The 142,619-nt window shown below is 47.5% G+C and overlaps 9 protein-coding genes, 1 long non-coding RNA gene and 1 pseudogene across 11 annotated transcripts; 7 read left to right on the plus strand and 4 right to left on the minus strand.

The window, feature by feature from the left end:
* Positions 1 to 6,586: 6,586 nt before the first annotated feature.
* LOC101952024 (olfactory receptor 51G2-like) lies at positions 6,587 to 7,600 on the plus strand. Its single transcript, XM_008175896.3, has one exon. It carries the CDS (start codon positions 6,618 to 6,620, stop codon positions 7,551 to 7,553), a length of 936 nt encoding a protein of 311 aa, XP_008174118.2. The 5' UTR covers positions 6,587 to 6,617; the 3' UTR covers positions 7,554 to 7,600.
* A 15,841-nt stretch (positions 7,601 to 23,441) lies between these two features.
* Positions 23,442 to 24,573, plus strand: LOC101949118 (olfactory receptor 51G2-like). Its single transcript, XM_005311795.3, has one exon. It carries the CDS (start codon positions 23,550 to 23,552, stop codon positions 24,483 to 24,485), a length of 936 nt encoding a protein of 311 aa, XP_005311852.1. The 5' UTR covers positions 23,442 to 23,549; the 3' UTR covers positions 24,486 to 24,573.
* Positions 24,574 to 38,439: 13,866 nt separating this feature from the next.
* Positions 38,440 to 42,132, plus strand: LOC101952295 (olfactory receptor 51G2-like). Of its 2 annotated transcripts, none has more exons than XM_065581906.1 (2): positions 38,440 to 40,109; positions 41,091 to 42,132. In XM_065581906.1, exon 2 carries the CDS (start codon positions 41,131 to 41,133, stop codon positions 42,064 to 42,066), a length of 936 nt encoding a protein of 311 aa, XP_065437978.1. In that variant the 5' UTR covers positions 38,440 to 40,109; positions 41,091 to 41,130; the 3' UTR covers positions 42,067 to 42,132. The 2 variants fall into 2 exon arrangements, with proteins under 2 accessions (XP_065437978.1, XP_065437977.1); XM_065581905.1 differs by having other exon boundaries at positions 38,440 to 40,103.
* A 25,074-nt stretch (positions 42,133 to 67,206) lies between these two features.
* On the plus strand, positions 67,207 to 68,142 carry LOC135984334 (olfactory receptor 51G2-like). The gene has a single exon (XM_065599270.1). It carries the CDS (start codon positions 67,207 to 67,209, stop codon positions 68,140 to 68,142), a length of 936 nt encoding a protein of 311 aa, XP_065455342.1.
* A 9,023-nt stretch (positions 68,143 to 77,165) lies between these two features.
* LOC103306777 (olfactory receptor 51G2-like) lies at positions 77,166 to 78,168 on the minus strand. Its single transcript, XM_008175897.2, has one exon. The coding sequence runs from the start codon at positions 78,131 to 78,133 to the stop codon at positions 77,198 to 77,200; it is 936 nt and encodes a 311-aa protein (XP_008174119.2). The 5' UTR covers positions 78,134 to 78,168; the 3' UTR covers positions 77,166 to 77,197.
* Positions 78,169 to 82,043: 3,875 nt separating this feature from the next.
* LOC122172553 (uncharacterized) lies at positions 82,044 to 89,101 on the minus strand. Its single transcript, XR_010597944.1, has 2 exons — positions 86,569 to 89,101; positions 82,044 to 85,783 (listed from the first exon to the last, which is right to left on the minus strand). It is a non-coding gene; the product is annotated as an uncharacterized LOC122172553 (long non-coding RNA).
* A 5,455-nt stretch (positions 89,102 to 94,556) lies between these two features.
* On the minus strand, positions 94,557 to 95,507 carry LOC101952823 (olfactory receptor 51G2-like; annotated as a pseudogene).
* Positions 95,508 to 106,798: 11,291 nt separating this feature from the next.
* On the minus strand, positions 106,799 to 107,734 carry LOC101953105 (olfactory receptor 51G2-like). Its single transcript, XM_005311809.4, has one exon. The coding sequence runs from the start codon at positions 107,732 to 107,734 to the stop codon at positions 106,799 to 106,801; it is 936 nt and encodes a 311-aa protein (XP_005311866.2).
* A 9,793-nt stretch (positions 107,735 to 117,527) lies between these two features.
* On the plus strand, positions 117,528 to 118,463 carry LOC101949379 (olfactory receptor 51G2-like). The gene has a single exon (XM_005311796.2). The coding sequence runs from the start codon at positions 117,528 to 117,530 to the stop codon at positions 118,461 to 118,463; it is 936 nt and encodes a 311-aa protein (XP_005311853.2).
* Positions 118,464 to 127,021: 8,558 nt separating this feature from the next.
* Positions 127,022 to 128,323, plus strand: LOC101949633 (olfactory receptor 51G2-like). The gene has a single exon (XM_042844079.2). It carries the CDS (start codon positions 127,060 to 127,062, stop codon positions 127,993 to 127,995), a length of 936 nt encoding a protein of 311 aa, XP_042700013.2. The 5' UTR covers positions 127,022 to 127,059; the 3' UTR covers positions 127,996 to 128,323.
* Positions 128,324 to 138,872: 10,549 nt separating this feature from the next.
* On the plus strand, positions 138,873 to 142,116 carry LOC101950085 (olfactory receptor 51G2-like). The gene has a single exon (XM_065581907.1). It carries the CDS (start codon positions 139,052 to 139,054, stop codon positions 139,994 to 139,996), a length of 945 nt encoding a protein of 314 aa, XP_065437979.1. The 5' UTR covers positions 138,873 to 139,051; the 3' UTR covers positions 139,997 to 142,116.
* Positions 142,117 to 142,619: the final 503 nt, after the last annotated feature.

Raw genomic sequence — 142,619 nt, forward strand, 5'->3', positions numbered from 1 at the left:
CTTCTATGATTCTATGATTTCTGTCATTTCCTGTCCACCTAAAAGAGTTGGATCACTTCTGTTTCTCTATCTGCAGAGCAAAGCCTGTTTAACTTAGCTCGTAGTAATACATGAGATAGATGAGTGTAGAGCTTGTCAGCTGCCTCTTATTTCAAAATCATTTTATCTAATGCTTTGTGGTGTTTGCTAATATAGCTACGTGCTTTAGGGAGGCTGGACGTGACTGTATAGCTCTGGTCACAAGGAAAGGGAAGAAACTGAGGTGTCCAGTCAGACCTGGTTAGTGATAAGCGTTTAGCATACATTTAGTGTTGTTCCCAGCTCGAAGAGTGGGACAATTAAGAACATAAGAATATAAGAATGTCCACACTGGATCAGACCAATGTTCCATCTAGCCCAGGATCCTGTCCTCCAACAATGGCCAATATGCTGGGGTCACCTGCCTTAGCAGGGGACTGGGCTCATTGACCCAGGAAGTCCTTTCCAGGCCTATATCCCAATGGGTCACATTCACCCATTTTGCATCACACTGGGGGCTCAGGTGAAGTTGCTCATTCACTATGACCCCTGCTTTATGCTCTGTCTGATGGATTTGTCCTTCAACAAATTCAGGAGAAAGAAGAACTCAGTGTTATTGTCTGGAAAAGGAATTGTTCTTGGGTTCCTGTTTCTGGTAATCTCAACATGTTGAGCTCCCAGCTGACCACTCCCCAGCCACTAGCCCCAGAGAGGAAGGATGTTTAAGCAGTTCAAGAGCTGGCCTGGGACTCAGAGGAACTGGCTTCAGTTCCAGACTCTTCCACAGACTTCTTCTGTGACCTTGGGCAACCCACTTAGTCCCTCTGTTCCTCAGTCACATGCGTTTTCATACATGTCAACATAAAGGTGTACATCTAGGAGAAGGGTTGCTAGCTATCCTTACCGGATGGGGGACTGTGGTGGGGCGGCTGTCCCATGCCCGGAGAATGTGGGCTGCGGCAGGCCCGGGTGCCTGCACATCCTGGCAGCCAATAAGAGAAGGGCTTGTTGCGAGCCAATCAGAGGCCGGATTGGGGACAGCCAATCAGGGCCAAGCTCAGCCATATAAAAGACTGCTCAGGGAGAGAGCAGTCGGTCTGTCCCAGGCCTTCAGAGGGGAAGGTCTGTCTCCAGAGCTGGGAGGCCAGCACCATGGACAGTGTGAGAAGGTCCTACTCCGTAGCCTGCCAGGCAGCAGGCCTTGAAGGAAAGGGCCTAGCAGGAAGAGGGGCTGTTGGGGAAGCGGTCCAGAGGAACAGACAGAGGAGGAAAGAGAAGGAGGACAGTGAGGCTGTTGCTAGAGGGCCTCTGGACTGGGACTCAGAGTATTGGGCGGGCCTCGGTCCCCCACCCCCTTTGTTCCCCTTGGCAGTACACCCAGCCATACGGCGCAGGGAGCGGCCAGCCGAAACTACACCAGATCCTGGACTGTAGGGATTGGACTTGGAGGTGTAGGACTGTGGGTCACCCAGCCCCTGGAAGGGGGTGTGAATGGACAAAGGGACACTGTCAGAGGACAGTGTTCCAGAAGAGGACACTGTGCGTTGGGAGAAACGCGGGTCCATGTGCCAACCAAAGGTGAGATGACAGACAGGACGCCACCAGAAAGGGATGCTCTACTGGATCGAACCAATTCCCTGAGATGACCAGTAAGAGGCGCCGCGGTGGTGAGTCCCTACATTGTCACAGGGCCTCAATGTTGGGAAGCAATGACTGAAAAAGATTTGGGGACCCTTGCCAGAGGGTGTTGTGAAGGCCAAGACTATATCAGGGTTCAAAAATGAACTAGATTAATTCATGGAAGATAGGTCCATCAATGGCTATTAGCCAGGAAGGGAAGGTGTGGTGTCCCTAGCCTCTGTTTGCCAGAAGTTGGGAATGAACGACAGGGAGCTGCCGTCCCATACCCCGCGCCCAGAGCCGCGATACTGCGAGTGTCAGGAAGCTGCTTTCATGGGGGGTTGTACCTGCAGGCAAGCGCTTGGCCGCACGGAGCCACCTGCACCCCTGCACCAAATGGGATCTACCCCAGGGAAGTGCCCCACACCCCAAACCTCTACCCCAGCCCTGATCCCCCTTGCACACCCTTACTCCTGCCCAGGCACCGCACCCCAACCACCAGCCATCTCCTGAATCCTAAGTCCTGCCCAGACTCCACATTCCCACCCCAACCCCCTGCCCTGAGCCCCCTCCTGCACTCCAAGCATCTCATCCTCAGACCCACCCCAGAGCCCACACGCACAGTTGGAGCCCTCACCCTCTCCTGCACCCACCCTCCTGCCTCAACCCGCAGCCCCCTCCCGCACTCTGAATCCCTCTCTTTGTCGCCACCCTGGAGCCTGGGGGGGGGCACAAATTCTAATAGCCCTGGGCCCCCAGAAGAGTTAATCTGGCCCTGCTCACATATCACTACAAGCTAAGTTAGACCGGTTTTGCTCTGGAGATACAGAAACAGAAATGATCCAACCTACATTCTTTTGGGAAGCCAAGGGGCTCTTGGGACCAGTGGTGTAGCTAGAACATGAAAACTGGGTGGGCCCAGCTTTCAGGAGCCCCATCACCCCCTACAGGGGAAGATTAGGATTTTGTATGGCCCTGGCTCAACCAGGAAAACTGAGGTACTCTCTCCATCCCTTCTGCAGCCCCCCCGCTCAAGCTGGGGAAATGGGGACAGCGGCGAAGGGATTTGCACCCAGCACTCCTGCTGGGGAGTGGGGTCGGCACATGCGGTCATGGGGTGGGGGCTTATTCCGCTTCCCCCACCCAGGGATTCTGAGATGCTGGGCTTGCCCTACTACTACACTCAGCGCTATTCCAGTGCCACGACCCGTTCTCCAGCAGCTGGGAGGGGGGAGAGGGGCAAACCCTCGCACCCGACCTCGCTTCACTGCAGGAGTGGCAGGTGGGTGGAACGGAGTAGGGTGACACCGTTGGCCCAGGACCAGTAGCTAATCCACTACTGGCCCAAACCCACCTCCATGAGGCACATCCCCATCTGGGGCGAGAGACCAGGGAATCAGTGCTCCGGACCGGCAGGAGAGGGCTACAGCTGGGAACCAAACTGGAGTCGGGAGTCCCAGCTGGTGGATTGGGCTTGGATGCTCAGTGGGTGGGCTCTGGCCCCCCAGGCCCACCCATGGCTACACTCGTGCTTCGACCCAGCCTTGTTTCCCTGTGTCTCTGAGAGCAACTTCCCATCTGTTTGCTCCTTTCTTGTGGAAGCTGAACCCTGTGTGAGCCTAGGCCCTGTCACCATAGAGCTCTGTGCTCTGTGTGTTACAGGGTCAAGGTGTGAAGATGACCTTTGCCCACAGACTACTCTCTGCCAGCCAGACCGTCTAAGATGAAGCTTCTGTGTCTGTTGCTCCATTGTTTGCAATGGTTAGCAAACACTGGTCTGGTGACTGTTCAGAAACTCCCGGTATCCCCGTGACACTCCCACACTCCCCTCCAAAATCCTCCTCCTTCTCCCTTGTTCCTCAGGGAGAAGGGAAGGATCCTCCCCGGCTGGAAAGATCCAAGGGAAATTTCTATGTAGGGAGCATTGTGGAATCTCCCTTCCCTTCCCAGTGCTGCACCCTGGGTTTGTAATGCAGGAAAGGGGCGCCAAGGAGTAATCAGGCCCCATATTATTATTCTACTTTAGCAAGATCAGAGCTGTGACAGCATCATCGTTACTACTCAGCTGCCCTCGAGACACCCATGTCACTAATCAGAACCATTCGAACAGTGATGACAAGCCTGGATTCCAGGAATAGAGCCTGCAGCAGGGCTGGCACTGCCGACCAATCAGGTAGCATCACCATGTCACCTGTGATTTGGCCTCCTGCAGTTTGCCATTGGCCGTGACGGGATTAAAGCTGGTGCTCACGAAGCCAAGCAGCTGAGGTTCCCTGATGGCCAAGTGGCCCCCAAGGGAATGTGCAGACATGCTTCATAAAGACACTTGCCTCCCCTATCTGAACAGATACAGCCTGCTGCCCGTGCAACCTCTCCGATGACTCCTTGTCCTTTAGGGTGAAAACCTCTGGTGTCAGCGGCTCCCCTGATAGCAGGAATTGGGTACGTTGGCAGGTGTCACTATCTTTACAATGTGAAGTGAAGGGTAAAGGCTGCAAGCTGTTTAAATCTGAAGCTTTTCTGTGCCACTTCAGTGAACTTAGCTGTGCTGTCAGAATGACTTTGTAAGAGGCACAGGAGGACATGCAGCAATGTGCTCAGTGGGTTATTCAAGTTACACAGAAACCGGAGCTTGGAGTGTTAAAAGCCTGATGCCCCAAGTCAGGATTTTTCCAGGGGTCCCATTTCTACAGGTGCCGTGTGCTCTGGGCCCGATCCTGCCAGGGGCTGAGTGACAGGAGACCCCACGAAATGTCAGTGACTAGCTCTCAAATCTACTTAGGTTTATTTGCTCCTGGAAATTTAATCAGGAAATGCATTTTCAAAGCTTTTAATCTCTGGCTTGATTGTGAAGGCAGGAATTCAGAGCTGCTTTGCTTTGTGGGAACAGGTCCAAGAGGTAGGGTGACCAGATGTCCCGATTTTATAGGGACAGTCCCGATTTTTGGGTCTTTTTCTTATATAGGTTTCTATTACCCCCCCCCCCACACACACACCACCTGTCCCGATTTTTCACACTTGCTGTCTGGTCACCCTACCAAGAGGGCATATTTTTGCTCCATAGTTACTACAGTTACAGGGCTAGTGGCATCTCCTCCCCCTCTATGGTCTCTGAGTTCCAGATGTCAGGCCTTGAAGCCTTCCTGCTCATGGGATGGATCCCTCCATTCTCCCACCCTCAGACTGGGCACTGGGCTACAGCCCACTGTGGGTCAACTGTGCTTGCCGAGCAGGTCCGAGTGGGTTCAGCACCTGTGGTTGACATGTGTGTACTAAGGTACAGAAGTGTAAATGTTAGGCCAAAACTATTCATTGTAATACAGACATTACAAACCAAACTTTCATGCCATTCCTCTATATCGAAAGCCAGCAGCAGAGTTGTTAGAATCTCTGCCGTAAGGAGCAGGGATACTGTCTCCTGGTAACTGACTAGAAGCTATTTGTTAGTCTCTAAGGTGCCACAAGTACTCCTGTTCTTCTTTTGACTAGAAGCTGATTCTAACACTTACATTCAGAGTCATGCACTCAATCACTCTGCAAGAGTTGTGCAAGAATTTCAAAAAAGTCATGAGAGATCAGAACCTCCGGACTGTGTTTCAGCAAACAGCTTAGCTGAGGTGCAGGAAAGGGGAGTGGTATAGTAGCTGTATGTAATTGACCCCAGTCACCAATTACATGAGCACGGTTGAAGTAACTTGTACACTCAAGTTGATATTAGCGCAATACCTGTGTAGTATTGATCCATGTGTGAAGCCAACTCCCCTGCCCAGCTGAAATAACTGGCAGTGTTAGCTTGTAATTTTCCAAATATCTACAGACTGTTGCATGGGCAGAGGACGCAGGTCCCAGGGGTATAAAAAGAAACCTGTAGGATGATCGAAGTCTCTGGATTCCATCAAAATTGCCCAGGCAAAGCACTTCAGCCTCTCTTGGAGGGTTTCTTGTGGGTCAGAGTATATCAATGGAAGCATTTGGTATGGGTGAGTTAATAGAGCCTGTTTCTGATTGAATTTACACATGAAACTCTGGCGGGAGGCTGTTGATATCGCTGTTGATATCGCTGTTATATTGAATTAAGGACCTGACCCTAAAAAAGTATCTGATATGCTGGAAAGAGGGAATTGCATAATCTGAACTGTTAGGGGCGCACAAAAAAATAATTCATATAATGAAGCTATAAAACACATCAGTGCAGGACAAATAAATACCATGCACTTACCATGTATTTACACACATGGCATGATACAAGGGGCCACACTCAGAAGTGGAGGGCCAGAAAGGGTGTCTGTGTGAAGGGTATAACAGAGTTCAAAAGAGAACTACATAAATTCATGGATGATGGATCACTTGATGATGACCTGTTCTCTTCATTCCCTCTAAGGCACCAAGCATAAGTCACAGTTGAAAAAAGGATACTGGGCTAGATGGACCTTTCGTATCACCCAATATGGCCACTCTTATGTTTTTATGTTTTAAGGTCATAATGTTAAAATCACACCATGCTGAAGTAGACTGTGAAATTCACAGCCACAAGATATCAATGGGGCCAAGAGCTTAGCAGGATTCAAAGAGGGACTGAGTAATCAGAAAATCCAATTATGGTGAAGAGGATTGTTTTAAAAATCTTTTAGAGAGGCTCTAAACCTTCCTGATTTACACCACAAAATTTGTCTAACTAGTGGGTGTCAGGGGAAAACTCCCTGGCACCAGTGCCAAATTCAGGGCTTCTTTCACCTTCTTCTGAATCATCTGGACATGGCCATTGGTTCCTGGGGTAGATTAACTACAAATCTGATCCAGTCTGACTAATCAGAACCATGTGAATCCCAGAGTATGTTTTTGCTTATTTACCTTGAGCTCTGGGAGTCTTTAGGCCTGCACTCAGAGCAGAATGATTTCTTGATAAATATCATCTAATCTCCTCTTTCTTTTGTTTTAGAAAGAACATTTCAGAATTCCTCAGATCTACCCAGTAGAATATGTCAGCTGTCAATGACACAACATTTAAATCTGTAATTTTCCTTCTCACTAGACTACCGAGTCATGGAGAGGCATATCTCTGGATTTCTATCCCCTTCTGTTTCATGTATGTTATTTCGATAGTAGGAAATTCAGTCATTCTGTTCATTGTAAAAATGAATCCAAGCCTCCATGAGCCCATGTACATTTTCCTTTCCATGTTGGCCATCACAGACCTTGGCATATTGATAACAACCATACCGACGATACTGGGAACATACTTGTTTAACTCTAGGGAGATCAGCCTTGATGCCTGTTTAGCCCAGCTCTACTTCATCCACTTGCTTCAGTGCATTGAATCTTCTGTGCTGTTGTTGATGGCCCTTGACCGCTTCATCGCGATCCATAACGCGCTGAGATATGCTTCCATATTAACCCTGCCGAGAATAGCCAAGATGGGACTGGTGGCTGTGATAAGAGCGATGGTCATAATACTTCCACTTCCCTTTCTCCTGAAACGGTTCCGATACTGTCGATCCAATGTCCTCTCCCATTCCTACTGCCTGCACCGGGAGCTCATGAGCATGGCTTGTTCGGATATCACAGTCAACGTCATCTATGGATTGTTTACTAAACTCTTAACAATGGGGTTGGACTCGCTGCTCATCTTCCTCTCTTATGTGATGATCCTCAAAACAGTGCTGAGCATCGCGTCCCACGAGGAGTGCCTGAGGGCCCTGAACACCTGCGTCTCCCACCTCTGTGCCATCCTGCTTTTCTACACACCAGATATCAGCTTGACTGTGATACAGTACTTTGGGAAGGGCTCTTCTCCCATGCTGCAGATTCTCCTGGGCTACATCTCGCTGCTTCTCCCTCCTCTGATGAACCCAATTGTGTACAGCGTGAAAATCAAACACCTCCGTGTGAGGATAATCAGGGTGTTTGTCAAGTGAAGGGTCAGTTCACCACCTGGCTCCAGTGACATGGGAGACGAAAATCATGGGCCACCGCTTCCATCCTGGACCCTTAAATAACCCCTGTCATCTTGGATGTATCTCCACTATATAGAGAGGTTCAGACAGGGTCTAAGGCTGGTGAGGGAGGACAGGGATGGTGAGGGAGGACTGGACACTGAGGTAGGAAACTAAGGCAGGCAGCAGCATTTACTGAGTAACTTTTTTGGGGGGTGGAATGTTGGCCCATAAAGAGTCATATCCATGGTTACTCCCACCTCACAATTCCTGTCGATAGTAAATAAAGGGAAGGGATGTGGGTGCTGGTTCACATTACTGATGGCCTGTCACTGTCCCATGTCTGACTAAACATCCAAGGGCTATGAAAACGGTGGCAGACCTGTTCTGCAGTCTCAGTCCTGGCCATTTCTGAGCGCTCTGCATTCAGCATGACCCATGGGTGCTGCATCAGCTGGGGACAGGGGCTATTCAAGGGGCACAGTCACTCAGTTTTCCCCTGCCCACTCAGTCAAGGTGCTTGTGACTGAGTGGTGTCAGAGACATGATCAACATAGGATCAGAACGAGAAGCCATTCACTGAACCCCTCCAATTATTGCCTTTGCACACAGCACATCTGCTCAGTCCACTCTCCACTGAGGCAGGGCAGAGCTGCATGTGTGAGAAATGGTCTGACACACAGGAGTCCTAGTAAGAGACTCAGGCCTAGGTTCCCTCCCCGTCCGATCCATCTTTGCTGCCCCAGCAATGCAAAACAATGGAAACTGGCCTCAGCTCAGGCCCAACTCACTCCTATCCCAGCCCAGCCCATTCAGTGTAGGGTGACCACCTTTTCAAAAGGCAAAAGCGGGACACAGGCCGGGAGCCGGGTCCCCTTGGTGACCCTGCCCCTGCTCCTCTTCTTCCCCCTAGGGGCCCCACTCCCTGCTCCTTCTCTTCCACTGAGGCTCCACCCCCTGTCCAGGCCAGAAGCCAGAGCTAGGCCCTGGAAAGAGCTGATCAGGGAGCCAGAGCCACTGTGAGGAGCCTCAGATCCTCCAGCTGCCCTGGGCAGGTGACTGGGGGGACAAGAGAATGCTGCTGCCTATGTCCCTGACCCTCAGGACACATCCCCAGAGCAAGTGGAGAGTCTGGGAATCCCCACAGCAGCCTGGGCTCCCGGGGTAGCTGTAACCGTGCTTTTGTGGGTCACAACTGTGAATACCAAATTCAGGACAAACTGCTTAGAAAAAGGGCAGAGAGACCCACAAAGTCATGGTTATTCTCATGTGAGATATACCAAACCAGCAACACATAGTAAACTTCTGTTTCACCACAGTGGCTAACAAGAAGTCTTAAAAGCAGTTTCCTTACATATTCCAGGCCTTATGTCCCCATCAAAAACACTGGATTTAAAGATGTGTGGTTCGTTAGAACAAATTTAATGCAATGACAGGTTCATTTGATCTCAAAGGACCAGCCGCACACCCAGGTCAATATATAACTCTGATCTTACCCCAAAATCATGCTGATGCAATCTTTTGATTTCTATAATCTAAAGGTTTATTTATAAAAAGAAAAGGAAAGAAAGAAAGGTTAGAGTTAAAAATGGTTAAAGGAGTCAAATACGTGCAATAAATGAAAAGTTCTTATTTCAGGTTTGTAGCAGTGATGGACTAAGCTGCTGGCTTGACAAGTCTCTGGTTGCTTCCAAATCACTGGAAAGTCCTCAGTGCATTGGTTAGAACACTCCCATTCATATAAATTCATAGTATAGAGGCTTGAGCAGGAAAGAAGCAAAATTGTGGTGTTTCTTTTAATAGAATTTTATAGTGTCGACCATATGGAGGGAAACCTACTGTTTCTAACACAGCCCTCAGCACAGCTAGGGGGAAATTACAGGTGAAAAGATGGAGTTTGGAATCACATGACCAAGTCACATCTCCATGCATAATTTGGCTTAGTTACAGCAGGAAATCATTACCTATACCCGGACAGAACTTTTGCAGGACAGTCCATTCAGTGTAGATGGGCGTCTCCCATGGTCCATTGTCAGTTAAGTGTTTCTTGATGAGCCCTTAATTTGAATAGTCTCTCCAAGATTTGCAGGCTAACTACTTTGTGGGCATTACCCCAGGGGCAAACATTTGAAATCCAGGTATAGAGCCCATAGTCATACCTTCAAATACAAAAATGATACATGCATACAGATAGCACAACCATAAGCAGCAAATCATAACCTTTTCATAGACATCTTACATGCCACATTTTGTCCAAGTGTGTTGCAAATATATAACACTGGTTGCGAAAGTGATCTATATGGTCATATTTTGATCAGAGAACATCACAGTAGCTCTTACCATGGCCTGGCTCTGGCATGGCCAGGAGGCAGAGCCTCAGGGGAAGTGGAGCAGCAGGGGGCAGGGCCTAGTGGTAAGAGATGCAGGGGAAGGGCTCAAGGGAAATGGGTTTGCAGCAAGTCTGAAGCAATGCAGACACCAGCAACAAGGGTGATAGGGTGTTCATGAGTAAATCAAACTAGTCAAGTTGGAGCATAGGAGACCTTGTGTTTTGGAGAAGACTGAATAAATGTGACCCCTCAAAGGGAGCTCTTGTTTTAAATATTCCAGGCTGACAGTAAGTCATTGCAAGGACCTTAGAAGGAAGAGCAGGGTGCCTGCAGGGCTAACTCAAGCCCCCAGGGTGCACTCTGTGGTGGCCCCTGTCCACAGGAAGATGGCCAGAGTGCGCTGTGCTCTTGGAAGCTGTTAAAGTCAGGCAGAGGTTACAGAAGTGCCCAGGCTGCTCTAAACTCTGCTGAGGCAGGAGGAGAACAGGCCAGAGAATCAAACCTCTGTAACTGGCTCCTTGCCATCCCTTTTCTCTACAGCATGGCCGGGAGGGGGAGCTCTGCAGGTGCAGCAGAGATTCCATCCAGGCCTGTCACCGCTCAGATGGCTGGAAGCCTGTGGCTGTGGTCTAGGCACTACTCTGTGACTCAAGACAGGTGGGTTTAATTTCCTTGTCGACTGTGACCATGGGCAAGCCATTGGCTGTCTCTGAGCCTCTGCTGAGGTAGATAATATCCCGGCCCTGCCTCACAGCAGTGGCAGGAGGATAAATACATTCAAGGTGCTCAGATACTCTGAGACCCTAAGATCGGGGCTGAGTCAGGGATCCACAGAACAACAACTCCGTCACTATCACCACCCTGGTCAGCTGATCGGTAATATATCCCGACTGCTATATTCTTTTTATTAGCGCATGGAATTACTATTCATAGAGATCCTTTGGTACAGTTTGGTTCATTTAAGATTTTTACTCCATTTGTTTCTACACTTTATATAAGATATAGTGCCACTCTTCCACCAGCACAACCTGTTCTGTCCTTCTGATATATTTTCTACCCTTTGATTATCCTCATTCACCAAGCTTCTGTGATGACTATTGTATCAATATAGTCATTTAAGAGGGGGCACTCTAGTTCACCCATCTTATTATTTAGAATTCTAGCATTGGTAAAAAAAACACTTTCTAAACTGTCACTTTTTAGCTGTATGCCATTATATGATGTAATTGAATGGGAGTTTTTTCATTTGACTGTTTCTCATCAGATCCTGTCTGTATTTTATCATCTTCCATCCAGCTCCAAGATGGAGTTTTGGAGTCACCTGGGCAAGTCACATGCCCCTGCATGACTCAGTCTTTGCAGGCCGACGCCATTGTCCACATGGCATCTTGCATATCTCCAGGAAGACTTCTCATGTGGATTGGAGCATTCCAAGATGCATTGTTCCCCAAGTGTCTCCTGATCAGGTACTTAACTTGGCGAATTCCTTCCTAAAGAAGCTGACCAAATGCCTCTCTCTCTTTACTAGGACATAAAGAATCTCCATGAATAGATCACCCCCACGGGATGTCTCTGTCCCAAACCATGCTCCTCTGCACCTGTCGGCTTTCCCCCAGCCCTTAGTTTAAAAATTGCTCTATGAGACTTTTAATTTTAAGTGCCAGGATTCTGGTTCCATTTCGGTTTAGGTGGAGCCCAGCCTTCCTGCATAGGTTTCCTCCTTTCCCAAAAGCTTTCCAAGTTCCCAATAAATCTATATCCCTCCAGGCTTTGAGACCCTGCAATTCTGCCTGTCTCATTAGCCCTGCACATGGAACTGGAAATGTTTCAGAGAGGCTACCTCGGAGGTCCTCGATTTCAATCTCTTACCTAGCAGCCTAAATTTGGCCTCCAGGACCTCTCTCCTATCCTTCATTATTTCATTGATACCTACATGTACCACGACTTCCCCATCACTACGCATAAGTCTATCTACATGTCTCGAAAGATCCGCAGGAAGTCAAGTCACCATGCAGTTCTCCCAGTCATTGCAAACCCAGCTATCTATATTTCTAATGATCAAATGCCCGAAAGCTATGACCTGGCTGTGACGGGTTGGATCACAGAACCCCCCTTGGGAGGTGCCACCCGATGTGCCAAGACTACCTCTGCTTCTGCTTTCCCCGTCATCTGGGGACCCCAGCATCCTGTCTTGCTGAGCCAGACACAGCCATCTACTCCAACAAAGACCCATGGTCTGAATTACTTGGCCCAAAGCTGCAGGTTTACCTGAAAGCAGCTAACAGAAGTGTGCTTGTCTCTAACACTCAGATGCCCAACTCCCAGTGGAGTCTAAACGCAAATAAATCCGTTTTATCCTGTATAAAGCTTATGCAGGGTAAACTCATAAATTATTTGCCCTCTATAACACTGATAGAGAGATATGCACGGCTGTTTGCTCCCCCAGGTATTAATACATACTCTGGGTCAATTAATAAGTAAAAAAGTGATTTTATTAAATATAGAAAGTAGGACTGAAGTGATTCTAAGTAATATCAGACAGGACAAAGTAAGTCACCAAGCAAAATACAATAAAATGCGCAAATCTCTGTCTAATCAAACTGAATACAGATAATCTCACTCTCAGAGATGCTTCAGTAAGTTTTTTTCCTCAGACTGGACACGTTTCGGGCCTGGGCACAATTCTTTCCCCTGGCACAGCTCTTGTTCCAGCTCAGGTGGTAGCTAGCGGATTCTTCATGATGGCTCCTCTCTGTCCTTTGTTCTGTGTCCAACTCTTTATATATATTTTGCATAAGGCGGGAATTCTTTGTCCCTCTCTGGGTTCCCACCCCGTCCTTGTCAATGGAAAGACACCAGGTTAAAGATGGATTCCAGTTCAGGTGACATGATCACATGCCACTGCAAGACTTCATTGCCCATTTGCCAGCACACGCATATACAGGAAGACTTACAGGTAAAACACAGCCATTTGCAGACAATTGTCCTGGTTAATGGGAGTCATCAAGATTCCAAACCACCATTAATGTCCCACACTTTGCATAATTACAATAGGCTCTCAGAGTTATATTTCATATTTCTAGTTTTAGATACACGAGTGGTACATTCATACAAATAGTAAATTGTAAGCTTTGTAATGATACCTTGCAAGAGACCTTTTGCATGAATAATATTCCAGTTACATTATATTCACTCTTTGGCATATTTTTATAAAACCATATAGACTGCAAGGTCACACTGTTTCTTCCTAATAACCGGAGTTCCCTTCTCTGGAGAGGTATCCTCAATGTGAGAGGATACCACAACAGGATCTGGAAGGAGAGTCCCAACTAAGGGGTGATTTCCTTCTGCTCCAGCTGAATATTCTCCTTCTCTGAGACTTTCATCCTCCTCAAGGTTAGAAGGGAGTACAGCAAAATAGAGACAATGGTTTTCAGGAAGGTGGATTTTGGTAAACTCACAGAGTTGATAGGTAAGGTCCCATGGGAATCAAGACTCAGGGGAAAAATAACTGAGAAGAGTTTTTCAAAGGGACACTATTAAGGTCCCAAAATCAAGCTATTCCGCTGGGTAGGAAAGATAGAAAATGATGCAAAAGACCACATTGGCTTAACCACGAGATCTTGCATGATCTAAAAAATAAGAAGGAGTCATATAAAAAAATTGAAACTAGGACAGATTACAAAGGGTGAATATAGGCAAACAACACAGGAATGCAGGGGCAAGATTAGAAAGGCAAAGGCACAAAATGAGCTCAAACTAGCTACAGGAATAAAGGGAAACAAGAAGACTTTTTATCAATACATTAGAAGCAAGAGGAAGACCAAGGACAGGGTAGGCCCACTGCTCAGTGAGGAGGGAGAAACAGTAACAGAAAACTTGGAAATATCAGAGATGCTTAATGACTTCTTTGTTTCGGTCTTCTCCGAGAAGTCTGAAGGAATGCCTAACATAGTGAATACTAATGGGAAGGGGGTAGATTTAGAAGATAAAATAAAAAAAAGAACAAGTTAAAAATCACTTAGAAAAGTTAGATGCCTGCAAGTCACCAGGGCCTGATGAAATGCATCCTAGAATACTCAAGGAGCTAATAGAGGAGGTATCTGAGCCTCTAGCTATTATCTTTGGAAAATCATGGGAGACAGGAGAGATTCCAGAAGACTGGAAAAGGGCAAATAAAGTGCCCATCTATAAAAAGGGAAATAAAAACAACCCAGGAAACTACAGACCAGTTAGTTTAACTTCTGTGCCAGGGAAGATAATGGAGCAAGTAATTAAGGAAATCATCTGCAAACACTTGGAAGGTGGTAAGGTGATAGGGAATAGTCAGCATGGATTTGTAAAGAACAAATTATGTCAAACTACTCTGATAGCTTTCTTTGATAGGATAACAAGTCTTTTGGATAAGGGAGAAGTGGTGGATGTGGTATACCTAGACTTTAGTGAGGCATTTGATATGGTCTCGCATGATATTCTTATCAATAAACTAGGTAAATACAACTTAGATGGGGCTATTATAAAGTGCGTGCATAACTGGCTGGATAACCATACTCATAGAGTAGTTATTAATGGTTCCCAATCCTGCTGGAAAGGTATAACAAGTGGGGTTCTGCATGGGTCTGTTTTGGGACCGTCTCTGTTCAATATCTTCATCAACGACTTAGATATTGGCATAGAAAGTACGCTTATTAAGTTTGCAGATGATACCAACCTGGGAAGGATTGCTACTGCTTTGGAGGATAAGGTCATAATTCAAAATGATCTGGACAAGTTGGAGACATGGTCTGAGGTAAACAGGATGAAGTTTAACAAGGACAAATGCAAAGTGATCCACTTAGGAAGGAAAAATCAGTTTCACACATACAGAATGGGAAGAGACTGTCTAGAAAGGAGTAAGACAGAAAGGGATCTAGGGATTATAGTGGACCACAAGCTAAATATGAATCAAAAGTGTGATGCTGTTGCAAAAAAAGCAAATATGATTCTGGGATGCATTAACAGGAGTGTTGTGAGCAAGACACAAGAAGTCATTCTTCCGCTCTACTCTGCGCAGGTTAGGCCTCAACTGGAGTATTGTGTCCAGTTCTTGGCACCGCATTTCAAGAAAAATGTGGAAAAATTGGAGAGGGTCCATAGAAGAGGAACAAGAATGATTAAAGGTCTTGAGAACATGATCTATGACGGAAGGCTGAAAGAATTGGGTTTCTTTAGTTTAAAAAAGAGAAGACCGAGAGGGGACATGATAGCAGTTTTCAGATATCTAAAAGGGTGTCATAAGGAGGAGGGAGAAAACTTGTTCACCTTAGCCTCTAAGGATGGAACAAGAAGCAATGGGCTTAAACTGCAGCAAGGGAGATTTAAGTTGGACATTAGGAAAAAGTTCCTAACTGTCAAGGTGCTTAAACACTGGAATAAATTGCCTAGGGAGGTTGTGGAATCTCCATCTCTGGAGATATTTAAGAGTAGGTTAGATAAATGTCTATCAGGGATGATCTAGATAGTATTTGGTCCTGTCGTGAGGGCAAGTGACAGGACTCGATGACCTCTTGAGGTCCCTTCCAGTCTTAGAATCTATGAATCTATGAAACAGGAGAGACTGTCAGACCAGGGTGGGACTGTTGTACTCTGTCCCAGAAAGTCTCATCTATGTACCTCTCTGTCTCCCTTAGCTTCTCTAGTTCAGCCACCCTCGTCTCCAAAGTCCATACACTGTCTCTGAGGGCCAGGACCTCCTTGCACCAAATGCATATATATGACACATGCTGCTTTTGATACAATAAAGAGAACTTTATTGTCGCAATCCTGATTCTTCTTGGCCAGCATATGTCCTTCTTGAGTGCCTATCAGCATTCAGAGTAGCGACTTGTTCATGTTGCATCCAAGATAATCCACGCAAGAAAATTATTAATAAATTCAGAGAATTTATGGCCAGATGGAATTATAAGATCATCTAGTCTGACATCCTGCATAATTTCACTCAGTTACCTCCATATTGAGCACAGTGACTTGTGTTTGACTAAACCATCTCTTGTATTAATCTAAAACTTATCTTCCAGGAAGGCATCCAGTCTGCATATGGGGATGTCTGGAGAATCCACCACCTCCCTTGGGAGTTTGTTCCACTGGTTAAGCACCCTTGCAATGAAGAATTGGTGCCTCATTTCCAAATGTATTTTTTTCTGGCTTCAGTTACCAGCCATTGGTTCTTGTTATACTTTTCCCTTCTAGATTAAAGAACCTGTTAATAGCTGCTATTTCATCCCAGTGAAAGTGCTTGTACACTGTCATCAATTCAGCTTTCAATCTTCCCTACTTCTATTCATTACCCTGCTATTTATATATCATGGGTAAGTTCATAACAGGAAAGGAGGGGAAAGACCTGGGTGCATTAGTCAGTCCAATGACGACTTTGAGACGTCGATGTGATGCGGCTGTGAACAAGGCACATGAGATCCTAAAATGTGTCAGGTGAGAAAGGGAAGTATTAATATTCTTATAACAGATACTAGGGAGATCTCCTCTGGCAAACGGTGTAATATTCTGGTCACTCCTGTTCTAGAAAGAAGAATTCAGGCTGGAACAGATGCAGAGAGTAGCTTCTAGGATGGTCAGGACAATGGAGAGCCTGGTTTAGGAGAAGACTGAAAGAGCTTGGCAGGTTTAGCCTAAGACAAGGCAGGCTGAATGGGGATCCAATTGCTCTATAAATATATCAGCGGAGTAAACACCAGGGAGGGAGATGAGCTCCTGAAGCTAAAATACAGTGTTGGCACATGAACAAGTGGGGACAAACTGACAAGGAGCAAACTGAGGCTTGAAACGAGAAGGAGGTTTCTGAACATCCAAGGAGGGATGTTCTGGAACAGTCTCCCATCAGTGTTGAGCAAAAAGCCCAGTTGGTTTTACAATAGTGCTTGATAAATGTTAGCCTTCCGCCAGGTGGAGGCAGCAGCAACCAGGACCACCTTCAATCTCTAGTGGTTCCCTTTTAAAACAATACAACACAGAAGCAGCTCGAGCCCCAATCCAGTACACTGGGAAAGTTACACCCCACCCCTTGGTGCCCCTGCAAGGCAATACTTCTCCACTCGCAAGCAGAAATTCTGAAGGTGGGAAAGTAAGTTTTATTTAAACGAGAGAAGTCATCCGATATTAATTAGGGAAAATGCCACAAGCAGGATTCAAAAAGCTAAAATTGTGAGCAGGACAGAGCGTGTGGGGCAGTGTTTTCTACCATGAAGAATTCCTTTACTGTGCCCCTCTCTTCTCCCTCACCCAAACCCACTCACTGTGGTAATCCTTGATCAGTGAGAACACAGGGTTGAAAGGTGCATATGTGTGATTTCACCTCCCACCTGGGGAAAAAGGCACCTTGCTAGCTCTGCCATCTGAGCACTTGCTCTGGCTGGCCATCCAGCCAGATGCAGTTCCTCTCCACTGGCCGGCTGTTAGTTTGCTTCTCCTACCACCGGTATCTCTGCTTTGATTTTGGAAGGTCAGTCTCTTAGTGATTGTAAGGAGTTAGTGATTTTCAACTTTTAGCAGGCCAGGCAGAAATGCTGTCCCACCACAAGTGATTTCAGTTCTCATTTGATCACTGAAAATAACAAAAGGCTCCCAATGGACCCTATTTAGTTCTATCTTTGAACAGTGGGTAGGAAAATGTTAAACCAGACCTGGGACCCTTAGGGAGAGGCCATACATCCTGGCTAGGACACCTGTCCCCACCCCTATTACCCTCACAGGAATCTGACATTTGAGACCCTGGTTTAACTAGACACTTTCTGCTGAGGGTGACCCCTCATTTGGGGCAGGTTAAGCACAGTTCTGCTCCACTTTATACATAAAATAAAAACAGTAACATTGATAACATTTCACCCCCATTGCGTTCAGCACTACAGTGATCTGTAACCCAACACTAACCAAAGTTGATCACTTTGAGCATCAGTGCCATAACAGGGGACCAGGCACGCTGACCCAGGAGGTCCTTTTCAGGCCTATGTCCATATTGGTCACATTAGCCCATTTTGAGTCACACTGGGAGCTCATGTGGCATTGCTTGTCCAATATGACCCGGCTCTGTGGCCTGGTCGAAGGATTTGTCCCTCAGTAGATTCAGGAGAAAGCATGACTCATCATTATCGTCTGGAAAATGAATTGTTCTTGGGTTCCTGTTTAATGATGTCACAGGAGTTTAATTCCCTGAGTTCCTGGTAATTTCAATATGATGAGATGTTAGCTACCCCCTGCCCAGCCACTAGCCTGAGAGAGGAACAATGGTTCAGTTCCAGGCTCACACAGTTTTCAGCAATGGCTCCTTCCACAAGAAGGAGGCAAACAGATGGGAAGATGCTCTCAGAGGCACAGGGAAACTAGAATGGGTCCCAAGAGCTCCAAAGGAATGTAACTTGGAAATGTAACTTTTTCACTTGGAAAAGAGACAACTAAGGAAGGATATGATTGAGGTCTATAAAATCATGACTCGTGTGGGGAAAGTAAAGAAGGAAGTGTTGTTAACTACTTCTCATAACACAAGAACTAGGGGTCACCAAATGAAATTAATAGTCAGCAGGTTTAAAACAAATAAAAGGAAGTATTTCTTCACACAATGCACAGACAACCTGCAGAATTACTTGCCAGAGGATGTTGTGAAGGCCAACACTATAAAAGGGTGCAAAAAAGACTTACATACACTTATAGAGGAGAGGTCAATCAATGGCTATTAGCCACGATGGGAAGGTGTGGTGTCCCTAGCCTCTTTTTCCCAGAAGCTGCGAATTAGCAACAGGAAGCTGCTGTCCTCCCCTCCCCCACAACTAGAGCCTTATCACTGCGATCATCAGGAAGCTCCTTCTGAAGTTGCAGGGGGTGGTATCTGCAGCCAAGCACAGGGCCGCGCAGAGCCACCTGCACCCCCCACCAAACTGAACCTGCCCCAGGTCAGCGCCCCACACCCCAACCCCCTATCCCAACCTTGAGCCCCCTTGTGCACTCTTACTCCTGCCCGGGCCCCACACCCCAAGCCCCAGCCTGCTCCTGAACTCTAACTCCCTCCCAGACCCCACACTACAACCCTAAGCCCTCTCCCACACCGTAACTCCCGCCAAGACCCCCACCCCCACCCCAATCCCCTGTCCTGAAACCCCTCCTACACTGCAAATGCCTCAACCTCAGACCCACCCCAGAGCCCACACCCACAGTTGGAGCCCTCACCCCCTCCTGCAAGCACCACCCTGCCTCAACCCGCAGCCCCCTCCCGCACTCTGAACCCCTCATCTTTTCCCCCACCCTGGAGCCTAGGGGGCCCCACAAATTCTAATAGCCCTGGGCCCCCAGAAGAGTTAATCCAGCCCTGCTCACATACCACTGCAAGTTAAGTTAGACAGGCTTTGCTCTGGAGATAGAGTAACAGAAATGATCCAACCTACATTATTTTGGGAAGACAAGGGACTCTTAGGACCAGGGGTGTTGCTAGAACAGGAAAACTGGGTGGGCCCAGCTTTCAGAGCCCCATTGCCACCTACAGGGGCAGATTAGGGTTTTGTGTGGCCCTGGTTCAGCCAGGAAAACTGAGTTTCCCTTTCCATCCCTTCTGCAGCCCCCTTCCTGCTGGGGAAATGGGGCAAGGGCGCAGGGGTTTGCACCCAGGTTCTCCTGCCGGGGAGTGGGGTCAAGGAAAGTCGTCAGGCAGTGGGGGCTTATTCCGCTTCCCCCACCTAGTGATTCTGAGATGCTCGGCTTGCCCCACTCCTACTGCCTGGTGCTATTCCAGTGCCCCGACCTGCTCTCAGGCAGCCGGATGGAGGGAGGGTGGCAATCCCCTGCACCCAGACCGTGCTTATCTGCAGGAGTGGCAGGTGGGCTGAATAGAGCAGGGTGACACCATTGGCTTAGGACCAGTGGCTAATCCACTACTGGCCCAAACCCGCCCCCACAAGGCACATCCCCATCTGGGGCAAGAGACCAGGGTATCAGTTGTCCGGACTGGCAGGAGAGCGATGCAGCTGGGCACCAAGCTGGAGTCGGTAGTCCTAGATGGTTGATGGGGCTTGGATGCTATGTGGATGGCTACACCCCTGCTTCAACCCAGTCTACTTTCCTTGTGTCTCTGAGAGCATCTTCCCATCTGTTTACTGCCTTCTTGTGGAAGCAGCTTTTGCTGAAACCCGTGTGAGCCTGGGCCCAGTCACCATAGTGCTCTGTGCTCAGTGTGTTACAGGGTCAGGTGTGAAGCTGACCTTTGCCCTCAGACTACTCTCTGCCAGCCTGACTGTGTAAGATGAGGCTCCTGTGTCTGTTTCTCCATTGTTTGCAATGGTTAGCAAACTCCGGTCTGGTGACTGTGCGGAAACTCCTGGCATCCTTGTGATACTTCCACACTCCTCTCTAAAATCCTCCTCCTTATTCCTTGTTCCTCATGGAGAAGGGAAGGGTCCCCCCTACTGGAAGGATCCAAGGGAAATTTCCATGTAGGGAGCATTGTGGAATCTCCCTTCCCTGGGATGCCCCCTGGGTTTGTAATACATGAAAGGGGCTGCCAGGGAGTAATCAGCCCCATATTATTATTCTATTTTATTTTATTTCAGCAACATCACAGCTGTGACGGCATCATTGTTACCACTCAGCCGCCCTCGAGGTAGCCATGTAACTAATCAGAGCCATTCGAACAGTGATGACAAGCCCGGATTCTCGGAATAGAGCCTGCATCAGGGCTTGTGCTGCAGTCCACTTGGTTAACATCCCCTGTGATTTGGCCTCTGGAAGTGTGCCATTGGCTGTGACAGGGGTTAAAGCTCGTGCACACGGAGCCAAGCAGCTGAGGTTCCCAAATGTCTGAGTGGACCCCAAGGGAATGTGCAGACATGCTTCATAAAGACAGTTGCCTCCCTATCTGAACAGATACTGCCTGCTGCCCATGCAACCTCTCCGATGTCTCCTTGTCTGTTATGGTAAAGCCAGCTGGTGTTAGCAGCTCCCCTTCTAGCAGGAATTGGGTACGTAGGTAGGTTTCACTACTTTTACAACGTGAAGTGAAGGGTAAAGGCTGCCAGCTGTTATTCTGTGCCACTGCAGCGAACTCGGCTGGGCTGTCAGAGTGACTCCATAACAGGGGCAGGAGGACAGGCAGCACTAGATAGCTTGGGAACCTGTTCTCTACATCTGCCCAAGGTGCTCAGTGGGTTACTCAAGTGACACAGAAACCTGAGCTTGGAGTGTTAAAACCCAGATGTACGGAGACAGGATTTCTCAAGGGGTCCCATTTCTAGAAATGCCGTGTGCTTTGGGCCCGATCCTGCCAGGGACTGAATGACAGGAGACCCCACGGAATGTGAGTGTCTAATTCCCAAATCTACTTGGGTTTATTTGCTCCTGGAAATTTAATCAGCAAATACATTTTCAAAGATTTTATTCTCTAGCTTGATTATGAATACAGCTGTGTTGTTTGTGGTAACTGGTCTGTGTTTCAGCAAAGAGTTTAGCTGAGGTGCAGGAAAGGGGAGTGTAAAAGTCATTTTATCTAATTGACCCTCATCACCAATTAAATGAGAATGGCTGAAGTAACTTGTACACTGAAGTGGATATTAGTGCAATACCAGTGTATGAAGTATTGACCTATTGGTGATGTCAACTCCTCCCCTGCCCAGCTAAAATAACTGTCAGTGTTAGCTTGTAATTTTCCAAATATCTACAGACGGTTGCATGAGGAGAGAATACAGGTCCCATGGGGATAAAGAGAAGCGGGAGGATGATCACAGTCTCTGGATTCAGTAAACTTCAGCTTCTCTTGGAAGGATTCTTGGGGGTCAGAGAATATCACTGGGAGCATTTGGTAAGGGTGAGTTAATAGAGCCTAGTTCTGATTGAATTTACACAGGAACCTGTGATGTGAGGATGTTGATATCACTGTTATTGAAAGACCTGACCCTAAAAATATATCCGATATGTTGGGAAGAGGCAGTTGCATAACCTGGACTTTCAAGGGTGCAGAGAAAAATAATCCATATAATGAAGCTATAAAACAGATTTAAAAATAGCTTCAGTGCAGGGCAGATAAATACAATGACCGTTTTCACCATGACAGGTTTCAGAGTAGCAGCCATGTTAGTCTGTATCTGCAAAAAGAACAGGAGTACTTGTGGCACCTTAGAGACTAACACATTTATTAGAGCATAAGCTTTCGTGGGCTACATTCCACTTCTTCGGATGCATATAGAGTGAAACATATATTGAGGAGATATATATACACACATACAGAGAGCATGAACAGGTGGAAGTTGTCTTATCAACTCTGAGAGGCCAATTAAGTAAGAGGAAAAAAAACCTTTTGAAGTGATAATCAAGATAGCCCAGTACAGACAGTTTGATAAGAAGTGTGAGAATACTTATAAGGGGAGATAGATTCAATGTGTGTAATGGCTCAGCCATTCCCAGTCCTTATTCAATTCTAAGTTAATTGTATCTAGTTTGCCTATCAATTCCAGCTCAGCAGTCTCTCATTGGAGTCTGTTTTTGAAGTTTTTCTGTTTTAAAATAGCCACCCGCAGATCTGTCATTGAATGACCAGACAGGTTAAAGTGTTCTCCCACTGATTTTTGAGTATTATGATTCCTGATGCATCTGAAGAAGTGAGGTTCTTACCCACGAAAGCTTATGCTCCCAATACTTCTGTTAGTCTCAAAGGTGCCACAGGACCCTCTGTTGCTTTTTACAGATTCAGACTAACACGGCTACCCCTCTGATACTTCTCCTCAATATATGTTCCATTCTATATGCATCCGAAGACGTGGGCTGTAGCCCACGAAAGCTTATGCTCTAATAAATTTGTTAGTCTCTAAGGTGCCACAAGTACTCCAGTTTTCATCATGTACTTGCCATGTATTCGCCCACATACCATGATACAAGGGGTCACTCTCAGAAGTGGAGAGCCAGAAAGAGTGTCTGTGTGAAGGGTATAACAGAGTTCAAAAGAGAACTACATACATTCATGGATGGTGCATCATCTTTGATGATGACCTGTTCTGTTCATTCCCTCTGGGGCACCTGGCCTAAGCCACTGTTGAAGACAGGATACTGGGCTACATGGAACTTTCATCTCACCCAGTATGGCCACTCTTACATTTTTATGTTCTAAGGTCACAATGGTAATATCATACAGTATGCAAGTAGGCTGTAGAATTCATAGCCACAGGGTATTAATGGAGCCAAGAGCTTAGCAGGATTCCAAGGGGGACTGAGTAAAGAGAAAATCCAATTACAGTGGAGAGGATTGTTTTAAAAAAAGTTTTGGAGAAGCTCTAAACCCTCCTGATTTACACCACAAAATATGTCTAATGAGTGGGTGTCAGAGAGAAACTCCCTGGGAGCAGGTTCTCTCATAGCTGCCTAACTCATGGCTTCTTCCCCCTCATCTGAAGCATCTGGACATGGCCACTGGTTACTGGGGTAGATGGACTACAAGTCCGATCCAGTCTGACTAACCAGAACCATGTAAATCCAACAGTATGTTTTTGCTTATCTACCTTGAGATCTGGGACTCTGTAGATTTGCCCTAAGAGCAGAATGATTACTTGCTAAATATCATTTTATCGCCTCTAATTTTTCTTTTAGAACGGACATTTCAGAACACCTTGGACCTGCCCAGTATAATATGTCAGCTGTCAATGACACAAAATTAAAATCTGTAATATTCCTTCTCTCCGGGCTACCAAGTCATGGAGATGCACATCTCTGGATTTCTGTCCCCTTCTGCTTCATGTATGTTATTTCTATATTAGGAAATTCAGTCATTCTGTTCATTGTAAAAACAGATCGAAGCCTGCATGAGCCCATGTACATTTTCCTTTCCATGTTGGCCGTCACAGACCTTGGCATATCGATAACCACCATACCGACGATAATGGGCATATACTTGTTTAACTCAAGGGAGATCAGCCTTGATGCCTGTTTAGCCCAGCTCTTCTTCATCCACTTGCTTCAATGCATTCAATCCTCTGTGCTGTTGTTAATGGCCTTCGACCGCTTCATTGCAATTTATAACCCGCTGAGATATGCTTCCATCTTAAACCTATCGAGAATAGCAAAGATGGGAGTGGTGGCTGTGCTAAGAGCGATGGTCATAAAACTTCCACTTCCCTTTCTCCTGAAACGGTTCCAATACTGTCGAGCCAATGTCCTCTCCCATTCCTACTGCCTGCACCGGGAGGTCATGAAGATGGCTTGTTCAGATATCACAGTCAACAGCATCTTTGCATTGTTTACAAAACTCATAACAATGGGGTTGGACTCACTGCTCATCTTCCTCTCTTATGTGATGATCCTTAAAACAGTGCTGAGCATCGCATCCTACAAGGAGTCCCTGAGGGCCCTGAACACCTGCGTCTCCCACCTCTGCGCTCTCCTACTCTTTTTCATACCAGAGATCAGCTTGTCTCTGATACACAGATTCGGGGAGGGCTCTGATCCCTTACTTCAGATTCTCCTAGGCTACATCTCCCTGCTTCTCCCACCGATGATGAATCCAATCGTGTACAGCGTGAAAAGCAAACACCTTCGTGTGAGGATAATCAGGGTGTTCATCAAGTGAAGGGTCAGTTCACCACCTGGGTCCTGTGACATGGGAGACAAAAAACATGGGCCACCTATTCCATCCTGGACCCCTACATCCGAGATGACATGAGTTATTTGTCTCCACTATATAGAGAGGTTCAGACGGGGTCTAAGCCTGGGGAGGGAGGAGAGGGATGGTGAGGGAGGACAGGGCACTGGGGAAGGGAGAACAAGGCAGGCAGCAGCATTTACAAAGTGACTGTTTGTGGAGAGCCAGGGGATTGTTGGGCTGTTGGCCCGTAAAGAGGTGTATTGGTGGTTGCTCTGACCTCACAATTCCTGTTGATAGTCAATAAAGAGAAGGAATGTGGATACTGTTTCCCATTACACCTGGCCTGTCACTGTCTGGTCTCTGGCTAAACACCCAAGGGCTATGAAAACAGCTGCAGAGCTGTTCACAATCCTGTTCCCTCCTGAGCGCTCTAGGTGCAGTATGACCAATGGGTGCTGCACCAGCTGTGGACGGGGGCTATTCAAGGGGCACGGACAGCCACTCTTCTCCTACACCCTCAGCCAGGTGATTGTGTCTGAGTTATGTCAGAGACATGATTAACACAGGAGAACCAGCAAAAGCCATTCAGCCTTCCATTAATGGCTCTGCACACAGCACACCTGCCAGGTCCACTCCCCACTGAGGTAGGGCAGAACTGCATGTATCAGTAAGCGTCTGACACACAGGAGTAAAGGTAAGAAACTCAGGCCTAGGTTTCCTCCCAGTCTGCACAATCTGGGCTGCCCCAGCAATGCAAATCAGTGGAAATTGGCCTCACCTCAGGCCCAGCTAGCTCCTATCCCAGCCCAGCGTAGGGTGTAGGGTGACCACCTTTTCAAAAGGCAAAATCGGGACACAGGCCGGGAGCCTGGTCCCCTCGGTGACCCCGCCCCTGCCCCTCTTCTTCCCCCTGGAGGCCCCACTCCCTGCTCCTCTTCTTCCACCAGGACTCCACCCCCTGTCCAGGCCAGAAGCCAGAGCCAGACCTTAGAAAGAGCTGATCAGGGAGCCAAATCCTCTGTGGGGAGCTCCAGATCCTCCACCTCCTCTGGGACAGGGGGAACAGGAGAATGTGCCAACCTCTCTCTCTGCCCCTTAGGACGCATCCCCAGAGAAGATCGAGAGTCTGGGAATCCCCACAGCAGCCTGGGCTCCCAGGGTAGCTGTAACCGTGCTTTTGTGGATCACAACTGTGAATAGCAAATTCAGGACAAACTGTGGAGAAAAAGGACAGACAGACCCCAAAACTAATGATTATTCTACCATGAGATATACTAAACCAGCAACACAAAGTTACCTTCTCTTTCACTACAATCGCTAACAAGAAGTCATAGAAGCAATTTCCTTAGATATTCCAGTCTTATATCCCCATCCAAAACACTAGAGTTAAAGATGTGTGGTTCTTTAAAATCAATAACAGGTGCTTCTGATTCCAAAGGACCAACCGCACACCCAGGTCAATATATACCTCTGATCTTACTCCAAAATCATGCTGATGCCAATCCTTCGGTATCTATCATCTAAAGATTTATTTGTAAAAAGAAAAAAAAGAAAAAGAAAGAAAGGTGAGAGTTAAAATTGGTTAAAGGAGTCAAATACCAATAATAAATACAAAGTTCTTATTTCAGGCTTGTAGAAGTGATGGTACAAACTGCTGCCTTGATGAGTATCTGGTTGCTTCCAAATCATTGGAAGGACCTCATTCTATTGCTGAGAACGCTCCCATTAGTGTAAGTTCATTGTCCAGAGGCTTGAGCAGGAAAGAAGCAAAATGGAGATGATTCTTTTTACAGTGTTTTATAGCGTCTGCCATATGGAGGGAAAACCATTGTTTTAAACAAAGCCCTCAGCACAGCTAGTGGAAAATTAGAGGTGACAAGTTGGGGTTTGGAATCACATGGACAATCACATTTGCAGGACAGTCCATTCAATGTAGATGGGCATCTCCAATGGTCCATTGTCATTTAAGTCTTTCTTGATGAGCCTTTAATTGGAATAGTTTCTCCAAGAATTACAGTCTAACTAGTTTGTGGGCATTACTCCAGGGGCAAACATTTGAAATCCAGGTATAGAGCCAATAGTCATATGTTCAAATACAAAAATGATACATGCATAAAGATAGCACAACCACAAAGAGCATATCATAACCTTTTCATTGACATCATACATGCCACATTTTGTACAAGTTTGTTGCAAATATATAACAGTGGTTGCAAAAGTGATCTATATGATCATATTTTGATCAGAGAACATCACAGTAGATGCTCTGGAGTGGCCTGGCTCTGGGGTGGCCAGGAGGCGGAGCTTCAGGGGAAGTGAAGGAGCAGGGGGCAGGGCCTAGTGGTAACATATGTGGGGGAGAGGCTCAAGGGCAAAGGGGTTGCAGCAAGTCTGAAGCAATGCAGACACCAGCAAAAAGGATGATAGGGTGTTTATGGAAAAATCAGACTGGTCAAGTTGGAGGGTAGGAGACCTTGTGTTTTGGAGAAGACTGAATAAATGTGACCCCACAAAGGGAGCTCCTGCTTTAAATATTCAAGGCTGAGAGTAAGTCATTGCAAGGACCCTAGAGGGAAGAGCTGGGCACCTGAACAGCTACTTCAAGCCCCCAAGGGGCACTCTGTGGTGGCCCTGATCCGCAGGGACATGGACAGAGTGTGCTGTGCTCTTGGAAGCTGATAAAATCAGGGAGAGGATAGACAACTGCCTAGGCTACTCTAAACTCTGCTAAGGCAGGGGGAGAAGAGGCCAGAGAATCAAACCACTGTAACTAGCTCCTTTTGCCATCCCTGCTCTCTACAGCACTGCATAGAGGTGGAGCTCTGCAGGTGCAGGAGAGATTACATACAACTCCATCACCACTCAGATGGCTGGAAGCCTTGTCCTGTGGTCTAGCCAATGCTCCGTGACTCAGGACAGGTGGGTTTAATTCCCTTGTTCACTGTGACCATGGGGAATCCATTGGCTGTCTCCAAGCCTCTGCTCAGGTGGATAATACCTTGGCCCTCCCTCGTAGTGGTGGCAGGAGGATAAATACATTCAAGGTGCTCAGATACGCTGAGTCCATAAGATCAGGAATATGTCAGGGATCCACAGAGCAATAACTCAGTCACTATCACCATCCTGGGCAGTTGATCGGTAATACATCCCTACTGCTATATTCTTTTTATTAGTGCATGCAATTACTATTCATAGAGATCCTTTGGTACAGTTTGGTTCATTTAAGATTTTTACTCCATTTATTTCTACACTTTATATAAGATATAGTGCCACTCTTCTACCAGCACAACCTGTTCTGTCCTTCTGATATATTTTCCACCCTTTGATTATCCTCATTCCACCAAGCTTCTGTGATGACTATTGTATCAATATCCTCATTTAAGAGGGGGCACTCTAGTTCACCCATCTTATTATTTAGACTTCTAGCATTGTTAAAAAAAACACTTTATAAACTGTCACTTTTTAGCTCTATGCCATTATATGATGTAATTGAATGGGAGTTTTTTCATTTGACTGTTTCTGATCAGGTCCTATCTGTATTTTATCATCTTCCATTTTCTCTTTACTAGGACATAAAGAATCTCCATGAATAGATCACCCCCAAGGGATGTCTCCGTCCCTAACCATGCTCCTCTGCACCTGTCGGCTTTCCCCCAGCCCTTAGTTTAAAAATTGCTCTATGAGACTTTTAATTTTAAGTGCCAGGATTCTGGTTCCATTTTGGTTTAGGTGGAGCCCAACCTTCTGCTTAGGCTTCCTCCTTTCCCAAAAGCTTTCCAAGTTCCCAATAAATCTATATCCCTCCAGGCTTTGAGACCCTGCAATTCTGCCTGTCTCATTAGCTCTGCACATGGAACTGGAAATGTTTCAGAGAATGCTACCTCGGAGGTCCTGGATTTCAATCTCTTACCTAGCAGCCTAAATTTGGTCTCCAGGACCTCTCTCCTATACTTCATTATGTCATTGATACCTACATATACCACGACTTCCCCATCACTACACATAAGTCCATTTACATGTCTCGAGAGATCCGCATAAGGCAAGTCACCATGCAGTTCTCCCAGTCATTGCAAACCCAGCTATCTATATTTCTAATGATCGAATGCCCGAAAGCTATGACCTGGCTGTGATGGGTTGGATCACAGAACCCCCCTTGGGAGGTGCCACCCGATGTGCCAAGACTACCTCTGCTCCTGCTTTCCCTGCCATCTTGGGACCCCAGCACCCTGTCTTCCTGAGCCAGACACAGCCATCTACTCCTACAAAAACCCAGAGTCTAAATTACTTGCAGGTTTACCTGAAAGCAGCTAACAGAAGTGTGGTTGTCTCTAACACTCAGATGCCCAACTCCCAATGGGGTCTAAACCCAAATAAATCCATTTTACCCTGTATAAAGCTTATGCAGGGTAAACTCATAAATTATTTGCCCTCTATAACACTGATAGAGAGATATGCATGGCTGTTTGCTCCCCCAGGTATTAATACATACTCTGGGTCAATTAATAAGTAAAAAAGTGATTTTATTAAATACAGAAAGTAGGACTGAAGTGGTTCTAAGTAATAACAGACAGAACAAAGTAAGTCACCAAGCAAAATAAAATAAAATGTGCAAATCTATGTCTAATCAAACTGAATACAGATAATCTCACCCTCAGAGATGCTTCAGTAAGTTTTTTCCTCAGACTGGACACGTTCCGGGCCTGGGCACAATTCTTTCCCCTGGCACAGCTCTTGTTCCAGCTCATGTGGTAGCTAGGGGATTCTTTGTGATGGCTCCTCTCTGTCCTTTGTTCTGTGTCCACCCCTTTATATATCTTTTGCATAAGGCGGGAATTCTTTGTCTCTCTCTGGGTTCCCACCCTCTCCTTGTCAATGGAAAGACACCAGGTTAAAGATGGATTCCAGTTCAGGTGACATGATCACATGTCACTGCAAGACTTCATTGCCCATTTGCCAGCACAGGCATATACAGGAAGACCTACAGGTAAAACAGAGCCATTTGCAGACAATTGTCTTGGTTAATGGGAGTCATCAAGATTCCAAACCACCATTAATGGCCCACAGTTTTCATAATTACAATAGGCCCTCAGGTTCTTACCCATGAAAGCTTATGCTCCCAATACTTCTGTTAGTCTTAAAGGTGCCACAGGACCCCCTGTTGCTTTTTACAGATTCAGACTAACACGGCTACCCCTCTGATACTTTTAATTTTGGGAGGAAAGTCATCCGATATTAATTAGGGAAAATGTCATAAACATAAAACTGGGAGAAGGACAGAGCATGTGGGGCAGTGTTTTCTGCTTCATATGCTTGAGTTCTACAACGAAAAGTTCCTTTACTGTGCCCCTCTCTGCTCCCTCTCCTCACCCCACTCACTGTGGTCATCCTTGGTCAGTGATGACACAGAGTTGAGAGGTGCATATGTGTGAGTTAGCCTCCCACCTGGGGAAGAAGGCACCTTGCTTGCTCTGCCATCTGAGCACTTGCTCTGTCTGGCCATCCCACCAGACTCAGTTCCTCTCCACTGTCTGACTGTTAGTCTGCTTCTGCTGCCACCAGTATCTCTGCTTTGTTTTTGGAAGGTCAGTCTCTTAGTGATTGTCAGCTCTTAGTGATTTTCAACTTTTAGCAGGCCAGGCAGAAATGCCGTCCCACCACAAGCGATTTCAGTTCTCATTTGATCACTGAAAATAACAAAAGGCTCCCAATAGACTCTATTTAGTTCTAGCTTTGAGCAGTAGGTAGGAACATGTTAAACCAGACCTGGGACCCTGTGACAGCGTTGGGACTCTCCACCACGGTGCCTCCTACTGGTCACCTCGGGGAATCGGTTCGATCCAGTAGAGTGCCTCCTTCTGGTGGTTTCCCGCCTGTCGTCCCGCCTCGGGTCTCGAGGTCCGCCACCCCTTCTGGTTCCTCCCACAGTGAGGCTCCACCCCGACCTGGAGAAGTCACGGTTCCTGGCGGCTTCAGGAGTGTGTGCCGGTCCTCCACCGGGGCTTCCCTCATAGGTCCTTCTCCTATGGCTGCCTGCCTAGGCTGGGCTATGCCCTCTCCCTTCGTACTCTCTGTACACTTGGAGCATACCCAGTACGAGCGGGACGAGTCCTCCGCTGTCAGGGCTACCTGCCTGGTGCCGCTGGAGTTGGGGTGGGGCACGGCTGCCCCCTCGCAGACCTCCCCCTGTGCTAAGGATCCCCCATCTCGGTCCGTTTACTCCCCCTCCTCCCCCAGCCTGGAGAAGAAATCTGCATTAATATGGGCCTTACCTGGGCGGTGGAACACACAGAAGTCGTAAGGCTGGAGGGAGAGGTACCACCGCATAATTCTAGAGTTTGTGTCCTTCATGCTGTGGATCCATCGCAAAGGGGCTTGGTCTGTGATCAACTTAAAACTATTCCCTAGCAGGTAGTAACGTAGGGCGTCGATAGCCCACTGTACCGCTAGGGCGTCTTTCTCTATCGCCGAAAAATCCTTTTCCCGGGGGAACAGCTTACGACTTAGGTATAGTACCGGATGTTCTTCCCCGTCTATTTCTTGGGAGAGCACTGCGCCCAAGCCCACTTCGGACGCATCCGTTTGAAGTATAAACTCCTTTGTGAAGTTGGGGTGGCATAGGACAGGTTCTCGAGTGAGCCGTTCCTTTAGTGTGCCAAAGGCTCTCTCACATTTTTCGGACCACTGTACCTGTCGAGGCTCAGATCTGACAGGGGGGCAGCTATAGACACAAAATCCAGCACAAAATGGTGGTAGTACCCAGCTAATCCTAAAAACTGATGCACTTGCTTCTTCGTCTTGGGGACGGGTACGTCTTTGAGTGCTTGTACCTTGCTAATCAGGGCGTTAGTTTCCCCTTTCCTACCGTGTATCCCAGGTAGGTCATTTCTTCTAGGTGGCATTTTGCCGGGTTAGCTGTTAGGCCGGCCGCTCTGAGGGCCTGTAACACCCCTGCCAGGTGGTGTAGGTGGCTCTCCCAGTCGAGGCTGTAAACTACAATATAATCTATGTAGGCCTCCGAATATTGGTCGTGGGGTTGGAGGACCTTGTTCATCAAGCGTTGGAACATAGCCGCTGCTCCGTGTAACCCGAATGGCATTGTTATGAACTGGAAGAGGCCGAAAGGGGTGGGGAAGGCTGCCTTTGCACGCGAGTTTCGCGTGAGGGGGATCTGCCAGTATCCTTTAGTTAGGTCTATGGTTGACAGATACCTGGCTCCACCGAGATGCTCCAACAATTCATCCACCCTCGGCATTGGGTATGCATCAAAGCGGAAGATAGCATTGACCTTTCTGAAGTCGATGCAAAACCGGGTCGTCCCGTCTGGCTTCAGGACTAAGACAATAGGGCTATGCCACTCACTCGTTGATTCCTCCACCACTCCCAACTCCAACATCATCTCTACCTCCTGCCGGACCGTATCCCACATTCTCTTGGGTAACGGTTGGTGGTTGTCCCTCACCCTCTTCCCGGGGTCGGTGGTGATATGATGACTCATTAGAGTCGTCCAGCCCGGGTGGGCAGATAAAACATCCGGAAATTCCTCCACTAACCATTGTAAGTGCCCTCTCTGTCTGGGATTGAGGCCTGACCCCAACGTGGCCGGTCTGGGGTCGGGAATATCTCCCGCTAGGGGTCCAAGTTCCGAGTCTTGGTGGACGGGCCAATGAACAGGACTTCCCGCGTTTTCCAGGCCTTCAGAAGATTGACATGGTAAATGCAAGTCTCCTTACGTCGTCCCGGTAGTCTGACTTCGTAGTCAACTGGCCCCACTCGTCGGATTACCTGCCATTTGGCCAGGAGTTTCGACTCCACTGAGGGCAGTAGGAGCAGCACCCAATCGCCTGGGCTGAATTTTCTCCTCTAGTCCCGCGGTTATAGAGGTGTTCCTGGCATGCCTGGGCCCGTTCCAAGTTTTCCCGAGTGAAGGCCCCTAACGTTTGGAGTCGCTTCCGGAGGTGTAGCACATATTGCATGGTTCCGAGGACCCGCGTCTTCTGGGCTTTGCACTCCTCCTTCAGGAGGTCCAATATCCCCCTGGGCTGCCTCCCGTATAAGAGCTCGAAGGGCGAGAACCCCGTCGAGGCCTGTGGTACCTCTCCTATAGCGAATAATAAGGCTGGCAACAAGGCATCCCAATGCGAGGGGTCCTCCTCTACAAACTTCTGCATCATAGCTTTTAGCGTGCTGTTGAACCGTTCTACCAGGCCATCGGTCTGCGGATGGTACACCGATGTCCAGAGAGTCCGTTTATGGATGAGGTGACATAGCTCTGCTATTAATTTGGAGGACACGTTCATGCCCTGATCAGTCAATATTTCCCCGGGTATCCCAACCCAGGCGAAAATCGTTACTAGTTCATTCACGATGGTTGGTGCTTTTGCTGTCTTTAGGGGAACGGCTTCGGGATAGCGCGTTGCATAATCCACCACCACTAGGATAAAGCGGTTCCCTGTCTTACTTTGTTCGAGGGGGCCAACAAGGTCCATCCCAATATGCTCAAAGGGTACCCCAACGACCAGCATGGGTACCAGGGGCATGCGGGCTACCCCTTTCAGCCCGGCTCGCTGGCATTCTGGGCACGATGCACAAAAGTCCCCCACCTCTTGGTGTATGCCCGGCCAGAAAAACCGGCGAGCTACCCTCTGTAGGGTCTTCTCGCGCCCCAGGTGTCCTGCCCAAGGGTTCGCGTGGGCTAGTTGGAGGAGGCTGGCTCACAGTCTCCGGGGAACCAACAGCTAACGGAACATCTCTCAGGTCTGGGGTTCCTGAGCTATGCAGTACAGACGGTCCCGCCATATTTCAAAGTGGGGGTCCTGTGGAGGCCGTGGCGTCATGCCCCCCTCGGTGTCAGGGTTGGTTGCCTGCTCCCAGGCTCTACCTAGGGTTGGGTCTTCCCATTGTTCCTGTAAGAAGTCCCCATCATGCTCTAGTTCTGCTTGGGCGTCCTCCACTGAACGGGGCCTATCTCCAGGATGCTCCACGGGGGCCTCCTGGGTTGCGGAGGTCCCCTCGCTGGGGTAACTCCTTGGTCTGCGCCCGAGCAGTCCCGTTCTAGGCACCTTAGTCCTGTCGGGTCGGGGTTCAGGCGGCTGGTACCTCAGGAGAACCTCCCCGAAGCCCGGCCAATCTCGTCCCAGCACCACCGGGTAGGCCAGCCTGGGGGCCACTCCTACCCGGAGACCCTCCTCTCAGCAGCCTACTCCTATTTTGACCCAGGCTGTGGGGTACGGGCGGATATCTCCATGCACACACTGTAAGTGGATCAGGGGCCCCGAAAGATTACGATTCGGGACCAGCCCCTCTCGTAGGAGCGTCTGAGTGTACGAGGGTGTTTGTGGGGGTCCCCTCAACCCGTACAGGGACTACCAGCTTTCCTATCTCTCTCCTCCAAGCCCTTTGTCCGGCCACCCAGGCTTGCCTGTAGTTGCAGTCCATGAAAGGGCAATCTCGTCAAAAATGTCCTTCTTGTCCGCAACCCCAGCATCTGTATTGAGCCTCGGCTGGCCCTGTGCCTCCCCCAAGGGGGCATGCTCGCTTTGGAGGCTGGTGCTCCCTCCGAGTCGTCACCTATGGTAACTTGTGTCTAGGCTCGGGGTTGGGAGGCCTCGGAGGCCCATACCGGTTGCCTGCCAGTGGTTCGGAGGGTCCCAACCCACAGAGATTCCCCTTCTCTGTCCCTCCCTTGCGACCAAGGTTCCCTGCCGCTCAGGGTAGCGCCTCCGCTCCCTCGGCAGATAAGTAGTCCTCCATCAAGGCCACCACTGCTGACAAGGTGGCCGGTCGATGTCGTCATACCCAGGCACTTCCTCCCGGGGGCAGGACCTGGGTGAACTGTTCTAGGGCCACCATCTCCGCTACCTGGGGTCCCGTCAAGCCTTCCGGGTTCAACCATTTCCAGCAGTAGTCTCGGATGCGTTGGGCCACGGCGCGGGGTCGGGCCCCCGGAGGGTACTGTTCCTTGCGGAGGCGCTGGCGGTAGGTTTCCGGGCTAATGCCGGTATGATCCAGGATGGCCGCCTTCACTCATGTGTACTCGAGGGCTTCCCGGGGGTCGAAGTTATGGTATGCGACCTCAGCCTGCCCCATCAAGTAGGGGGCTAGCAAGGTGGCCCAATGTTCTGAGGGCCACCGGGCAGCGGTTGCCACCCACTCAAACATCACCAAAAATGCTTCTGGGTCATCCTCAGGCCCCATCTTGGTGAGGCGTACCGGTAGTGCCCCTAAGGTATCCCCAAGTCCGGTCCCCATGGGTGCAGCAGGGGTGCCTCCTGCCGAGTGTAATAGCGGGGCCATCTGTTGTACTAGGTGTTCCTGCTGCGCCCGCTGCTAGGCGGCCAACTCCTGCAGGAGCTGCTGCTGGTGCTCTTGATGCTGAGTCATCAGCAGTTGCTGTTGGCTAGTCATTTGTTGTAGCATTTGCACCTGCTGCTGTTGCTGCTGGGCCAACTGCTCCTGTTGCTTTTCCAGCATCCATTTCAGTAGCTTCTCGGCCTCCATCTTCGGGGAGGAGGGTGAGCGGGGTGCTTCCGACGCAAACCCCCACCCTCTGGGCCCTTTAACAGGTCCGGATCCCGTTCCCCACTTCTGGTACCACGTGTGACAGCGTTGGGACTCTCCACCACAGTGCCTCCTACTGGTCGCCTCGGGGAATCAGTTCGATCCAGTAGAGCGCCTCCTTCTGGTGGTTTCCCGCCTGTCGTTCCACCTTGGGTTGGCTGGTGGACCCGCGTTGCTCCCAACGCACAGGGTCCCCTTTCTGGAACACTGCCCTCTGACAGTGTCCTTCTGTCCATTTGCGCCCCCTTCCGGGGGGGGGGGGGGGCTGGATGATCAACAGTCCCACACCCTTAAGTCCGATCCCTACAGTCCAGGATCTGGCATGGTTCCAGCTGGCCGCTCCCTGTGGCCTATGGCTGAGTGTAGGGCGAAAGGGAACAAAAAAAGGGGGGAAGGGGAGGGACCCAGGCCCGCCCACTACTCTGAGTCCCGGTCCAGAGGCCCTTTAGCGACAGCCTTGTTGTCCTCCTTCTCCTTCCTCCTCTGCCTGCTCCTATGGACCGCTTCCCCAACGGCCCTTCTCCCCGCTAGGCCTTTTCCTTCCAGGCCTGCCGCCTGGCAGGCTACGGAGTAGGACCTTCTCCCGCTCTCCAAGGAAGGCCTGCACTGTGCTGTCTGTGGTGCTGGCCTCCCAGCTCTGGAGACAGACCTTCCCCTCTGAAGGCCTGGGACCGACTGACTACTCTCTCCCTGAGCAGTCCTTTATATGGCTGAGCTGGGCCCTGATTGGCTGTCCCCAATCTGTTCTCTGATAGGCTCGCAACAAGCCCTTCTCTTATTGGCTGCCAGAATACGCAGGCGCCCGGGCCATACATCCTGGCTAGGACACCTGTCCCCACCCCTATTACTCTCACAGGAATCTGTCAATCGAGCACCTTGCTTGACGTGATACTTTCAGCTGAGGGTGACCCCCTCATTTGGGGCAGGTTAAGCACAGTTCTGCTACCCTTTATTCATACAAAAAATAAGAATAACATTGATAACATTTCACCCACAATTCATTCAGTACGATAGTGATTTGTAACCCAACACTAACCAAAGTTGATCACTTTGAGCATCACCACTCTATCTGCTGGATACCCAGGCAGAGTAAGTGTGTCCATGAAAATAAAGTTTGCTTCTGAAGTCTCTCCCCCTCCTGGATAGCTGTCGGGAGAACTCACTCAGACCCTGCTTACACAGGCTTATTCACAGGATGATATGCCTGGGTCTCCTGCCATAACAGGGGACCAGGCACACTGACCCAGGAGGGCCTTTCCAGGCCTGTGTCCATATTGGTAACATTAGCCCATTTGAGTCACACTGGGAGCTCACGTGGAGTTGCTTGTCCACTATGACCCTAATCCATGCCCAGGCCAATGGATTTGTCCTTTAGTAGATTCAGGTGAAAGCATGACTCGGCATTTTCATCTGGAAAATGAATTGTTCTTGGGTTCCTGTTTAATGATGTCACAGGAGTTTAATTCCCTGAGTTCCTGGTAATCTCAATATGATGAGATGCCAGCTACCCCCACCCCGAACACTAGCCCCAGAGAGGAACAATGGTTTGGTACCAGTCTCACAGAGGTTTCAGCAAATGCTCCTTTCACAACAAAGAGGTACACAGATGGGAAGATGCTCTCAGAGACACAGGAAAACTAGAATGGGTCCCAAGAGCTCCAAAGGAATGTAACTTGAAAACGTAACTTTTCCACTTCGAAAAGAGACAACTAAGGGGGGATATGATTGAGGTGTATAAAATCATGACTGGTGTGGGGAAAGTAAAGAAGGAAGTGTCGTTTACTACTTCTCACAACACAAGAACTAGGGGTCACCAAATGAAATTAATAGTCAGCAGGTTTAAAACAAATAAAAGGAAGTATTTCTTCCCACAAAGCACAGACAACCTGCAGAATTCCTTGCTACAGGATGTTGTGAAGTCCAAGACTATAACAAGGATCAAAAAGACATACACACATTTATGGAGGAGAGGTCAGTCAATGGCTATTAGCCACGATGGGAAGGTGTGGTGTCCCTAGCCTCCATAACCCCGAAGCTGGGAATGAGCGACAGGGAGCTGCCATCCCCTGCCTCCTGGCTAGAGCTGGTGCAAGCATCAGGAAACTCCTTCCACTGCTGCGGGGGGTGGTATCTGCAGGCAAGCGCAGGACTGTGTGGGGCTACCTGCACCCCCCACCAAACAGGACTTGCCCCAGGTAAGTGTCCTGCACCCCAACTCCCTGCCCCAACCCTTAGCACCCTTTGCATATCCTAACCAGGCCCCAAACCCAAACCCCCAGCCTGCTCCTGAACTCTAAGTCCCTCCCAGACCCCACACTACAACCCTAAGCCCTCCCCCACACCGTAACTCTTGCCAAGACCCCACACCCCCACTCCAACCCACTGACCTGAGCCCCTCCTGCACTGCAAACTCCTCATCTTCAGACCCACCTCAGAGCCCACATACACAGTTGGAGCCCTCACCCCCTCCTGCACCCATCCTCCTGCCTCAACCCGCAGCCCCCTCCCGCACTCTGAACCCCTCATCTTTCTCCCCACCCTGGAGCCTAGGCGGGGCTACAAATTCTAATAGCCCTTGGCCCCCAGAAGAGTTAATCCTGCCCTGCTCATATACCACTACAAGCTAAGTTAGACGGACTTTGTTCTGGAGATAATGAAACAGAAATGATCCAACTTACATTCCTTTGGGAAGCCAAGGGGCTCTTGGGACCAGTGTTGTAGCTGGAACAGGAAAACTGGGTGAGCCCAGCTTTCAGGAGCCCCATCGCCCCCTACAGAGGGAGATTAGGGATTTGTGTGGCCCTGGCTCAGCCAGGAAAACTGAGGTTCCCTCTCCATCCTTTCTGCAGCTCCCCTCAAACTGGGGAAATGGGATCAAGGATGCAGGTGGGGTCAGGGCATGATGTCAGGGGGTGGAGGCTTATTCCGCTTCCCCCACCCAGTCATTATGAGATGCTGGGCTTACCCCAATCCTACTGCCCAGCACTATTCCAGTGTCCCGACCCACTCTCTGGCATCCAAGTGGAGGAGAGGGGCAATCACCCACACCCAGACCTTGCTTCACCACAGGAGTGGCAGGTGGGCGGAACGGAGCAGGGTGATCCACTACTGGCCCAAACAAGGCACATCCTCATCTGGGGTAAGACACCAGGGAATCAGTGCTACGGACCAGCAGGAGAGGGATACAGCTGGGCACAAAACTGGAGTCAGGAGTCCCAGCTGGTGGATTGGATGCTCAGTGGGTGGACCCCCCCCCCGGCCCATCCATGCCTAAATCCCTGCTTCGACCTAGTCTTGTGTCCCTGTGTCTCTGAGACCATCTTCCCATCTGTTTACTAATTTCTTGTGGAAGCAGCTTTTGCTGAAACCCGTGTGAGCCTGCGCCCAGTCACCACAGTGCTCTGTGCTTAGTGTGTTACGGGGTCAAGGTGTGAAGCTGACCTTTGCCCTCAGACTACTTTCTCCCAATCAAACCATCTAAGATGAGGCTCCTGTGTCTGCTGCTCCATTGTTTGCAATGGCTTCCAAACACCGGTCTGGTGACTGTGCTGAAACTCCCGTCATCCCCGTGACACTCCCACACTCCCCTCCAAAATCCTCTTCCTTATTCCTTGTTCCTCATGGAGAAGGGAAGGGTCCTCCCCTACTGGAAGGATCCAAGGGAAATTTCCATGTATGGAGCATTGTGGAATCTCCCTTCCCTGGGCTACCCCCGGGTTTGTAATGCAGGAAAGGGGCTGCCAGGGAGTAATCAGCCCCATATTATTATTCTATTTTATTTTATTTCAGCAAGATCACAGCTGGGACAGCATCATTGTTACCACTCAGCCGCCGTCGAGGTAGCCCTGTGACTAATCAGAACCATTCGAACAGTGATGACAAGCCCGGATTCTAGGAATAGAGCCTGCAGCAGGGCTTGTGCTGCAGTCCACTTGGTTAACATCCCCTGTGATTTGGCCTCTGGAAGTGTGCCATTGGCTGTGACAGGGGTTAAAGCTCGTGCAAACGGAGCCAAGCAGCTGAGGTTCCCTAATGCCTGGGTGGCCCCCAAGGGAATGTGCAGGCATGCTTCATAAACACAGTTGCCTCCCTATCTGAACAGATACTGCCTGCTGCCCATGCAATCTCTCCACCGATACCTTGACAGTTATGGTAAAGACAGCTGGTGTCAGCAGATCCCCTTCTAGCAGGAATTGGGTACGTTGGGAGGTTTCACTATCTTTACAATATGCAGTGAAGGGGAAAGGCTGTGAGCTGTTTAAATTTGAAGATGTTCTGTGCCACCGCAGCGAACTCGGCTGGGCTGTCAGAGTGACTCCGTAACAGGGGCAGGAGGACAGGCAGCACTAGATAGCTTGGGAACCTGTTCTCTACATCTGCCCAAGGTGCTCAGTGGGTTATTCAAGTTACACAGAAACATGAGCTCGGAGTGTTAAAACCCTGATGCCCCAAGACAGGATTTCTCAAGGGGTCCCATTTCTACAGGTGCCATGTGCTCTGGGCCTGATCCTGCCAGGGGCTGAATGACAGGAGACCCCACGGAATATAAGTAACTAGTTCCCAAATCTACTTGGGTTTATTTGCTCCTGGAAATTTAATCAGCAAATACATTGTCAAAGATTTTATTCTCTAGCTTGATTGTGAATACAGCTGTGTTGTTTGTGGTAACTGGTCTGGGTTTCAGCAAAGAGTTTAGCTGAGGTGCAGGAAAGGGGAGTGTAAAAGACTTTTTATCTAATTGACCCCCATCACCAATTAAATGAGAATGGCTGAGGTAACTTGTACACTGAAGTGGATATTAGTGCAATACCAGTGTATGAAGTATTGACCGAATTGTGACACCAATTTCTCCCCTGCCCAGCTAAAATAACTGTCAGTGTTGGCTTGTAATTTTCCAAATATCTACAGACTGTTGCATGGGCAGAGGACGCAGGTCCCAGTGGGATAAAGAGAAGCAGGAGAATGATCACAGTCTCTGGATTAAGTCAATTTCAGCTTCTCTTCGAGGGATTCTTGAGGATCAGAGAATATCACTGGGAGTATTTGGTAAGGGTGAGTTAATAGAGCCTGGTTCTGACTGAATTTACACATGAAACTGTGATGTGAGGATGTTGATATCACTGTTATTAAAAGACCTGACCCTAAAAATGAAACCTATATGTTGGGAAGAGGCAATTGCATAACCTGGACCTTAAAGGGTGCAGAAAAAAATAATTCATATAATGAAGCTATAACACAGATTTTAAAATAGCTTCAGTGCAGCACAGATAAATACAATAACCATTTTCACCATGCACTTGCCGTGTATTTGCCCACATACCATGATACAAGGGATCACACTCACAAGTGGAGAGCCAGAAATGGTGTCTGTGTGAAGGGTATAACAAGTTCAAAAGAAAACTACATAAATTCATGGATGGTGCATCACTTCATTGTGACCTGTTCTGTTCATTCCCTCTGGTGTACCTGGCATAAGCCACTGCTGAAGACAAGATACTGGAGTAGATGGACCTTTCGTCTCACTCACTATGGCTGTCCCTATGTTTTTATGTTCTAAGGTCACAATGGTAAAATCATACAGTGCTCAAGTAGGCTGTGGAATTCACAGCCACAAGGTATCAATGGGGTCGAGAGCTTAGCATGATTCAAAGAGGGACTGAATAAACAGAAAATCCAATAACAGAAGAGAGGATTGTTTTAAAAAAGTTTTGGAGAGGCTCTGAACCTTCCTGATTTACACCACAAAATATGTCTAACTAGTGGGTGTCAGGGAGAAACTCTCTGGGAGCAGGTTCTCTCATAGCTGCCTAACTCATGGCTTCTTCCACCTTCCTCTGAAGCTTCTGGACATGGCCACTGGTTACTGGGGTAGATGGACTACATGTCTCATCCAGTCAGACTGACAACATCCATATAAATCCTAGAGTATGTTTTTGCTTATCTACCTTGAACTCTGGGAGGCTGTAGACTTGCACTGAGAGCGGAATGATTACTTACTAAATATAATGTAAACTCCTCTTTTTTTTTTTTTAGGAAGGACATTTCAGAACGCCTTGGACCTGCCCAGTACATTATGTCAGCTGTCAATGACACAAAATTAAAATCTGTAATATTCCTTCTCTCCGGGCTACCGAGTCATGGAGAAACACATCTCTGGATTTCTATCCCCTTCTGCTTCATGTATGTTATTTCAATAATAGGAAATTCAGTCATTCTGTTCACTGTAAAAAGAGATCCAAGCCTCAATGAGCCCATGTATATTTTCATTTCCATGTTGGCCGTCACAGACCTTGGCATATCGATAACCACCATACCGACCATAATGGGCATATATTTGTTTAACTCTAGGGAGATCAGCCTCAATGCCTGTTTAGCCCAACTGTTCTTTATCCACTTGCTTCAATGCATTGAATCCTCTGTGCTTTTGTTGATGGCCTTTGACCGCTTCATCGCAATTCATAACCCACTGAGATATTCTACCATCTTAACCCCACCGAGAATAGCCAAGATGGGACTTGTGGCTGTGCTAAGAGCGATGGTCATAAAACTTCCACTTCCCTTTCTCCTGAAACGGTTCCACTACTGTCGAGCCAATGTCCTCTCCCATTCCTACTGCCTGCACCAGGAGGTCATGAAGATGGCTTGTTCAGATATCACAGTCAACAGCATCTATGGATTGTTTACTAAACTCATAACAATGGGGTTGGACTCGCTGCTCATCTTCCTCTCTTATGTGATGATCCTCAAAACAGTGCTGAGCATCTCATCCTACAAGGAGTCCCTGAGGGCCCTGAACACCTGCGTCTCCCACTTCTGCACCCTCCTGCTCTTCTACACACCAGAGATCAGCTTGACTGTGATGCACAGATTCGGGGAGGGCTCTTTTCCATTATTTCAGATTCTCATAGGCTACATCTCCCTGCTTCTCCCACCGATGATAAATCCAATTGTGTACAGTATGAAAAGCAAACACCTTCGTGTGAAGATAATCAGGATGTTCATCAAGTGAAGGGTCAGTTCACCACCTGGGTCCAGTGACATGGGAGACAAAAAACATGGGCCACCTATTCCATCATGGACCTTACATCCAAGATGACATGAGTTACCGAACTCCTGTCCATAGAGAAGTTTAGATGGGGTCTAAGTCTGATGAGGGATGACAGGGATGGTGAGGGAGGATTGGACACTGGGGGAGGGAGACCAAGGCAGGGAGCAGCATTTACAAAGTGACTGTTTGTGGAGAGCCAGGGGATCGGTGCAATGTTGGCCCATAAAGAGCCATATTGGTGGCCGCTCTGATCTCACAATTCCTGTTGATAGTCAATAAAGAGTAGGAATGTGGATATTGTTTCCCATTACACCTGGCCTGTCACTGTACCATCTCTGGCTAAACATCCAAGGGCTATGAAAACAGCTGCAGAACTGTTGTGCTGTCACAATCGTGTTCCTTCCTGAGCGCTCTGGGTTCAGTATGACCAATGGGTGCTGCACCAGCTGTGGATGGGGGCTATTCAAGGGGCACGAACACCCACCTTTCCGATACACCCTCTGCCAGGTTCTTGTGACTGAGTGGTATCAGAGACATGATTAACACAGGAGCATCAGGAGAAGCCATTCAGGCAACCCCTTCATTAATGGCTTTGCACACAGCACACCTACTATGTCCACTCTGTACTGAGGCAGGGCAGAACTGCATGTCTGAGTAATGGTCTGACACACAGGAGTAAAGGTAAGAGACTCAGGCATAGGTTCCCTCCCCGTCCGCTCCATTTGTGCTGCCCCAGCAATGCAAAACAATGGAAACTGGCCTCAACTCAGGCCCAACTCACTCCTATCCCAGCCCAGCCCATTCAGTGTAGGGTGACCACCTTTTCAAAAAGCAAAAGTGGGACACAGGCCGGGAGCCACGTCCCCTCAGTGACCCTGCCCCTCTTTTTCCCCCCGGAGGCCCCACTTGCTGCTCCTCCTCCTCCAATGAAGCTCCACCCCCTGCCCAGGCCAGAAGCCAGAGCCAGTCCTTAGAAAGAGCTGATTAGGGAACCAGAGCCTCTGTGAGGAGCCCCAGATCCTCTACCTGCCCTATGCAAGGGACTGGGGGGCCCAAAAGAATGCCCCAGCCTATGTCTCTGCCCCTTGAGACACATCCCCAGAGAAGGTGGAGAGCCTGGGAATCCTCACAGCAGCCTGGGCTCCCGGGGTAGCTGTAACTGTGCTTTTGTGGGTCACAACTGTGAATACCAAATTCAGGACAAACTGCTGAGAAATAGGGCAGAGAGACCCCAAAACTGGTGGTTATTCTCCCATTCCATGTTCCCCAGCAAAAACATTAGATTTAAAGATGTGTGGTTCTTTAAAATCAATAATATGTGCTTCTGATCCCAAAGGACCAGCCGCACACCCAGGTCAATATATAACTCAGATCTTACCCAAAAATCATGCTGATGCCAATCCTTTGGTATCTATAATCTAAAGGTTTATTTGTTAGAAAGAAAGAAAGAAAGAAAGAAAGAAAGAAAGAAAGAAAGAAAGAAAGAAAGAAAGAAAGAAAGAAAGAAAGAAAGAAAGAAAGAAAGAAAGAAAGAAAGAAAAGTGAGAGTTAAAATTGGTTAAAGGAGTCAAATATGTACAATAAATGTAAAGTTCTTATTTCAGGCTTGTAGCGGTGATGGAATAAGCTACTACCTTGATGAGTCTCTGGTTGCTTCCAAATCATTGGAAGGACCTCATTCTATTGCTGAGAACGCTCCCATTAGTTTAAGTTCATAGTCCAGAACCTTGAGCAGGAAAGAAGCAAAACGGAGATGTTTTCTTTTATAGTGTTTTTATAGCTTCTGCCATGTGGAGGGAAAACCATTGTTTTAAACAAAGCCCTCAGCACAGCTAGTGGAAAATTACAGGTGACAAGTTGGGGTTTGGAATCACATGGACAATCACATCTCCAACATAATTTTCCTTAGTCACAGCAGGAAACCATTACCTATACCCGGACAGTACATTTGCAGGACAGTCCATTCCGTGTAGATGGGCGTCTCCCATGGTCCATTGTCATTTAAGTGTTTCTTGATCAGCCCTTAATTTGAATCGTCTCTCCAAGAATTACAGGCTAACTAGTTTGTGGGCATTACCCCAGGAGCAAACATTTGAAATCCAGGTATAGAGACAATAGTCATACCTTCAAATAGAAAAATGATACATGAATACAGTTAGCACAACTATAACCAGCAAATCATAACCTTTTCATATACATGCCACATTTTGTACAAGTGTGTTGCAAATATATAACAATGGTTGCAAAAATGATCTAAATGGTCATATTTTGATCAGAGAATATCACAGTAGTTGCTCTGGAGTGGCCTGGCTCTGGGGTTGCCAGGAGGTGGAGCCTCAGGGGAAGTGGATCAACGGGGGGCAGGGCCTAGTGGTAAGAGATGGGTTTGGGGGGGCTAAAGGGAAAAGGGGTTTCAGCAAGTCTGAAGCAATGCAGACACCAACAACAGGGATGATAGGGTGTTCATGAGTAAAGCAAACTGGTCAAGTTGGAGGGTAGATGAATAAATGTGACTCCCACAAAGGGAGCTCTTGTTTTAAATACTCCAGGCTGAGAGTAAGACATTGCACAGACCCTAGAGATAAGAGCTGGGCACCCGAACAGCTACCTCAAGCCCCCGGGGGCACTCTGTGGTGGCACTGATTTGCACAGACATGGTCAGAGTGTGCTGTGCTCTTGGAAGCTGTTAAAATCAGGCAGAGTTTAGCCAAGTGCCCAGGCTGCTCTAAACTCTGCTGTCGCAGGGGGAGAAGAGGCCTGACAATCAAACCTCTGTAACTGGCTCCTTGCCATCCCTGCTCTGTACAGCATGGCCGGGAGGGGGAGCTCTGCAGGTGCAGCAGAGATTCCATCCAGGCCTGTCACCATTCAGATGGCTGGAAGCCTGGGGCTGTGGTCTAGGCACTGCTCTGTGACTCAAGACAGGTGGGTTTAATTCCCTTGTTGACTGTGACCATGGGCAAGCCATTGGCTGTCTCTGAGCCTCTGCTCAGGTGGATAATATCTTGGCCCTCCCTCTTAGTGATGGCAGGAGGATACATACATGCAAGGTGCTCAGATACTCTGAGACTATAGGATCAAGGCTGTGTCAGGGATCCACAGAGCAACAACTCCATCACTACCACCACCCTGGTCAGCTGATCAGTAACATATCCTGTCAAGGCTGCTTCCCCACTCTGAACTTTAGGGTACAAATGTGGGGGCCTGCATGAAAACTTCTAAGCTTAACTACCAGCTTAGATCTGGTCCGCTGCCACCACTCCCAAATGTGCTAAATCCCTTCCCTGGGTAGCCTTGAGAAATTGTTCACCAATTCCCTGGTGAATACAGATCCAAACCCCTTGGATCTTAAAACAAGGAGAAATTAACCATCCCCCCTCCTACCTCCCACCAACTCCTGGTGGATCAAGATCCAACGCCCTTGGATCTAAAAACAAGGAAAAATCAATCAGGTTCTTAAAAAGAAGGCTTTTAATTAAAGAAAAAGGTAAAAATCATCTCTATAAAATCAGGATGGAAACTTACTTTACAGGGTAATTAAACTTAAATAGCCCAGAGGAATCCCCTCTAGCCTTAGGTTCAAAGTTACAGCAAACAGAGATAAACACTCTAGCAAAAAGGTACATTTACAAGTTGAGAAAACAAAGATAAAAACTAACACACCTTGCCTGGCTGTTTACTTACAAGTTTGAAATATGAGAGACTTGTTCAGAAGATTTGGAGAGCATGGATTGATGTCTGGTCCCTCTTAGTCCCAAGAGCGAACAACCCCCAAAACAAAGAGCACAAACAAAAGCCTTCCCCCCACCAAGATTTGAAAGTATCTTGTCCCCTTATTGGTCCTTTGGGTCAGGTGTCAGGCAGGTTACCTGAGCTTCTTAACCCTTTACAGGTAAAAGGATTTTGGAGTCTCTGGCCAGGAGGGATTGTATAGTACTGTACACAGGAGGGCTGTTACCTTTCCCTTTATAGTTATGACATATCCCTACTGCTATATTCTTTTTACTAGAGCATGGAATTACTATTCATAGAGATCCTTTGGTACAGTTTGGTTCATTTAAGATGTTTACTTCATTTGTTTCTACACTTTCTTTAGCATGTAGTGCAACTCTTCCACCAGCACGATCTGTTCTGTCCTTCTGATATATTTTCCACCCTTTCATTATCCGCATTCCACCAAGTTTCTGTGATGACTATTATATCAATATCCTCATTTAAGAGGGAGCACTCTTGTTCACCCATCTTATTATTTAGACTTCTAGCATAGGTATAAAAACACTTTATGATCTGTCACTTTTTAGCTGTATGCCATTATATGATGTAATTAAATGGGAGTTTTTTCATTTGACTGTTTCTCATCAGATCCTATCTGTATTTTATCATCTTCCATTCTCTCTTTACTAGGACATAAAGAATCTCCATGAATAGATCACCCCCAAGGGATGTCTCTGTCCCAAACCATGCTCCTCTGCACCTGTCGGCTTCCCCCCAGCCCTTAGTTTAAAAATTGCTCTATGAGACTTAATTTTAAGTGTCAGGATTCTGGTTCCATTTTGGTTTAGGTGAAGCCCAGCCTTCCTGTATAGGCTTTCTCCTTTCCCAAAAGTTTTCCAAATTTCCAATAAATCTATAACCCTCCTGACTACACAATCTTCTCATCCAGGCTTTGAGACCCTGCAGTTCTGCCTGTCTCATTAGCCCTGCACATGGAACTGGAAATGTTTCAGAGAATGATACCACGGAGGTCCTGGACTTCAATCTCTTACCTAGCAGACTAAATTTGGTCTCCATGACCTCTCTCCTATCCTTCATTATGTCATTGGTACTAACATGTACCACGATTTCCCTAGCACTACACATAAGTCTATCCAGATGTTTTGAGAGATCTGCAACCTTCACTCCAGGAAGGCAAGTCACCATGCAGTTCTCCCACTCATCGCAAACCCAGCTATCTATGTTCCCTAATTATCGAATGTCCGAAAACGATGACTTGTCTCTTCCTAATAACTGGAATTCTCTTCCCTGGAGAGGTATCCTCAATGTGAGAGGATACCACAACATGATCTGGAAGGAGGGTCCCAACTAAGGAGTCTTTTCCTTCTGCTCCAGTTGAATATTCTCCTTCTCTGAGACTTTCATGCTCCTCAACAGGACAGAGACTTTCTGACCAGGGGTGGGACTGTTCTAATTTGTCCCAGAAAGTCTCATCTATGTACCTCTCTGTCTCCCTTAGCTTCTCCAGTTCAGCCACCTTGATCTCCAAAGTCCATACACCGTCTCTGAGGACCAGGAGCTCCTTGCACCGAATGCACATATATGTCACATGCTGCATTGGATGCAATATACTGGATATCTCCCACTTTGTTGCTAGGCTTCTACCTATATGTAAGTTGGATCCTTTCTGTTTCTCCATCTCCAGAGCAAAGCGGGTCTAACTTAGCTTTCAATGATATGTGAGATACATGAGTATAGATGTGTGACAGCTGTCTGTTATTTTAAAAACAATTTCTCTAATGTTTTGTGCTGTTTGCTACGAAACCTACATGTTTTAAGGAGGCTGTGGGTGACTATGTAGCTCTGGTCACAAGTAGCCAAAGTTAGGACACTGAGTCAGATCTGCTTGGTGATAAGCATTTAGCAGAGACGGGGAGTTGTTCCAAACTCTAAGAGTGGGATAATTAAGATCATAAGAATGGCCATACTGCATCAGACTGACATCTAGCCAAGTATCTTGTCTTCTCACAATGGCCAATGCCAGATGCCCCAGAAGGAATGGAAAGAATAGACAATTATCAAGTGATCCATTCCCTGTAGCCCATTCCCAGTTTCTGGCAAACAGAAGCTAGGGACACCATCCCTAACCACCCTGGCTAATAGCCATTGTAGGACCTATCCTCCACGAATCCTCCTAACTTCTTGTTTTTCAAACCATTTTAAAGTCTTGGTAGTCACAACACTCTCTGGAAAGGAGTTCCACAGGTTGACTGTGTGTTCTGTGAAGACATATTTTGTTTTAAACCTGCTCCCTATTAATTTATTTTCATGACCCCTAGTTCTTTGGTTATGAGAAAGAGTAAATAATACTTCCCTAATTACTTTCCCTTCACCTGTCATGACAGTCAATGACCTAGTTTAGAGGGTAAAGAGACCATATATCAGAGTTTTATTGTGACAATCCTGATTCTTCTTGGCCAGCATATGTCCTTGTTGAGTGCCTATCAGCATTCAGAGTAGTTACTTGTTCATGATTCATAATTTCACCCAGTTACCTCTGTATTGAGCACAATGACTTCTGTTTGTCTAATACATTTCTTGTAACAATCTAAAACTTATCTTCCAGGCATTCATCCGGTCTTGATATGGGTATGTCTGGAGAATCCACCACCTCCTTTGGGAGTTTGTTCCACTGGTTAAGCACGATTCATATGAAGAATGTGTGCCTCATTTCCAAATTTAATTTTTCTGGCTTCAGTTACCAGCCATTCGTTCTTGTTATACCTTTCCCCGCTAGAATAAAGAACCTGTTAATAGCTGGTATTTCATCCTGGTGAAAATGTTTGTACACTGTCATCAGTTCAGCTTTCAATCTTCCCTACTTCTCCTCACTTTGCTCCTGTGGAAGCAGAGAAAGAACTGACAGGAAGGGGATGCAATACATGACAGTTCGTTAGCAAGAGTCAGGCTAACTGTAACCCTGATAACATGAGATTTGTAGAAGCGAGGATTGTGTGAGGCGGGTGAGAAAGAACTGTGTAAGAAGTCATTATGACCTGGTATAGATAAGGTGTAGAAGACCTTGTGTAGATAAGGTATAGAAAATATTGTATGTTGGCAAGAGTCAAAACAAGTGAGGAAATGAGATATCAAGATGGCCTATGTATAAACAAAATGCAACTGTTGCTCATTATTGTCTGTAACAAAAGGTATAAATGCTTGCTGTAATTGTTTACCTGTTGAGAGACCTGCTTAGCTCTCTCCCTCTGCGCAATTGTGAGAGTTAATAAAGCATCTGACTTGCTATACCTAAACAAATAGTGAGAACTCTGTTTTTCTCCGACATATATTTATATAGCCATGGGTAAGTTGGAAACGACAAAGGAGGGGAAAGACCTGGGTGCATTAGTCAGTCCAACGATAACTGTGACACAACGATGTAATGCGGCTGTTAAAAAGGCACAGGAGATCCTAGAATGTGTCAGGTGAGAAAAGGAAGAATTAATATCCTCATACAAGACACTGGTGAGACCTCCTCTGGCACACTGTGTAAAATTCTGGTCAGTCCTATTCCAGAAAGAAGAATTCAGGCTGGAACAGGTGCAGAGAGTGGCTTCTAGGATTGTCAGGGCAATGGAGAGCCTGGTTTAGGAGAAGACTGAAAGAGCTTGGCAGGTTTAGCCTAAGACAAGGCAGGCTGAGCGGGGATCCAATTGCTCTATAAATATATCAGGGGAGTAAATGCCAGGGAGGGATATGAGCTCCTGAAGTTAAAATAGAGTGTTGGCACAAGAACAAATTGGGACTATAACAGGGTGCTGGCTAGGAGAAACAAGCCAGGCCCCTTTTGGCCTTGTTCCAGAGGAAGAAGGGTAATAGTTGGGCTGGCTGAGGGGCCATGTCCTAATTACCAGAGGGGATCCACCTGCAGGCCTGGGTGCCCTATAAAGCTGGCTAAGAGACAGGAAGCAGGGAGGAGTGTGGGCTCTAGAGCTCTGCTGGTTGGGAATTTAGTAGTCTCCCAGAGTGTTGGTCTCTGTAAATACTTGTAAATAGTAGGTGGTGGGAACGGACACAAACAATAAAAGGACTTGGGTGCTGCACTTCTGTTGGTTTCTGGGTGTTTTTGGTGCCAAGACTGGCGAGGGCACGGTTAATGGCACAAACTGACCAGAGGTAACTGAGGCTGGAAACGAGAAGGAGGTTTCTGACCATCCAAGGAGGGATGTTCTGGAACAGCCTCCCAACAGGAGCAGTGTTGAGCAAAGAACCCAGCTGGTTTTACAATGGAGCTTGGCAGATGTCAGCCTTCTGCCAGGTGGAAGAAGCAGCAACCAGGGCCGCCTTCAATCTCTAGGGGTTCCTTTTCAGCAATACAACACAGAAGCAGCTCGAGCCCACCTCCAGTACACTGGGAAAGTTACACCCCACCCCTTGGTACCTCTGAGAGGCAATACTTCTCCCCTGGAAAGGTCGAATTTATAGAAGCCGGTTTTATAGAAATCGGGTGTATACAGCCGATTGTGTGTGTCCCCACATAAAATGCTATAAGTGCATTAAGTCGGCGGACTGCATCCACAGTATCGAGGCTAGCGTCAAATAACGGAGCGTTGCACTATGGGTAGCTATCCCACAGTTCCCGCACTCTCCGCCACCCATTGGAATTCTGGCTTGAGATCCCAATGCCTGAATGATGCAAAACAGTGTCGCAGAGGGTTCTGGGTACATGTCATCAGGCCCCTCCCCGTCCATCAGAGCAATGGCAGACAATCGATTTGCGCCTTTTTACCTGGGTTACCTCTGCAGACAACATACCATGCGAAGCATGGAGCCTGCTCAGCTCAGCTCAGCTCACCGTCACCATATGTCATCTGGGTGCCGGCAGACGTGGGACTGCATTGCTACACAGCAGCAGCTCCTTGCCTTTTGGCAGTAGATGGTGTATTACGACTGGTATCTGTCGTCGTCATACTGCAGTTCGATCAGATGATGGCTGAAACTCCATATGTCCCCCAGTCATATTCTGCTGCCTTCTCAATGATGATGGTGGCTATCAGTCGTAATACGCTATTTTCTGCCAAGCACCCAGAAGATGCCGAGGGCTATCAGTCATGCTGCACCGTCGGCTGCCAGCTTAAGATGTAAAAAATAGATTTGTTCTGTATTCATTTGCTTCCCCCTCCCTCTGTGAAATCAACGGCCTGCTAAACCCAGAGTTTTGAGTTCAATCTTTGGAGGGGCCATTCTGTGTGACAGTTGCTTGTGTTTCTCCCTGATGCACAGCCACCTTTGTTGATTTTAATTCTCTGTACCTGTACGCCATGTCGTCACTCGCCCCTCCCTCACTCCCTCCATCAGACAATAGTTTTGCACCTTTTTTCAGACCAGACGCCAGAGCACTGGGATCATGGAGCCCGCTCAGATCACCGCGGCAATTATGAGCACTATGAACACCACGCGCATTTCCTGGAGTATATGCAGAGCCAGGACATGCCAAAGCAAAACCAGGACAAGCTGATGAGGCGATTTCAGCGCGGCGACGAGAGTGATGAGGAAATTGACATGGACATAGACCTCACACAAGGTACGGGCCCCAGCAATGTGCAAATCATGGTGTTACTGGGGCAGGTTCATGCATGGAACGCCGATTCTGGGCCTGGGAAACAAGTGCAGATTGGTGGGACCGCATTGTGTTGCAGGTGTGGGATGATTCCCAGTGGCTGTGAAACTTTCGCATGCATAAGGGCACTTTCATGGAACTTTGTGACTTGCTTTCCCCTGCCCTGAAGCGCCAGAATACCAGGATGAGAGCAGCCCTCACAGTTGAGAAGCGAGTGGCGATAGCCCTGTGGAAGCTTGCAATGCCAGACAGCTACCGGTCAGTCAGGAATCAATTGGGAGTGGGCAAATCTACTGTGTGGGCTGCTGTGATCCAAGTTGCCAGGGCAATCAAAGACTTGGTGATATCAAGGGTAGTGACTCTGGGAAACGTGCAGGCCATAGTGGATGGCTTTGCTGCAATGGGATTCCCAAACTGTGGTGGGACGATAGACGGAACCCATATCCCTATCTTGTCACCGGAGCACCAAGTCTCCGAGTACATAAACCGCAAGGGGTACTTTTCAATGCTGCTGCAAGCCCTGGTGGATCACAAGGGACATTTCACCAACATCAACGTGGGATGGCCGGGAAAGGTACATGATGCTCACGTCTTCAGGCACTCTGGTCTGTTTCAAAAGCTGGAGGAAGGGACTTCCTTCCCGGACCAGAAAATAACCATTGGGGATGTTGAAATGCCTATCGTGATCCTTGGGGACCCAGCCTACACCTTAATGCCATGGCTCATGAAGCCGTAAACAGGCAGCCTGGACAGGAGTCAGGACCTGTTCAACTACAGGCTGAGCAAGTGCCGAATGGTGGTGGAATGTGCATTTGGACGTTTAATAGTGCGCTGGCGCAGCTTACTGACTCGCTCAGACCTCAGGGAAAAGAATATCCCCATTGTTATTGCTGCTTGCTGTGCACTCCACAATATCTGTGAGAGTAAGGGGGAGACATTTATGGCGGGGTGAGAGGTTGAGGCAGATCGCCTGGCCACTGATTACGCACAGACAGACACCAGGGCGGTTAGAAGAGCACAGCAGGGTGCGGTGCGCATCAGAGAAGCTTTGAAAACAAGTTTTGTGATTGGCCTGGCTACGGTGTGAAACTTCTGTTTGTTTCTCCTTGATGAACCCTCCGCACCCGCCACCCAGTTCACTCTACTTCCCTGTAAACCAACCACACCACCCTCCCCTCCCCCCTTCGAGCACCACTTGCAGAGGCAATAAAGTCATTGTTATTTCACATTCATGCAGTCTTTATTAATTCATCACACAACTAGGGGGATAATTGCCAAGGTAGCCCGGGATGGGTGGGGGAGGAGGGAAGGAAAAGGACACACTGCAGTTTAAAACTTTAACTCTTATTGAAGGCCAGCCTTCTGATGCTCGGGCAATCATCTGGGGTGGAGTGACTTGGTGGCCGGAGGCCCCCTCACCGTGTTCTTGGGCGTCTGGGTGAGGAGGCTATGGAACTTGGGGAGGAGGGCTGTTGGTTACACAGGGGCTGTAGCGGCGGTCTCTGCTCCTGCTGCTTTTCCTGCAGCTCAACCATATGCTGAAGCATATCAGTTTGATGCTCCAGCAGCTGGAGTATCGACTCTTGCCTTCTGTCTGCAAGCTGACGCCACCTATCATCTTCAGCCCGCCACTTGCTCTGTTCATCCCGCGATTCAGCCCGCCACCTCTCCTCTCGTTCATACTGTGCTTTTCTGTAGTCTGACATTGTCTGCCTCCATGCATTCTGCTGTGCTCTGTCAGCGTGGGAGGACATCTGGAGCTCTGAGAACATATCATCCCGAGTCCACCATTTTCTCCTTCTAATATTCGCTAGCCTCTGTGAAGGAGAAACATTTGTAGCTGGTGGAGGAGAAGGGAGAGGTGGTTAAAAAAGATACATTTTAGAGAACAATGGGTACACTCTTTCACGTTAAATTTTGCTGTTCACATTACACAGCACATGTGCTTTCGTTACAAGGTCGCATTTTTCCTCTTATATTGATGGCCTGCTGGTTTGGTGTAAGAGATCACTCACGCAGTGCCAGGCAACAGATTTTGGCTTGCAGGCAGCCATGGTAAGCCACAGTCTTTTGGCTTTTTTAACCTTCTTAACATGTGGGAATGGTTTCAAACAGTAGCGCCCTCATTTCCCATACCAAGCACCCGTTGGGTTGGCCATTTAAAATGGGTTTACAATGTAAAAGGAGGGGCTGCGGTTTCTGGGTTAACATGCAGCACAAACCCTACTACCCCCCCCACGCACCCAATTCTCTGGGATGATCACTTCACCCCTCCCCCCTACCGCATGGCTAACAGCGGGGAACATTTCTGTTCAGCCGAGCAGGAACGGGCATCTCTGAATGTCCTCTTAATAAAATCACCCCATTTCAACCAGGTGACCGTGAATGATATCACTCTCCTGAGGATAATAAAGAGAGATAAGGAATGGATGTTGTCTGTATGCCAGCAAACACCGGGACCATACGCTGCCATGCTTTGTTATGGAATGATTCCAGACTACGTCCTACTGGCCTGGTGTGGTAAAGTGTCCTACCATGACGGAGAGGATAAGGCAGCCCTCCACAGAAACCTTTTGCAAAGGCTTTGGGAGTACATGAAGGAGAGCTTTCTGGAGATGTCCCTGGAGGATTTCCGCTCCATCCCCATACACATTAACAGACTTTTCCAGTAGCTGTACTGGCCGTGATTGCCAGGACAAATTAATCATTAATCACACTTGCTTTTAAACCATGTGTAATATTTACAAAGGTACACTCACCAGAGGTCCCCTGTGTGCCCTCAGGGTCTGGGAGCACACCTTGGGTGAGTTCGGGGGTTACTGGTTCCAGGTCCAGGGTGATAAACATATCCTGGCTATTGGGGAAACCGGTTTCTCCGCTTCCTTGCTGCTGTGAGCTATCTACATTATTTCATCCTCATCTTCCTCATACCCCGAACCCGCTGTTGCGTATTTCTCCATTGACGGAGTCATAGCACACGGTTGGAGTAGTGGTGGCTGCACCCCCTTGGATCGCATGCAGCTCCGCCTAGAAGCGGCATGTTTGCAGCTCTGCCCTGGACCTTCCGTTTGCCTTTCTGGCTTTGTGGTAGGCTTGCCTTAGCTCCTTAATTTTCATGTGGCACTGCTGTGCATCCCTGTTATGACCTCTGTCCTTCATGGCCTTTGAGACCTTTCCTAATATTTTGCCATTTTGTTTACTGCTACGGAGTTCAGCTAGCACTGATTCATCTCCCCATATGGCGAGCAAATCCTGTACCTCCCGTTCGGTCCATGATGGAGCTCTTTTGCGATCCTGGGACTCCATCATGGTTACTTGTGCTGATGAGCTCTGCGTGGTCACCTTTACTCTCCTCGCTGGGCAAACAGGAAATGAAATTTAAAAGTTTGTGGGGCTTTTCCTGTCTACCTGGTCAGTGCATCTGAGTTGAGAGTGCTGTCCAGAGTGGTCACAGTGAAGCACTGTGGGATAGCTCCTGGAGGCCAATAACGTCGAATTCCGACCACACTACCCCAATTCCGACCCGCAAAGGCCGATTTTAGCGCTAATCCCCTCGTCGGAGGTGGAGTAAAGAAACCGGTTTAAAGGGCCCTTTAAGTAAAAAAAAAGGGCTTCGTCGTGTGAACGTGTCCAGGCTTAATTCGAATTAACGCTGCTAAATTCGACCTAAACTCATAGTGTAGACCAGGCCTGAGTGTAGGAAAGTAACTTTTAATGAAAGGAGGGAAGTCATCTGATATTAATTAGAGGAAATGCCACAAGCAGGATTCATAAACATAAAACTGTGAGCAGGACAGAGTGCATGGGGCAGTGTTTTCTGCCTCGTATGCTTGAGTTCTACAACGAAAAGTTTCTTTACTGTGCCCCTCTATTCTCCCTCACCTCACCCCACTCACTGTGGTCATCCTTGGTCAGTGAGGACACAGTGTTGAGAGGTGCATATGTGTGAGCTTGTTCCTCCACCTGAGCACTTGCTCTGTCTGGCCATCCCACCAGACTCAGTTCTTCTGCACTGGCAGACTGTTACTTCCCTTCTGCTGCCACCAGTATCTGTACTTTGATCTTGGAAGGTCAGTCTCTTGATTGTCAGCAGTTAGTGATTTTCAACTTTTAGTAGGCTAGGCAGAAAGGCCATCCCACCACGAGTGATTTCAGTTCTCATTTGATCACTGAAAATACCAATGGACCCTATTTAGCTCTGTCTTTGAACAGTGGATAGGAAAATGTTAAACCAGAGCTGGGACCCTTCAGGAGACTCCATACATCGTAGCTAGGAACACCTGTCCCCACTCTCACAGGACTCTGGCATTCGAGCCCCTGCCTTAACATGATACTTTCAGCTGAGGGTGAAATCCTCATTTGGGGCAGGTTAAGCACAGTTCTGCTCCACTTTATTCATACAAAAAATAACAGTAACATTGATAACATTTCACCCCCAATGCATTCAGCACTACAGTGATTTGTAATCCAACACTAACCAAAGTTGATCACTTTGAGCATCACCACTCTATCTGCTGGATACCTAGGTGGGGTAAGTGTGTTCATGAAAATAAAGTTTGCTCCTGAAATCTCTCCCCCTCCAAAATAGCTGTAGGGAGAACTCACTGAGACCCTGATTACACAGGCTCATTCACAGGATGATATGCCCGCGGTCACCTGCTATAGAAGGGGACCGGTCACACTGACTGTAATAAAAAGAGATAAGGGTAACATAAAATCCCTCCCAGGTAGTTGAACTAAATCACTTTACCTGAAAGGGGTTAAGAAGCTCAAATAACCTGGTTGGCACCAGACAAAGGAGACCAATAAGGAAAGAAGATACTTTCAAATCTGGGGGGGAGGGAGGTTTTTCTCTTTGTTCTCTCTTTCTTTGTTCCCTCTTTGGATGGAGAGAGAAGCCAAGCAAGGACAACATCTTCTGATAATATACCTGAAATAATCCATCTAAGAATTACAGAAATTGTAAGTGAGGCAAGGAAATGGGTTAGATTACACTGGTCTACAATTTTTGAGAAGTCGTCTGCTTCAGAGATAAAATGTGCTATTTATTATGTATTTTGATGTGCTGAATTCAAATATGACAATTAAAACAACTGATTGGCTACTGTTTCTAAGATATTTAAGTTTTTACATTTTATGTCTATATATATTGTGTCGATAGTAGAGTTTTAATCATAAATTGTAAACCTAGGTCTTTTCATGTGTTTACGGTTGCTTTACATGATAATATTTCACCTGTCCTGTTTATGTAATACTTTAAAAATCAGCAAAAGGGTTATATAAATAAAATTTATTATGAAACAAAAGGCAAAAAAACTATTATGTACATAGTTTAGTCCTATTCAATGTCTACTCGGTGCTTCTTGTCTTGTCTCTTGTATTCATTAAATGGAGCATCTCTTGTCAGTGTCCAACAATAGTCTGCAAGCATTGATGGGCTCCATTTGCCCTGATAGCGTTTCTCCATTGTTGCAATGTCCTGGTGAAATCGCTTGCCGTGCTCGTCGCTCACTGCTCTGCAGTTCGGTGGAAAAAAATCTAGATGAGGGTGCAAAAAATGTATCTTTAGTGACATGTTGCAACCAAGGCTTTTGTATGCCTTGAGGAGGTTTTCCACCAACAACCTGTAGTTGTCTGCCTTGTTGCTTCCGAGAAAATTTATTGCCACTAACTGGAAGGCTTTCCATGTCGTCTTTTCCTTGCCACACAGTGCATGGTCAAATGCATCATCTCGAAGAAGTTCACGAATTTGAGGACCAACAAAGACACCTTCCTTTATCGTAGCTTTACTTAATCTTGGAAGTTTTCCACGGAGGTACTTGAAAGCTGCTTGTGTTTTGTCAATGGCCTTGGCAAAGTTCTTCATCAGACCCAGCTTGATGTGTAAGGGTGGTAACAAAATCTTCCTTGATTCAACAAGTGGTGGATGCTGAACACCTTTCCTCCCAGGCTCCAATGACTGTCAGAGTGGCCAATCTTTCTTGATGTACTGGGAATCTCTTGCACAACTATCCCATTCGCAGAGAAAACAGCAGTACTTTGTGTATCCAGTCTGCAGACCAAGCAAGAGAGCAACAACCTTCAAATCACCACAAAGCTGCCACTGATGTTGGTCATAGTTTATGCACCTCAAAAGTTGTTTCATGTTGTCATAAGTTTCCTTCATATGGACTGCATGATCAACTGGAATTGATGGCAAAACATTGCCATTATGCAGTAAAACAGCTTTAAGACTCATCTTCGATGAATCAATGAACAGTCTCCACTCATCTGGATCGTGAACGATGTTGAAGGCTGCCATCACACCATCGATGTTGTTGCAGGCTACAAGATCACCTTCCATGAAGAAGAATGGGACAAGATCCTTTTGACAGTCACAGAACATGGAAACCCTAACATCACCTGCCAGGAGATTCCACTGCTGTAGTCTGGAGCCCAACAGCTCTGCCTTCCTCTTGGGTAGTTCCAAATCCCTGACAAGGTCATTCAGTTCACCTTGTGTTATGAGGTGTGGTTCAGAGGAGGAGGATGGGAGAAAATGTGGGTCCTGTGACATTGATGGTTCAGGACCAGAAGTTTCATCCTCTTCCTCGTCTGACTCAAGTGAGAATGATTCTGGTGCATCAGGAACCAGCAGTCCTTCTCCGTGGGGTATTGGGCGTATAGCTGATAGAATGTTTGGATAATGCACAGTCCACTTTTTCTTCTTTGACACACCTTTCCCAACTGGAGGCACCACGCAGAAGTAAGAATTGCTGGTATGATCTGTTGGCTCTCTCCAAATCATTGGCACTGCAAAAGGCAGAGATTTCCTTTTCCTGTTCAACCACTGGTGAAGATTTGTTGCACAAGTGTTGCAGCATATGTGTGGGGCCCACCTCTTGTCCTGATCTCCAATTTTGCAGCCAAAATAAAGGTGATAGGCTTTCTTAACCATAGTGGTTATACTGCGCTTTTGTGATGCAAAAGTCACTTCACCACAAACATAGCAGAAGTTATCTGCACTGTTCACACAAGTACGAGGCATCTCTGCTCACTTTGGCTAAACAGAAATGTGTCCCTTTGTAAAATCAAATACTGACAAATAAGAGAGCACGACACTGTATGATTTCTAAAGCTGATATATGGCAATTTGTTCAGCAGAGTGATGTCAGCTTCGTTATGATTGCATCATCCATGACTGACAACATGATGCAATTCATATCATTTTTGATGCAATTGTGATGTTGTGCAGTCTATATGGTTTTATAAAAACTTGATAATAAGTCAATATAATATAACTGAGATAGTTTTAGAGAAAATACGGTAATAAGTGAATGTAACGTAACTGGGATATGCTTCATGCAAAAGGTCTCTTGTAAGGTATCATGACAAAGCTTATAATCTACTGAATATGATCATCTGATTTGTATAAATGTACCACTCTTGTATCTAAAACTAGAAATATAAAATGTAACTCTGAGGGCCTATTGTAATTGTGTAAAGTGTGGACCATTAATGATGGTTTGGAATCTTGATGACTCCCATTGTCTGCAGATGGCTGTATTTACCTGTGAGTCTTCCTGTATATGTGTGTGCTGGCAACTGAGTAATGAAGTCTTGCAGTAACATGTGATCATGTCACCTGAACTGGAATCCATCTTTAACCTGGTGCTTTTCCAGTGGGGGGGGGTGGAAATCCAGAGGGACAAAGAGTTCCCGCCTTATGCAAAAGATATATAAAGGGGGGAAGAGAACAGAGAGGGAGAGGAGCCATCATGAAGAATCCCCTAGCTACCACCTGAGCTGCAACAAGAGCTGTACCAGGGGAAAGAATTGTGCCCAGTCTGAGAAAAAACTTACTGAAGCATCTCTGAGGGTGAGATTATCTGTATTCAGTTTGATTAGGCATAGATTTGCGCATTTTATTTTATTTTGCTTGGTGACTTACTTTGTTCTGTCTGTTACTGTTTTGATCCACTTAAATCCTACTTTCTGTATTTAATAAAATCACTTTTTATTTAGTAATTTACTCAGAGTATGTATTAATACCTGAGGGAGCAAACAACGGTGCATATCTCTCTATCAGTGTTATAGAGGGCGAACAATTTATGAGTTTGCCCTGCATAAGCTTTATGCAGAGTAAAACGGATTTATCTGGGTTTAGACCCCATTGGGAGTTGGGCAACTGAGTGCTAAAGACAAGCACACTACTGTGAGCTGTTTTCAGGTAAACTTGCAGCTTTGGGACAGGAGATTCAGACCCTGGATCTGTGTTAGAGCCAGACAGGAGTGTCTGGCTCAGCAAGACAGGGTGCTGGAGTCCTGAGCTGGCAGGGAAAACAGGAGCAGGGGTAGTCTTTGCACATCGGGTGGCAGCTCCCAAGGGGGTTTCTGTGATCCAACCCGTCACAGCAATACCAGCTTCAGATTGCATCATTCATTGTTTTGCCTAAAAAGCAAGTACTGTCCAAACCCAATCATAGATTTATTCGTAGATCCAGTCAAAGATGTATTTTAGACATTTCTGGATTAAATTGAGATTCCTTCCCTTTATAACTCACTTATCCTCTGCCATTCCCAAGTCAAGGGTCGAATATACTGACCCAATAGCATATCTTGAAAACTAGAGCCAATCAACAATTTTAAGCATCATTTTCGTTCTCAGTGACCCAGAATTAGTAAAGTTTGACTACATTTATTTCAGAAGCATTTTGGCTGTAGAGCAGTGTTATCTTTTGTTTTAGCGTCTGAATTTTCCCTATGCTAAGCGGGAGTTTTATTCCTGTTTTGTAAGTGTGAAGCTGAGTCCAGGGGGGGAGTCCTCTGTGTTTTAAATATTTTTTAAAAGAACAGGAGTACTTGTGGCACCTTAGAGACTAACACATTTATTTATTTATTAAAATTGTATTTGTTAGTCTCTAAGGTGCCACAAGTACTCCTGTTCTTTTTACGGATACAGACTAACATGGCTGCTATTCAGAAACCTGTCATTAAAACTGTAAAGTTACCTTTCATCCTGATTTTGCAAGTGTGATTCTTTTACATTTTTCTTTATAATAAAGTTCTTTTTTTAAGAACCTGATTGATCTTAGTGTCCTAAAGATAAAGGGTCCGATCTGTATCTTTTTTATTAAAGGCAATTGGTTGGTATATAATTCTCAAGCCTCCACAGGAAAGGGAGTGAAGGGGATTCTGGGATATTCTGGGGGGATAGGGCTCCAATTGACTGTTCCCTGAATTTTTTTCTAAATCACTTGGTGGTGGCAGCAATACCGTCCAAGGACAAGGAAGAGGATTTCTGCCTTGAGGAAGTTTTTAACCTAAGCTGGTAGAAATAAGCATATAGGGTTTTCCATGCGGGTCCCCACATCTATACCCAAGAGTTCAGAGAGGGGAGGGAACCCTGACACTGACCAAGCAGGTCCTTTCCAGGTCTATGTCCCTATTGGTCACATTAGCCCACTATGCGTCGCACTGGGAGCTCATGTGGAGTTCCTTGTCCAATATGACCCTGCTCTGTGGCCTGGCCAATGGATTTGTCCTTCAGTAGATTGAGGAGAAAGCATGACTCAGCGTTATCGTCGGGAAAAGGAATTGTTCTTGGGCTCCTGTCTAATGATGTCACAGGCGTTTAACTCCCTGAGTTCTTGGTAATCTCAACATGCTGAGCTGCCAGCTGCCCCCTCCCCAGCCACTAACCCCAGAGAGAAAAAATGGTTTGGTGCCAGGCGCTCACATGGGTTTCAGCAAAGGCTCCTTCCACAAGAAAGAGGTAAACAGGTGGGAAGATGATCTCAGAGATGCAGGGAAATTAGAATGGGTCCTAAGAGCTCCTATGGCTTTCCAAAAGAATATATCTTGGAAATGTAACTTTTCCACTTGATAAAGAGACAACTAAATGGGGATATGATTGAGGCCTATAAAATCATGACTGGTGTGGTGAAAGTAAAGAAGGAAGTGTTGTTAGTGTTGTTTACTATTTCTCATAACACAAGAAGTAGGGGCCACCAAATGAAATTAATGGGCCTGAGGTTTAACAAAAATAAAAGGAAGTATTTCTTTACACAATGCACAGTCAACCCGTGGAATTACTTGCCAGAGGATGTTGTGAAGGCCAAGACTATAACAGGTTTAAAAAAGAAACTAGAGAAATTCATGGAGGAGAGGTACATCAATGGCTATTAGCCAGGAAGGGAAGATATAGTGTCCCTAGCCTCAGTATCCCAGAAGCTGGGATGAGCGACAGGGAGCTGCCATCCCCCGCCCCCCGGGTAGAGCCACAATTTTGCAAGTGTCAGGAAGCTTCTTCTGAGGGGGGCAGAGCACAGTGCCATGCACAGCCACCTGCACACCCCCACACCAAACAGTATCTACCCTAGGGACACGCCCCACACCAGAACTCTCTGCCCCAGCCCTGAGCCCCCTTGCATACCCTTACTCCTGCCCAGGCCCCGCACTTCAACCCCCAGCCATCTCCTGAACCCTACGTCCCACCCAGACTCCGCACTCCCACACCAAACCCCATGCTCCTGCACTCCAAGCGCCTCATCCTCAGACCCATCCCAGAGCCCACACGCACAGTTGGAGCCCTCACCCTCTCTTGCACCCACCGTCCTTCCTCAACCCGCAGCCTCCTCCTGCACTCTGAACCCCTCATCTTTGTACCCACCCTGGAGCCTGGGGGGCCACACAAATTCTAATAACCCTGGGCCCCCAGAAGAGTTAATCCGGTCATGCTCATATATCACTACAAGCTAAATTTGACAGGCTTTGTTCTGGAGACAGAGGAACAGAAATGATCCAACTTGTTCTTTTGGGAAGCCAAAGGGCTCTTGGGACCAGTGTTGTAGCTAGAACAGGAAAACTGGGTGGGCCCAGCTTTCAGGAATCCCATCGCCACCTACAGGGGCTGTCAGTATTCCTTCCCCACTCTGAACTCTAGGTGCAGATGTGGGGACCCGCATGACAGCACCCTAAGCTTGTTTCTACCAGCTTAGGTTAAAACCTGGTACGCTGCCACCATCAAGTGATTTAAAAAGGAACAGGGAAAGGACCACTTAGAGTTCCTCTTCCCCCAAAATATCCCCCCAAGCCCTTACAGCCCCTTTCCTGGGGAGGCTTGAGAATAATATCCTTACAAATTGGTTACAAAGTGATCAAAGACCCAACCCCCTGGGTCTTTGGACAATGTAAAAATCAGTCAGGTTCTTAAAAGAAGGATTTTAATAAAAAGAAAAGGTAAAAAATCATCTCTGTAAAATCAGGATGGAAAATAACTTTACAGGGTAATTATATTCAAAGAGCTCAGAGGAACCCCCTCTAGCCTTAGTTCAAAGTTACAACAAAACAGAGGTAAACCTCCCTCTAGCAAAGGAAAAATTCACAAGTTGAGAAAACAAAGATAAATGAATACACCTTGCCGGGCTGTTACTTAGAAGTTTGAAATATGATAGACTTGTTCAGAAAGATTTGGAGAGCATGGATGGATGTCTGTTCCCTCTTAGTCCCAAGAGCGAACACACACAAAACAAGGAGCACAAACAAAAGCCTCCCCCAGCCCACCCCCAAGATTTGAAAGTATCTTGTCCCCTTATTGTTCCTTTGGGTCAGGTGTCAGCCAGGTTATCTGAGCTTCTTAATCCTTTACAGGTAAAAGGATTTTGGTGCCTCTGGCCAGGAGGAATTTTAAAGTATTGTACACAGGAGGGTTGTTACCCTTTCCTTTATAGTTATGACAGGGGCAGATTAGGGTTTTGTGTGGCCCTGGCTCAACCAGGAGAACTGAGGTGCCCTTTCCATCCCTTCTGTAGCCCCCCTCCTGCTGGGGAAATGGGGTAAACGATGCAGGGGTTTGTACCCGGCACTCCTGCCAGGGAGTGGTATCGGGGAAAATGATCTGGTGGTGGGGGCTTATTCCACTTTCCCCACCCAGCAATTATGAGATGCTGGGCTTGCCCTACTCCTACTGCCCAGGGCTATTCCAGTGCCCTGACCCACTCTTTGGCAGCCGGGGCGGGGGGTGGGGGGGCAGTGCCCCCCTCCCGGACATTGCTTCACTGCAGGAGTGGCAGGTGGGTGGAACGGAGCAGGGTGACACCATTGGCCCAGGACCAGTGGCTAATCCACTACTGGCCTAAACCTGCCCCCATGAGGCACACCCCCATCTGGGGCAAGAGACCAGGTAATCAGAGCTCCGGATTGGCAGAACAGGGATACAGAAACTGGAGTTGGGAGTCCCAGCTGGTGGATTGGGCTTGGATGCTAACTGAGTGAGCCCTGGCCCCCCAGGCCCACCCATGGCTACACCCCTGCTTCAACCCAGCCTTGTTTCCCTGTGTCTCTGAGAGCATCTTCCCATCTGTTTGCTCCTTTCTTGTGGAAGCTGAACCCCATGTGAGCCTAGGCCCTGTCACCATAGTGCTCTGTGCTCTGTGGGTTACAGGGTCAGATGTGAAGCTGACCTTTGCCCTCAGACTACTCTCTGCCAGCCAGACCATCTAAGATGATGCTCCTGTGTCTGTTCTTCCATTGTTTGCAATGGCTTCCAAACACCAGTCTGGTGATTGTGCTGAAACTCCCAACATCCTTGTGACACTCCCACACTCCCCTCCAAAATCCTCTTCCTTATTCCTCGTGGAAAAGGGAAGGGTCCTCCCCTACTGGAAGGATCCAAGGGAAATTTCCATGTAGGGAGCCTTGTGGAATCTCCCTTTCCTGGCCTGCACCCTGGGTTTGTAATGCAGGAAAGGGGCTGCCAAGGAGTAATCAGGCCCCATATTATTATTCTATTTTATTTTATTTCAGCAAGATCACAGCTGTGATAGCATCATCGTTACCACTCAGCAGCCCTCAACATAGCCATGTGACTAATCAGAACCATTCGAACAGTTATGACAAGCCCGAATTCCAGGAATAGTCTGCAGCAGAGCTGGTGCTGCAGTCCAATTAGGTAGCATCACCCCACGTCCCCTGTGATTTTGCGTCCTGCAGTTTGCCATTGGCCGTGATGGGGGTTAAAGCTGGTGCACAGGAAGCCAAGCAGCTGAGATTCCCTGAGGGCAAAGTGGCCCCCAAGGGAATGTGCAGACATGCTTCATAAAGACACTTGCCTCCCTATCAGAACAGACACTGCCTGCAGCCTGTGCTACCTCTCCGATGACTCCTTGTCCTTTAGAGTGAAAACCTCTCGTGTTAGCGGCTCCTCTTCTAGCAGGAATTGGGTACGTTGGCAGGTTTCACTGTCTTTAAAATATGAAGTGAAGGAGAAAGGCTGCAAACTGTTTAAATCTGAAGATGTTCTGTGCCACCGCAGCAAACTCAGCTGGGCTGTCAGAGTGACCCAGTAACAGGGGTAGGAGGAGAGGCAGCACTAGGTAGCTTGAGAACCCCTCCCCTGCATGTGCCCAAGGTGCTCAGAGCATTATTCAAGTTACACAGAAACCTGAGCTTGGAGTGTTAAAACCCCAGTGCCCAAAGTCAGGATTTCTCAAGAGGACCCATTTCTACAGGTGCCGTGTGATCTGGGCACGATCCTGCAAGGGGCTGAGCGAGAGGAGACCCCACGGAATGTCAGTGACTAGTTCCCATATCTATTTGGTTTTATTTGCTTCTGGAACTTTAATCAGAAAATGCTTTTTCAAAGCTTTTATTCTCTGGATTGATTGTGAAAGCAGGAATTCAGAGCTGCATTGCTTTGTGGTAACAGGTCCGAGAGGGCATATTTTTCCCCTATAGTTACGATAGTTCCAGGTCTACCGGCATCTCTTCCCCTTCTCTGGTCTCTGAGTGCCAGATGTCAGGCCTTGTAGCCTTCCTGCTCATGGGGTGGAATCCCTCCATTCTCCCACCCTCAGACTGGGCACTGGGCTACCGCACACTGTGGGTCAACTGTGTATGCCGAGCAGGTCCAACTGGGTTCAGCACCTGCAGTTGACATGTATGTACAAAGGTATAGATGTGTAAATCTAAGGTCAAAACTATTCATTGTAATACAAATATTACAAACCAAACTTTCATGCCATGTCTGTATATCAAAGGCCACCAGCAAAGTTGTTGGAATATCTGCAGGAAGGAGCAGGGGTAACTTTACTGCTTAATGGCTTTGGAAAGTATTTCAGAAGTTCTCCACATACTGTTTTCAATGGGTTTGTGCTGTTAACTCTTTGTTCCGTGGACATTTGTATGATGCTGTCTCCTGGTAACTGACTAGAAGCTGTTTCTAACACTTACATTCAGAGTCATGCACTCAGTAAGTCTGCAAGGCTTGTGCAAGACTTTCCAAAAAGTCATGAGAGACCAGAACTGCTGGTCTGTGTTCCAGCAAAGAGTTTAGCTGAGGTGCAGGAAAGGGGAGTGGTATAGTGGTTGTATGTAATTGACCACAGTCACCAATTACATGCGCATGGCTGAAGTAACGAAAGCTTATGCTCAAATAAATTTGGTCATCTCTAAGGTGCCACACATACTCCTGTTCTTTTTGTACACTTCAGTGGATATTAGTGCAATACCAGTGTTTAAAGTATTGACCCATTTGTGAAGCCAACTCCTCCCCTGCCCAGCTGAAATAACTGCCAGTGTCAACTTATAATTTTCCAAATATCTACAGACTGTTGCATGGGCAGAGGATGCAGGTCCCAGGGGGATAAAGAGAAGCCTGTAGGATGATTGAAGTCTCTGCATTCCATCAACATTAGCCAGGCAAATCACTTCAAATTCTCTTGGAGGGATTCTTGAGGGGTCAGAGAATATCAGTGGGAGCATTTGGTACGGGTGAGTTAGTAGAGCCTAGTTCTGATTGAATTTACACATGAAAGTCTGTCCAGAGGCTGTTGATATCACTGTTATTGAATTAAAAACCTGACCCTAAAAATGTATCCCATATGCTGGGAAGACGCAGCTGCATGACCTGGACTGTCAGGGGCACACAAAAAAATAATTCATATACTGAAGCTATAAAAGACATTTAAAAATAGCTTCAGCACAGGACAGATAAATACAATGACCGTTTTCACCATAATCTTGCCATATGTTTAGACACATGGCATGATACAAGGGGCCACGCTCAGAAGTGGAGGGCCAGAAAGGGTGTCTGTGTGAAGGGTATAACAGGGTTCAAATGAGTACTACAGAAATTCATAGGTGATGGATCACTTGATGATGACCTGTTCTCCTCATTCCCTCTGGGGCATTTGGTATAAACCACTGTTGAAGACAGATGGACCTTTTGTCTCACCCAATATGGCCATTCTTATGTTTGTATGTTCTAAGGTCACAATGGTAAAATCATACAGCACTCAAGGAGGCTGTGAAATTCACAGCCACAAGATATCAATGGGGCCAAGAGCTTATCAGGATTCCAAGGGGGACTGAGTGATCTGAAAATCCAATTACAGTAGAGAATTGTTTTTAAAAACTTTTGGAGAGGCTCTAAACCTTCCTGATTTACACCACTAAGTATTTCTAACTAGTGGGTATCAGGGGGAAACACCATGGGAGCAGGTTATCTGTTACCTCATAGCTGTCTATTTCAGGGCTTCTTCCACTTCATCTGAAGTATCTGGACATGGCAACTGGTTACTGGGGTAGATAGACTACAAGTCTGATCCTGTCTGACTAATCAGATCCATGTAAATCCTAGAGTATGTTTTGCTTATCTATCTTGAGGTCTGGGAGTCTGTAGGCCTGCACTGAGAGCAGAATGATTACTTGCTAAATATCAACTAATCTTCTCTTACTTTTCATTTAGAAAGGACATTGCAGAACTCCTCGGACCTGCCCAGTACATTATGTCAGCTGTCAATGACACCAAATTAAAATCTCTAATATTCCTTCTCACCGGGCTACCGAGTCATGGAGATGCACATCTCTGGATTTCTATCCCCTTCTGCTTTATGTATGTTATTTCAATAATAGGAAATTCAGTCATTGTGTTCATTGTAAAAACAGATCCAAGCCTCCATGAACCCATGTATATTTTCCTTTCCATGTTGGCCGTCACAGACCTTGGCATATTGATAACCACCATACCGACAACACTGGGCATATATTTGTTTAACTCTAGGGAGATCAGCCTTGATGCCTGTTTAGCCCAGCTCTTTTTCATCCACTTGCTTCATTGCATTGAATCCTCTCTGCTGTTGTTGATGGCTTTTGACCGCTTCATCGCGATTTATAACCCGCTGAGATATCCTTCCATCTTAACCCTGCCGAGAATAGCCATGATGGGACTGCTGGCTGTGCTAAGAGCGATGGTCATAATACTTCCACTTCCCTTTCTCCTGAAACGGTTCCACTACTGTCGAGCCAATGTCCTCTCCTATTCCTACTGTGTGCACCGGGAGGTCATGAACATGGCTTGTTCAGATATCACAGTCAACATCATCTATCGATTGTTTACTAAACTCTTAACAATGGGGTTGGACTCGCTGCTCATCTTCCTCTCTTATGTGATGATCCTCAAAACAGTGCTGAGCATCGGATCCCATGAGGAGAGCCTGAGGGCTCTGAACACCTGCGTCTCCCACCTCTGTGCCCTCCTGCTCTTCTACACACCAGAGATCAGCTTGACTGTGGTACACAGCTTTGAGAAGGGCTTTGATCCCTTACTTCAGATTGTCCTGGGCTACATCTCCCTGCTTCTCCCCCCGCTGATGAACCCAATTGTGTACAGTGTGAAAAGCAAACACCTTCGCGTGAGGATAATCAGGGTATTCATGAAGTGAAGGGTCAGTTCACCACCTTGGTCCAGTGACATGGGAGATGAAAAACATGGGCCACCTATTCTGTCCTGGACCTTTGCATCTGAGATGACATGAGTTACTGATCTCCACTATATAGAGAGGTTCAAACAGCATCTAGGGCTGGTGAGTGGGGACAGGGATTGTGAAGGAAGACTGGACAATGGGGGAGGAAGACGAAGGCAGCCATCAGCATTTACAGAGCGACTTTTTGTGGAGAGCCTGGGGATCCGTGGGATGTTGGCCCCAAAAGAGCCATATTCATGGCCACTTCGACCCCACAATATCTGTTAATAGTGAATAAAGAGAGGGGATGTGGATGCTGTTTCCCATGACACCTGGCTTGTCACTGTCCCATGACTGGCTAAACATCCAAGGACTATGAAAAAAGCTGCAGAGCTGTTCTGCTGTAGCAGTCCTGGCCATTTCTAACTTCAGCATGGCCCATGGGTACTGCACCAGCTGGGGACCGGGGCTATTCAAGGGGCATGGTCACTCAGAGTTCCCCTGCACACTCAGTCCGGTGCTTGAGACTGAGTGGTGTCAGGGACATGATTAACGCAGGAGCGCCGGGAGAAACCATTCAGGCAACCCCTCCATTAATGGCTTTGCACACAGCACATCTGCTCAGTCCACTCCCCACTGAGGCAGGGCAGAGCTGCATGTGTGAGTAATGGTCTGACACACAGGAGTCCTGGTAAGAGACTCAGGCCTAGGTTCCCTACCCGTGCGCTCTATTTGTGCTGCCCCAGCTAGCTCCTATCCCAGCCCAGCACATTGAGTTTAGGGTGACCACCGTTTCAAAAGGTAAAAGTGGGACACAGGCCGGGACCCAGATCCACTCAGTGACCCTGACCCCTTTCTCCCCCTTGAGGTCCCACTCCCTGCTCCTCGTCTTCTACTGAAGCTCCACCCCCTGTCCAGGCCAGAAGACAGAGCCAGGCCATGGAAAGAGCTCATCAGGGAACCAGAGCCTCTGTGAGGAGCCGCAGATCCTCCACCTGCCCTGGGCAAGGGGGACAAGAGAATGCCCCAGCCTATGTCTCTGCCCCTCAGGGCACATCCCCAGAGAAGATGGAAAGTCTGGGAATCCCCACGGCAGCCTGGGCTCCCAGGGTAGCTGTAACCGTTGTGACAAAGTTCCTCCTCTATCGTGGTGGGTCCTGCGCTTATTGGTGGATTTTCTAGACTCAGAGATTCACCATGTGGGTTGAGGAACAGCCCAGAAACCTTCCCCTCTGGAAGAACCCACAGTCCAGATCAATTGGGAGGTGTAGGGTGAACTCGGGCCCACCCTCTACTTCAGGTTCCAGCCCAGGGCCCTGTGGACAGCAGCTGTCTATAGTGCCTCCTGTAACAGCTGCATGACAGCTACAACTCCCTGGGCTACTTCCCCATGGCCTCCTCCAAACACCTTCCTTAGTCTCACCACAGGACCTTCCTCCTGGTGTCTGATAACGCTTGCGCTCCTCAGTCCTCCCCCTCCCACTCAGCTCCTTGTGCCTCTTGCTCCCAGCTCCTCACACTCACACCACAAACTGAAGTGAGCTCCTTTTTAAAGCCCAGGTGCCCTGATTAGCGTGCGTTAATTGAGTCTAGCAGCTTCTTCTTAATTGACTCCAGGTGTCCTAATTAGCCTGCCTGCCTTAACTGGTTCTAGCAGGTTCCTGATTGCTCTAGTGCAGACCCTGCTCTGGTCACTCAGGGAACAGAAAACTACTCATCCGGTGACCCATATATTTGCCCTCTACCAGACTCCTGTACCCCACTGGTCTAGGTCTGTCACACGATGCTTTGGTGGGTCACAACTGTGAATACCAAATTCAGGACAAACTGCTGAGAAACAGGGCAAACAGACCCCCAAACTGGTGGTTATTCTCCCATGAGATATACCAAAGCAGAAATACAAAATTAACTTCTGTTTCACCACAATGGCTAACAAGAAGTCATAAAAGCAGTTTCCTTAGATATTCCAGCCCTAATATCCCAAAAAACACTAGATTTAAAGATGAGTGGTTCTTTAAAACCAATTTAATGTAATAACTGGTTCATTTGATCCCAAAGGCCCAGCTGCACATGCAGGTCAGTATATAACTGGGACCTTATCCAAAAATCATGCTGATGCCAATCCTTTGTTGTCTCTAATCTAAAGCTTTATGTATAAAGAAAGAAAGAAAGGCAAGACTGATAATTGGTTAAAGGAGTCTGTAACAAGGCCTTCACTTGCCCTTGAACGAATCAGTCAGAGACCTCCTCCAAGTGCAATCACCAGTGTTTCTTTTATTCAATTAATGGAGATATCCCATCTCCTAGAACTGGAAGGGACCTTGAAACGTCAAGGAGTCCAGGCCCCTGCCTTCACTAGCAGGACCAAGTACTGATTTTGCCCCAGATCCCTAAGTGGCCCCCTTAAGAATTGAACTCACAACCCTGGGTTTAGCAGGCCAATGCTCAAACCACTGAGCTATCCCTTCTCTCAACACTGTCAACTCCCACTACCTTCTAGTTACAGACAGTTGCAAACCAGCAACCTGGAGGACAGCTAGCTTCTCCAGCCAGCGGGGATGCGATGCACTGCACTGCACTGCACTGCACTGCACTGCACTGCCCTGCCCTGCCCTGCCCTGCCCTGCCCTTTCCTTGCTCTTTACCACTGCCCCACCTTCACTGCCTTCCTGTCAGCTTTATATAGCCCCCTGGCTAATAAGGCCCGCTGGTGCTTCTGTTTCACTAATTAGGCGTGGCATACCCAGCCAGCCCCAATTAATACTTCTTAATTGGAGCTGGGCTAACAGAGGCCTGGCTCAGCGCCTCCTGGCCAGCACCCTTTACAGAGTCAAATAAGTACAAAAAATGCAAAGTTCTTATTTCGGGTTTGTAGCAGTGAAGGAATAAGCTGCTGGCTTGATAAGTCTCTGGTTGCTTAAAAATGATTGGCAGGACCTCAGTCCACTGGTTAGAATGCTCCCGTTAGTATCAATTCATTGTTCTGAGGCTTGAGCAGGAAAGAAGCCAAATGGAGGTGTTTTCTTTTACAACCTTTTATAGCATCTGCCATGTGGAGGGAAACCCATTGTTTTAAACAAAGCCCTCAGCACAGCCAGTGGAAAATTGCAGGTGACAAGTGGGGGTTTGGAATCACATGGCCAATCACATGGCCATCATAATTTTTCTTAGTCACAGCAGGAAATTATTACCTATACCCGCACAGTACATTTGCAGGACAGTCCATTCCGTGTAGATGGGCGTCTCCCATGGTCCATTGTCAGTTAAGTGTTTCTTGATGAGCCCTTAATTTGAATAATCCCTCCAAGATTTGCAGACTAACTAGTTTGTGGGCATTACTCCAGGAGCAAAGATTTAAAATCCAGGTATAGAGCCCATAGTTATACCTTCAAATACAAGAATGATACATGCATACAGATAGCACAGCTATAACCAGCAAATCATAACCTTTTCATAGACATCTTACATGCCACATTTTGTACGAGTGTCTTGCAAATACATAACAGTGGTTGCAAAAGTGATGTATATGGTCATATTTTGATCAAAGAACATCACAGTAGCTCTTACCATGGCCTGGCTCTGGCATGGCCAGGAGGCGGAGCCTCAGGGGAAGTGGAGCAGCAGGGGGCAGGGCCTAGCGCTAAGAGATGCGGGGGACGGGCTCAAGGGAAAAGGGTTTGCAGCAAGTCTGAAGCAATGCAGACACCAGCAGCAAGGATGTTAGGGTGTTCATGAGTAAATCAGACTGGTCAAGTTGGAGGGTAGGAGACCTTGTGTTTTGGAGAAGACTGAATAAATGTGACCCCTCAATGGGAGCTCTTGTTTTAAATATTCCAGCCTGACAGTAAACCATTGCAAGGACCTTAGAAGGAAGAGCAGGGTACCTGCAGGGCTAACTCAAGCCCCTCGGGGGCACTCTGTGGTGGCCCTGATCCGCAGGAAGATGGCCAGAGTGTGCTGTGCTCTTTGAAGCTTTTAAAATCAGGCAGAGGTTAGCCAAGTGCCCAGGCTGCTCTAAACTCTGCTGAGGCAGGGGGAGAACAAGCCAGAGAATCAAACCTCTGTAACTAGCTCCTTGCCATCCCTGCTCTGTACAGCATGGCCGGGAGGGGGAGCTCTGCAGGTGCATCAGAGATTCCATCCAGGCCTGTCACCACTCAGATGGCTGGAAGCCTGGTGCTGTGGTCTAGGCACTGCTCTGTGACTCAGGACGAGTGGGTTTAATTCCCTTGTCGTCTGTAACCATGGGCAAGCCATTGGTTGTGTCTGATTCTCTACTCAGGTGGATAGTACCCCAGCCCTGCCTCGCAGAGAGGATAAATACATTCAAGGTACTCAGATACTCTGAGTCTCTAAGATCGGGGCTATTTCAGGGTTTCACGAACAACACCTCTGACATTTCTCTACAAAAGGTTCTCACCAGAGCCTCCGGTAAAAACTGGATTCTGGCATGCCCCATGAGTCCAGCCCCTTGGTTTTCATGGCAAATGTGTGGTGCTCAGGCTTGACAGTGAGGGGAGTATTGGAGCATCACAGGGATTCCAAGTGGTTCAGCACAGTCAGCGGACCAGTGTTTTCAAGCTACACAGTCTGAATGGATTTAACTGAGGAGAAAGGAGCACCAGTTACAGCAGTCTGAGGGCAGAGGTCAGCTTCACGCCTTGGCCCTGTAACATGGAGACGGCTGAGCACAATGGCGAGTTGGCCAACCTCACACAGGTTTCAGCAAAGGCTGTTTCCACAGGAAAGGGGCTAACAGATGGGAAGATGCTGTCAGAGACATAGGGAAACTAAACTGGGTCCCAAGAGTTCCTTGGCTTCTTGAAAGAATTTAAGTTGGGCCGGTTTTGTTTCTCTATCTCCAGAGCAAAGCCTGTCTACCTTAGCTTTCAGTGATATTGTAGATGTGTGACAGCTGTCTGCTATTTTAAAACCAATTTCTTAAAGCTTTGTGCTCCTTACTCCTAAACCTACTTGTTTTAAGGAGGCTGCGGGTGAGTTTATAACTCTGGTCATGAGTACCCAAATGGAAGAGACTGAGTTGGATCTGCTTGGTGATGAGCATTTAGCAGAGATGGGGTGTTGTTCCAAACTCTAAGAGTGGGATAATTAAGAATATAAGAATGGCAATACTGGGTGAGACTGTATCAGAGGGGTAGCCGTGTTAGTCTGGATCTGTAAAAAGCAACAGATAGTCCTGTGGCACCTTTAAGACTAACAGGTGTATTGCAGCATAAGCTTTCGTGGGTGAATGCCCACTTCATTGGATGCATCAGTGGGTGAGACTGATATTACATCTAGCCAAGTATCTTGTCTTCTGACAATGGCCAATGCCAGATGCCCCAGAAGGAATGGAAAGAATAGACAATTATCAAGTGATCCATCCCCTGTTACCCATTCCCAACTTCTGGCAAACAGAGGCTAGGGACACCGTCCCTGACCATCCTGGCTAATAGCCATTGATGGACCTATCCTCCATTAATCCTCCTAACTTGTTCTTTTTTGAACCATTTTAAAGTCTTGGAAGTCACAACATCCTTTGGAAAGGAGTTCCACAGGTTGACTGTGTGTTGTGTGAAGAAATATGTTGTTTTTAAACTTGCTGCCTATTAATTTATTTTTATGACCCCGAGTTTTTGTGTTATGAGAAAGAGTAAATAACAATTCCCTAATTACTTTCTCTTCACCTGTCATGACAGGCAAAGATCCAGTTTAGAGGGTAAAGAAACCATATATCAGAATTTTATTGTGACAGTCTGATTGACTGCAGACTATATAGTAAAACTTGAGTTTTGCTTAGCTATACCTTAACCAATCATTTTACTGAAATTTAACTAACCAATCTTAACGTATTGTAACATGATTATTTAACCAATTATATACAATCACCTTAATTGGTTTACACCCAACAAAATTAATTATACAGCAGACAGAATCAATCACAGAATTAGACAGAGATTATACAGACAAACAATAGGGAAGTAGAGACTACAGTGATAGAACAATACAGAAATGAGGATTTTACATCCCAGCTATTGATAAGTGAGTTCTTGCTAGACAAGATGCTATCAAACTAAGTTTCCTTTTACATCTTCTAGGCTCTTCCATTTCTCTGGAGGTGATAAAAATATTAGGACAGGATTGTGTTCCTAACAGCCCAATAGCACCTTATTTCCATGTGACTAGTTTGAAATGTAAGGATGTGACCATACACTTTTCAGTTTATGGCTGCCTCTGCTGCTTAGCCGAAGGCCTTAGCCTTAGAACAAGGCCTTAGACTGTCACAGTGAGAAAAGGCCGTTATACCAGCAGACAGTGATTTTAATTCTTTCTATTATACCTTTGTAACTAGCTAAATTCTTAAAGCATAGGCCTTTGCAAACAGGCTTCAATATCTATATCCTAACACACTCAAGAAAATGATTCATAGATTCATAGAATTTATGGGCAGATGGAATTATAAGATCATCTCGTCTGACGTCCTGCATAATTTCACTCAGTTACCTCCATATTGAGCACAATGACTTGTGTTTGACTAAACCATCTCTTGTATTAATCTAAAACAGATCTTCCAGGAAGGCATTCAGTCTTCATATGGGGATGACTGGAGAATCCACCACCTCCCTTGGGAGTTTGTTCGACTGGTTAAGCACCCTTGCTATGAAGAATGGGTGCCTCATTTCCAAATGTATTTTTTCTGGCTTCAGTTACCAGCCATTGGTTCTTGTTATACTTTTCCCTTCTAGATAAAAGAACCTGTTAATAGCTGCTATTTGATCCCAGTGAAAGTGCTTGTACACTGTCATCAATTCAGCTTTCAATCTTCCCTACTTCTATTCATTACACTCCTATTTATATACCATGGGTAAGTTGTTAACAGCAAAGGAGGGGAAAGACCTGGGTGCGTTAGTCAGTCCAATGACGACTGTGAGACATCGATGTGATGCGGCTGTGAACAAGGCACATGAGATCCTAGAATGTGTCAAGGACAAAGTGAAGTATTAATATCCTTATGTCAGACACTGATGGGACCTACTCTGGCAAACTGTGTAAAATTCTGGTCACTCCTATTCCAGAAAGAAGAATTCGGGCTGGAATTGCAGAGCATGGTCAGGGCAATGGAGGGCCTGGTTTAGGAGAAGACTGGAAGAGCTTGGCAGGTTTAGCATAAGACAAGGCAGGCTGAGTGGGGATTCAATTTCACTATAAATATATCAGGAGAGTAAACGCCAGGGAGGGAGATGAGCTCCTGAAGCTAAAATACGGTGTTGGCCAAGAACAAATGGGGACAAATTGACTGGGAGCAAACTGAGGCCGGAAAGGAGAAGGAGGTTTCTGACCATCTGAGGAGGGATGTTCTGGAACAGCTTCCCAACAGGAGCAGTGTTGAGCAAACAACCCAGTTGGTTTTACAATGGAGCTTGGCAGATGTCATCCTTCTGCCAGGTGGAGGCAGCAGCAACCAGGGCCGCCTTCAATCTCTAGGGGTTCCTTTTCAACAGTACAACAGAGAAGCAGCTCGAGCCCCCATCCAGTAAACTGGGAAAATTACACCCCACCCCTTGGTGCCCCTGAAAGGCAATACTTCTCCACCTGCAAGCACAAACTCTGAGTGTAGGAAAGTAACTTTTAATTAAAGGAGGGAAGTCATCCGATATTAATTAGGGAAAATGCCACAAGCAGGGTTCATAAACATAAAATTGTGAGCAGAACAGTGCATGTGGGGCAGTGTTTTCTACCTCATATGCTTGAGTTCTACAACAAAAAGTTCCTTTACCGTGCCCCCTCTTCTCCCTCACCTCACCCCACTCACTGTGGTCATCCTTGGTATATCTCACAGGAGAAGAACCATGACTTTGGGGGGTCTCTCTCCCCTATTTCTCAGCAGTTTGTCCTGAATTTGATATTTTCAGTTGTGACCCACAAAAGTACGGTTACAGCTACCCTGGGAGCCCAGGCTGCTGTGGGGATTCCCAGACTCTCCACTTGCTCCGGGGATGCGTCCTGAGGGGCAGGGACATAGGCTGGGGCATTCTCTTGTCCCCCCCAGTCCCTTGCCCAGGGGTGGGGGAAGATCTGGGGCTCCTCACAGAGGCTCTGGCTCCCGGATCAGCTCTTTCTATGGCCTGGCTCTGGCTTCTGGCCTGGACAGGGGGTGGAGCCTCAGTGGAGGAGGAGGAGCAGAGAGTGGTGCCTCCAGGGGGAAGAAGAGGAGCAGGGGCGGGGTCATCGAAGGGACCAGACTCCCGGCCTGTGTCCCGCTTTTGCCTTTTGAAAAGGTGGTCACCCTACACTGAATGGGCTGGGCTGGGATAGGAGCTAGCTGGGCCTGAGCTGAGGCCAGTTTAATCTGTTTTGCATTGCTGGGGCAGCACAAATGGAGCGGACGGGGAGGGAACCAAGGCCTGAGTCTCTTACCACGATTCCTGAGTGTCAGACCATTACTCACACGTGCAGCTCTGCCCTGCCTCAGTGGGGAGTGGACTGAGCAGGTGTGGTGTGCACAACGCCATTAATGGGGGTGTTGCCTGAAAGGCTTCGCCTGGCTCTCCTGTGTTAGTTATGTCCCTGACACCACTCAGACACAAGCATTTGGCTGAGTGTGAATGGGAAGAGTGAGTGACAGTGCCCCTTGAATAGACTTTGGATGTATAGCCAGAGAAGGGATAGTGACAGGCCAGGTCTAATGGGAAACAGCATCCACATCCCTTCTCTTTATTGATTATCAACATGAATTGTGAGGTCGGAGCGGCCACTAATACGACCGTTTTTCGTCCAACATCCAACCGATCCCCTGGCTCTCCACAAAAAGTCACTCTGTAAATGCTGCTGCCTGCCTTGGTCTCACTCCCCCGCTGCCCAGTCCTCCATCACCATTCCTGTCCCCCCTCACTAGTCTTAAACCCCATCTGATCCCCTCTTTATAGTAGAGATCAATAACTCATGTGATCTTGGATGTAGCGGTCCAGTATAGAAGAGGTGGCCCATGATTTACATCTCCCATGTCACTGGACCCAGGTGATGAACTGACCCCTCACTTCATGAATACCCTGATTATCTTCACACGAAGATGTTTGATTTTCACGCTGTACACAATTGGGTTCATCATTGGTGGGAGAAACAGGGAGATGTATCCGAGGAGAATCAGAAGTAAGGGATAAGAGTCCTTCCCAAAGCTGTGTATCACAGTCAAGCTGATCTCTGGTGTGTAGAAGAGCAGCAGGGTGCAGAGGTGGCAGACGCAGGTGTTCAGGGCCCTCAGGCACTCCTTGTAGGTGGTGATGCGCAGCACTGTTCTGAGGATCATCACATAAGAGAGGAAGATGAGTAGTGAATCCAACCCCATTGTTAAGAGTTTAGTAAACAAACCATAGATGATGCTGACTGTGATATCCGAACAAGCCATGTTCATGACCTCCCGGTGCATGCAGAAGGAATGGGAGAGGACATTGACTCGACAGTATTGGAACCGGTTCAGGAGAAAGGGAAGTGGAAGTATTATGACCATCGCTCTTACCACAGCCACCAGTCCCATCTTGGTTATTCTCGGCAGGGTTAAGATGGAAGCATATCTCAGAGGGTTATAAATTGCAATGAAGCGGTCAAAGGCCATGAACAACAGCAAACAGGATTCAATGCACTGAAGCGAGTGGATGAAGAAGAGCTGGGCTAAACAGGCACCGAGGCTGATCTCCCTAGAGTTAAACAAGTATATGCCCATTATCGTCGGTATGGTGGTTATCGATATGCAAAGGTCTGTGATGGCCAACATGGAAAGGAAAATGTACATGGGCTCATGGAGGCTTGGATCTGTTTTTACAATGAACAGAATGACTGAATTTCCTACTGTCGAAATAACATACATCGAGCAAAAAGGAATAGAAATCCAGAGATGTGTGTCTCCATGACTCGGTAGCCCAGTGAGAAGGAATATTGCAGATTTCAATTCGGTGTCATTGACAGCTGACATAATGTACTGGGCAGGTCGGAGGAGTTCTGAAATGTGCTTCCTGAAATAAAAATAAGAGTAGATTAGATGATATTTAGCAATAAATCATTTTGCTTTCAGTGCAAGCCTACAGACTCCCAGAGCTCAAGATAGATAAGCAAAAACATACTGTTGGATTTACATGAATCTGATTATTCAGATTGGATCAGACTTGAAGTCTATCTATCCAGTAACCAGTGGATATGTCTAGATGCTTCAGAGGAAGGTGGAAGAAGCCCTAATTAGGCAGCTATGAGACCCACTAGTTAGAGTTATTTTGTGGTCTAAATCAGGAAGGTTTAGAGCCTCTCCAAAACTTTTTAAAAACAATCCTCTACTGTAACTGGATTTTCTGATTAATCAGTCCATCCTTGAATCCTGCTAAGCTCTTGGCCCCATTGATACCTTGTGGCTGTGAATACCACAGCCTACTTGAGCACTATATGATTTTAAAATTGTGACCTTAGAACATAAAAACTCAAGAGTAGCCATACTGGGTCAGACCAAAAGTCCGTCTAGCCCAGTATCCCGTCTTTGACAGTGGCTTAGGCCAGGTGCCCCAGAGGGAATGAACAGAACAGGTCATCATCAAGTGATCCATCGTCCATGAATTTATGTAGTTCTCTTTTGAACTCTGTTATACCCTTCACACAGACACCCTTTTTGGCTCTCCACTTCTGAGTGTGTCCCACTGTATCATGCCATGTGTGTAAACACATAGCAAGTGCATGGTGAAAACAGTCGTATTTATCTGTCCTGCACTGAAGCTATTTTTAAATGTATTTTATAGCTTCATTACATGAATAATTTTTTTGTGCGCCCCTGACAGTTCAAGTTATGCAACTGCCTCTTTCCAGCATATGGGATAATTTTTTAGGGTCAGATCCTTAATTGAATAACAGTGATATCAGGAGCCTCATGCCAGAGTTTCATGTGTAAATTCACTCAAAACCAGGCTCTATTAACTCACTGTTATCAAATGCTTCCAGTGATTTACTCTGGCCCCCAGAAAACCCTCCAGGAGAAGCTGAAGTGCCTGGCCAATGTTAATGGAATCCAGAGACTTCGATCATCCTACAGGCTTCCCTTTATACCCCTGGGACCTGTATCCTCTGCCCATGCAAGTGTCGGTAGATATTTGGAAAATTACAAGCTAACACTGACAGTTATTTCAGCTGGGCAGGGGAGGAGGTGGGATCACAAATGTTCAATTCCTCAAACAGAGGTATTGCACTAATATCCACTTGAGTGTACAACTTCGGCTATGCTCATGTAACTGGTGACTGGTGTCAATTATATACAACCACTATACCACTCTCCTTTCCTGCACCTCAGCTAAACTGTTTGCTGAAACACAGACCAGCGGTTCTGGTCTCTCATGACTTTTTGGAAAGACTTGCACAAGTTTTGCAGACTTATTGAGTGCATGATTCTGAATATAAGTGTTAGAAACAGCTTCTAGTCCGTTACCAGGAGACAGTATCACACAAATGTGCACTGAACAAAGAGTTAACAGCACAAACCCACTGCAAACAGTACGTGGAGCACTTCTGAAACACTTTCTAAAGCAAAAGCCATTAAACACTAAAGTTACCCCTGCTCCTTCCGGCCGAGATTCTAACAACTCTGCTGCTGGCTTTCGATATAGAGGCATGGCATGGAAGTTTGGTTTGTAATGTCTGTATTGCAATGAATAGTTTTGGCCTAACATTTACACGTATGTACCTTAGTACACACATGTCAACCACAGGTGCTGAACCCACTGGGACCTGCTCGACAAGCACAGTTGACCCACAGTGTTCTGTAGCCCAGTGCACAGTCTGAAGTTGGGAGAATGGAGGGATCCATCCCAGGAGTGTGAAGGCTACAAGGCCTGACATCGGGAACTCAGAAACCAGAGAGGTGGAAGAGATGCCGGTAGCCCTGTAACTGTAGTAACTATAGGGCAAAATATGCCCTCTTGGACCTGTTACCACATAGCAATGCAGCTCTGAAATCCTGCCTTCACAATCAAGCCAGAGAATAAAAGCTTTTTAAATGCATTTGGTTATTAAATTTCCAGGAGCAAATAAACCTGAGTAGATTTGAGAACTAGTCACTGATATACCGTTGGGGTCTCCTTTCACTGAGTCCCTGGCAGGATCGGGCCCAGAGCACACGGCACCTGTAGAAATGGGACCCCTTGAGAAATCCTGACTTGGGGCATCAGGCTTTTAGCACTCCAAGCTCAGGTTTCTGTGTAACTTGAATAACCCACTAAGCACCTTGCTGCCTGTCCTCCTACCCCTGTGACGGAGTCACTCTGACAGCGCAGCTGTGTTCGCTGTGGTGGCACAGAATATCTTCAGATTTAAATAGCTTTCAGCCTTTACCCTTCACTTTACACTGTAAAGATAGTGAAACCTGCCAACGTACCCAATTGCTGCTAGAAGAGGAGCCGCTGACACCAGGTTTTCACCCTAAAGGACAAGGAGTCATCACAGAAGTAGCATGGGCAGCAGACAGTATCTGTTCAGATTGGGAGGTAGCTGCCTTTATGAAGCATGTTTGCACATTCCCTTGGGGGCCACTTGGCCATCAGAGAATCTCAGCTGCTTGGCTTCAGGTACACCAGCTTTAACCCCCGTCATGGCCAATGGCAAACTGCAGGAGGCCAAATCACAGGGGACGTGGGGTGATGCAACTTATTGGACTGCAGCGCCAGCCTTGCTGAAGGCTCCATTCCTAGAATCCGGGCTTGTCATCACTGTTCGAATGGTTCTGATTAATGACATGGCTACTTCGAGGGCGGCTGAGTGGTAATGATAATGCTGTCACAGCTGTGATGTTGCTGAAATAAAATAGAATAGAATTATAATTTGGGGCCTGATTACTCCCTGGCAGCCCCCTTTTCTGCATTACAAACCCAAGGTGCAGACCCGGGAAGGGAGATTCCACAAGGAAATTTCACTTGGATTCTTCCACTAGGGGAGGACCCTTCCCTTCTCCATGAGGAACAAGGAATAAGGAGGAGGATTTCAGAGGGGACTGAGGGATGCCGAGAGTTTCCACACAGTCACCAGACCGGTGTTTGGAAGCCATTGCAAACAGGAGCCTCATCTTAGACGGTCTGGCTGGCAGAGAGTAGTCTGAGGGCAAAGGTCAACTTCACACCTTGACCCCATAACACACTGAGCACAGAACTCTATGGTGACAGGGCCCAGGCTCACACGGGCTTCAGCTTCTACAAGAAAGGAGCAAAGAGATGGGAAGATGCTCTCAGAGACACAGGGAAACTAGGCTGGGTCGAAGCAGGGGTGTAGCCATCGGTGGGCCTGGGCGGCCAGGGCCCACCCATCTGGCATCCAAACCCAATCCACAAACTGGGACTCCCGACTCCAGCTTGGTGCCCAGCTGTATCCCTCTCCTGCCGATCTGGAGCACTGATTCCCTGGTCTCTTGCCACATATGGGGGCGTGCCAAGTGGGGGCTGGTTTGGTCCAGTGGTGGATTAGCCACAGGTCCTGGGCCAATGGTGTCACCCTGTTCTGTTCAGCCCACTTGCCACTCCTGCGGTGAAGCGAGGTCTGGGTGCGGGGGTTTGTCCCTCTCCCCCACCTAGCTGCCGGAGAACGGATTGGGGCACTTTAATAGCGCTGGGCGGTAGTAGTAGGGCAAGCCCAGCATCTCATAATCGCTGGGTAGGGGAAGTGGAATAAACCCCCACCCCCTGACCGCGTGCCCTGACCCCACTCCCCGGCAGGAGAGACAGGTGAAAATCCCTGCGCACTTGACCCCATTTCCCCAGAAGAGGGGGGCTGCAGAAGGGATGGAGAGGGGACGTTAATTTTCCTGGCTGAGCCATGTCCACACAAAACCCTGTCGGAGAAAAACAGAGTTCTCACTCTTTTGGTTGGGTACAGCAAAGTCAGACACTTTATTTTCTCAAGCAATTGCGTAGAGGGAGAGAGTGCACTAGGACACAGGGTCTCCCCCTCCTAGGCAGGTCTCTCCACAGGTAAACAATTACAGCAAACATTTATACCTTTTGTTACAGACAATAATGAGCAACAGCTGCATTTTGTTTATGCATAGGTCATCCTGATAGCTTATTTTTCACATCTATTTAGACTCTAGTCTACATTCCATTTTTATCTACACAAGGTCGCAACAACTTCTCACATAGTTCTTTCCCAGTCGCCTCACACAATCCTCGCTTCTACAAATCTCGCGTTATTAGGGTTACAGCTAGCTTGTCTCTTGGTCACAGAAGAGACTGTATGCATTGAAACCCCCTTCAACTCCCTGTCAGTTCTTGCTCTACTTCCACACACACCCCTTTTGTACTTCTAGTATAACTAACATTCTTAAACCTCCATTTGCATTAAGCCTTGGATTTCATATTCTATATCAAATGCTTCAAGCTTAGGTGTTTTGATTGGATGCAATGACAATGCATCATTAGCATGGGGATGAAAGGTATTACTATTATCACATCCTTTACAAGATCAATAACATAATCCTAAACCAAATAACAACAATAAAAGCAGTAACATTCCCACAGTAATAATATGATGGGGCTGTTGTACAGTTTTAGTCACAAAGCACAATACATCATACTTAGTACACAAAGTAGACACTCTGTGAGCTGTATGAAAGGCATTCTTTTCAACTTGATATATATTTTGAATATATTCATATTCTATGTGAATTTGCCTTTGTACTTCAGAGATTCTTTGAACCTCTGGTAACAGTGAAAGCAAATTTTGAAATTAATCAGGTACTAAACTAGTCCATTTAAAGGGTATCTGGTACCTAAGGGCTACTTGTAAAACTCTATCCACAGGCCAGTAAATAATATGATTGCCTGCAGCAGTAGTGCGATTAAAATGTATATCTCGCAATGTGGTGGCTTTAACATACACACAGCTATCATTAGCTTGAAAAAGTAGGGCCTTGGCTACACTTACCCGCTAGTTCGGCGGCTGGCAATCGAACTTCTGGGTTTGACTTATCGCGTCTAGTCTGGACGCGATAAGTCGAACCCGGAAGTGCTCGCCGTCGACTGCGGTACTCCAGCTCGGCGAGAGGAGTACCGCGGAGTCGACGGGGGAGCCTGCCTGCCGAGTGTGGACCAAGGTAAGTTCGAACTAAGGTACTTCGACTTCAGCTACGTTATTCACGTAGCTGAAGTTGCGTACCTTAGTTCGAATTAGGGGGGTAGTGTAGACCAAGCCTAGGTGTCCTGTCAGGGTAGTTCCTTTTCCCCTACCCTCCCAGCAAACATTGGCATGAACAGTGACAACTTCCCCTGGCTTCAGTTTACATGTACACTGAAGCGGTGGAGGTTCTAACGGCCAAAATGTCCATTGACTCCCTATCCCCATCCAAATGTCGGGTGTTATTCCAGGAGCACTAACAACAAATCGGCTAGGCATACCAGGTGTCCTGGTGAATATCATGGTGAATAATCTAGTCCCACATTCATCCTCCCCATGGACCCGTCAGGGTTCAGTATTTGGGAGCCCACACCCCTCCTACCGGCCCATATGCTTGAGTGGAGCACTCTGAGCATATACAACTCCATCCAGAAAATCTCCAAGTATGTCTCCATGGCCATACATCAGATGGCATTTCGGAGGTATCTGTAAGGGCAGTAGGCTATGCCTCATGCTCGAGATCACTCCGAATGGCCATCAGCTGGTCATTCAGGAAATCTTGAATTCTGAACATGCCAAATCCCAGTGCAATACCTTCCCAGCCTCAGTGATCTTCAATACCATCTCTGTCAACAGCCCCTGGTTATTAACTAAAGGTAGAAATAGCATGTAATTCACCAACTCCTTGCACCTTGGTCAGCTGTGCTCCAGAAATAAGACCAGTGGCCTTTTCTAGTTGCCCCAATTTCTCATCATGTTCTTGGCTCTTGAAAATATTCCAAATTGCTGCTACACTATTGGCCCCATCCCATAGGGACCCGGTCAAGTCCCTCTTCTTTCTAGAGGAAATAACCCAGGCCCTTTGTTGTGATAATCTAATGGCAGCTCCCTGGGAGCAATTTGGGTATGTCGAGGTGATCTGGAAATTGGATAAGGGTAATGTAAATTTGACAGTCCCTAGTGTTGTATTAATCACAGTCCATCGATATCCTAATACTTCTCTCTTTGGTGTAGTACTATGCCACATCTGTTGGTTGTACACCTTTATATACTTCTGGGAGGTATTAATATTAGTGGCATAAGAGGGGGGGGTATATTGCAATAGAGTACAGGTTACATTATCAGTCACTGGAATAATTTCAATACAGATACAATTTCTGGTGGCAGAACAAACTCTTTGGGTATTCTTTTAATTATTCACTAATTGGGTGACCAAATAACAATAAGGGCCTCTTTCATCTAACACATTGCAAACTCCAGGGACAGCCATCATATCTACTTCACTATAGAACCCATCAATTTCAATTACAGATTCTTGGGGTTCATTTGTAGTGATATCATACACTATTATCTCCTCTGACCAGTCTGTTTCCACTCAATTGTTCGCTTATATGGGATATCCTGAACCTTAAAAATATTTTTTCCCAAACAATATTTAAATAAATCACTAAAATGTGAAGGCTTTGGCCATTTGTTTTATCAGATATATGGCATTGTCTGTATTTGGATGTGTTACAGGGGTAATAGTGTAATGGAGGAGATGGCAGGGGCAATGGCAACAAGGCGCCTTTGGTACTTGTCATTTAAAATCCAATTAGGGAGGGCAATACATGCTGAAGGACTTATCCAAAACACAGGGCGCAGCCTGTAGAATAAACCCCAAAATCCAATCAATACCACATTCCCAAGCCTGGGTCCCACAAGTTTCTTCCTTCCACTCTATAATTCTTTGTTTCTTCACCAGGGTCATTTCTTAATGTCTTTTGTAGGCAGGAATCCTTGGACTTCAGTGGTTTCAATGGAGCGAGTGTTCCTTCTTCTCTTTTCCTGAATCAGTCATGGTTCAGCATCATACAGGGGAGAGCTTACCAGCACATCATCCTGTAATGGTTTTGCTTCTTCTAGAAAAATCCAAAGGCACAGTAGGTCTGTCAGTGGACAAGGGAGAGGTTACTAGCACTTCGCCTTGTCCTTTTTCCCTGCTGTCCAGAAGGCACAGCAGACCTAGAAGGAGAAATAGTCTAATCATCAGTAGGAGAATCCTCCTAAGGTGGAGGGGTCTTTTTTTTTTTCAGTGCGAAGCATGGGTCCAGGCAGGTAGTCCTTGGCACTTCACGGCAGTGTTGGTGGTTAACAGGACTTTGAAAGGGCCCTTCCAGTGTGGAGCCAGGGCAGTCTTTCACTGATGGACCTTTATATAGATCCAGTCTCCTGGTTCCAAGGAGCGGCAGGGCTGCTAGGGTCTTTGGGTAGCGCTTCTTTACCTGTGAGAAAAGAAACCTAACACATTTCTTTAATGCCTGGAAGTGTTTTGCAGATCTCATAGCTGCTTGGGTACATTCAGGCCCCGCCTTTTCTTGGTTGTCAGCCAAGTCTTAGCTGTGCAGTGTCCTTGAAGGGAGCCAACATCTTATCTTTGGACTGAGCTTGCTAGCTATTTTTATTTTTATTTGTTCTGTTCTTTTTCCTTCTCCCCTTCTTGGCTTCTTTTAACCTACAAAGGAAATTTCCACTCTTCACTCATACACGTTTTCCTAGCAATGAACACATACACATTGCCATTATACAGTACATTAGTCTTATTATTCAATATCTGCTACATATACCCTTCCAGTAAAATAACTTTGTTACAGAGCTTTGGAGCAACAAGCCAGGACAAGCACGTCCACTTTTGAGGAGTCCACTCAGTACAACCTCTGGTGTCCAATAGTTTTCCTCCCTCCCCAGCCCTCTGGCTAGAAATCTGAGGTAGCCAGAAGGATCCCATGTGCAATATGGGGAGTGGGTTAACCTTTCATGTCCTTGCTTCCAATGACTGTTGGTATGCAAATTTTAACAACAATTTTTTTCAATTAGAAGATTTGGCCAATGAAATTTCTTTTTTTCTGACTTAAGCAAATGTATTAGACTTTAGTATATCACATTTTCCTGATTTAGCCAAACACTTTGTATTCCAAGTTGAATAAAACAAGTATCTGCTTTTTGATTTAATCCTTCTATTTAATTTTGAATTAGACTGTCTTATGAAAATATTAAACACAACAATTCTGGCCACGAGACAAACACCACAAGACAGGACATAGAACACAGAACATAATTCCTATTGTGCCAGTAAATGCATGGTACGTTGAATGTTGTTCAGCTGGCATCAGTTTTCTCTGATTTTCTGAAAGATAAAAGGAACATAGGTCTACCCCTTCTGGGCAGTCAGTCATTGCTTAAAATATTTCCTTTATATACACATACTCTTGTTGATTTCAGGCAAAACAGAGGAATTACCCCATATTTTCTTGTATTTGTTTCATAGGCAGCCCAGGTTTCAGTGGCTTCTACCTTATCAGTTAGATAATTTGCATTAATACAGATGCTTTCTGGCTTGCTTCTGGATCCAAAGCTATCCACAGCTTAAAGATTCTTACTTAAAAAGGGACACAATTAACTTTTAACTCCTGTTTTCAAACACACAGCGATCTGAAAAAGACAACACAACCTATTGTGGCTCCCTTTGGAGTTCCAATATGATTTTAATTAAATAGCATGGTAGGTTTGCATTTCTTTTACCCCTGCTACAACATACGCTGCACATGTTCTGAGGAAAATGCACATTTCCTCCATACGGAAACTTCCACAATACTAGTCACATTAATTTCTACACAAGGTGTAACTGTTTCTTTTGTGCTTACAAAATCTCCATGCACCCCTAGTAAAGTGGCAGCTCGACCACACAGAGCCAGGGGCACTGTCCTTCTCTCTCTTTACTAGATCTTTTATCTGCTATTTTGTTACACAAAACCAAATTCATTTTTTTTTATTCTCCTGGCTTTGACTACCCTGCTGCAGCCATAACCTTTGGTCTTTATTTAAAACATTTTAAGTCTTGTAAAGTATTAAGTCACCTTAAGGATTAAATGCTAAATACCATATTAAACAATACTAGTTTCCTGTGTCTGGCAAAAGTATTCTTGGTTTTGCAACTTTAAACAATACCAATTCATCTCAAACTTATAAAACACAGATTGTACACAGCAGGAATGTTCTTCAGCAAATTCGACTAATGTATTCATGGTTGAATAATTCCACTTAAATAACCTCTTGCCTGGATTACTTACAGACATTCCTACCACGTTTCACTGCTTGATTCCCTCTAGCAACTACAGAGTTAACTTCTCCCTCTCTTTCCTTAAATCACTTGCTTGTCTCCCAAAATGACACCCAATCAACTCAGAATTTACCATTTCAATTATTGTCCTGGGGATTTGAAATCCCCATGCTTATAATTACTTACTCCTTTCCTTCTACTATGCCCTCAAAGTTTCCAAACTGTTTTCCAAATACTCTATCTGTTGCCTACCCGCTTGGGCCCGATCCTACTTTTCTCGCTGAACCGTCCTTTCCATGGGCACCGGCTTGTTCCACTATCAATTTAGCTAGGATGGTAGGCTTCTCAACTAGCCCTCCACCCTTCCTGGTCTCTTCCTGTAAACATTCTTACTCACAAGGCTACCCGAGTCCTCCCTCGTGAGGCTTGCCACCTGGGCAAAAACACATGGCCCATTGGCGTTTAACTATTCAATTTTCTCTTGTGGCAAACACACTACTGTTACGGTGTATGCTGAGCACAAATGGTTAAATTTTGACAAGTCCCTGAAGTACCGGTACTTGCTTAGCCAGTGCTTCCTTTTCTGCCTGGAAGTCCTGTCTCCAGGCTTGCAACTTGCCCTGGGCGTAGGTTTGAGTTGCTGCCTGATTCATGATCTATGCTCTTAATTTCTCAATTCTAGTTATCACATCTAGCACACATCTCTTCCCTTTTCTCCAACTTCTCTATTGCCCAGTCCTGCTATGACTGGGGTAGATCCACCTGACACCCTTCCCGGTCAACCGGAGTGGATAGAGGAATGCTAAACCCCTCTCCGGTTCTCAGACTTACCGCAGCTGAGAGTAGGCACACTTTTAATCATGCAATCCTCAACATATAACACCAACAATACCAAGCAAAGCAAACATAAAATAACAAGGGCAAAACAAATACATGGTGTGCATTCTGCAGGGCTCCCCCCTTTCTCAATTTCCACCAAAACTGACATATTTCTGTTACCAATCTATCCCTCGTGTCAGGTGATCAGACTGACACCGCAAGATCGTTGGGGGAAGATAAAGAAAACACACCATATGACTGAATTTTAAAGCTTCATTAATAAAATAATAAACAACAACAGAGAGTGTTGGGAACGCTCCCACATCACTCAGGGGAAGAAAAACATGTCCCACATCTGTGTATAACGTCCAGAGAAGGGGGAGAGGTGGACAGGAGATTATCCTGTATACAGCTTGTCCAGAATCTCCAACTTGCTTCCACTCTTGGGAGGGCAGTTCTTTTACACCCTGGGGTCTCCTGCAGCGTCTCTTCAGAGATTCCAGTCCAGGCCGGCTGCCTGTGGCTTCTTCAGCATCCCCAAACCACGCCGGCTCCAGGGTCGCAAAGCCAGACTGTTGGATCTCACTGAACAGTTAAGCTTTGCAAATGTAATCTCAGTCCTGTAACTTGTGTTGCCTTTGGTTTGCCTCTGTCTATATTTTTTCACAACCAGCTGGGGCCAAAAGCAGTTTTGCTCTGTACTTGGCATGGTCTGTGTTGATTCTTGACCTTGAATGCAGAGCAGCTTTCTCTTTATCTCTGGGCCAAGCTGAATTTCAAATTAACCCGTTCCTTTCCTCAATAGACAAATTGCTCCCATTGTGTGTCAGAGGCTTTTTGGTGATTAAAAGCTCCTTTGAGATGTATGATCTTATCTAGATTGAAGGTACGTTCTAGTGGGCATTGTTTAGATGGATTTTCACACATGTAAAGATTCCAATTTTCTAAATATCTGCAGGTTCTAGAACCATAATGTACGTACATGAAATCTGCTGGGGTACCCTTAGGGGGTGAGGGAGAATGCTTAGACTGTCCCTCACCCATTTTCCAATCCTACACACCAAGGCCTCTGTTTCTAAATACCATGAGGCATCGGTTTTCTCCTCTTTTTATCTTTTTTCCTCCTTTTTTTAGTTAACCTGAGGTGTCACCACAACCCCTCTGTCCGGACTGAACACACCTGTGTTCTTCTCTGAGGGCGTTACCACAACCCCTCTGCACTGGTGCATTAACCTAATGCATTTCCCTTATGCTTTAACCTTATTCGGGGCAGCCAAACTATAGTCCCCAGTACCGCATACAACTACCTTATTGAGGGTGGCAAACTAAGTCCTCAGTACCACTTCAAACTAACCTTATTGGGGGTGGCAAAACAGTTCCCCAGCACCGCTCTGCATCTGATCCTGCTGCACAGTCAATAAGTTCAGATGGCGTAAGCCCAACAGGGACAGACGGCCACACGGACAGTCCTCCTCCAATACCCCAATGGAGATTTCAAAAGGTGTCCTACCTCTATAGTGGCACCGTGGGGTTCGAAGGGGAATGGTCCACAGCAGTTGTCGCAGTCTCAGCGGGCGTTGACATCCTGGACGAGCCCCCAAATTGTCAGAGAAAAATGGTTGGGCACAGCAAAGTCAGACACTTTATTTTCTCAAGCAATTGCATAGAGGGAGAGAGTGCACTAGGACACAGGGTCTCCCCCTCCTAGGCAGGTCTCTCAACAGGCAAACAATTACAGCAAACATTTATACCTTTTGTTACAGACAATAATGAGCAGCAGCTGCATTTTGTTTATACATAGGTCATCCTGATATCTTATTTTTCACATCTATTTAGACTCTAGTCTACATTCTATATTTATCTACACAAGGTCACAACAACTTCTCACACAGTTCTTTCCCACTCGCCTCACACAATCCTCGCTTCTACAAATCTCGCGTTATTAGGATTACAGCTAGCTTGACTCTTGGTCACAGAAGAGACTGTATGCATTGAAATCCCGTTCAAATCCCTGTCAGTTCTTGCTCTACTTCCACAACCCTAGTCTGCCCCTGTAGGGGGTGATGGGGCTCCTGAAAGCTGGGCCCACCCAGTTTTCCTGTTCTAGCTACAACACTGGTCCCAAGAGCCCCTTGGATTCCCAAAAGAAGGTAGGTTGGATCATTTCTGTTTCTCTATCTCCAGAGCAAAGCCCGTCTAACTTAGCTTGTAGTGATATGTAAGCAGTGCCGGATTAATTCTTCTGGGGGCCCAGGGCTATTAGAATTTGTAGGGCCCCCTAGGCTCCAGGGTGGGGAGAAAGATGAGGGGTTCAGAGTGTGGGAGGGAGCTGCAGTATGAGGCAGGAGGGTGGTGCAGGAGTGGGTGAGGGCTCCAACTGTGCGTGTGGGCTCTGGGTGGGTCTGAGGATGAGGCGTTTGGAGTGCAGGAGGAGGCTCAGGGCAGGGGGTTGGGCTGGGAATGTGGAGTATGGGCAGGACTTAGGATTCAGGAGATGGCTAGGGGTTCGGGTGTGGCGCCTGGGCTGGAGTAAGGGTGTTCAAGGGGGTTCAGAGCTGGGGCAGAGGGTTGGGCTCTGGAGCGCTTCCCTGAGTTAAATCCCATTCGGTGAAGGGGTGCAGGTGGCTCCGCGCGGCCCTGAGCTTGCCTGCAGGTACCATCCCCCCCCCCTCCCCATGGAAGGAGCTTCCTGACACTTGCAGTGTCGCGGCTCTAGGTGCGGGGTATGGGATGGTAGCTCCCTGTTGCTCATTCCCAGCTTTTGGCAAACAGAGGCTAGGGACACTACACGTTCCCTTCCTGGCTTATAGCCATTGATGGAGCTATCTTCCATGAATTTATCTAGTTTTTTTTTAACCCTGTTATAGTCTTGGCCTTCACAACATCCTCTGGCAAAGAGTTCCACAGGTTGACTGTGTGTTGTGTAAGGAAATACTTCCTTTTATTGGTGTTAAACCTGCTGTCTATTAATTTCATGTGGTGGCCCCTAGTCCTTGTGTTACGAGAAGTAGTAAAAAACTCCTTTGTCAAAAAGTGCTGTGCTCCTTCTTCTTTCGTATGGTGGGAACTGAGCAGCAACTACAATTTCACATGAAGTCAATCGAACCAAATGGCTACAACAGGAACAGTAGAATTTAGTGATATGTAGGTAGTGATATGAGCCATAATAAAACACCTGTGGCTGAGGCACAAAGGGACTAAGAGAGTTGCCCAAGGTCACAGAAGAAGCTGGTGGAACAGCATGGACCTGAAGCCAGTTCTTCTGAGTCCCAGGCCAGCACTTAAACCACTGAACCATCCTTCCTCTCTGGGGCTAGTGGTGGGGGAGGGAGCAGCTGGCAGCCCAGCATGCTGAGATTACCAGAAACTCAGGGAATTAAACTCCTGTGACATCACTACACAAGAGCCCAAGAACAATTACTTTTCCAGGCGATAACGCTGGATAACTGCTTTCTCCTGCATCTATTAAGGGACAAATCCATCGGCCTGGGCACGGAGCAGGGTCATAGTGGACAAGCAACTTCACATAAGCTCCCAGGGTGTCACAAAATGGGAAATGTGACCCAAAGAGACATAGGCCTGGAAGAGACCTCCTGGATCAATGAGTCCAGTCCAACTGCTATGACAGGCATCCCCAGCATATCGTCCAGTGCATAAACCTGTGTAAGGAGGGTGCGAATGAGTTCTCTTCTGACAGCAGGCTGGAATGGGGAGAGACTTCAGGAGCAAACTGTATTTACGTGAACACACTTACTCTGCCTAGGCATCCAGCAGACCGACCTGTGCTGCTCAAGTGATCAACTTTGGCTGGTGCTGGCTTACAAATCACGTAGTACTGAATGCAGGGGTAGTGAAATGTTGTTATCAATGTTGCTGTCTTTATTGTATGAATAAAAGGGAGCAGAACTGTGCTTAACCTGTCCCAAATGATGGGGTCACCCTCAGCTGAAATTCCCTGATTAAGCCAGGGGCTCGAATGCCAGAGCCCTTTGAAAGGAAGAGCGGTGGGGACAGGTATCCTAGCAAGGAGGTGTGGACTCTCCTTAAGGATCCCCAGTCTGGTTTATCTTGTTCCTCCCCACTGTTCAAAGGTACAGCATAATAGGGTCCATTAGGAGCATTTGTTATTTGAAGTGCTCAAATGAGAGCTTTCAGAGTAGCAGCCGTGTTAGTCTGTTTCCGCAAAAAGAACAGGAGTCCTTGTGACACCTTACAGACTAACACATTTATTTTGGTATGAGCTTTCGTGGGCTACAGCCCACTTCTTCGGATGCATAGAATGGAACACACAGACAGAAGATATTTATACATACAGAGAAGATGAAAAGGTGGAAGTACGTATACCAAACGTAAGAGGCCAATCAATTGAGATGAGCTATCAGCAACAGAAGAAAAAAAACCTTTGAAGTGATAATCCTGTCTTGTAGGAGGTGACTTCTGGGTACTCGTCTGGCTCTCTCAATCTGTTATTTCACTTCAGCAGGTGGGTATTGTAGTTTTAAGAACGCTTGATAGAGATCTTGTAGGTGTTTATCTCTGTCTGAGGGATTGGAACAAATGTGGTTGTATCTTAGAACTTGGCTGTAGACAATGGATCGTGTGATGTGTCCTGGATGGAAGCTGGAGGCATTTAGGTAAGTATGGTGGTTAGTGGGTTTCCGGTATAGGGTGGTGTTTATGTGACCATAGCTTATTAGCACAGTAGTGTCTAGGAAATGGACTTGTGTGGATTGGTCTAGGCTGAAGTTGATGGTGGGATGGAAATTGTTAAAATCATGGTGGAATTCCTTGAGGGCTTCTTTTCCATGGGTCCACATGATGGAGATGTCATCAATATAGTGCAAGTAGAGTACGGCCGTTAGGGGACGAGAGCTAAGGAAGCGTTGTTCTAAGTCAGCCATAAATGAGAGCTGAAATCACTTATAGTGGGACAGTGTTTCTGCCCAGCCTGCTACAAGCTGAAAATATCTAAGAGTCAACAATCACTAAGGGCTTGTCTACACTGGCAAGTTACTGTGATTCTTGTCAGCCATTGTGGTGAAACAGAAGTTTATTTTCTGTTCCTGGTTTGGTATATCTCATGGGAGAATAATCACCAGTTTTGGGGTCTGTCTGACCCATTTCTCAGCAGTTTGTCCTGAATTTGGTATTCACAGTTGTGACCCACAAAAGCACGGTCACAGCTACCCCGGGAGCCCAGGCTGCTGTGGGAATTCCCAGACTCTCCACCTTCTCTGGGGATGCGTCCTGAGGGACAGGGACATAGGCAGCAGCATTCTCTTGTCACCCCAGTCCCCTGCCCAGGGGAGGTGGAGGATCTGGGGCTCCACACAGAGGCACTGGCTCCCTGATCAGATCTTTCCATGGCCCGGCTATGGCTTCTGGCCTGGACAGGGGGTGCAGCCTTGGTGGAAGAGGAGGAGCAGGGAGTGGGGCCTCAAGGGGGAAAAAGAGGGGCAGGGGCAGGGTCACCGAGGGGACCAGGCTACCGGCCTGTGTGCCGCTTTTGCCTTTTGAAAAGGTGGTCACCCTACACTGAATGGGCTGGGCTGGGATAGGAGTTAGCTGGGCCTGAGCTGAGGCCAGTTTCCATTGTTTTGCATTGCTGGGGCAGCAAAGATGGATCGGACGGGGAGGGAACCTAGGCCTGAGTCTCTTACCAGGACTCCTGTGTGTCAGACCATTACTCACACATGCAGCTCTGCCCTGCCTCAGTGGGGAGTGGACTGAGCAGGTCTGCTGTGTGCAAAGCCATTAACTGAATAATTTCTCCTGGCCCTCCTGCGTTAATCCTGTCTCACACCACGCAGTCACAAGCACCTGGCTGACGGTATAGGGGAAGGCATAGCCCCTGTCCCTAGCTGGTGTAGCACCCATGGGACATGCTGTACCAAGAGCACTCAGGAGGGGCCAGAACTGTGACAGAAGAACAGCTCTGCTGCTGTTTTCATAGCCCTTGATTGTTTAGCCAAAGACGGGACAGTGACAGGCCAGATGTAATGGGAAACAGCATCCACATCCCCTCTCTTTATTGATTATAGACAGGAATTGTGAGGTCAGAGAGGCTACTAATACGCCCCTTTATGAGCCAACCTCCCACCAATCCCCCGGCTCTCCACAAACACAGTCACTTTGTAAATGCTGCTGCCTGCCTTGGTCTCCCTCCCCCAGTGCCCTGTCCCCCCTCACCATCCCTGTCCCCCCTCACCAGCCTTAGACCCTGACTGAACCTCTCTATATAGTCGAGATCAGTAACTCATGTCATCTCAGATGTAAGGGTCCAGGATGGAACAGCTGGCCCATGCTTTTCATCTCCCATGTCAAAGGAGCCAGGTGGTGAATTGACCCTTCACTTATTGAAGACCCTGATTATCCTCACACGCAGGTGTTTGCTTTTCACGCTGTACACAATTGGGTTCATCAGTGGGGGGAGAAGCAGGGCGATGTATCCCAGTAGAATCTGAAGCAAAGGATAAGAGCTCTTCCCAAATCTGTGTATCACAGACAAACTGATCTCTGGTGTGTAGAAGAGCAGGAGGGCACAGAGGTGGGAGACGCAGGTGTTCAGGGCCCTCAGGCTCTCCTTATGGGATGCGATGCTCAGCACTGTTTTGAGGATCATCACATAAGAAAGGAAGATGAGCAGTGAGTCTAACCCCAACTAGAAGAGTTTAGTAAACAAGCCATAGATGCTGTTGATTGTGAAATTCGAACACGCCATTTTCATGACCTCCTGGAACAGGCAGTAGGAATGGGAGAGGACATTGGCACGACAGTATTGGAACTGTTTCAGGAGAAAGGGAAGTGGAAGTATTAGGACCATCGCTCTTAGCACAGCCACCAGTCCCATCTTGGCTATTCTCGGCAGGGTTAAGATGGAAGCATATCTCAGCGGGTTATGGATTGCAATGAAGCGGTCAAAGGCCATCAACAACAGCACAGAGGATTCAATGTATTGAAGCAAGTGGATGAAGAAGAGCTGGGCTAAACAGGCATTAAGGCTGATCTCCCTAGAGTTAAACAAGTATATACCCAGTATTGTCGGTATGGTGGTTATCGATATGCCAAGGTCTGTGACGGCCAACATGGAAAGGAAAATGTACATGGGCTCATGGAGGCTTGGATCTGTTTTTACAGTGAACAGAATGACTGAATTTCCTATTATTGAAATTATATACATGAAGCAGAAGGGGATAGAGCTCCAGAGATGTGTGTCTCCATGACTCGGTAGCCCAGTGAGAAGGAATATTACAGATTTTAATTTGGTGTCATTGACAGCTGACATAATGTACTGGGCAGGTCCGAGGCGTTCTGAAGTGTCCTTCCTAAAAGAAAGATGAGGAGATTAGATGATATTTAGCAAAAAATCAGTCTGCTCTTAGTGCAACCCTACAGACTCCCAGAGCTCAAGGTAGATACGCAAAAATATACTGTTGGATTTACATGGTTCTGATTAGTCAGACTGGATCAGACTTGTAGTCTATCCACACCAGTAACCAGTGGCAATATCCAGATGCTTCAGAGGAAGGTGGAAGAAGCCCTTAAATAGGTACATATGAGATAACCTGCTCCCAGGGAAAGTTTCCCCCTGACACCCACTAGTTAGACATATTTTGTGGTATAAATCAGGAAGGTTTATAGCCTCTCCAATTTTCTGGTTACTTAGTCTCTCTTTGAATCCTGCTAAGCTCTTGGCCCCATTGATACCTTGTGGCTGTGAGTTCCGCAGCCTGCTTGAGTGCTGTATGATTTTACCATTGTGACCTTAGAACATACAAACATAAGAGTGACCATACTGGGTGAGGTGAAAGGTCCATCTAGCCCAGTATCCTGTCTTCAACATTGGCTTATGCCACTTGCCCCAGAGGGAATGAACAGAACAGGTCATCATCAAGTGATTCATCGTCCATTTTTGCAGTGCTCTTTTCAACCCTGCTACACCCTTCACACAGACACCCTCTCTGGCCCTGCATTTCTGAGTGTGGACTCTTGCATCATGACATGTGTGTAAATATGTGGCAATTTTATGGTGAAAACAGTCATTGTATTTATCTGTCCTTCGCAGAAGCTATTTTTAAATGTGTTTCATAGATTCATTATATGAATTATTTTTTTCTGCTCTCCTGACACTCCAGGTCATGCAGCTGCCTCTTTCCAGCATATGGGATACATTTTTAGAGTCAAGTTTTTAATTCAATAACGATGATATCAACAGCCTCCCGCCAGACTTTCATGTGTTCTGCTTCTAGTATTTGTATTACAATGAATAGTTTTGGCATAACATTTACAGTTCTGTACCTTAGTACACACATGTCAACCACAGGTGCTGAACTCACTCGGGCCTGCTCAACAACCACTGTTCACGCACAATGTGCTGTAGCCCAGTGCCCAGTCTGAGGGGGGGAGAATGGAGGGATTCCATCCTATGAGCGGGAAGGCTACAAGGCCTGACATTTGGCACTCACAAACCAGACAGGGGGAAGAGATGCCGGTAGCCCTGTAACTATAGTAAGTATAGGGCAAAAATATGCCCTCTCGGACCTGTTACCACATAGCAATGCAGCTCTGAATTCCTGCCTTCAAAATCGAGCCAGAGAATAAAAGCTTTGAAAAAGCATTTGCTGATTAAATTTCCAGGAGCAAATAAAGCCAAATAGATTTGGGAACTAGTCACTGAAATTCTTTGGGGTCTCTTGTCACTCAGCCCCTGGCAGGATCGGGCCCAGAGCACACGGCACCTCTAGAAATGGGAACCCTTGAGAAAAACTGACTTGGGGAATCAGGCTTTTAACACTCCAAGCTCAGGTTTCTGTGTAACTTGAATAACGCTCTGAGCACCTTGGGTACATGCAGGGGAGGGATCCCCAAACTACCTAGTGCTGCCTGTCCTCCTGCCCATGTTACTGAGTCACTCTGACAGCCCGGCCGAGTTCACTGCGGTGGCACAAAATATCTTCAAATGTAAACAACTCACAGCCTTTCCCCTTCACTTCACATTGTAAAGATAGTGAAACCTGCCAACGTACCCAATTCCTGCTAGCAGGGGAGCCGCTGACACCAGAGTTTTTTACCCTCAAGGACAAGGAGTCATCAGAGAGGTTGCCCGGGCAGCAGGCAGTGTCTGTTCAGATAGGGAGGGAACTGTGTTTATGAAGCATGTCTGCACATTCCCTTGGGGGCCAGTTGGCCATCAGGGAATCTCAGCTGCTTGGCTTAGTGTTCACGAGCTTCAATCCCGTCACAGCCAATGGCAAACTGCAGGAGGCCAAATCACAGGGGACTTGGGGTGATGCTTCCTAATTGGACTGTAGTGCCAGCCCTGCAGCAGGCTCAATTTCTAGAATCCGGGCTTGTCATCACTGTTCATATGGTTCTGACTAGTGACATGACTACTTCCGGGGCGGCCAAGTGGTAACGATGATGCCATCACAGCTGTGATCTTGCTGAAACAAAATAAAATAGAGTAATACTACAGGGTATCAAGTATCAGAGGGGTAGCCGTGTTAGTCTGGATCAGTAAAAAGCAACAAAGAGTCCTGTTGCACCTTAAAGACTTACAGACGTATTGGAACATAAGCTTTCGTGGGTGAATACCCACTTCGTCAGATGCATGTCTGGCAGGCATCTGACGAAGTGGGTATTCACCCACGAAAGTTTATGCTCCAATACATCTGTTGGACTCTTTGTTACTATGGGATATGATTTCTCCCTGACAGCCCCCTTTCCTGCATTACAAACCCAGGGTGCAGGCCAGGGAAGTGAAGGGAGATCCACAAGGCTCCCTACATGGAAATTTCCCTCAGATCTTTCCAGTACAGGAGGACCCTTCCCTTCTCTGTGAGGAACAAGGGAGAAGGAGGAGGATTTTGGAGGGGAGTGTGGGAGTGTGACAAGGATGCCGGGAGTTTCAGCACATTCACAAGACCGGTGTTTGCAAATCATTGCAAAGAACAGACAGAAGTCTCATCTTAGACAGTCTGGCTGGCAGAAAGTAGTCTGAGGGCAAAGGTCAGCTTCACACCTTGACCCCATAACACACTGAGCACAGAGCACTGTGGTGACTGGGCCCAGGATCACAGGGGTTTCAGCAAAAGCTGCTTCCACAAGAAAGGGGCAAACAGATGGGAAGCTGCTTTCAGAGACACATGCTAGGGGGCCAGGGCCCGCCCATTTAGCATTCAAGCCCAATCCACCAGCTGGGACTCCCGTTTCCAGTTTGGTGCCCAGCTGTATCCCTCTCCTGCCGGTCCGGAGCACTGATTCCCTGTCTCTTGCTCCAGATTGGGGTGTTCCTCGTTGGGGCAGGTTTAGGACAGTAGTGGATTAGCCACTGGTCCTGGGCCAATGGTGTCACCCACCTTCCTCTCATGAGGTGAAGCAAGATCTGGGTGAGGGGGGTTGCCCCTCTGCGCCCCACCCAACTGCCGGAGAGTGGGTTGGGGCACTGGAATAGCACTGGGCAGAGAAGTGAGGCAAGCCCAGCATCTCAGAATCGCTGGATGGGGGAAAGCGGAATAAGCCCCCACTGCCTGACCGCGTGCCCTGACCCCACTCCCCGGGAGGAGGGGGGCTGCACAAGGGTTGACGAGGGAACCTCAGTTTTCCTTGCTGAGCCAAGGCCACACCAAACTCTAATCTGCCTCAGGAGATGGGGCTCCTGAAAGCTGTTTCTCTATCTGCAGAACAAAGCCTGTCTAACTTGTAGTGATATGTGAGCAGGACCAGATTAACTCTTCTGGGGGCCAAGAGCTATTAGAATTTGTGGGGCTCCCTAAGGTTCAGGGTGGGCACAAAGATGAGGGGTTCAGGGTGTGGGAGGGGACTGCAGGTTAAGGCAGGAGGGTGGGTGCATGACAGGGTGAGGGCTCCAAACCTGGGTGTGGGCTCTGGGCTGGGTTTGAGGAAGAGGTGTTTGGAGTCCAGGAGGGAGCTCAGGGCAGGGGGTTGGTCTGGGGGTCTGGGAGCGAGTTAGGGTTCAGGAGCAGGCTGGGAGTTGGGGTGCGGGGCCTGGACAGGAGTAAGAGTGCACAAGGGGGTTCCAGGTGTGGGGCACTGACCTGGGGCAGGTCCTATTTGGTGAGGAGTGCAGGTCTCTACGTGCGGCCCTGCACTTGCTTGTACGTACCACCCCCTGCAGCTTCAGAAGGAGATTCCTGATGCTTGCGGTGATACGGCTCTAGTTGGAAGGGGGGGACAGCAGCATCCTGTTGCTAATTCCCAGCTTCTGGGAAACAAAGGCTAGGGATACCACGCCTTCCCATCGTGGCTAATAGCCATTGCTGGATCTATCCTCCATGAATGTGTAAGCAGAGTCAGGATGAACTCTACCCTGACATCTGGGGGTGAATTATGGCGAGTGTGGAAAAGAACTCCAGGGGCTGATCTTGTTTGCATAGGCACACCCACTCGCCTGGCATGAAACAACAGCAACTGAAAATGGTTACTTTGGATGGGGTGGGATCCCCAGTTTTTCTGTTATTGGGGCAGGAAGAATAAAGTTTTGTTACCCTGATTCTGTGAATCAAGGCCAGTGAAACTGTTGTATGACAGAAAGACTGAGTGAGTCCTTCACCATTACCTAAGTAGCACTTGCTTGACAAGGGGCATGGGTTACAAAACCCATTGAATTGAGAGTGGATTTGGACAGGTATTTTTATCTGATGATATGCCTACTCCTTCTCTCTCTGAGGGCTTGAAACACCAATTGCACCATCTCCTCTCTCCACTGTTGACTGTCAGAGCTAACTTTCATTCCATTAGGAGTTTAGTTACAGGCTGCAGAGCTGAATCCACTTTGGGCCAATAGTGCACCAGCACTGGGGCTCCCCTACTCTGAGCTGAATTCACAAAAGAGTTAAAGTTATTAAGTGCTGTGTTAACTAGTGAGGGAGCCTGAGCTATATTGCTAAGCAGCTGGCAGATTAATTTGTGGGGATGACTGGAGGCGCAGCGAGCAAGCGGTGCGGAGCCTTGCGGGCACAGTTAGAGCGGCCCAAGGAACGGCAAGCGGAGCTGTTTGTGGGGATGACTCTGCTTACAAATGTATGTAGGTCTTTTTTGAACCTTGCTATAGGATTGGCCTTCACAACATCCTCTGGCAAAGAATTCCACAGGTTGACTGTACATTATGTGAAGAAATACTTCCTTTTATTTGTTTTAAACCTTCTGCCAATCATTTCATTTGATGGCCCCTAGTTTTTGTGTTAAGAGAAGTAGTAAACAACACTTCCTTCTTTCCTTTCTCCACACCAGTCATGATTTTATTGACCTCAATCATATCCCCCTTTAATTGTCTCTTCATCAAGCAGAAAAGTTACATTTCCAAGTTACATTCTTTTGGAAAGCCAAGGAGCTCTTGGGACCCATTCTAGTTTCCCTATGTCTCGGAGAACATCTTCCGACCAATAAATGCAAAGTTCTTACCACAGGCTTGTAGCAGTGATGGAATAAGCTGCTGGCTTGATAAGTCTCTGGTTCCTTCCATTGGAAGGACCTGAGACCACTGGTTCAAATTGCTCCCATTAGTATAAGTTCATAGTCCAGAGGCTTGAGCAGGAAAGAAGCAAAAAGGAGGTGTTTCTCTTTATAGCCTTTTATAGCATCTGCCATGTGCAGGGAAGCCTACCATTTCTAACACCACCCACAGCACAGCTAGTGGAAAGTTACAGGTGAGAAGTTGGGGTTTGGAATCACATGAGGAAGTCACATATTCATGTATAATTTTGTTCAGTCACAGCAGGAAATTATTACCTATATCCGGACAGAATGTTTGCAGAACAGTCCATTCAGTGTAGATGGGCATCTCCCATGGTCCATTGTCAGTTAAGTGTTTCTTGATGAGCCCCTAATTTGAATAGTCTCACCAAGATTTGCAGGCTAACTAGTTTGTGGGCATTACTCTAGGAGCAAACATTTGAAATTCAGATATAGAGAAAATAGTCATACCTTCAAATACAAAAATTATACATGCATACAGATAGCACAACCATGACCAGCAAATCATAACCTTATCATAGACATCTTACATGTAAGATTTTGTACAAATGTGTTGCAAATATAGAACAGTGGTTGTGAAAGTGATCTACATGATCGTAGTTTGATCATAAAACATCACAGTAGCTCTTGCAACTGCCCAGCACTGGCATGGCCCTGAGGCCGAGCCTCAGGGGAAGTGGAGTAGCAGGGGGCAGGGCCTAGTGATAAGAGATGCGGGGGAGGGGCTCAAGGGAAAAGGGGTTGCAGCAAGTCTGAAGCAATGCAGACACCAGCAACAAGGGTGATAGGGTGTTCCTGAGTAAAGCAGACAGGTCAAGTTGGAGGATAGGAGACCTTGTGTTTTGGAGAAGCCTGAATAAACGTGACCCCTCAAATGGAGCTCTTGTTTTAAATATTCCCGCCAGAGAGTAAGTCATTGCAAGAACCCTAGAGGAGTTGTTCTCAAACTTTTGTACTGGTGACCCGTTTCACACAATAAGCCTCTGTGTGCGACCCCCCTTATAAATTAAAAACACTTTTTTACATATTTAACACCATTATAAATGCTGGAGGCAAAGCGGGGTTTGGGGTGGAGGCTGACAGCTCACAACGCCCCATGTAATAACCTCATGACACCCTGAGGGGTCCCAACCCCCAGTTTGAGAACCCCTGCCCTAGAGGGCAGAGCAGGGTGCCTGCAGGGCTACCTCAAGCCCTCAGGGGACACTCAGTGGTGGCACTGATCCGTATGAACATGGTCAGAGTGAACTGTGCTCTTGGAAGCTGTTCAAGTCAGGCAGAGGTTAGCCAAGTGCCCGGGCTGCTCTCAACTCTGCTGAGGCAGGGGGAGAACAAGCCAGAGAATCAAACCTCTGTAACTCGCTCCTTCCTATCAGCGCTCTGTACAGCATGGCCGGGAGGCGGAGCTCTGCAGGTGCAGCAGAGATTACATCTAGACCTGTCACCACTCAGATGGCTGGAAGCCTGGGGCTGTGGTCTAGGCACTGCTCTGTGACTCAGGACAGGCACGTTTAATTCCCTTGTCTTCTGTGTCCATGGGCAAGCCATTGGTTGTCTCCACGCCTGTGTTCAGGTGGATAACAGCCCAACCCTGCCTTGTAGAGATGGCAGGAGGATAAATACATTCAAGGTGTTCAGATACTCTGAGTCCCTAAGATCGGGGCTGTTTCAGGGTTTCACAGAGCAACACCTCTGACATTTCTCTACAAAAGGCTTCTTACCACAGCCTCCTGTGACAACTGGATTCTGGCATGCCCCATGAGTCCAGCCCCTTTGTTTTCATGGCAAATGTGGGGTGCTCAGGCTTGACAGTGAGTGGAATATTGGAGCATCACAGGGATTCCAAGTGGTTCAGCACAGTCAGCGGACCAGTGTGTGCAAGCTACACAGTCTGAATGGATTTAACTGAGGAGAAAGGAGCACCTGTTAAAGCAGTCTGAGGGCAGAGGTCAGCTTCACGCCTTGGCTCTGTAACATGGAGACGGCGGAGCACAATGGTGACTTGGTCAAGCTCACACAGGTTTCAGCAAAGGCTGTTTCCACAGGAAAGGGGCAAACAGATGGGAAGATGCTCTCAGAGACACAGGGAACCTAAGCTGGGTCCCAAGAGTTCCTTGGCTTCCTGAAAGAATTTAATTTGGGCCAGTTCTGGTACTCTATCTCCATAGCAAAGCCTGTCTACCTTAGATGTCAGTGATATGATAGATGAGTGTAGATGTGTGACAGCTGTCTGTTATTTTAAAACCAATTTTTCTAATGCTTTGTGCTGCTTAATCTTAAACCTATTTGTTTTAAGGAGGCTGCGGGTAACTATATAGCTCTGGTCACAAGTACCCAAAAGGAAGAGACTGAGTCGGATCTACTTGGTGATAAGCATTTAGCAGAGATGGGGTGTTGTTCCAAACTCTAAGAGTGGGATAATTAAGAATATAAGAATGGCCATACTGGGTGAGACTGATATTACATCTAGCCAAGTATCTTGTCTTCTGCCAATGGCAAATGCCAGATGCCCCATGAGGAATGGAAAGAATAGATAATTGATCCATCCCCTGTTGCCCATTCCCAGCTCTGGCAAACAGAGGCTACGGACACTATCCTTGACCATTCTGGCTAATAGCCATTGTAGGACCTATCCTCCAAGAATCCTCCTAACTTGTTCTTTTTTTAAACATTTTAATGTCTTGGAAGTCACAATATCCTCTGGAAAGGAGTTCCACAAGATGACTGTGTGTTGTGTAAAGAAAAACTTTGTTTGAAACTTGCTGCCTATTAATTTCTTTTCACGACCCCTAGTTCTTGGGTTATGAGAAACAGTAAATAACAATTCCCTAATTACTTTCTCTTCACCTGTCATGACAGGCAATGACCTAGTTTAGCGGGTAAAGAGACCATATATCAGAGTTTTATTGTGACAATCTTGATTCTTCTTGGCCAGCATATGTCCTTGTTGAGTGCCTATCAGCATTCAGAGTAGCTACTTGTTCATGATTCATAATTTCACCCAGTTACCTCTGTATTGACCACAATGACTTGTGTTTGTCTAATACATTTCTTGTAATAATCTAAAACTTATCTTCCAGGAATGCATCCAGTCTTGATATGGGGATGTACAAGGCACATGAGATCCTAGAATGCGTCTGGTGAGAAAAGGAAGAATTAATCATAGAATCATAGAATATCAGGGTTGGAAGGGACCTCAGGAGGTCATCTAGTCCAACCCCCTGCTCAAAGCAGGACCAATTCCCAACTATATCATCCCAGCCAGGGCTTTAATATCCTCATACCAGACATTGGTGAGACCGCCTCTGGCAAACTGTATAAAATTCTGGTCACTCCTATTCCAAAAAAAGAATTCAGGTTGGAATTGCAGAGCATGGTCAGGGCAATGGAAGGCCTGGTTTAGGAGAAGACTGAAAGACCTTTACAGGTTTAGCCTAAGACAAGGCAGCCTGAGCAGGGATCCAATTGCTCTATAAATACATCAGGGGAGTAAACACCAGGGAGGGAGATGAGCTCCTGAAGCTAAAATACAGTGTTGGCACAAGGACAAACTGACCAGAAGTAAACTGAGGCTGGAAAGGAGAAGGAGGTTTCTGACCATCTGAGGAGGGATGTTCTGGAACAGCTTCCCAACAGGAGCAGTGTTGAGCAAACAACCCAGGTGGTTTTACAATGGAGCTTGGCAGATGTCATCCTTCTGCCAGGTGGAGGCAGCAGCAACCAGGGCCGCCTTCAATCTCTAGTGGTTCCTTTTCAACAATACAACAGAGAAGCAGCTCGAGCCCCCATCCACTAAACTGGGAAAATTACACCCCACCCCTTGGTGCCCCTGAAAGGCAATACTTCTCCACCTGCAAGCACAAAGTCTGAGGGTAGGAAAGTAACTTTTAATTAAAGGAGGGAAGTCATCCGATATGAATTAGGGAAAATGCCACAAGCAGGGTTCATAAACATAAAACTGTGAGCAGAACAGTGCATGTGGGGCAGTGTTTTCTGCCTCATATGCTTGAGTTCTACAACAAAAAGTTCCTTTACCATGCCCCTCTCTTCTCCCTCACCTCACCCCACTCACTGTGGTCATCCTTGGTATATCTCACAGGAGAAGAACCACGACTTTGGGGGCCTCTCTGCCCTATTTCTCAGCAGTTTGTCCTGAATTTGATATTTTCAGTTGTGACCCACAAAAGCACGGTTACAGCTACCCCGGGAGCCCAGGCTGCTGTGGGGATTCCTAGACTCTCCACCTTCTCTGGGGATGTGTCCTGAGGGGCAGGGACATAGGCTGGGGCATTCTCTTGTCCCCCCCAGTCCCTTGTCTAGGGCAGGTGGAGGATCTGGGGCTCCTCACAGAGGCTCTGTCTCCCAGATCAGCTCTTTCTATGGCCTGGCTCTGGCTTTTGGCCTGGACAGGGGGTGTAGCCTCGGTGGAATAAGAGGAGCAGGGAGTGGGGCCTCCAGCAGGAAAAAGGGGGGCAGGGGCGGGGTCACCGAGGCAACAGGGCTCCCGGCCTGTGTCCCGCTTTTGCCTTTTGAAAATGTGGTCACCCTACCCTGAATGGGCTGGGCTGGGATAGGAGCTAGCTGGGCCTGAGCTGAGGCCAGTTTCCTCTGTTTTTGTCAGGGTTCCTTCCCCACTCTGAACTCTAGGGCACAGATGTGGGGACCCGCATGAAAACCACCTAAGCTTATTTACCAGCTTAGGTTAACAGTAAGCTGCCACCACCAGGCGTGTTCCAAGCGTGTTAGGGGAGAGCCACTTGGATCTCTGCCTTTCCCCAAATATTTCCCAAGTCTCTAACCCCCCCCCTTTCCTGGGCAGATTTGTGACTAATCCCCCACCCAAGTCCTTACACCCCTTTTTCTGGGTAGGCTTGAGGGTATACCCTCACCAATTAGTCCTGGTTAACACAGATCCCAAACCCTTGGATCTTAAAACAATGAAAAATCAATCAGGTTCTTAGAAGAAGAATTTTAATTAAAGAAAAGGCAAAAATCATCTCTGTAAAATCAGGATGGAAAATAACTTTACTTGGTAATCAGATGCAAAGAGCCTAGAGGAACCCCCTCTAGCCTTAGTTTCAAAGTTACAGCAAAACAGGCATAAACCTCCCTCTAGCAAAGGAAAAATTCACAAGTTGAGAAAACAAAAATAAAACTAACATGCCTTGTCTGGCTATTACTTACAAGTTTGAAATATGAGAGACTTGTTCAGAAAGATTTGGAGATCATGGATTGATGTCCGGTCCCTCTTAGTCCCAAGAGCGAACACTTCCAAAACAAAGAGCACAAACAAAAGCCTTCCCTCTGCCCCCCAAAATTTGAAAGTATCTTGTCCCCTTATTGTTCCTTTGGGTCAGGTGTCAGCGAAGTTACCTGAGCTTCTTAACCCTTTACAGGTAAAAGGATTTTGGTGTCTCTGGCCAGAAGGGATTTTATAGTATTGTACACAGGAGGGTTGTTACCCTTCCCTTTATAGTTAAGACAGTTTTGCATTGCTGGGGCAGCACAAATGGAGCGGATGGGGAGGGAACCTAGGCCTGAGTCTCTTACCATGACTCCTGCGTTAATCATGTGTCTGACACCTGTCAGTCACTAGCACCTGACTGAGTGTGCCGGGGAAGACTGAGTGACCATGCCCCTTGAATAGCCCCTGTCCCCAGCTGGTGCAGCACCCAGGGGTCATGCTGCACCCAGAGCACTCAGAAAGGGTCAGGCCTGCTACAGCAGAACAGCTCTGCAGCTTTTTTCATAGCCCTTGGATATGTAGCCAGAGAAGGGACAGTGACAGACCATGGAAAACAGCATCCACATCCCTTCTCTTTATTGATTATCGACAGGAATTGTGAGCTTAGAGTGGAAACCAATACAGCTCTTTATGGTCGAACATTCAACCTATCCTCTGGCTCTTCACAAACAGTCGTTCTGTAAATGTTGCTGCCTGCCTTGGTCTCCCTCCCGCAGTGCCCTGTCCTCCCTCACCTGAACTTCTCTTTATAGTGAATATCATGTCATCTTGGATATAACGGTCCAGTATGGAAGAGGTGGCCCATGTATTTTGTCTCCCATGTCACTGGACCCTGGTAGTGAACTGACCCTTCACTTGATAAATACCCTGATTATCTTCACCTGAAGGTGTTTGATTTTCACACTGTACACAATTGGGTTCATCAGCGGGGGGAGAAGCAGGGAGATGTAGCCCAGGAGAATCTGAAGTAAGGGATAAGAGTCCTTCCCAAAGCTGTGTAACACAATCAAGCTGATATCTGGTGTGTAGAAGAACAGAAGGGCACAGAGGTGGGAGACGCAGGTGTTCAGGGCCCTCAGGCACTCCTTGTAGGACGCGATGCTCAGCACTGTTTTGAGGATCATCACATAAGAAAGGAAGATAAGCAGTGAATCCAACCCCATTGTTAAGAATTTAGTAAACAATCCATAGATGATGTTGACTGTGATATCCGAACAAGCCATGTTCATGACCTCCCGGTGCAGGCAGTAGGAATGGGAGAGGACATTGGCTCGACAGTATTGGAACCGTTTCAGGAGAAATGGAAGTGGAAGTATTATGGCCATCGCTCTTAGCACAGCCAGCAGTCCCATCTTGGCTATTCTCGGCAGGGTTAAGATGGAAGCATATCTCAGAGGGTTATGGATCGCGATGAAGCGGTCAAAGGCCATCAACAACAGCAAACAGGATTCAATGCACTGAAACAAGTGGATGAAGAAGACCTGGGCTAAACAGGCATCAAGGCTGATCTCCCTAGAGTTAAACAAATATATGCCCATTATCGTCGGCATAGTGGATATCAATATGCCAAGATCTATGACGGCCAACATGGAAAGGAAAATGTACATGGGCTCATGGAGGCTTGGATCTGTTTTTACAATGAACAGAATGAGTGAATTTCCTACTATCGAAATACCATACATGAAGCAGAAGGGGACAGAAATCCAGAGATGTGCGTCTCCATGACTCGGTAGCCGGGTGAGAAGGAATATTACAGATTTTAATTTTGTGTCATTGACAGCTGACATAAGGTACTGGGCAGGTACGAGGAGTTCTGAAATGTCTTTCCTAAAAGGAAAATAAGAGGAGATTATATGGTATTTAGCAAGAAATCATTCTGCTCTCAGTGCAAACCTACAGACTCCCAAAGCTCAAGGTAGATACGCAAAAACATACTGTTGGATTTACATGGTTCTGGTTAGTCAGACTGGATCGGACTTGTAGTCCATCTACCCCAGTAACCAGTGGCAATGTCCAGATGCTTCACAGGAAGGTGGAAGAAGTCCTGATTAGGCAGCTATGAGATAACCTGCTCCCAGAGAGTTTCCTCCTGACACCCACTATTTAGATATATGTTGTGGTGTAAATCAGGAAGGTTTAGAGCCTCTCCAAAACTTTTTTAAAACAATCCTCTACTGTAATTGGATTTTCAGATCACTCAGTCCCTCTTTGAATCCTGCTAAGCTCTTGGTCCTATTGATACCTTGTGGCTGTGAATTCCACAGCCTACTTGAGCACTGTGTGATTTTACGATTGCGACCTTAGTACATAAAAACATAAGAGTGGCCATACTGGGTGAGACGAAAGGTCCATCTATCCCAGTATCCTGTCTTCAACAGTGGCTTAGGATAGGTGCCCCAGAGGGAATGAACAGAACAGGTCATCATCAAGAGATCCATCATCCATGAATGTATGTAGTTCTCTTTTGAACTCTGTTATACCCTTCACACAGACACCCTTTCTGGCCCTCCACTTCTCATTGTGGCCCTTTGTATCATGCCATGTGTGTAAATACATGGCAAGTGCATGGTGAAAATGGTCATTATATTTGTCTGTCCTGCACTGATGTTATTTTTAAATGTGTTTTATTGCTTCATTATATGAATTATTTTTTTCTGTGCTCCTGATAGTTCAAGTTATGCAACTGCCTCTTTCCAGCATATGGGATAAATTTTTAGGGTCTGGTCCTTATTTCAATAACAGTGATATCAACAGCCTAACGCCAGAGTTTCATGTGTAAATTCAATCAGAACCAGGCTCTATCAACTCACCCTCACCAAATGCTCCCAGTAATATACTCTGGCCCCCAAGAAACCCTTCAAGAGAGGCTGAAGTGATTTCCATGGCCAATGTTGATGGAATGCAGAGACTTTGATCATCCTACAGGTTTCTCTTTATCCCCCTGGGACCTGCACCCTCTGCCCATGCAACAGTCTGTAGATATTTGGAAAATTACAAGCTGACACTGACAGTTATTTCAGCTGGGCAGGGGAGGAGTTGGCTTCACAAATGGGTCAATACTTCAAACACGGGTATTGCACTAATATCCACTGAAATGTACAAAAAGAACAGGAGTATGTGTGGCACCTTAAAGAGAAACAAATTTATTTGAGCATAAGCTTTCGTTACTTCAGCCATGCTCATGTAATTGGTGACTGGGGTCAATTACATACAACCATTATACCACTCCCCTTTCCTGCACCTCAGCTAAACTCTTTGCTGGAACACAGACCAGCGGTTCTGGTCTCTCATGACTTTTTGGAAAGTCTTGCAGACTTACTGAGTGCATGACTGTGAATGTAAGTGTTAGAAACAGCTTCTAGTCAGTTACCAGGAGACAGCATCACACAAATGTCCACTGAACAAAGAGATAATAGGACAAACCCATTGCAAACATGGATGGAGAAGAGTATATGGAGAAGAGTGGGCTGTAGTCCATTGCCCAGTCTGAGGGTGGGAGAATGGAGGGATTCAATCCCATGAGCAGGAAGGCTACAAGGCCTAACATCTGGCACTCAGAGACCAAAGAGGGGGAATAGATGCCCGTAGCCCTGTAACTATAGTAATTATAGGGTAAAAATATGCCCTCTTTGACCTAGCAATGCAGCTCTGAATTCCTGCCTTCACAATCAAGCCAGAGAACAAAAGCTTTGAAAATACATTCGCTATTAAATTTCCAGGAGCAAATAAACCTGAGTAGATTTGAGAGCTAGTCACTGACATTTCATGGGGTCTCCTGTCACTCAGCCCCTGGCAGGATCAGGCCCAGAGCACACGGCACCTGTAGAAATGGGACCCCTTGAGAAATCCTGTCTTGGGGCATCAGGCTTTTAACACTCCAAGCTCCGGTTTCTGTGTAACTTGAATAACCCACTGAGCACCTTGGGCAGATGTAGAGAACAGGTTCCCAAGCTATCTAGTGCTGCCTGTCCTCCTGCCCCTCTTACGGAATCACTCTGACAGCCCAGCTGAGTTCGCTGCGGTGGCACAGAACATCTTCAAATTTAAACAGCTCGCAGCCATTCCCCTTCACTTCACATTTTAAAGATAGTGACACCTGCCATCATACCCAATTCCTGCTAGAAGAGGAGCCGCTGACACCAGGTTTTCACCCTAAAGGACAAGGAGTCATCACAGAAGTAGCATGGGCAGCAGGCAGTATCTGTTCAGATAGGGAGGTAGCTGCCTTTATGAAGCATGTTTGCACATTCCCTTGGGGGCCACGTGGCCATCAGGGAATCTCAGCTGCTTGGCTTCCTGTGCACCAGCTTTAACCCCCGTCATGGTCAATGGCAAACTGCAGGAGGCCATATCACAGGGGACGTGGGGTGATGCAACTTAAATGGACTGCACCGCCAGCCCTGCTGAAGGCTGTATTCCTACAATCCGGGCTTGTCATCACTGTTCGAATGGTTCTGATTAGTGACATGGCTACTTCGAGGGCGGCTGAGTGATAATGATGATGCCGTCACAGTGATGTTGCTGAAATAAAATAAAATAGAATTATAATATGGGGCCTGATTACTCCCTGGCAGCCCCCTTTCCTGCATTACAAACCCAGGGTGCAGCCCAGGGAAGGGGAGGGAGATTCCACAATGCTCCCTTCATGGAAATTTCCCATGGATCCTTCCAGTAGGGGAGGACCCTTCCGTTCTCCATGAGGAACAAGGAATAAGGAGGATGGTTTTGGAGGGGAGTGTGGGAGTGTCACGGGGATGCCGGGAGTTTCTGCACAGTCACCACACCGGTGTTTGGAAGCCATTGCAAACAATGGAAGAAGAGACACAGGAACCTCATCTTAGAGGGTCTGTCTGGCAGAACGTAGTCTGAGGGCAAAGGTCAGCTTCACACCTTGACCCTGTAACACACTGAGCACAGAGCACTGTGGTGACTGGGCACAGGCACACATGGGTTTCAGCAAAAGCTGCTTCCACAAGAAAGGAGCAAACAGAGTGGAAGATGGTCTCAGAGACACAGGGAATCAAGGCTGGGTTGAAGCAGGGGTGTAGCCATGAGTGGGCCTGGGGGGCCGTAGTCCACCCACTGAGCATCCAAACCCAATCCACCAACTGGGACTCCCGACTCCAGTTTGGTGCCCAGCTGTATCCCTCTCCTGCGAGTCCGGAGCACTGATTTCCTGATCTCTCGTCCCAGATAGGGATGTGCCTTCTTGGGGGCGGGTTTGGGCCAGTAGTGGATTAGCCACAGGTCCTGGGCCAATGGTGTCACCCTGCTCCGTTCCAGCCACCTGCTTCTCCTCTGGTGAAGCGCGGTCTGGTTGCGGGGGATTGCCCCTCTCCCCACACCCAACTGCCAGACAACTGGTCGGGGCATTGGAATAGCACTGAGTGTAGGAGTGGGGTAAGCCGAGCCTCTCAGAATCGCTGGGTGGGGGAAGTGGAACAAGCCCCCACCCCCTGACCTCGTGCCCTGACCCCACTCCCAGGTAGGAGAGAAGGTTGCAAACCCCTGAGCCCTTGACCCCATTTCCCCAGCAGGAGGGGGGTTGGAGAAGGGATGGAGAGGGAACCTCAGTTTTCCCGGTTGAGCCAGGGCCACACAAAACCCTAATCTGCCCCTGTAGGTGGTGATGGGGCTCCTGAAAGCTGGGCCCAGCTAGTTTTCCTGTTCTAGCTACAACACTGGTCCCAAAAGCCCCTTGGCTTCCCAAAAGAATGTAGGTTGGATCATTCAGAAATACAACAGAGAAGCGGCTCGTGCCCCCATCCAGAAAACTGGGAAAATTACACCCCACCCCTTGGTGCCTCTGAAAGGAAATACTTCTCCACTCGCACGCACAAACTCTGAGTGTAGGAAAGTAACTTTTAATTAAAGGAGAGAAGTCATTCGATATCAATTAGGGAAAATGTCACAAGCAGGATTCTTAAACAAAAAAGTGTGAGAAGGACAGAATGTGTGGGGCAGTGTTTTCTGCCTCGTATGCTTGAGTTCTACAATGAAAAGTTACTTTACTGTTCCCCTCTCTGCTCCCTCACCTCACCCCACTCACTGTGGTCATCCTTGGTCAGTGATGACACAGGGTTGAGAGGTGCATATGTGTGAGTTTACCTCCCACCTGGGGAAGAAGGCACCTTGCTTGCTCTGCCATCTGAGGACTTGCTCTGTCTGGCCCTCCCACCAGACTCAGTTCCTCTCCACTGTCTGACTCTTAGTCTGTTTCTGCTGCCACCAGTATCTCTGCTTTGAACTTGGAAGGTCAGTCTCTTAGTGATTATCAGCTCTTAGTGATTTTCAACTTTTAACAGGCCAGGCAAAAATGCCGTCCCACCACAAGTGATTTCAGTTCTCATTTGATCACAGAAAATAACAAAAGGCTTCTAATGGTCCCTATTTAGCTTTATCTTTGAACAGTAGGTAGGAACATGTTAAACCACACCTGGGACCCTTAGGATGAGTCCACACATCCTGGCTAGGACACCTGTCCCCCCACATTACCCTCACAGGAATCTGGCATTCGAGTCCCTGGCTTGATGTGATACTTTCAGCTCAGGGTGACCCCCTTATTTGGGGCAGTTTAAGCACAGTTCTGCTCCCCTTTATTCATACAATAAAAACAGTAACATTGATAACATTTCATCCCCAATGCATTCAGTACTACAGTGATTTGTAACCCAACACTAACCAAAGTTGGTCACTGGATACCCAGGCAGAGTAAGTGTGTTCATGAAAATAAAGTTTGCTTCTGAAGTCACTCCCCTCCTGGACAGCTGTCGGGGGGAGAACTCACTCAGACCCTGCTTACACAGGCTTATTCACAGGATGATATGCCTGGGTCTCCTGCCATAACAGGGGGCCAGGCACACTGACCCAGGAGGTCCTTTCCAGGCCTATGTCCGTATTGGTCACAGTAGCCCATTTTAAGTCACACTGGGAGCTCATGTGGCGTTGCTTGTCCAATATGACCCTGCTCTGCGGCCTGGTCGATGGATTTGTCCCTCAGTAGATTCAGGTGAAAGCATGACTTAGCGTTATCATCTGGAAAAGAAATAGTTCTTGGGTTCCTGTTTAATGATGTAACAGGAGTTTAGTTCCCTGAGTTCCCGGTAATCTCAACATGCTGAGCTTCCAGCTGCTCCCTCCCCAGCCCCTAGAACCAGAGAGGAACACTGGTTTGGTGCCAGGCTCACACAGGTTTCAGCAAAGGCTCCTTCCACAAGAAAGAGGTAAACAGATGGGAAGATGCTGTCAGGGACGCAGGGAAACTAGAATGGGTCCCAAGAGCTCCTTGGCTTTTCAAAAGAATGTAGCTTGGAAATGTAACTTTTCCTCTTGGAAAAGAGACAACTAAGGGGGGATACGATTGAGGTCTATAAAATCATGACTGGTGTAGAGAAAGTACATAAGGAAGTGTTGTTCTCTTAACACAAAAACTAGGGGCCACCAAATGAAATGAATAGGCAGCAGCTTTAAAACAAATAAAAGGAAGTATTTCCTCCCACAATGCACAGTCAACCTGTGGAATTCCTTGCCAGAGGATGTTGTGAAGGCCATACATTCATGGAGGATAGGTCCATCAATGGCTATTAGCCACGATGGGAAGGTGTGGTGTCCCTAGCCTCTGTTTCCCAGAAGCTGAGAATTAGCAACAGGAAGCTGCTGTCCCCCCCCCCCCCCCCCAACTAGAGCCTTATCACTGCAATCATCAGGAAGCTCATTCTAAAGTTGCGGGGGGTGGTATCTGCAGCCAAGCACAGGACCGTGCAGAGCCACCTACACCCCCCACCAAACTGAACCTGCCCTAGGTCAGCGCCCCACACCCCAACCCCCTAACTCAACCTTGAGCCCCCTTGTGCACTCTTACTCCTCCCCAGGCCCCACACCCCAATCCCCCAGTCTGCTCCTGAACCCTAACTCCCTCCCAGACCCCACACTACAACCCTAAGCCCTCTCCCACACCGTAACTCCCACCGAGACCCCCAGACCAACCCCCTGCCCTGAGCTCCCTCCTGCACTCCAAACACCTCTTCTAAGACCCACCCCAGAGCCCACACCCACATTTGGAGCCCTCACCCCCTCCTGCAACCACCCTCTTGCCTCAACCTGCAGCCCCCTCCCGCACTATGAACCCCTCATCTTTGTCCCCACCCTGGAGCCTAGGGCCACCAAAAATTCTAATAGCCCTGAACCCCCAGAAGAGTTAATCCAGCCATGCTCATATATCACTACAAGCTAAGTTAGATAGGCTTTGCTCTGGAGATAGAGAAACAGCTTTCAGGAGCCCCATCTCCTGGGGCAGATTAGAGTTTTGTGTGGCCTTGGCTCAGCCAGGAAAACTGAGGTTCCCTCTCCATCCCTTCTGCAGCCCCCCTCCTGCTGTGGAAATGGGGTCAAGGGTGAAGGGGTTTGCACCCGGCACTCCTGCCGGGGAGTAGGGTCAGGGCACGTGGTTAGGCAGTGGGGACTTATTCTGCTTCCCCCACCCAGCAATTCAGAGATGCTCGGCTTACCCCACTCCTACTCTCAGCACAATTCCAGTACCCCGACCTGCTCTCCGGCAGTCAGGTGTGGGGAGAGGGGCAATCCCCCGCACCCAGATCTCGCTTCACCACAGGAGAAGCAGGTGGGTGGAACGGAGCAGGGTGACACCTTTAGCCAAGGATTAGTGGCTAATCCACTACTGGCCCAAAACCACCCGCATGAGGCACACCCCTATCTGAGGCAAGAGACAAGAGAATCAGTGCTCTGGACCAGCAGGAGAGAGATATAGCTGAGCACGAAACTGGAATCGGGAGTAGCAGCTGGTGGATTGGGCTTGGATGCTAAATGGGTAGGCCCTAGCCCCCTAGGACCACAAATGGCTACATCCCTGCTTCAACCCAGCCTTGTTTCCCTCTGTCTCTGAGAGCATCTTCCACTCTGTTTGCTCCTTTCTTGTGGAAGCAGCGTTTGCTGAAAACTGTGTGAGCCTGCGCCCAGTCACCATAGTGCATTGTGCTCAGCGTGTTACACGGTCAAGATATGAAGCTGACCTTTGCCCTCAGACTATCTCTGCCAGCCAGACCATCTAAGATGAGGCTCCTGTGTCTGTTGCTCCATTGTTTGCAATGGTTAGCAAACTCCGGTCTGGTGACTGTGCTGAAACACCCGGCATCCCCGTGACACTCCCACACTCCCCTCCAAAATCCTCCTCCTTATTCCTTGTTCCTCATGGAGAAGGGAAGGGTCCTCCCTTTTTGGAAAGATCTGAGGGAAATTTCCATGTAGGGAGCCTTGTGGAATCTCCCTTCCCTGGGCTGCACCCTGGGTTTGTAATGCAGGAAAGGGGCGGCCGGGGAGTAATCAGGCTCCATATTATTACTCTATTTTATTTTGTTTCAGCAAGTTCAGAGCTGTGACAGCATCATCATTACCACTCAGACGCACTCGAGGCAGCCATGTCACTAATCAGAACCATATGAACAGTGATGACAAGCCCGGATCCTGGGAATAGAGCCTGCAGCAGGGCTGGCTCTGCCGTACAATTAGGTAGCATCACCACACATCCCCTGTGATTTGACCTCCTGCACTTTGCCATTTGCCGAGATGGGAGTTAAAGCTGGTGCACACTAAGCCAAGCACCTGAGGTTCCCTGATGGCCAAGTGGCCCCCAAGGGAATGTGCAGACATGCTTCATAAAGACAGTTGCCTTCCTATCTGAACAGATACTGCCTGCTGCCCATGCAGCCTCTCCGATGACTCCTTGTCCTTTAAGGTGAAGGTTTCTGGTGTCAGCGGCTCCTCGTCTAGCAGGAATTGGGTACGTTGGCAGGTTTCACTATCTTTAAAATGTGAAGTGAAGGGTAAAGGCTGCAAGCTGTTTAAATCTGAAGATGTTCTGTGCCACCGCAGTGAACTCGGCTGGGCTGTCATAGTGACCCAGTAACAGGGGTAGGAGGACAGGCAGCACTAGGTAACTTGGGGACCCCTCCCCTGCATGTGCCCAAGGTGCTCAGTGCGTTATTCAAGTTACACAGAAACCTGAGCTTGGAGTGTTAAAACCCCGATGCCCCAAGTCAGAATTTCTCAAGGGGCCCATTTCTCGACATGCCATGTGCTCTGGGCCCGATCCTGCCAGCGGCTGAGTGACAAGAGACCCCAAAGAATTTCAGTGACTCGTTCCCAAATCTATTCGGGTATATTTGCTCCTGGAAATTTAATCAGCAAATGCATTTTCTAAGCTTTTATTCTCTGGCTTGATTGTGAAGGCAGGAATTCAGAGCTGCATTGCTTTGTGGTAACAGGTCCAAGAGGGCATATTTTTGCCCTATAGTTACTATAGTTCCAGGGCTACTGGCTTCTCTTCCCCCTCTCTGGTCTCTGAGTGCCAGATGTCAGGCCTTGTAGTCTTCCCGCTCATGGGATGACTACAAGCGATCCCTCCATTCTCCCACCCTCAGACTGGGCACTGGGCTACAGCCCACTGTGGGTGAACAGTGCTTGCTGAGCAAGTCCGAGTGAGTTCAGGAGCTGTGGTTGACGTGTGTACTAAGATACAGAAGTGTAAATGTTAGCCCCAAACTATTCATTGTAATACAAATATTACAAACAGAGCACATGAAAGTCTGGCGGGAGGTTGTTGATATCACTGTTACTGAATTAAAAACCTGACCCTAAAAATGTATCCCATATGCTGGAAAGACGCAGCTGCATGACCTGGACTATCAGGAGAGCAGAAAAAAATAATTCATATAATGAAGCTATAAAAGACATTTAAAAATAGCTTCAGTGCAGGACAGATAAATACAATGACTGTTTTCACCATAAACATGCCATATATTTACACACATGGCATGATATAAGAATCCACACTCAGAAGTGCAGGGCCCGAGAGGGTGTCTGTGTGAAGGGTGTAGCAGGGTTAAAAAGAGCACTGCATTAATTAATGGACGATGAATCACTTAATTATGACCTGTTCTGCTCATTCCCTTTGGGCAACTGGCATAAGCCACTGTCGAAGACAGGATACTGGGCTAGTATCTTTTCGTCTCACCCAATATAGCCATTCTTATGTTTGTATGTTCCAAGGTCACAATGGTAAAATCATACAGTGCTCAAGTAGGCTGTGGAATTCACAGCCACAAGGTATCAATGGGGCCAAGAGCTTAGCTGGATTCAAAAAGGGACTGAGTAACCAGAAAATCCAATTACAGTATAGAGAATTGTTTTTTAAAAGTTTTGAGGAGGTTCTCAACCTTACTGATTTACACCGCAAAATATGTCGAACTAGTGGGTATCAGGGGAAAACTTTCCCTGGGAGCAGGTTATCTCATAGTTGCCTATATTAGGGCTTCTTCCACCTTCCTCTGAAGCATCTGGACATGACCACTGGTTACTGGGGTAGATGGACTACAAGTCTGATCCAGTCTGACTAATCAGAACCATGTAAATCCAACAGTATGTTTTTGCTTATCTACCTTGAGATCTGGGAGACTATAGACCTGCCCTGAGAGCAGAATGATTTCATGCTAAATAGCATCTGATCTTTTTTTTTTTTTTTTTAGGAAGGACATATCAGCACTTCTCGGACCTGCGCAGTACATTATGTCAGCTGTCAATGACACCAAATTCAAATCTATAAAATTCCTTCTCACCGGGCTACCGAGTCATAGAGACACACATCTCTGGATCTCTATCCCCTTCTGTTTCATGTATGTTATTTCAATAACAGGAAATTCAGTCATTCTGTTCATTGTAAAAACAGATCCAAGCCTCCATGAGCCCATGTATATTTTCCTTTCCATGTTGGCCGTCACAGACCTTGGCTTATCGATAACCACCATACCGACGATACTGGGCATATATTTGTTTAACTCTAGGGAGATCAGCCTTGATGCCTGTTTAGCCCAGGTCTTCTTCATCCACTTGCTTCAATACATTGAATCCTCTGTGCTGTTGTTGATGGCCTTTGACCGCTTCATTGCGATCCATAACCCACTGAGATATGCTTTCATCTTAACCTCACCGAGAATAGCCAAGATGGGACTGGTGGCTGTGCTAAGAGCGATGGTCCTAATACTTCCACTTCCCTTTCTTCTGAAACGGTTCCAATACTGTCGAGCCAATGTCCTCTCCCATTCCTACTGCCTGTTCCAGGAGGTCATGAAGATGGCTTGTTCAGATATCACAGTCAACAGCATCTATGGCTTGTTTACTAAACTCTTCCAGATGGGGTTGGACTCAATGCTCATCTTCCTTTCTTATGTGATGATCCTCAAAACAGTGCTGAGCATCGCATCCCATAAGGAGTGCCTGAGGGCCCTGAACACCTGCGTCTCCCACCTCTGCGCCCTCCTGCTCTTCTATACTCCAGAGATCAGCTTGTCTGTGATGCACAGATTTGGGAAGGGCTCTTATCCCTTACTTCAGATTCTGCTGGGCTACATCTCCCTGCTTCTCCCCCCGCTGATGAACCCAATTGTGTACAGTGTGAAAAGCAAACACCTTCGTGGGAGGATAATCAGGCTGTTCATCAAGTGAAGGGTCAGTTCACCACCTGGCTCCTTTGACATGGGAGATGAAAAACATGGGTCAGCTGTTCCATCCTGGACCCTTACATCTGAGATGACATGAGTTACTGATCTTCACTCTGTAGAGAGGTTCAGATGGGTTCTAAGGCTGGTGAGGGGGGACAGGGATGGTGAGGGAGGACAGGGCACTGGGGGAGGGAGACCAAGGCCGGAATCAGCATTTACAAAGTGACTGTGTTTGCGGAGAGCCGGGGGATTGGTGGGAGGTTGGCTCACAAAGAGGAGTATTAGTAGCCGTTCCAACCTCAGAATTCCTGTCTACAATCAATAAAGAGAGGGGATGTGGATGCTGTTTCCCGTTACACCTGGCCTGTCACTGTCCCGTCTTTGGCTAAACATCCAAGGGCTATGAAAACAGCTGCAGAGCTGTTCTGTCACAGTTCTGGCCCCTCCTGAGTGCTCTGGGTGCAGCATGCCCCATGGGTGCTGCACCAGCTGGAGACAGGGGCTATGCCTTCCCCTATACCGTCAGCCAGGTGCTTGTGACTGAGTGGTGTCAGAGACAGGATTAACGCAGGAGGGCCAGGAGAAATTATTCAGTTAATGGCTTTGCACACAGCACACCTGCTCAGTCCACTCCCCACTGAGGCAGGGCAGAGCTGCACGTGTGAGTAATGGTCTGACACACAGGAGTCCTGGTAAGAGACTCAGGTCTAGGTTCCCTCCCCATCCGATCCATCTTTGCTGCCCCAGCAATGCAAAACAATGGAAACTGGCCTCAGCTCAGGCCCAGCTAACTCCTATCCCAGCCCAGCCCATTCAGGGTAGGGTGACCACCTTTTCAAAAGGCAAAAGCGGCACACAGGCCGGTAGCCTGGTCCCCTCGGTGACCTTGCCCCGCCCCTCTTTTTCCCCCTGGAGGCCCCACTCCCTGCTCCTCCTCTTCCACCAAGGCTGCACCCCCTGTCCAGGCCGGAAGCCATAGCCGGGCCATGGAAAGATCTGATCAGGGAGCCAGTGCCTCTGTGTGGAGCCCCAGATCCTCCACCTCCCCTGGGCAGGGGACTGGCGTGACAAGAGAATGCTGCTGCCTATGTCCCTGCCCCTCAGGACGCATCCCCAGAGAAGGTGGAGAGTCTGGGAATTCCCACAGCAGCCTGGGCTCCCGGGGTAGCTGTAACCGTGCTTTTGTGGGTCACAACTGTGAATACCAAATTCAGGACAAACTGCTGAGAAATGGGTCAGACAGACCCCAAAACTGGTGATTATTCTCCCATGAGATATACCAAACCAGGAACAGAAAATAAACTTCTGTTTCACCACAATGGCTAACAAGAAGCACAGTAACTTGCCAGTGTAGACAAGCCCTTAGTGATTGTTGGCTCTTAGATATTTTCATCTTGTAGCAGGCTGGGTAGAAATGCTGTCCCACCACAAGTGATTTCATCTCTCATTTGAGCAATTAATATTACAAAGGCTCCAAATGGGCCCTATTTTGCTCTACCTTTGAACAGTGTGGATGAAGAAGATAAACCAGACTAGGCACCCTTAATGAGAGTCCACACCTCCTTGCTGGGACACCTGTCCCCACCCCTCTTTCTTTCACAGGGCTCTGGCATTCTAGCCCCTGGCTTAATCAAGTCCTTTCAGCTGAGGGTGAACCCATCATTTGGGACAGGTTAAGCCTAGTTCTGCTTCCCTTTATTCATACAATAAAAACAGAAACATTGATAACAACATTTCACTACTCCTGCATTCATTACTACGTGATTTGTAAGCCAGCACCAGCCAAAATAGATCACTTGGGCAGCACAGGTCGGTCTGCTGGATGCCTAGGCAGAGTAAGTGTGTTCATGTAAAAACAGTTTGCTCCTGAAGTCTCTCCCCATTCCAGCCTGCTGTCAGAAGAGAACTCATTCGCACCCTCCTTACACAGGTTTATGCACCATATGATATGCTGGGGACGCCTGTCCTAGCAGAGGACTGGACTCATTGACCCAGGAGGTCTCTTCCAGGCCTATGTCTCTTTGGGTCACATTTCCCATTTTGTGTCACACTGGGAGCTTATGTGAAGTTGCTTGTCCACTATGACTCTGCTCCGTGCCCAGGCCGATGGATTTGTCCCTTAATAGATGCAGGAGAAAGCAGTTATCCAGCGTTATCGCCTGGAAAAGGAATTGTTCTTGGGCTCTTGTTTAGTGATGTCACAGGAGTTTAATTCCCTGAGTTTCTAGTAATCTCAGCATGCTGGGCTGCCAGCTGCTCCCTCCCCCACCACTAGCCCCAGAGAGGAAGGATGGTTCAGGGGTTTAAGTGCTGGCCTGGGACTCAGAAGAACTGGCTTCAGGTCCATGCTGTTCCACCAGCTTCTTCTGTGACCTTGGGCAACTCACTTAGTCCCTTTGTGCCTCAGCCACAGGTGTTTTATTATGGCTCATGTCACTACCTACTGCCCAATTTATAAATAGGAAGGAGGCATTGCTTCAATAAATTCTGCTGTTCCTGAGGTAGCCATTTGGTTCGATTGACTTCAGGTGAAATTGTAGTTGCTGCTCAGTTCCTGCCATACGAAAGAAGAAGCAGCAGCACAGCATTTTTTGACGAGGGAGTTCTGGGCCCCTCCTGCAGCTCGGCAGTAAGTGGGGGAATCAGGACTTGCTTGCAAAGAGTGAAGGAACTGGAGAACATTGCCTGGCCAAACAGAGCCCTGATTGGCTGCTCCTCTGTCAGATCCTGACCCCCACCCACGCTCCATGAGCACTGAGAGCCGCTCTAGTGCTGTAGATAGATCTGACACCCTGCATCCAAATTTCCAACATCTAGTTTGGCGTAACTGGATCTGGGGGAGGGGGTTGTTTGTTTCCAATAGAGAGTTACCAGCAGGCATTTGGAGCTGGGCCTCGGTTACCCCCATTTCTATTAAGAATGTGCATGATCTTGCTTATCCTGCATGTGCATGCCTCATGCCAGAAGAATAGGAGAGAGGTAGGCCATAGGTCCCCATTGGCTCAGCGAGCCCATCGATGTTATGTGATCCCAGCAATTACAGGCCTGTAAGCCTGATTTCAGTACCGGCAAACTGGTTGAAACTATAATAAAGAACATTATTGTCGGACATATAGATTAACATAATTTGTTGATGAAGACTCAACGTGGTGTTACTAAAGGGAAATCATGCTTCACCAATCTACTAGAATTCATTGAGGGGGTCAACAAGCATGTGGAATAATGGGATCCAGTGGATATAGTGTACTTAGATTTTCAGAAAGCCTTTGACATGGTCCCTCACCAAAGGCTCTTATGCAAGGTAAGCTGCCATGGGATAAGAGGGAAGGTTCTCTCATGGATTGGTAACTGGTTAAAAGATAGGAAACAAATGGTAGGTATAAATTGTGACTTTTCAGAATGGAGAGAGGTAAATAGTGGTGTCCCCCAGGGGTCTGTTCTGGGCCCAGTCCTATTCAACATATTCATAAATGATCTGGAAATAGGGGTAATCAGTGAGGTGGCAAAATTTGCAGATGATACAAAATTTCTAAAGATAGTTAAGACCCAGGAGACTGCCAAGAGCTACAAAAGGATCTCGCAAAACTGGGTGACTGGGCAAAAAAATGGCAGATGATATTCAGTGTTGATAGGTGAAAAATAATGCACATTGGAAAACATAATCCCAACTATACTTATAAAATGATTGGGTCTAAATCAGCTGTTACCACTGAAGAAAGAGATCTTGGAGTCATTGTGGATAGTTCTCTGAAAACATCCACTCAATGTGCAACAGCATTCCAAAAAGTGAATGTAATGTTTGGCATCATTAGGAAAGGGATAGATAATAAAATAGAAAAGATCATAATTCCATTATATCAATCCATGGTATGCCCACATCTGGAATACCACATGCAGTTCTGGTTGCCCCATCTCAAAAATATATACTGTAGAGCAGTGGTTCTCAAACTTTTGAACTGGTGACCCCTTTCACACAACAAGCCTCTGTGTGCGACCCCCCTTCTAAATTAAAAACACTTTTTTACATATTTAACACCATTATAAATGCTGGAGGCAAACCAGGGTTTGGGGTGGAGGTTGACAGCTCGCGACCCCCCATGTAATAACCCCATGCCCCCCTGTTGTTGAGAGTCCAGTGGAGGGCAACAAAAATGATTAGGGGGCTAGGGCACATGACTTATGAAGAGAGGCTGAGGGAACTGGGCTTATTTAGTCTGCAGAAGAGAGGAGTAAGGGAGGATTTTGATAGCAGCTTTCAACTACCTGAATGGAATTTCAAAGAGGATGGAGCTTGGCTGTTCTCAATGGTGGCAGATGACAGAACAAGGAGCAATGGTCTCAAATTGCAGTGGGGGAGATCTAGGTCAGATATTAGGAAATACAATTTCACTAGTACGGTGGTGAAGCCCTGGAATGGGTTACCTAGGAAGGTGTTGGAATATCCATCCTTAAAGGTTTTTAAGACCCAGCTTGACAAAGCCCTGGCTGGGATAATTTAGTTGGTGTTGGTCCTGCTTTGAGCAGGGGGTTGGACTAGATGACCTCCAGAGGTCTCTTCCAACCCTAATCTTCTATGGTTCTATGATTCTATGAATTGGAAAAAGTACAGAGAATGGCAACAAAAATGTTTAGGGGTATGGAACAGCTTTCATATGAAGAGAGATTAAAAACACTGGGGCTGTTCATCTTGGAAAAGAGATGACTACAGGTGGATATGGCAGAGGTCTATAGAATCATGAGTGGTATGGAGAATAAAGAAGTGTTATTTACCCCTTCACATGAACCAAGGGTCACCCAGTGAAGTTACTCGGCAGCAGGTTTAAAACAAACAAAACAAAGTAGTTTTTCACACAACGCGCAGACAGCCTGTGGAACTGTTTGCCATGGGATGGTGTGAAGGCCAAAAGTATGACTGTCCAAAAAATAAAATGGATAAGTTCATGGAAAATAGGTCCATCAATAGCTGTTAGCCAAGATGCTCAGGGACACAACCCCATGCTCTGGGTGTCTCTAAACCTCTGACTGCCAGAAGGTGGGAGCAGATGAAATGGGATGAATGACTCAATAATTGCCCCATTTTGTTTTTTTCCTTCTGAAGTATCTCCACAGTCCCCTGTCAGAAGACAGGACACTGGGCCAGATGGAGCATTGGTGTGACCCAATATGGACTCTCTTATGTTCTTAAATTTGTCCACTGATGGATGGGCTGCTGGAGACAAGCCTTCTCCAGGGGATCCCTCTGTTACAGAGCTAGCATAGATACCATAGGAGATGTCCAGGGGCAGCTCAGTGTGGGAGGCTGATGGGGGGCTAGTGCTGCCACCTAGGGGTCTGGTCCTGTAGCATGAGTGACAGAGGCTTATAGTTGGAGCTACAGCTGGGCTGGAAAACAGAGTTTTTTTACCCCTACCAAAAATTTTTGACCCCAATTAAATTGTTTCTTTTTCATCTATGTTTTGGGCTGAGTTTTCATACTTCTTGCCCCGCACCACCACACACACAGACACACAAATTTTTTGACCGAAACAAAAATGTTTCCTTTTCATTCGCTTTTTTGGGTAGTTATTTTCTCTGAAAGCTCAGCTGCCATGAGCTGCCCAGCTGCAGCTGCCTGGATCCCCAAGAGAAACTGGAGTTTTTTCGTCTGCTTCATCCTCGGATCATAAATGTAGGTTGCACTGTTGGAGTCTATAGCTACACTCTGGGCATGGAATAGTTTGTGGGTAGGTGGCCCTAGCTACCAGTGGATCACTGAGATCTGTGTATAACTGTGGGGTTCCCTGGATTCTGGGTCCCTCTTTTCATTCCTCAGAGAGAAGGGAAGGGACATCCCTTCCTTCAATTTCTATGTAGGAGCCTTGTGGAATCTCCCTTCACTTCGTCGGCCTGCACCCAGGGTTTGTAATGCAGGACAGGGGGTTGCCAAGGAGAAATCTGGTCCTATATATTATTATTATTATTATTATTATTATTATTATTATTTTATTTTATTTCAGGAAGATCACAGCTCTCACAGCCTCATTGGAACCATTTGGCTGCCCTCGAGGTAACCATGTGACTAATTGGCACTATATGAACTGTGATGACAAGCCTGGATTCCAGGAATAGAGCCTGCAGCAGGGCTGGGACTGAAGTCATGCTGGGAAGCATCACCATGTGTCCCCTGGGATTTGACCTCCTGCAGTTTGCCCTTTGCCGTGACGGGAGTTAAAGCTGATGCACATGAAGCCGAGAAGCTGCGGTTCCCTGATGGCCAAGTGGCCCCCAAGGGAATGTGCAGACATGCTTCATAAAGACAGCTGCCTCCCTAGCTGAACAGATTCTGCCTGCTGCCCGTGCTACCTCTTTGATGACTCCTTGTCCTTTACGGTGAAGACTTCTGGTGTCAGCGGCTCCCCTTCTAGCAGGAATTGGGTACGTTGGCAGGTTTCACTATCTTTACAATGCAAAGTGAAGGAGAAAGTCTTGAAGCTGTTTCTATTTGCAGATGTTCTGTGCAGCGGCAGAGGACTCAGCTGGGCTGTCGGGGGGAGTCAGTGATCGGGGGTCCCATTTCTAGAGGTGCCGTATGCTCTGGGCTAGATAAGGCCAGGGGCTGAGTGAGAAGAACCCCCCTGGAGTATCAGTGACCAATTCCCAAATCGCCTCAGGTTTATTTGCTCCTGAAAATTTAATTAGCAAATGCATTTTCAAAGGGTTTATTCTCTGGCTTGATTGCGAACGCAGGAATTCAGAGCTGCGCTGCTTTGTGGTAACTGGCCTGATAGGGCATATTTCTGTTTCCTGACTGGCTGAGGGCTCCAGTATTTCTGCCCTGTAGAGACCGCTCAGAGTTACAGGGCTACCTGCATCTCCGCCCCCGCTCTAGTCTATGCATGCCAGATGTCAGGCCTCATAGCCTGCCCCCTCACAGCGTGGAATCCCATGATTCTTCCACCCTCAGACTGAGCACTCGGCTACAACACACTGCAAGTTGAATGTGCTGCCCAGCAGGTCTGAATGGGTTCAGCACCTGTGATTGACGTGTGTACTAAAGTACAGATGTGTAAATGTTATACCAAAACTTTTCATTGTAAGACAATATTACAAAGAAAACTTTCATGACATGCCTGTATATTGAACGCCAGCAGTAGAGTCGCTGGAATCTCTGCCAAAAGAAGCAGTGGTAACTTTACTGTTTAATGGCTTTGGCTTTAGAAAGTGTTTCAGAAGTGCTCCACATACTGTTTGCAATGGGTTTGTGCTTTCACTCTTTGTGCAGTGAACAGTTGTATAATACTGTCTCCTGGTAACTGACCAAAAGCTGTTTCTAACATTTACATTAAGGGTCATGCACACAATACCTCTACAACACTTTCGAAAAAGTCATGAGAGAACAGAACCGCTGGTCAGTGTTTCAGCAAAGAGGAGAGCTGAGGTGCAGGAAAGGGGAGTGTTATTGTGGTTGTAAGTAATTTATGCTCATCACCTGTTACAGGAGTACGACTGAAGTAACTTGTACACTGAACTGTACATTAGTGGAACACCAGTATTTTCAGTATTCACCCATTTGTGTCGCCAATCCCTCCCTCCCCCAGCTGAAATAACTGTCTGTGTTAGCTTGTATCTTGCCAAATATCTACAGACCCTTGCATGGAGAGAGGATGCAGGTCCTGTGTGGATGAAGAGAAGCTTCTCTTAGAGGGATTCTTGGGGGGTCAGAGTGTATCACCGGTAGGATTTTGTTAGGGAAAGTTATTAGAGGTTGGTTCTGATCGAATGTACAAAGGTAAATCTGTAGTGATGCCCTTGAAGTCATTGTTATTGAATTAAACACCTGCCCCTAAGAATTTATCCTATGTCCTGGAAAGAGGTAGTGGCATAATTTGGACTCTCAGGACTGGGGGAAATAAATAGGATAGTTATTGGGGCAATGAAACACATTTAGAAATAGTTTCAATGCAGGACAGACACATACAATGACAGTTTTCAACATGCATTAGCCATGTGTTTACCACATGTGAAGATGCAATGGACCACACTCGGAAGTGGAGGGCCAGAAGGAGTGTCTGTGTGAAGGTCACAGTTGTAAAATTACACAGTTCTCAAATAGGCTGCAGAACTCACAGCTACAAGATATTGATGGGGCCAAGAACTTAGCAGGATTTAAAGAGGGACTGAATGTGTCTATGGGTAACCAGAAAATTCAATTACAGTAGTACAGATTAAAAAAAAAAAGTCTTGTTACAGACTATAAATCCTCCTGATTTACACCACAAAATATGTTTAACTAGTGGGTGTCAGGGGGTAACTTTCCTAGGAGCAGGTTTTCTCATAGCTGCCCATTGCAGGGGTTCTTCCACCGTCGCCTGAAGCATCTGGAATTGGCCACTTGTTACTGGGCTAGATGGACTGCAGGTCTGATCCAGTCTGGCAGTGCCTACTTTCCTATCACTGGTGTCTATCCAACAGTATGTTTTTGCTGATCTACCTTGAATTCCTGGACATTTCTAGACATGCACTGAGAGCAGAAAGATATTTCTTTAAATATCATCTAATTTCCTGTTCTTTTTCCTTTTAGGAAGGAAAGTGGAAAACTCCTAGGGCCTGTCCAGTACATTATGTCAACTGTCAATGACACCAAATTCCAATTTGCAGTATTCCTTCTGACGGGGCTACATGGGCAGGAAGATTTCCATCTCTGGATCTCTATCCCCTTCTGCTTCATGTATGTTATTTCGATAGTAGGAAATTCACTCATTCTGTTCATTATAAAAACAGATCCAAGCCTCCATGAGCCCATGTACATTTTCCTTTCCATGTTGGCCATCACAGAGCTTGGTATATCAATAACCACTATGCCAACGATTCTGGGCATATTCTTGTTTAATTCTAGGGAGATCAGCCTTGATGCCTGTTTTGCCCAGCTCTTCTTCATCCACTCGCTTCAATGCATTGAATCCTCTGTGCTCTTGTTGATGGCCTTTGACCGCTTCATCGCTATCTGTAACCCACTGAGATATGCTTCCATCTTAACCCTGCCAAGAATACCTAAGATGGGACTGGTGTGTGTGCTAAGAGGCGTGGCTATAATACTTCCACTGCCCTTGTTCCTGGATCGTTTCCAATACTGTCAAGCCAACGTCCTCTCCCATTCATACTGCCTCTTCCAGGAGGTCATGAAGATGGCTTGTTCGGATATCAGTGTCAACAGCATCTATGGATTGTTTGCTAAATTCTTAACGATGGGGTTGGACTCACTGCTCATCTTCCTTTCTTATGTGATGATCCTCAAAACAGTGCTTAGCATCGTGTCCCAGGCAGAGTGCCTCAGGGCCCTGAACACCTGCGTTTCCCACCTCTGCGCCGTCCTGCTCTTCTACACGCCAGAGATCGGCCTGTCTGTGATACACAGATTTGGGAAGAAATCATCTCCCTTCCTTCAGATTCTCCTGGGCTACATCTCTCTGCTGGTCCCTCCCCTGATTAATCCAATCGTGTACAGCTTGAAAAGCAAACACCTTCGTGCGAGGATAATCAGGGTGTTCATCAAGTGAAGGGTCAATTCATCACCTGGCTTCAGCGGTGGTGACATTGGAAACGAAAAACACGTGTAACAGCCACATATTACATCCTGTATCTGTATATCCAAGGTAATATGAGCTACTATTCTCCACTCTATAGAGAGAGGTTCAGTTGTGGTATAAGGCCTGGAAGAAGGGGAGAGGGGCTGATGAAAGAGGACAGCGCACTGGAGGAAGGAGACCAAAGAAGGCAGCAGCATTGACAAAGTGACTGTGTTCGTGGAGAGCCAGGGCACATAAAGAGCCGTGTCGGTGGCTGCTCCACTCTCAGAATTCCAGTCGATACAGTCAATAAAGAGAAGGGACATGGATGTTGTTTCACATTACACCTGACCTGTCACTGTCCCGTCTCTGGTTAAACATTCCAGGGCCATGAAAAAAGTCACAGTCCTGGCTCTTCCTGAGCGCTCTGGGTGCGCCGTGATCCGTGGGGACTGCACCAGCTGCGGACAGGGGCTATTCAAGGGACATGGAGCCCCACTCTTCCCCTACTCCCTCAGCCAGGTGCTTGTGACTCAGTCATGTCAGAGACATGATTAATGCAGAATCCCAAGAAGTATCCATCCAAGCAGCTGATCCCTCTGTACATAGTACCCCTGCTCAGCCCACTCCCCACTGCGGCAGGGTAGAGCTGCGTGTGAGTGAGGGTCTGACACACAGGAGTCCTGGCAAGACACTCAGGCTTAGGTTCCCTCCTCGCCCCCTCTGTTTGTACTTCAACAAGGGGCATACTTCCAGGGCCGGATGCAAGGAAGTTTCGTGCCCTAGGCGAAACTTCCACCTTGCACCACCCCCACACCCAGCTAACCCCGCCGCCCCCCCACAGCAGCTAACCATGCCCACCTGCCCCTCCCACGAGAGGAGCCCTCCCCGCAGCAGCTAACCCCGCCTGCTGGGGCAGCTAACCCAGCCTGCCACCCCTCCCCCCCCAGGGAGCCCGCCGCCCGCCCTGTCCAGGGAGCCCCCCGCCCACAGCAGCTAACCCCCCTGCAGCTAACCCCGCCCAGGGAGCCGCCTTCCACGCAGCTAATCCCACCAACCGCCCCCACCGCCCGGGGAGTCCCTGCCCCCCGCGGCAGCTAACACTGCCCGGGGAGCCCACCCCAGCTCACCTCTGCTCTGCCTCCTCCGCTGAGCACACCAGCGCCGCTTTAACTCTTCTCCCCTCCCAGACTTGCGGCGCCGATTGGAGGAGAATTAGAGCGGGGGCTGTGGGCTCAGGGAGGAGGCGGAGCAGAGGTTAGCTGGGGCCGGAGCGGTTCCCCTGTGTGCCCCCTCCTCTTACTGCGGGCAGCCGTCCCCGCACTCCCCCACTCCAGCTCACCTCCACTCCACCTCCTCACCTGAGCGGGCTTTTAGGCGCCCTCAACCACTAGGCGCCCTAGGCAGCCGCCTAGTTCACCTAGTGGTTGCACCAGCCCAGCATACTTCCCAGTGCCAGGAGCCTGTTTCCACTGGCAAGTTACTGCACTGAAACTTGCTGCTCTCACAGGGATGATTTTTCACATGCCTGAGAGAAAGTTTTAGCACAGTAACGTGCCAGTGTAGACAAGCCCTTCGTGAGTGTTGGCTCTTAGACATTTTCAGCTTGTAGGAGGCCAGGCAGAAACGCGGTCCCATCACAAGTGACTTTAACTCTCCTTTGAGCACTTAAAATAACAGAGGCTGCTAATGGACCCTATTTTGCTCTACCTTTGAACAAGGGGAGGAACAAATTGAACCAGACTGGAGACCCTTAAGAAGAATCCACACCTCCTTTCTGGAACACTTGTCCCCACCCCTCTTCCTTTCACAGGACTCTGGCATTCAAGCCCCTGGCTTAATCAGGTCCTTTTAGCTGTGAGTGACCCCCTCATTTGGGACAGGTTAAGCACCGTTCTGCTCCCTTTTGTTCATACAGTAAAGACAGCAACATTAATAACAACATTTCACTACCCCTGCATTCAGTACTACAGTGATCAGTAACCCAACACCAGCCACAGTAGATCAATTTGACCCACACTGCTCTATCTGCTGGATACCTAGGCAGAATAGGTGCTTTTGTCTAGTTAGCAGCCGGTTTCAAGCAGAGTGCCCCAAGGGTCGGTCCTGGGGCCGGTTTTGTTTGATATCTTTATTAATTATCTGGAGGATGGTGTGGACTGCACTCTCAGCAAGTTTGCAGATGACACTAAACTGGGAGGAGTGGTAGATACACTGGAGGGTAGGGATGGGATACAGAGGGACCTAGACAAATTAGAGGATTGGGCCAAAAAGAAACCTGATGAGGTTCAACAAGGACAAGTGCGGACTCCTGCACTTAAGACGGAAGAATCCCACGCACTGCTACAGACTAGGGACCGAATGGCTAGGTAGCCGTTCTGCAGAAAAGGACCTAGGGGTCACAGTGGACGAGAAGCTGGATATGAGTCAACAGTGTGCTCTTGTTGCCAAGAAGGCTAACGGCATTTTGAGCTGTATAAGTAGGGGCATTGCCAGCAGATCGAGGAACGTGATCGTTCCCTATTATTCGACATTGGTGAGGCCTCATCTGGAGTACTGTGTCCAGTTTTGGGTCCCATAGTACAAGAAGGATGTGGAAAAATTGGAAAGAGTCCAGCAGAGGGCAACAAAAATTATTAGGGGTCGGGAGCACATGACTTATGAGGAGAGGCTGAGGGAACTGGGATTGTTTAGTCTCCAGAAGAGAAGAATGAGGGGGGATTTGACAGCTGCTTTCAACTACCTGAAGGGGGGTTCCAACGAGGATGGAGCTCAACTGTTCTCAGTGGTGGCAGATGACAGAACAAGGAGCAATGGTCTCAAGTTGCAGTGGGGGAGGTCTAGGTTGGATATTAGGAAACACTATTTCACTAGGAGGGTGGTGAAGAACTGGAATGTGTTACCTAGGGAGGTGGTGGAATCTCCGTCCTTAGAGGTTTTTAAGGCCCGGCTTGACAAAGCCCTGGCTGGGATGATTTAGTTGGGAATTGGTCCTGCTTTGAGCAGGGGGTTGAACTAGATGACCTCCTGAGGTCCCTTCCAACCCTGATATTCTATGATTCTATGATTCTCTCCCCCTCCCAGATAGCTGTCAGGAGAACACTCATCCAGACCCTACCTATACAGGTTTATGCACTGGGTGATATGCTGGGGACACCTGCCATAGCATTGACCCAGGAGATCCCGTATAGGCCTATGTTCCTTTGGGTCACATTAGCCCATTTTGAATCACACCGGGAGCTCATGTGGAGTTGCTTGTCCACTATGACCTTGCTCTATGCCGTCGCCGGTGAATTTGACCCTCAAGAGATGCAGGAGAAAGCATGACACAGTGTTATCATCTGAAAAATTAATAGTTCTTGTGCTCCTGTTTAGAGATTTCACAGGAGTTTATTTCCCTGGGTTTCTGGTAATCTCAGCATGCCGAGATGCCAACTGCCCCCTCCCCAGCCACTAGCCCCAGAGAGGAAGGATGGTTCAGGGGTTTAAGTGCTGGTCTGGGACTCAGAAGAACTGGCTTCAGGTCCATGCTGTTCCACAAACTTCTTCTGTGACCTGGGGCAACTCACTTAGTCCCTCTGTGTGTCAGCCACAGGAGTTTTATTATGGCTCAGATCACTACCTACTGCCCAATTTCTAAATAGGAAGGAGGCATTGCTAAATTCTGTTATTCTTAGGCCTGGTCTACACTACGAGTTTAGGTCGACTTTAGCAGCGTTACATCGAATTAAGCCTGGACACGTTCACATGACGAAGCCCTTTCTTTCGACTTAAAGGGCCCTTTAAACCGGTTTCTTTACACCACCTTCGACGAGGGGATTAGCGATAAAATCAGTCTTTGCGGGTCGGAATTGGGGTAGTGTGGACGGAATTCGACGTTATTGGCCTCCGGGAGCTATCCCACAGTGCTTCATTGTGACCGCCCTGGACAGCACTTTCAACTCAGATGCACTGACCAGGTAGTCAGGAAAAGACCCGCGAACGTTTGAATTTCATTTCCTGTTTGCCCAGCGTGGAGAGCACAGGTAACCACGCAGAGCTCATCAGCACAGGTAACCGTGATGGAGTCCCACGATCGCAAAAGAGCTCCAGCGTGGACCGAATGGGAGGTACGGGATCTGCTCGCCATATGGGGAGATGAACCAGTGCTAGCTGAACTCCGTAGCAGTAAAAGAAATGGCAAAGTATTAAAAAAGGTCTCCAAGGCCATGAAGGACCGAGGCCATAACAGGGACACACAGCAGTGCCGTGTGAATATTAAGGAGCTACGGCAAGCCTACCACAAAGCCAGAGAAGCAAATGGAAGGTCCGGGGCAGAGCCGCAAAGTTGCCGCTTCTACGCGGAGCTGCATGCCATTCTAGGGAGTGGCAAGAGTCAATGCTCCGTCTGCTGGAGCATCAAACTGACATGCTCCAGCGTATGGTTGAGCTACAGGAAAGGCAGCAGGAGCAGAGACCGCCGCTACAGCCCCTGTGTAACCAACAGCCCTCCTCCCCAAGTTCCATAGCCTCCTCACCCAGACGCCCAAGAACACGGTGAGGGGGCCTCCGGCCACCCAGTCACTCCACCCCAGATGATTGCCCAAGCATCAGAAGGCTGGCCTTCAATAAGAGTTAAAGTTTTAAAATGCAGTGTGTCCTTTTCCATCCCTCCTCCCCCACCCATCCCCGGCTACCTTGGCAATTATCCCCCTACTTGTGTGAGGAATTAATAAAGAATGCATGAATGTGAAATAAAAATGACTTTATTGCCTCTGCAAGCAGTGCTCGAAGTGGGGAGGGGAGGGTGGGGTGGTTGGTTTACAGGGAAGTAGAGTGAACCGGGTGGGGGGGGGCGGAGGGTTCATCAAGGAGAAACAAACAGAAGTTTCACACGGTAGCCTGGCCAGTCACAAAACTCGTTTTCAAAGCTTCTCTGATGTGCACCGCGCCCTGCTGTGCTCCTCTAACCGCCCTGGTGTCTGGCTGCGTGTAATCAGCGGCCAGGCGAGTTGCCTCAACCTCCCACCCCGCCATAAATGTCTCCCCCTTACTCTCACAGATATTGTGGAGCGCACAGCAAGCAGCAATAACAATGGGGATATTCTTTTCGCTGAGGTCTGAGCGAGTCAGTAAGCTGCGCCAGCGCACTTTTAAAGGTCCAAATGCACATTCCACCACCATTCGGCACTTGCTCAGCCTATAGTTGAACAGGTCCTGACTCCTGTCCAGGCTGCCTGTGTACGGCTTCATGAGCCATGGCATTAGGGGGTAGGCTGGGTCCCCAAGGATCACGATAGGCATTTCAACATCCCCAACGGTTACTTGCTGGTCCGGGAAAAAAGTCCCTTCCTCCAGCTTTCGAAACAGAGCAGAGTGCCTGAAGACGCGAGCATCATGTACCTTTCCCGGCCATCCCACGTTGATGTTGGTGAAACATCCCTTGTGATCCACCAGGGCTTGCAGCAGCATTGAAAAGTACCCCTTGCGGTTTATGTACTCGGTGGCTTGGTGCTCCGATGCCAAGATAGGGATATGGGTTCCGTCTATCGCCCCACCACAGTTTGGGAATCCCATTTCAGCAAAACCATCCACTATTGCCTGCACGTTGCCAGAGTCACTACCCTTGATATCACCAGGTCTTTCATTGCCCTGGCAACTTGGATCACAGCAGCCCCCACAGTAGATTTGCCCACTCCAAATTGATTCCCGACTGACCGGTAGCTGTCTGGTGTTGCAAGCTTCCACAGGACTATCGCCACTCGCTTCTCAACTGTGAGGGCTGCTCTCATCCTGGTATTCTGGCGCTTCAGGGCAGGGGAAAGCAAGTCACAAAGTTCCATGAAAGTGCCCTTACGCATGCGAAAGTTTCGCAGCCACTGGGAATCGTCCCACACCTGCAGCACGATGTGGTCCCACCAGTCTGTGCTTGTTTCCCGTGCCCAGAATCGGCGTTCCACGGCATGAACCTGCCCCAGTAACACCATGATTTCCACATTGCTGGGGCCTGTGCCTTGTGAGAGGTCTATGTCCATGTCAATTTCCTCATCACTCTCTTCGCCGTGCTGCAATCGCCTCCTCGGCTGGTCTGGGTTTTGCCTTGGCATGTCCTGGCTCTGCATATACTCCAGGACAATGCGCGTGGTGTTCATAGTGCTCATAATTGCCGCGGTGATCTGAGCGGGCTCCATGATCCCAGTGCTAGCTATGGCACCTGGTCTGAAAAAAGGCGTGAAACTAGTATCTGACGGACCAGGGGAAGGAGGGCGGGAGGGAGGGCGGGCCGAGTGACGACATGACTTACATGACGTACATGACGTACATGACGTACAGGTACAGGGACGTAAAATCAAGAAAGGTGGCTGTTCATCAGGGAGAAACACATACAACTGTCACACAGAATGCCCCCCCCAAAGATTAAACTGAAAACCCTGGGTTTAGCAGGCCGTTGATTTGACGGAGGGAGGGGGAAGCAAATGAATACAGAACAAACCTATTTTTTACATCTTAAGACGATGGTGCAGCATGACTTCTGGGTGCTTGGCAGCAAATACTGGGCGCTTGGCAGTTAGTGTACTAAGACTGATAGCCACATTTTTCCTGTATGATGACGATGGACTTCAGCCCTATTGCACGATCTGCTGCTCAGGGAAGACTCTGCTAATGTGCGATGATCCAACTTGTAATAGGACGGTTACCAGTCATAATACACCATCTACTGCCAAAAGGCAAAAGGCAAGGGGCTGGTGCAATGCAGCCCTACGGCTGCCAGCCCCACAGCTGCCAGCACCCAGATCGCCGATGAAGGCTACCAGTCATGCTGCACCATCTACCGCCAAAAGGCAGTTAGCTGCTGCTGCTGTGTAGCAATGCAGTCCCATGTCTGCCGGCACCCAGAGGACATATGGTGACGGTGAGCTGAGCTGAACGGGCTCCATGCTTGCCGTGGTATGTTGTCTGCACAGGTAACCCAGGTAAAAAGGCAGAATCTATTGTCTGCCGTTGCTCTAACGGAGGGGGAGGGGCCTGATGACATGTACCCAGAACCTCCCGCGACACTGTTTTGCATCATTCGGGCATTGGGATCAAAACCCAGAATTCCAATGGGCGGCGGAGACTGCGGGAACTGTGGGATAGCTACCCATAGTGCAATGCTCCGGAAGTCGACGCTAGCCTCGGTACTGTGGACGCGGTCCGCCGACTAGAGCACTTAGAGCATTTTATGTGGGGACACACACAATCGGCTGTATACAACCGATTTCTATAAAACAGGCTTCTATTAATTCGACCTAATTTCATAGTGTAGACATACCCTTAATGTAGTTATTTGGCTCGATTGACTTCAGGTGAAATAGTAGTTGCTGCTCAATTCCCACCATACGAAAGAAGAAGCAGCAGCACAGTACTTTTTGACGAGGGAGTTCTGGGCCCCTCCTGCAGCTCGGCAGGAAGGTGCAGGAATCAGGATGTGCTAGCAAAGAATCTGGAGAGCATTATCTGGCCAAACAGAGCCCTTTCCCTCGGTCTGATCCTGACCCCCACCTACTCCAGGAACAGTGAGAGCTGCTCCAGCGTTGGGGATAGACCTCTTACCTGCATCCAAATTTTCAACATCACCAAGTTTGGGGGTCGCTAGTTCTGGGTGGGGCATTGTTTGGGTTCAACAGAGAGCTAGCAGCAGGTATTTGGAGCTGGGCATGGGTTACGTGTGTATGGCCTTGCTTACCTGGCATGTTCATGTCTCATGCCTGGGGGCTCTGTACCCTAGTGCGGAGGGGAAAGTGTATCCCTCACTGATGAATGAAATGTCCACTAACGTACCCTCAGTGCCTTCATCTGTGGGTGCTCCGCTTGAGAGACAGCCAGCAGCGCCCCCTTTGGGATTTCATCAGGAGTCTCGCACTAATTCCTGTTTTTCCTAAAGCCCCAACTTCTGGAATTAAGGGACTGCATGGGAATCTCAGCACCCAGTTTTCTTTAACATTTTGAAATTATGTGCTGCCTTAACCTCTCCCCGAAAGCCATATTTGTATATTCAGTAGCTTATCCCATTACGACCTGCCTCCTCTCCCTCTCCTCGTAGCAAGTAAATGTTTTAAACCGCAGCCGTGCTGTTGGCTCCACCCCATAGGTGTTTGGCCCCTTTTTTTTTATTTTAGGGTAAACCCAGGCCCTCTGCTGTGCTTGCCTAATAGCAGTTGTTGGTTTTTTTTTGAGCATTTAGGGTATATAGAGGTAACCTGGAAGCCAGATAAGGGCAATGTGAACCTGACAGTTTTTAGAGTAGCATAGACTAGGGTTCATTGAAATTTTAACACATTTTGTTTTTGAGAAGGCTTGTACCATATTTGTTGACTGGATAATTGCACATTTTTTGGAAGGCAGCAGCATTAAATGCATAGGAAGGGACATGATGCAATATGGTGCAGGTTAAATGATTAGTTACTGGGAGCAATCCAGTACAGGCATACATTTTTGTGGTGGAGCAAGCCCTTTGGGTCTACGTTTGCTTATTTACCAATTGGGTGATGAAATAGCAGTAAGGGCCAACTTTATTTGTTACACTGCAGAGTTTAGGGGCGGCCATTATATTTACCCTGTTATGGAATTTTATAGAACCATACAGTTGCGCGTATTGGGGCCTATTTGGAGAGATCGCCTTTGGCACTATTACTGCTGTTTTCTTTGTTTTTTAGTTAACCACCCACCAATATGAATTTTTTTTTGGATTTTAAAATATATGTATTTTGAACAATAATTTAGTAGGTTACTAAGATGTGAAGGTTTTGGCCATTGGGTTTTATTAGAATATGCTGACAGCCTGGGGTTAACAACAGGGATAGACTATATGAACAGTGATGACAAGCCTGGATTCCAGGAATAGAGCCTGCAGCAGGGCTGGCACTGAAGTCATGCTGGGAAGCATCACCACGTGTCCCCTGTGATTTGACCTCCTGCAGTTTGCCCTTTGCTGTGGCGGGGTTAAAGCTGGTGCACATGAAGCCGAGAAGCTGAGGTTCCCTGATGGCCAAGTGGCCCCCAAGGGAATGTGCAGACATGCTTCATAAAGACAGCTGCCTCCCTGTCTGAACAGATACTGCCTGCTGCCCGTGCTACCTCTCCAATGACTCCTTGTCCTTTACGGTGAAGACCTCTGGTGTCAGCGGCTCCCCTTCTAGCAGGAATTGGGTACGTTGGCAGGTTTCACTATCTTTACAATGCAAAGTGAAGGAGAAAGTCTTGAAGCTGTTTCTATTTGCAGATGTTCTGTGCAGCGGCAGAGGACTCAGCTGGGCTGTCGGGGGGAGTCAGTGACCGGGGGTCCCATTTCTAGAGGTGCCGTGTGCTCTGGGCTAGATAATGCCAGGGGCTGAGTGAGAAGAAACCCCCTGGAGTATCAGTGACTAATTCCCAAATCGCCTCAGGTTTATTTGCTCCTGAAAATTAAGTAGCAAATGCATTTTCAAAGGGTTATTCTCTGGCTTGATTGCGAACGCAGGAATTCAGAGCTGCATTGCTTTGTGGTAACTGGCCTGATAGGGCATATTTCTGTTTCCTGCGTGGCTGAGGGCTCCAGTATTTCTGCCCTGTAGAGACTGCTCAGAGTTACAGGGCTACCTGCATCTCCGCCCCCGCTCTAGTCTATGAATCCCAGTTGTCAGGCCTCATAGCCTGCCCCATCACAGGGTGGAATCCCATGATTCTTCCGCCCTCAGACTGAGCACTCGGCTACAGCACACTGCGAGTTGAACGTGCTGCCCAGCAGGTCCGAATGGGTTCAGCACCTGTGGTTGACATGTGTGTACTAAAGTACAGATGTGTAAATGTTATGAGAGAACAGAACCGCTGGTCAGTGTTTCAGCAAAGAGGAGAGCTGAGGTGCAGGAAAGGGGAGTGTTATTGTGGCTGTAAGTAATTTATGCTCATCACCTGTTACAGGAGTACGACTGAAGTAACTTGTACACTGAACTGCACATTAGTGGAACACCAGTATTTTCAGTATTCACCCATTTGTGTCGCCAATCCCTCCCTCCCCCAGCTGAAATAACTGTCTGTGTTAGCTTGTATCTTGCCAAATATCTACAGACCCTTGCATGGAGAGAGGATGCAGGTCCTGTGTGGATGAAGAGAAGCTTTTCTTAGAGGGATTCTTGGGGGGTCAGAGTGTATCACCGGTAGGATTTTGTTAGGGAAAGTTATTAGAGGTTGGTTCTGATCCAATGTACAAAGGTATGTACAATGGAGTGATGCCATTGAAGTCATTGTTATTGAATTAAACACCTGCCCCTAAGAATTTATCCTATGTCCTGGAAAGAGGTAGTGGCATAATTTGGACTCTCAGGACTGGGGGAAATAAATAGGATAGTTATTGGGGCAATGAAACACACTTAGAAATAGTTTCAATGCAGGACAGACACATACAATGACCGTTTTCAGCATGCATTAGCCATGTGTTTACCACATGTGAAGATGCAATGGACCACACTCGGAAGTGGAGGGCCAGAAGGAGTGTCTGTGTGAAGGTCACAATTGTAAAATTACACAGTTCTCAAATAGGCTGCAGAACTCACAGCTACAAGATATTGATGGGGACAAGAGCTTAGCAGGATTTAAAGAGGGACTGAATGTGTCTATGGGTAACCAGAAAATTCAATTACAGTAGTACAGATTTTAAAAAAAAATAAGTCTTGTTACGGGCTGTACACCCTCCTGACTTACATCACAAAATATGTCTAACTAGTGGGTGTCAGGGGGTAACTTTCCTAGGAGCAGGTTATCTCATAGCTGTCCATTGCAGGGGTTCTTCCACCGTCGCCTGAAGCATCTGGAATTGGCCACTTGTTACTGGGCTAGATGGACTGCAGGTCTGATCCAGTTTGACAGTGCCTACTTTCCTATCAGTGCTGTCAATCCAACAGTATGTTTTTGCTGATCTACCTTCAATTCCTGGACATCTCTAGACATGCACTGAGAGAAGAAAGATATTTCTTTAAATATCATCTAATTTCCTGTTCTTTTTCCTTTTAGGAAGAAAAGTGGAAAACTCCCAGGGCCTGTCCAGTACATTATGTCAACTGTCAATGACACCAAATTCCAATTTGCAGTATTCCTTCTGACGGGGCTACATGGGCAGGAAGATTTCCATCTCTGGATCTCTATCCCCTTCTGCTTCATGTATGTTATTTCGATATTAGGAAATTCAGTCATTCTGTTCATTATAAAAACAGATCCAAGCCTCCATGAGCCCATGTACATTTTCCTTTCCATGTTGGCCATCACAGAGCTTGGCATATCAATAACTACTATGCCAACGATACTGGGCATATTCTTGTTTAATTCTAGGGAGATCAGCCTTGATGCCTGTTTAGCCCAGCTCTTCTTCATCCACTCACTTCAATGCATTGAATCCTCTGTGCTCTTGTTGATGGCCTTTGACCGCTTCATCGCTATCTGTAACCCACTGAGATATGCTTCCATCTTAACCCTGCCAAGAATACCTAAGATGGGACTGGTGTGTGTGCTAAGAGGGGTGGCTATAATACTCCCACTGCCCTTGTTCCTGCATCGTTTCCAATACTGTCGAGCCAATGTCCTCTCCCATTCGTACTGCCTCTTCCAGGAGGTCATGAAGATGGCTTGTTCGGATATCAGTGTCAACAGCATCTATGGATTATTTACTAAACTCTTAACGTTGGGGTTGGACTCGCTGCTCATCTTCCTTTCTTATGTGATGATCCTCAAAACAGTGCTTAGCATCGTGTCCCAGGCAGAGTGCCTCAGGGCCCTGAACACCTGCGTTTCCCACCTCTGCGCCGTCCTGCTCTTCTACACGCCAGAGATCGGCCTGTCTGTGATACATAGATTTGGGAAGAAATCGTCTCCCTTACTTCAGATTCTCCTGGGCTACATCTCTCTGCTGGTCCCTCCCCTGATTAACCCAATCGTGTACAGCTTGAAAAGCAAACACCTTCGTGCGAGGATAATCAGGGTGTTCATCAAGTTCCAACCCTGATATTCATCAATTCATCAGTTGGCTTCAGCGGCGGTGACATTGGAAACGAAAAACATGTGTAACAGACACATATTACATCCTGTATATCCTAGACAATATGAGCTACTATTCTCCACTCTATAGAGAGAGGTTCAGTTGTGGTATAAGGCCTGGAAGAAGGGGAGAGGGGCTGATGAAAGAGGACAGCACACTGGGGGAGGGAGACCATAGAAGGCAGCAGCATTTACAAAGTGACTGTGTTCGTGGAGAGCCAGGGCACATAAAGAGACGTGTCGGTGGCTGCTCCACTCTCAGAATTCCAGTCGATACAGTCAATAAAGAGAAGGGACGTGGATGTTGTTTCAGTAGCTATCAGTACCTACTGCCCAATTTATAAATAGGATAGCTGCTTTCAACTACCTGAAGGGGTAGTTGCAAAGAGGATGGCACTCGCCTGTTCTCAGTGCTGGCAGATGACAGAACAAGGAGCAATGGTCTGGGAGGTCTAGGTTGGATATTAGGAAACACTATTTCACTAGGAGGGTGGTGAAGCACTTGAATGGGTTACCTAGGGAGGTGGTAGAATCTCCTTCCTTGGAGGTTTTTAAGGTCCAGCTTGACAAAGCCCTGGCTGGGATGATTTAGCTGGGAATTGGTCCTGCTTTGAGCAGGGAGTTGGACTAGATGACCTCCTGAGGTCCCTTCCAACCCTGATATTCTATGATTCTATGATTCACTCCCCCTCCCAGATAGCTGATAGGAGAAAACTCATCCAGACTCTACCTATACAGGTTTATGCACTGGGTGATATGCTGGGGACACCTGCCATAGCATTGACCCAGGAGGTCCCATCCAGGCCTATGTCCCTTTGGGTCACATTAGTCCATTTTGCATCACACCGGGAGCTCATGTGGAGTTGCTTGTCCACTATGACCCTGCTCTATGCCATCGCCGGTGGATTTGCCCCTCAAGAGATGCAGGAGAAAGCATGACACAGTGTTATCATCTGAAAAAAATAATAGTTCTTGTGCTCCTGTTTCGAGATTTCACAGGAGTTTATTTCCCTGGGTTTCTGGTAATCTCAGCATGCCGAGATGCCAACTGCCCCCTCCCCAGCCACTAGACCCAGAGAGGAAGGATGGTTCAGGGGTTTAAGTGCTGGCCTGGGACTCAGAAGAACTGGCTTCAGGTCCATGCTGTTCCACAAACTTCTTCTGTGACCTGGGGCAACTCACTTAGTCCCTCTGTGTGTCAGCCACAGGAGTTTTATTATGGCTCAGATCACTACCTACTGCCCAATTTCTAAGTAGGAAGGAGGCATTGCTAAATTCTGTTATTCTTAATGTCGTTATTTAGCTCGATTGACTTCAGGTGAAATAGTAGTTGCTGCTCAATTCCCACCATACGAAAGAAGCAGCAGCACAGCACTTTTTGACGAGGGAGTTCTGGGCCCCTCCTGCAGCTTGGCAGTAAGGTGCGGGAATCAGGACGTGCTAGCAAAGAATCTGGAGAGCATTGTCTGGCCAAACAGAGCCCTGCCCCTCGGTCTGATCCTGACTCCCACCTACTCCAGGAACAGTGAGAGCTGCTCCAGCACTGGGGATAGACCTCTTACCTGCATCCAAATTTCCAACATCACCAAGTTTGGGGGTCGCTAGATCTGGGTGGGGCGTTGTTTGGGTTCAACAGAGAGCTAGCAGCAGGTATTTGGAGCTGGGCATGGGTTACGTGTGTATGGCCTTGCTTACCTGGCATGTTCATGTCTCATGCCTGGGGGCTCTGTACCCTAGTGCGGAGGGGAAAGTGTCTCCCTCACTGATGAATGAAATGTCCACTGACTTACCCTCTGTGCCTTCATCTGTGGGTGCTCCGCTTGAGAGACAGCCAGCAGCGCCCCCTTTGGGATTTCATCAGGAGTTTCGCACTAATTCCTGTTTTTCCTAAAGCCCCAACTTCTGGAATTAAGGGACTGCATGGGAATCTCAGCACCCAGTTTTCTTTAAAATTTTGAAATGATGTGCTGCCTTAGCCTCTCCCCGAATGCCATATTTGTATATTCAGTAGCTTATCCCTTTACGACCTGCCTCCTCTCCCTCTCCTCGTAGCAAGTAAATGTTTTAAACAGCAGCCGTGCTGTTGGCTCCACCCCATAGGTGTTTGGCCCCTTTTTTTTTTATTTTTAGGGGAAACCCAGGCCCTCTGCTGTGCTTGCCTAATAGCAGTTTTTTTTTTGAGCAGTTAGGGTATATAGAGGTAACCTGGAAGCCAGATAAGGGCAATGTGAACCTGACAGTTTTTAGAGTAGCGTAGACTAGGGTTTATTGAAATTTTAACACATTTTGTTTTTGAGAAGGCTTGTACCATATTTGTTGACTGGATAATTGCACATTTTTTGGAAGGCAGCAGCATTAAATGCATAGGAAGGGACATGTTGCTATATGGTGCAGGTTAAATGATTAGTTACTGGGAGCAATCCAGTACAGGCATACATTTTTGTGGTGGAGCAAGCCCTTTGGGTCTACGTTTGCTTATTTACCAATTGGGTGATGAAATAGCAGTAAGGGCCAACTTTATTTGTTACACTGCAGAGTTTAGGGGCGGCCATTATATTTACCCTGTTATGGAATTTTATAGAACCATACAG

The sequence above is a fragment of the Chrysemys picta genome, chromosome 1 (genome assembly GCF_011386835.1).
Source record: "Chrysemys picta bellii isolate R12L10 chromosome 1, ASM1138683v2, whole genome shotgun sequence".
NCBI lineage: Eukaryota > Metazoa > Chordata > Testudines > Emydidae > Chrysemys > Chrysemys picta.

What these genes read in the sequence shown, in the direction of transcription:
- LOC101949379 (XM_005311796.2), top strand. Translation starts at nt 117,528, where the DNA reads ATGTCAGCTGTCAATGACACCAAATTCAAATCTATAAAATTCCTTCTC.
- LOC101950085 (XM_065581907.1), top strand. Translation starts at nt 139,052, where the DNA reads ATGTCAACTGTCAATGACACCAAATTCCAATTTGCAGTATTCCTTCTG.
- LOC101952295 (XM_065581906.1), top strand. Translation starts at nt 41,131, where the DNA reads ATGTCAGCTGTCAATGACACAAAATTAAAATCTGTAATATTCCTTCTC.
- LOC101953105 (XM_005311809.4), bottom strand. Translation starts at nt 107,734, where the DNA reads ATGTCAGCTGTCAATGACACAAAATTAAAATCTGTAATATTCCTTCTC.
- LOC101949633 (XM_042844079.2), top strand. Translation starts at nt 127,060, where the DNA reads ATGTCAACTGTCAATGACACCAAATTCCAATTTGCAGTATTCCTTCTG.
- LOC101952024 (XM_008175896.3), top strand. Translation starts at nt 6,618, where the DNA reads ATGTCAGCTGTCAATGACACAACATTTAAATCTGTAATTTTCCTTCTC.
- LOC101949118 (XM_005311795.3), top strand. Translation starts at nt 23,550, where the DNA reads ATGTCAGCTGTCAATGACACAAAATTAAAATCTGTAATATTCCTTCTC.
- LOC135984334 (XM_065599270.1), top strand. Translation starts at nt 67,207, where the DNA reads ATGTCAGCTGTCAATGACACCAAATTAAAATCTCTAATATTCCTTCTC.
- LOC103306777 (XM_008175897.2), bottom strand. Translation starts at nt 78,133, where the DNA reads ATGTCAGCTGTCAATGACACCGAATTGAAATCTGCAATATTCCTTCTC.